The sequence below is a fragment of the Watersipora subatra genome, chromosome 2, assembly GCF_963576615.1.
Source record: "Watersipora subatra chromosome 2, tzWatSuba1.1, whole genome shotgun sequence".
NCBI classification, from domain to species: domain Eukaryota; kingdom Metazoa; phylum Bryozoa; class Gymnolaemata; order Cheilostomatida; family Watersiporidae; genus Watersipora; species Watersipora subatra.
The window spans coordinates 62,336,819-62,445,076 of record NC_088709.1 but is presented as its reverse complement, the minus strand read 5'-3'; the positions used below and the strand labels follow the sequence as shown (position 1 = coordinate 62,445,076).

General features: G+C 33.6%; 4 protein-coding genes across 9 annotated transcripts; 1 reads left to right on the top strand and 3 right to left on the bottom strand.

Moving 5' to 3' along the window:
* The first annotated feature begins 3,792 nt into the window (after window positions 1-3,792).
* Window positions 3,793-28,898, top strand: LOC137387109 (uncharacterized). Of its 3 annotated transcripts, none has more exons than XM_068073410.1 (7): window positions 3,793-3,809; window positions 21,408-21,608; window positions 22,759-22,891; window positions 25,024-25,080; window positions 26,280-26,420; window positions 26,767-27,010; window positions 28,538-28,898. In XM_068073410.1, the coding sequence occupies exons 2-7, from the start codon at window positions 21,439-21,441 to the stop codon at window positions 28,603-28,605; spliced, it is 813 nt and encodes a 270-aa protein (XP_067929511.1). In that variant the 5' UTR covers window positions 3,793-3,809; window positions 21,408-21,438; the 3' UTR covers window positions 28,606-28,898. The 3 variants fall into 3 exon arrangements, with proteins under 3 accessions (XP_067929511.1, XP_067929510.1, XP_067929512.1); XM_068073409.1 differs by lacking the exon at window positions 3,793-3,809 and adding an exon at window positions 9,550-9,592; XM_068073411.1 differs by lacking the exons at window positions 3,793-3,809; window positions 26,280-26,420 and adding an exon at window positions 9,550-9,592.
* An 825-nt stretch (window positions 28,899-29,723) lies between these two features.
* On the bottom strand, window positions 29,724-40,593 carry LOC137387015 (membrane-spanning 4-domains subfamily A member 4A-like). 2 transcript variants are annotated; one of them, XM_068073297.1, is made up of 7 exons: window positions 40,481-40,593; window positions 37,339-37,537; window positions 36,057-36,189; window positions 33,420-33,476; window positions 32,631-32,762; window positions 31,709-31,970; window positions 29,724-30,884 (listed from the first exon to the last, which is right to left on the bottom strand). In XM_068073297.1, the coding sequence occupies exons 2-7, from the start codon at window positions 37,506-37,508 to the stop codon at window positions 30,751-30,753; spliced, it is 888 nt and encodes a 295-aa protein (XP_067929398.1). In that variant the 5' UTR covers window positions 37,509-37,537; window positions 40,481-40,593; the 3' UTR covers window positions 29,724-30,750. The 2 variants fall into 2 exon arrangements, with proteins under 2 accessions (XP_067929398.1, XP_067929397.1); XM_068073296.1 differs by lacking the exon at window positions 40,481-40,593 and adding an exon at window positions 38,666-38,822.
* A 1,844-nt stretch (window positions 40,594-42,437) lies between these two features.
* Window positions 42,438-52,585, bottom strand: LOC137387016 (membrane-spanning 4-domains subfamily A member 4A-like). Of its 3 annotated transcripts, none has more exons than XM_068073298.1 (7): window positions 52,560-52,585; window positions 50,349-50,547; window positions 48,953-49,085; window positions 47,233-47,289; window positions 46,009-46,140; window positions 44,186-44,447; window positions 42,438-43,352 (listed from the first exon to the last, which is right to left on the bottom strand). In XM_068073298.1, exons 2-7 carry the CDS (start codon window positions 50,516-50,518, stop codon window positions 43,210-43,212), a joined length of 897 nt encoding a protein of 298 aa, XP_067929399.1. In that variant the 5' UTR covers window positions 50,519-50,547; window positions 52,560-52,585; the 3' UTR covers window positions 42,438-43,209. The 3 variants fall into 3 exon arrangements, with proteins under 3 accessions (XP_067929399.1, XP_067929400.1, XP_067929401.1); XM_068073299.1 differs by lacking the exon at window positions 52,560-52,585 and adding an exon at window positions 51,578-51,633; XM_068073300.1 differs by lacking the exon at window positions 47,233-47,289.
* Window positions 52,586-56,945: 4,360 nt separating this feature from the next.
* LOC137388428 (uncharacterized) lies at window positions 56,946-97,209 on the bottom strand. The gene is made up of 12 exons (XM_068074912.1): window positions 97,102-97,209; window positions 96,716-96,772; window positions 94,712-94,840; window positions 93,798-93,915; window positions 87,402-87,423; window positions 85,924-86,078; window positions 77,752-77,950; window positions 63,316-63,448; window positions 60,224-60,280; window positions 59,439-59,570; window positions 58,503-58,764; window positions 56,946-57,678 (listed from the first exon to the last, which is right to left on the bottom strand). The coding sequence occupies exons 1-12, from the start codon at window positions 97,207-97,209 to the stop codon at window positions 57,536-57,538; spliced, it is 1,515 nt and encodes a 504-aa protein (XP_067931013.1). The 3' UTR covers window positions 56,946-57,535.
* Between the last annotated feature and the right edge of the window lie 11,049 nt (window positions 97,210-108,258).

Here is a 108,258-nt window from a genome sequence, read left to right as displayed (position 1 = left end):
GTGTTGTATATATTCGAACCCGACTTGAATCCTTACTTTTTTATAAAATAATTTGCAAAACGACTACTGTCAGGTACTATAGGTTCAGTTTGGTGACAAAATGTTTTTACAGTTGTTTAACAGTCATAAAACTGTATCAATAACACAAGATTGAAAGGCTTAAAGGTTGACTTGCAACAAAATTCACATTACACTTATTTGGTATTAAAAGATTCACCATGTCTTACTCTGTTGTGTTGTAAATGCCAAATATGTGGAAATGTGATTACAAGCATTTAAAAGCTCAAAAACGAAAAGTTGATGTAGATTGGAATCTCTTTATTTCGATGACGTAACCACGAAATTTGGTTATCGTCTTGTCACGTGTGTTCTCATGTGAATTGAAAAGCCAATAAAAAACTCAATATAAAACTTATCGTAGTACTAGTTTATGACAAACACTTCGGGTTTTGCCGAAGACCCCGTATCAAATATAGATGCTCGCTACTTTACAGTTTTTGGGGTCCTACCACCCAAAGTTGTCGTCAGAATAGTAACTTTTAAAAAATCACTGACGTCACTTTTAAAATCACTGTCGTCACTTTTAAAATCACTGTCACCTTTTTCGAGTCGGTAACCAAAACAACCTCTTTCTTCACATTTGTTATTTCAATACAAATATCCATTCTGGTGGCACTGGGTTGCGTTAAAAACCTGAAACTTGCTCAGTTTGAACTTCTGCTAACCAAAATCATGGCTCAACCAGTGACCTTCACAAACTTATTAGTGATGTTTGGGAGCGTTGCTGATTACTCCGCGAAGAGTGACAGCCGTCTTGGGTTTTTAGGGCTACATTTCTTGTACTGAAAATAGACCGAGATTGTCTTTAATAATCACTGTCAGTCACAGACTTGGAAACGGATTTGCTGTCAATGTCGTGGCATTACATTGCTGTTTACTTTAATTATTTGACAGTCTATAAATGCTGGGCCAGATGCTTCAAACCAAAACTAGTGAAGTTTCGGTTGAACGAGTTGATTTTTGGTCAAATAATAAGTTAGTAAAGGTACTGCTACACGTAACAAATTTTTTGTTGGTTCTAACCGAAATCACGAAATGATTGAAACACACAGAATTATTCTGTGCTGCTAAAATCGTGCTAGCGAGCACGATTCCAGCAGCTTTTGCAATTAGTATAGTCCAAGAGACGTATAATTACTGTTATATTGCTGGGGGAGCAATTAAGCACTCACCGTGAACTCAAGATCACAAGAGCCCGTCAGCTTGGTCTCCAGTCACTATATAACAATGGGGGGTCACGTGTCTCCTAGCCGTCTAAGCCGTAGCCTAATAGCTGTCTAAGCCGTAGCTTCCAGTAGCTATAACTTCTAGTAGTCTATTTAGCCTGTGGTTCCTTATTCCTGAACGTATTACAGTATGAATATATAACATGCTCTTTTTTTCAAGACTACACCGCTTAATCCAAAATCCAAATACGAACTATAATTCCAATACACTCAAATTCACTCAAGTGCAACCACTATTAGCGGAACAAATAATCTCTCAAGAGGAGGGTGAAATTCAATGAAGCAGGGTTATCAAGCCAAGCAGGTTAGATAATCACAAAAGCTTCAAATCATAGTTACCGTTTCGAAGATGAGATAAATATCTCTCTACTCACCCAATATTCTGTTTACTTACTCGTCTTTCCTTCAGTCATCAGTTATCGCAAATTTAACAGTTTTAATCGCAACCCAATCCATCTCAATCTACCTCATGTCCATTTAGCAAATCACCTTCCCCCATACTGGCAATATCCCCATACCAATCGGCCTTCTCATGTTCCTCCTCCATTGCCACCGGGTTATCTGAAACTTTTGGCTTAGAACCAGCAAGCTGGTCGTCATTGCCACTGAACTTTTGGCTCAGAACCAGCCAGCTGGCCGTCATTGCCACTCTGAACTTTTGGCTCGGAACCAGCAAGCTGGTCATCATTGCCACTCTTTCCGGAGCTTTCAGGTTGGTCCTCTTTGGGTTCCTCAACCTTACTCTTCTCACCACTAGCATCTCTGCTAGGGACTACTCTCACAACGGAGGTTTCAGGTTGGATCTCCTCTTTGGATTCCTCAACCTTACTCTCCTTTCTAGTAGTCAATTTCGGAACTCGCGCTCCTTGCACCCCTCTTCTGAGCCCTCTTTTGCTTTACAGCAGCCTAGTGCAACAGAGCCTCTCTATACTCCTTCTCACTCTCAATCTCCTTCTCCAACTCTCTCTCGTCCTTCTCTATAGCAGACAATGCGCGCTTGTACTGCTCCTCTACTACGCTTGTACTGCTCCTCTACTGAACGTATTACAGTATGAATATATAACAATTACACACAATAAAAGTATAAGTGCAATTCAACATAGTACACACGATGCAACTGCTTAGATTGCGTTATTGTATGTATTTATTGTTTGGACGCTATAGCTACAAATTGTTTATTTTTTAATTATATTTCCTTTTCAGCAGCAAAAGTTTTGTGGTAAAAAATGTTGCCATCTTTAGCGCAATCAAGTTGGTTGCATTGTATTTACTATGGGGAATTTTCTTAATATTTTTCTTGTGTGTCGCATTATGTTCTCGGACTACATATATCTTAAATTTTGCTAGAGTCGTGCTCGCTAACCAACAATAGCTCAACTTAAACAGTTACATCATGTGTTCTATGTTGAATTGCTTTCGTACTTTTATTGTGTGTCACGATACATGTCTTGGACTATACTAATTGATAAAGCTGCTAGAATCGTGCTCGCTAATAATTTGTTTAATCTGTTGAAAACGTTTTGTCGATGAACTCGGTGGGCATGCACAGCTCAAATAATTCTGGGAATTTCGACCGATTAATTCTGCGTTTTCCGTGATTTCGGCGAGAACTCCGAACCAATGAAAAATTTGTTACGTGTAGCCGTACCTTTAGTAACCCTACTTACACAATCATCGACACCTACATTGATAAATGGTCGCCTCGTCTGTCACTTCTTAAATATCCATGTCGTCGGGTCATCAGGATCGTCACAAAACATGGGAGGACCCCCAGTTTTGTTTCGGCATTATTAAATCGTCAAGTCGTAATCTGATCATGTGACCCAACACTTCGCAAATAATTTTTGCAGCACTTTTCGATTATCACAGGTGACCAACAGGCTCGTCACGATTATCAGACAATGATATGTACTCCTTCGAGCTAAGGTTAAAAAGTTTAACGAGTTTTTACGGTAAGTTATAAGATATCACTGCTAAAAGTGACAGCATTACAATGACGATAAAATAGACACGTAAGAACAATAGACATAGTTTTGTTGAATGCGTAAAGTATATTTGTGAAAATATTTCGACGAATAAGGTTGCAAGAAAGTGTAAACAGAAACCATCTTTCACAACTACATCCCATTTGAGCCGTTTTGGAAAAGGAATCTAAAATACGGCGGTCTCGTGTGGCTGCGATTTTCTGTTCATTTTTGAACTTTTAAGAGCTTGTAATCACCTTTCCACATATTTTGCACCTACAACAAAACAGAGTAAGACATGGTGAATCTTTTCATATCAAATAACAGTAATGTGAATTTTGTTGGAAGTCAACCTTTAAAGCAAAATATAACATAGCCTTTGGAAACACGATAATGCAGATGTTATAATATCATACAGTTTGAGCAAAGAAGGTGGAAGCAGAATAATAAGCAACAGACCCATCACTTGTTAAGTACTGATTGTGCCACATAGAGAAAGTAATGATAATAGCATCAGTTGCTCTTCAGTTCATCCACAGCATGAGTGAGACTAAGTAAGGTGAGTGGTTTGATTTCATTTTAATTTGTTAAAAGAGCCACATTCTGTCATTGGCTATTAGGTCTGTTCATAAAATTTAGGCAGAAAACTAGAAAAGGTAAAGTTGTTATTGTATCGTTTCTGTAGGGACATCAAATCCAATAGACTAGGTTTTTAAACAAATAAAATTGAGTGAAGGATTCACAGGTGTCAAGTCTTTGTAAGAGAACTGCAATAATCAATGTATTTAAGAACTCTCGTGATTGGAGGATGATTAGCTATCATTTTTACTAAGTGTGAAATAAATATGCAAAGTTTTTATGTCACAAAGTAGTGATGCAGGGTGACAGGTTCGAGATATCTGGTGTTGTGATTGTATCCTGATGTCTGCACAAGATTAAAAGTTAAGACCTCCGGGTGTAATATTGCGGCTAACTATGTGTAAATAATATAGTGTCTATATAATAATATGCAGGATAGTAGAAGATTGCTGTGAGAGAGTATAAAAGAATCGTTTATTGCTGACTTGTAGACATGTACACTGTAAACTGAATTGTTATGAACTGAACTGTATTAGCTGCAGTCAGGCTATTTATACCTCCTTACAATTATTCTCAAAAATTCCAGAAAATCCATTCAGCAAAAATCTAGTAATAGAACAATATTCTAAATTTATGATCATGACTCATCAAAACATGTACATCTACATTTATCGACAATAATCCACAGTGCTACTACTGTATGATTCATCAGCGTATTGCGCAATAGCTATTGTCATATCATAACTTTGTTTACTATACTACATTTATACTATATACATTACTCAGAATCTGTGACAGTTTAGATAATCAACATTTAGGTTGCCTTCTGCCAATAGAACTAGTAGTTACTAGCTGTTGAAGGTTATTAACCAGCTATTGCAGAAGATAGAAGTACGTCTTGAAGTTGGAAGCACCATTGCATGTTTGCTCTATTGTCACGTAGTTGCAGAATTAAAGACACTGCTACACGTATATTGTTGTTTAATAAGCGATAAATGCTTCCAGTATAATTTTTGCCTTAAGTTACAACCAATCAACTTACCAAAGTACTGAAGCTAGATTTTACTGTTTTACACTACGAGAAGTAACTATGCACTGTGTCATTGAGTCACTGGCTCTCATTACCCAAAGTGGGCTCATTTTAAATCAAACCCCAATTAAAAAGCGCTTAATATGTCTGTTAAAATATGGCTAAAGATTTTGAATATAAAAATAAATCAAAGACTTTCACTTGAGTGTACTAAAACAAACCTTAATTTTTCACTAGAAGTAGAACATCCATTTTTGAAGAAAAATAAATTTTTGTCTGCTAGTTTGCCAATTCACAGAAGTTTGTGGGTATAAAGTAATCTATGATAGGTCTCATGTCAAATCAAATCATTAGGTCAGAAAATATACATGCAACAATCTTTTGCCAACTCTCCGTGGTATGACTAAAAGAAAAAAATTACTCTTGCATAAATAGATATTAACTTACACACTGATGTGACAGTTAACAATTTAGATAAGATTTCAATTCAATTTCAATAGATGAAGTAATTTGGTGCAAGTGAGTTCCAATTATACGATTGGTCTGGTTATGAGTGGTTTAGCATTTTGGGTAAAGTATCAAAATAAGTAGCGAGTAGCAATAGCAGTAGTATAATGAGTAGCAAAATATGTTTTGCTATAAATGTGCCATTTGTCATGGAAAATTCTCAAAGTGCATTTATTTTTCCATAATAAGATTTTCCACATCAAATGAACCTTGAATAAACATGTTTTACATAGAAAAAACATTAGTTTTTTGTGAATATAATGTGGCTCCATTCTTCGACTGCAAAAAGGTTTCAAAGTAAACCACCCGATGATACCATCCTTTATGAGCACTAGAAACTGAACTACTTTTAACATCGCATGATAAACAGTTATATTACCTATATCACCTACTTTATGGTCCACTTGGATGCTTCTCATGAGATATGAGTGCTTGAGACATGCTTGTAATTTTATAGCCTCTTACTTACTGTCCTAATAGACATGTAGAAGAATAGAACAGCTCTCTCATGCAAACTCTTTCCTATTAATAATAGAGTAACCAATGGAAATAACTCTTTCGCTGAAAGTTTTAGGATCACTTACATATAAAATCTATAAATTTGGCAGAGGTTTGGAAATTCAAAGCTCAAATGAAGTTGCTTTTTTAAAATCAGTGCGGTAGCGTAATGAATAGGTAGCCGCTTTCAGTTTTCTAAGCTAAAAACATATAATATAGCATATTGAGGCAAATCGGGAGATAAAAATGTGCTCTTTGGTGCTATTTGAGTTGGTTGTTTGAAATTGAGAAGCGTATAACATTTCAGTACTAGAGTGAAACAATAAACTTGGTTTAAAAAATTGTCATTTTATAGATTACTCGAAAATATATTTCTGAAAACTTCAAATAATTTTTTTTTCACTAAAACTTGCGAAGATAAAAGTATATTTTTGTTTGAGAAGTTGAGTGAAACAATAATAAAGTATAAGGTTAGGTGACCATATGATGTCCTCACCTATAAACATAACTATGGTTGCACCGTATTTGAAAATGATTTCATAAGTGACAAGGCATGTTATTTGTAATAATGATTAGAAGAATACTAATCACCGCACCTTTAGGTGCACAGACTAGTTTCTTATCCATGACAACGCTTCGAACCATATTAGGGTAAAACCAAAACATTATGCTATGTAGGAGAGTAATAAATCATACTCTGAAAGGTTATTGAAGAGTTATAGTGTCAAGACTGCTCATCTATAGAGTTTTTAGTGAATGATAAATAAAAACTGAACCTCAGTCAAGGATACACATTAATTTGTATCTAGTATTATCTAGCTGTTTACAAGTTTATTTTTAATAATAAAGTATTGTTTGTTTCACCATATTCTATTCAGTTCATGCAAGATTGGTTAGTTACTTTGTGTTAGAATTACTTTGACAAATTGGCAAAAAGTTGACTAAGGGTGTGCTTACAAACATACTTTAGTTAAGGTAAACTCTTGAATAACCTTATGACCTCAGACTGACCTGGATTAATTTTAGTTTCTGTACACAAAATAGCCTAAGTAGCTTGCCTATCTTGTGTCTATCTTGTCTATCTATGCTTAGATCATGGTACATAAGTTTGTATCTTAAGCTATTGGCTTTAACAACAGAAACAATTTTGTCCTGGTTGCTGATAACATCATAAGCATAGACTTTTGGCTTTTATGTGGTAAAAAATTATTGAATTGTGGTTATTTTTGCTCCTAGAGGTGTTATTCTTTGCATTTCTGCACAGATTCTCACATTACCCAAGTGAAATTTTTGCAATTTTGCTCGTCTGCCGTAGCTTAGAAACCGTGAAAGATAACAACGTAAAATGATAATAATAAGTTAAGAATATCTAAAAACCTGTTATATGTTTACAGTGTAGTAGCTCATGTAGATCATGACGGATTTTACACAAAAATTTATGTAGAAAAAAATAAGATAAATGCGTTTAACCAGAGACCAGCCTCTGCGGTAAACTTTAGTAGAACTTAAAAATAAAATAAATTAAAATAAAATCAATAAGAACAAATAAAACTGACTGATACAAAAATACAAATAAAACTGACTGAGCGCACAAATAACAACATGTTTAGTTACTGTTGTTGCCTAAGTTCTTAAGTTCTACTAAAGTTTATTGCAGCGACTGGGCTCTGGTTAAATATTGTCATCTTATTTTTTTTACATAACTGTTTGCACTAAATCCGTTATGATTACCAATGAAATGACCGCAGGTAAGCCGCATAGACGGAAGAGAACAACTCCCTTTCAGTGCAGCTGATGTACCAGGTGCGGTGCATCTTGTGACAAGCTGTTGTTTTTCTTGTCCCGCTCCCCGGGGGACAACTCTGCAAAAACAACAGTTTGTCAAGACAGACTACAATGGCTCAGAAACTGCAATAGTTAACCACATAGAATGAGACTGTTTAAGAATATCTACAAACCTGCTATATTTACACTATTAGCTTATTTAGATTGCCTATGGGTCAGTTTTCAACAGTTAAGACCAGTAGTTCGTTAATAGTAGTAAAATAAATAATAAATAGAAATAATACACATTTCATTGTTGCAAACAATTTCTAGCCGTTTGTCAAAACTTTCAAACTTCACGATAAATTCTTCAACTAAAGTTTATGACAATATAAATCTTGATGATCATCACCATCTGCATTGTCATGATTTGACCACTTATGTTGTCTATCCTTCAGTTAAGTAGCCATTTCTATCCGCTAATAGAACGGTTACTTTTTCCATTGTAATATGCTCATGGATTATAGTAATAGAGCAGGAGTTCACAATTTCTACACTAGGTTGAGATAAAAAGTTTGGATAATTTTAAAACTTTCTCTTTGAAATGAAGTTATCTTATGTGAAAAACTTAGGTACGAGGAAATTGAAAGCTCTTTAAAAAAGGTAATGATTTACCTAGTAATTTCCAAACACTTCACTAGATACGCTTGGCTAACTTAAACTTTCATTTTTTTATGAAATGGTTTGCAAAAATTTTTTTTCTGTAACTGCCAGATACAGTAGATTCAGTCGGGTAACGAAATGCATTTACTGATTTTAAACAGTTCGCAAACTACGTATACAGACATTAGTATCACAACAACGACGGGCTACAATTAAAGAGAACATAACTTTTGGAAACAAATTATAATATTTTATTTCTTGTCATTTGAGCAGAGAATCATTAAAGGTTGACTTGCAACAAAATTCACATTACAGTTATTTGGTATCAAAAGATTCACCATGTCTTACTCTGCTTTGTTGTAGGTGCCAAATATGTGGAAATGTGATTACAAGCCCTTAAAAGCTCAACAACGAAAAGCTAGAGCTAGCGTAGATTAGAATCTCTTTATTTCGATGACGTAGCCACGAAATTTGGATATCGTCTTGTCACGTATGTTCTCACGTGAATTGAAAGGCCAATACAGAGCTCAATATAAAACTTATCGTAATATTAGTTTATGATAAACACTTCGGGTTTTACCGAAGACCCCGTATCAAATATAGATGCTCGCTACTTTACAGTTTTGTTTCGGCCTGGTCTAAGTGGCAAGTCGTAATCTGATCATGTGACCCAATACTTCGCAAATAATTTTTGCAGCACTTTTCGATTATCACAGGTGACCAACAGGCTCGTCATGATTATCAGACAATGATATGTACTCCTTCAAGCAAAGGCTAAAACATTAAACGAATTTTTACGGTAAGTTATAAGATATCAGTGCTAAAAGTGACAGCATTACGATGACGATAAAACAGACGCGTAAGATCAATAGACATAGTTTTATTGAATGCGTGAAGTATATTTGTGAAAATATTTCGACGAATAAGGTTGCATGAAAGTGTAAACAGAAACCATCTTTAACAACTACATCACATTTGAGCCGTTTTGTAAAGGAAATCCAAACTATGGCGGTCTCGTGTGGCTGCGATTTTTTGTTCGTTTTTGAGTTTTAAAGAGCTTTTAATCATATTTCCACATATTTTGCACCTGCAACACAGCAGGGTAAGACATGGTGAATCTTTTGATATTAAATAACTGTAATGTGAATTTTGTTGCTAGTCAAATTTTAAGGGGACTGTAATATGAACTCATCAACAAGAGAGCAATCACGTTTCAAGTACTGATTGGGCCACGTAGATAATGTAGTAATAGTAGCATCGGTTGTTTTTGTTAGTGCACAGCACAAGTGAGGACAAGTAAGGTGAGTGATTTGAATACGTTTCAATCTGGTAGAAGAGCTACATTCAGTCATTAGCTAGTAGCAAGGCGGTATCCACCTGTTTGAAAATGGTACTGCGGGGAGAGTCCAAGAGGGGTACCGAGCACCCTTTCAGTTGAGGGGGGAGGGGGGTCCGGGGGTTCTCCCCCTGAAAAATGTTTAGTACAACTAGTAAAAATGGTGTTAATCTAGCACACTTGGCTCCTGATGGAGCACATGTTCTAACATAAAATTTGACATTATAATCCAGTTTTCGAAATATAAAACTGTTTATTGAGATTGTTTTTAACCACGCTTATTAAAAATATAATGTGAATGAGAGCTGCTAAAGGGGTTGGCCACAGCTAGCATGAGGTAGAATTATCAGCGGGTACAATGCTGAATAGTGTAGGAGACAAGCAGTCTCCTATGAAATAATTTAACCCCACGACCAAACGAGTGGAGCGAAGTGTGGGAGTTTTTATGATAAATGCATGTGCACACAACTTACGAAAATTATTCATCAGCAATGAGACGAACCCTTGTCTAGAAATTTCATCAACAAATTTAAGCATCATTTTGGAAAGTCGTTAAAGTATAATAATGATACAAAACACATTTAAACCTATTTAAATATGTTATCAAGTCTTTGTAAACCGTCGGTATTATCTTAAAACTTACCCATCTGATCGGATTATACACAAATAGACAGATTAATTTGCACGAAAATTGCCACAAAACGCTTGAAAAGCTTGGTTTAATAAAAGTTAAGATCGAAAATTGAAACACCAATAAGGCCGTTCGACAGATAGTAGAACTATTTAGCAGTGTGAATTTCACGAGAAAACCATGCTCATTTCACCAGTCTATGGTATTGTTTACTTGTAATCGAATTTATTCGAAGGTTTCTGTAATAAACGTAGACCGTTTGAGGTTTAGACCGATTTACAGGTACGAAATTGTGGTACACAGTTTATCAGCCTATGTTTTTTTGACCAATCACCGAAGGTTTCATTATTTAAAACGTTAGCCGAAATTCTTTACAACTTATGTACAAGCTATGGCCGAACTACAATGCCTCTTTATGACGAGAACCTTTTTTTATTTTGCTGCAGTTTCAGACGCGTGAATGCTCATACTCGCTTTCTGGTAAAGATCGCTTATCAAAACCATTCTACATTCAACGCAACCAACTTTAAAACTGTGTATAGTACACAGCATCTTGCCATTTTACTTCTAATTTTGCATTTCAGAGTAATAATAAACATATTTCTTTATTGTGTTGAATTACATACATTACAGTAGATTAGGCCTACAGCTTTATAACACTTTTATAACAGCTTTCATTTTGCTGCAGTTTGCAGAAATCTTCCAGACACATGAACGCTCATAGTTTTTTTATTATTGCTATATTACTATATTAACAATATTGGTTATTCTAATAATATCAGTGCATTTTACTCCTAATATTGGCCAACATTGCATTTTTTCTATTGCAGGGAGAGAGATATAAACATATAATATTTTCCTTTCATTATTGCTGTTTGTCATGACCAAACACTTTTTAAATAAATTTTCTAAAAACCTATATAAATACCGCAACTTCTCGATATTGCTAGCTATGACGTTTTGAAATGTAAACAAAATTGTGCATTGGTTTTCTATTATTACTATATTAATAATATTGACTATTCTAAGAATATCAGTGCATTTTACTTTTAATATTGGCCAATATTGCATTTCTCCTATTGCAGGGGGAAAATATAAACATCTTTTCCTTTCATTATTGCTGTTTGTTGTATATAATAACACCCACACCCAGTACATTACAGCTACCATTGCAGTTATCCTGTTGCGCTGCAGTGCCATTTGACTGCTAATATTGCATTTCTCAACCATCAGTACCCTTTCTTTTTTTCCAATATCACTTTGGTCGTGGGCTGTATGACAGTGGAATTTCTAGTTAAATAATATTGTACAGTTAAAAAGTAAAATTAATAGAGCACCATGATAAAAATAATGCACTTATACTATAGCCTATTAATACTGAGCAAGTAGTAGTAGATTTAAGTTTGAGCTATGCATGTTACATGCATAGCTCAAACTTAAATTTATTTCTATGAACACAACTTTTTGTGCATAAGCATTCATTTACATATTTACTACTACAAAAAATACAACCATGTACAATTGTCTCTGCCTGAAATGCTTGGAAGATTTCCTTTAGGTAGAGTCCCACGCTATAACGTTGCCGTGCGAGCTACCATAACGGTCGTTTTTTTCTGTATATTTCCTGTATAATAAAAGTTTAAAAAGTTTTCATCACTTCTATCATCTGAATTATTGTTATTCTAATCACACCAAAAATCACTTACGATCGGAGGATCAAATAATATTTTATTTTACCGTTGTGAAAGCTGGCCGATGTTGACCGGTATTTCCAGCTTTTATTCTTTTCCAAGGAGGCGCGATTTGTTTAGCACAAAGCAACGCCTTTCGGATAATCGTTTCTTATCATAATTTATTGACTAACATCTTTTTGATGATATTTAAAACTTACTAGGATTCATATCTTTTGTTTAACGTTACGAGACGGCAGCTTTATAAACGTCTACCGAAAGCAATATAAATGCCGTTTCCCCACGCAACCGATTAACGACATTTTGGTCATTTCCCCAGCCAAAATGTTAAAATCAAGCGAAAACGGCGGGAATTCCGGAATTTTGAGCCTAAAAAAAAGGTACTGCTATGGCAGTAGCTGCAGTATAAGAGGATACGGCCCTAGCTAGCAGGTTTACTGTCAGGGTTGGAAAGTTTGAAAGTTTAATCCCTGATGACTTGACAGTTGACACCTTATGGGATTTCATGATGATGTGATACACTTGTGAATTAAACTAAGTCAACAGTTTCTACAAGATTGGCCATAACCTGAAAACCGTCAACAGCTGATTCATATAAAATTGATTTTGCTATAATATTCATTCTGAGACAATTATAATAATTTATCTTCCGTAAAGAAAAATAGATATTCATATTTCATGCTTTTCTATTACACCAAATCTGTTTTTTCAAAACCTTTAAAATTCATGCATAGTTATATTATGATTTTACAAAGTCATACTATCTATAATAAATGATATTATAAGCTATATCTATCAAAGTGTTGTAAATATTTGGTTTATTTATGACTGGTCGGCGGTTCGATGTATGTATGTCCTTGCTTGTCACTCTAATTTATTGGCATATGGCTATACATATTCTTCGTGTAGTGGTGACATCATATATAGACAAGCCTGTTAATATCTCTTCATCAGCTGTAATGGTTAGACGGCTACTATGCCTTGTACATGGGAGCATGGTGGTAATACATCAATTATTACGCTGTTTGTAGCAGTGGGGAGAGATTGCCGATTCTCTTAGTTTTTCCAAGTTTCCTATGCCGGCGTTACCTGTCAAACAATTTACTTATAAACTGTTTTGACATGTAACGCACTGTTGTAGCAAAGCTACCAACACGGGCGCTATCCTATCTCCACAGTCTGACACGCTGACCTGTCAGAGCTTCCAATGCTGATGCATTCCTAGCTTGGCAGTTTATCACGCCTTTGTTTTAGCGTTACCAGCTCCGTGAATCCAATCCTAGCGTGATTGCTGCTTTTCGCTTCTTTTAAATGTCAGAAAAAATGCTGGCTGACATGGAAGACAAGCCTTGTACAAATTATTAACTTAGTTTAATTCACGGCATATTGCGTGTCATGGAATTCCAGAAGATGTCAACTGTCAAGGCGGCGGATATCAAATACTAGAAAGGACCGCTGGCTGACATCGAATACACTAGAAATAGACATAAAGAAAATGTTGTAAGAATCTAATGACATTTGACACTAAACCGAAAATAAGTATAAAAGAAGCAGCTGGCAGCAAGCCAAAGCAGACAGGATCTGGCAGCAAACCAGAGCGCATCTGGCAGCGAGCCAGAGACAGCAACTTGGCAGCAAGCCAAGTAGCAAAAAGAGGGCACATAGAGAGAGGCTAATATAAGTCAAATGAGCCTGCAGCAAACAGCCTGCAGAGGATCAACATATCAAAAACGAAACTCAGCAGACACATTTTATCCAAAGAGTTGGAAAGCTAGGAAATTGTAAAGCCCAGAGAAAAGTTTATTCAGCCCTCCCCCTGCCAGCAGAAAAACCCGTCACTGCACGTCGCTACATGCCTTGTCACTACACGCCTCACAGCCACACGTAATTATTGAAACTAGAAAGGCCATAAGTAATAGGGCCAATTATACAAGCATAGTGTTATTTTTGCTTTATCTAGTGAGTATTGACAGAACTACTGTTACTTTTGATTTTCTAAAGGAGATAGAGTTAACAGAAACTTGAAAACAAACCACTGATGCGTTCTGGTTGTTTCTTACAATAATTGCCTACAAGTAGTAGTAGGCCTTGCAAAATCCATACTACTTGTTGTGAACTTGATACTTGGGCTCATCATTGCAATAGCGGTTACTGTCAAAACAAGTTGCAAGGAAAACTATAGGAATGCCCATCTCTATTGATTGAGTTGTTATTTCAATTTGACCTTATAGCAACAGTCTGATTTTTGTGGGGCAGAAGTGCCACTTTGTCTGCGGTCAAAATTTGTCTTGAGAGAAATTGAACTCAAAGTTCCGAGGCTAACCATTACATATAGAACCACAGAACCATAATATTATTACACTCAGAGGAAACACACAAAAAAATTCATTTCATATTATTAATTAAATATCAAACTATTACTGTAAATAGATATATAAATAAATTTAAATATTTTAAATTTTTCCCTTGACACTAATAAAAGAAAAAAAACCAGAAAACCAGGAAGATGAAGTTAATTTTGAATCGATTTTGTAGAGACCATAAATACTATAGACTAGGTTCTTAAATGAATAAAACTGGGTCAAGGATTTATCGGTGTCAAATTTTCATAAGTATACATAGAATTATGGTTCTGGCTCATATGATTGAAGCGTGATTAACCCTTATTTTTTACTAAGTGTGAGATAATTGCCCAAAGTTTTTTAAGTAATTAACATGGAGACTGCATTCAGCCAATAGAACTAGCTAATATTCCCATAAGAGGTTAATTACTGACTACCACGGAAAATAAATTTACGTCTTTAATTTAGAAACATCATTGCGAGATTGGTCTATTAGCCCACAGTTGCTGAATCAAAGACACTAGTGCATTGCTAAATTAAACACCAAATAGCAAGGTGATTCTTGTTTGTGTAAAAATATATATATATATATAATTATATATATAAATTGTTTCCTCACCCCGGATACCTCGTATGGGTGGTAAATTCTGCTCTAACTCGGGTCTCCTACCAGAGACCTGGGATTTTGAGCACTCGCCTCAAGATCTTAGCTGTTCCCAATAGCGCACTTTTCTGCAAGTCACCTGAGTTGATTGTTGTTGGTATTTGGGCAAGCCACATTTTAGGCGCCAGTGTTATTGCGCCCAGTGCCCCAATGACTACTGGGATTACAGTTGTTCTTACATTCCAGCATTTTTCAATTTCTTCTCCAAGAGGGAGATATTTCTCTACCTTTTCTTTTTCTTTGCTGGCTATATTGTAGTCATTGGGTACTGCTATATCTATTATAGTAGCCCTCTTGTTCTCCTTGTCTACCACCACTATATCTGGTTGGTTTGCTAGGACATGCTTGTCAGTTCGGATGTAGAAGTCCCAGAGGATCTTAGCGCGGTCATTTTCATTGACCTTACCAGGAACTTCCCATGTACATGTATATATATATATATATATATATATATATACGTATATATATATACGTATATATATATATATATATGTATATATTATAAATATATATACAATTTATGTTCCTACATACAAACAAGTCGTTATATGTGCCATATTAAACTCAATGATTAAGCCAGAAAATGTACATGAACCTGCAGAAATATTTTGTTGCATGACTATATTAAAGATTCCTACAAAAATATATATTTATGTAAATAAACTAAAGTATAATATACATACTAAAACTTATTATACAACACTATAAATACATGGTAAATTACATGCCAATAATGTAGTTACCCACTTTAATAACGTTTCAAGGCTCATTTACCAATTTAAATAAGTTATTAGAAACTATCTTTCCTTTAAGAGTTGCTGTTGTCATGAAAAACTTTTAATTTGCATTATTTTCTGATATGCAGAAATTCAGGATTAAATTGATGTTGCTATATAGCACTTCTTACACGTAAAACCAATGGTCTTCGTAAAAATAATGTGGCTCCATTCTTCGACTGAAAAAAAGTTTCAAAACAAACCACTAAATCTTGACATACTATATGAGCACTGCAAACTAAATTATTGTAAATGTTATTTGATAAACAATTAAATTGTCCATATCGGAAGTTTTAATACCCACTTGAATGTTTCTCATGTTATATAAGAGCTTTAGACGCGCTTGCAGCTTATTGGCTCCTACTTGGAACCAACTGACCTAACAGGAATATATCGAATAGACCAGTGGTCTAATTTGAACTCCTTTGCTGTTAATGATAGAGTAACCAATAAAACTAACTTTTTGGCTAAAGACTTTAGAACCACATATATAAAAGATCAAAATCTGTGAAACTTGAGCAAGTGTACAACCTGTCTGGTAATTTAAAGTTTGTGAAGTCATTAGTGGTGGCTATTTAGTAACATGATGAAACACAATTGTTTCCAAATATTTAAACTAATCAATAATTAAACATGGATATACATGATTCCCACGACCAAACAAGCGGAGCGAAGTTTGAGAGTTTTTATGATAAATGCATGTGCACACAACTTACGAAAATTATTAATCAACAGCGTCGCAAACCCTTGTTTCGAAATCTCATCAACAAATTTAACCATCGTTTTGTAGAGTCGTTAAAGCATAACAACGATATAAAACACATATAAGCCTATTTAAACATGTTACCAAGTCTTTTTAAATTGTCGACAGTATCTTAAAATTTACCCATCTGATCGGATTATACACAAATAGACAGATTAATTTGGTCGAAAATCGCCACAAAGCGCTTGAAAAGCTTGGTTTAATAAAAGTTAAGACCAGCCTACGATACGCCAATAAAGCCGTGCGACAGATAGTAGAACTATTTAGCAGTGAGCATTTCACGAGAAAACCGTGCTCATTTTACCAGTCTATGGCATTGTTTACTTGTAATCGAATTTATCCGAAGGTTTCTGTAATAAACGTAGACCGTTTGAGGCGTAGACCGAGTTACAGGTACAAAATTGTGGTACACAGTTTACCAGCCTATGTTTTTTCTGTCCAATCACCGAAGGTTTCATTAAATTATTTAAAACGTTAGCCAAAATTCTTTACAACTTATGTACAAGCTAGGGCCGAACTACAATGCCCCTTTATGATGAGAACCTTTTTTTATTTTGCTGTAGTTTGCAGAAAACTTCCAGATGCGTGAACGCTCATACTTGCTTTCTGTTGAAGATCGCTATCAAAACCGTTCTACATTCAACACAACCAACTTTTAAACTGTGTATAGTACACAGCATCTTGCCATTTTACTTCTAATTTTGCATTTCAGAGCTATAATAAACATATTTCCTTATTGTTGTTGTTAAATTACATACATTACAGTAGATTAGGCCTATAGCTTTAATTAATCCTACGACCAAACAAGAGCAAAGCAATTGATTGGGAGATTTATGATAAATGCACATGTGCACACAACTCCCAAAAAATTATCCGTTAACGGCCGTCACCAAACCCTTGTTACGAAATCCTATCAACAAATTTAACTATTTTTCAGTAAAGTCGTTTAAGTATAATAATGATACAAAACGCATATGAACCTATTTAAATATGTTACCAAGCCTTTGAAAGATTACCACAAATTCCTAAAACTAACCCATCTGATCGGATTATACATAAATAGACAGATTAATTCTGCCAAAATTCGCCACAAAACGCTTGAACAGCTTGGTTTATTAATAGTTTCGACCGACCTACGAAACGCCAATAAAGCCGTGGAACAGATAGTAGAACTATTTAGCAGTGCGCAACTCAGCACGAGAAAAACGTGCTCATTTCACCAGTCTATGGCATTGTTTAATTGCCAAGAAGGTTTGTGTACTGTTTGAGGCATAGACCGATTTACAGGTACGGAAATGTGGTACACAGTTTATCAGCTTACGTTTTTGTCCAATTACCAAAGGTTTTTCAAATTATCTAGAACATCAGCCAGATTTCTTACATCTTATCTACAAGGTAGGGCGTTACTACAACGCCCTCCTATGACAAGAATATTTCTTTATTTCACTCCAGTTTGCATAAAACTTCCACACGCGTAAATGCCAACGCTTGCTTTCTGTTACATATCGCTGTCAAAACCATTCTACATTCACAACACAACCAACTTTCAAACTGTATATTACACATCAGCTTGCCGTTTAACTTTTAATATTGCATTTCAGAGATATAATAAACATATTTCTTTATTGTTGGCATTGTTGTTGTTAGTTAAATTACGTACAGTAGGTTAGGTCTACAGCTTGAATTAATATTTATTTTATTATTGTAAAACATAAGTTTGAGATAGTTAAATATTTATTTTATCAATATTTATTTCTGTACATATCGTTGTCAAAAGCGTTCTGCATTCAACACAACCAACTTTCAAACTGTATATTACAATATATTTTACTTTTAATATTGCATTTTAGAGATATAATAAACATATTTCATTATTGCTGTTGTTAGTTAAATTACGTACAGTAGTTTAGGTCTACAGCTTGAATTAATATTTATTTTAACCAACAACCAACTTTCAAATTGTATATTACACGGCAGCTTGCCATTTTACTTTTAAAATTGCATTTCAATATAATAAGAGATTTAATAAAAATATTTCATTATTGCTGTTGTTATTTAAATTACGTACAGTAGGTTAGGTCTACTGCTTGAATTAATATTTATTTTATTATTGTAAAACATAAGTTTGAGATAGTTAAATATTTATTTTATTAATATTTATTTCTGTTACATATCGCTGTCAAAACCTTTCTACATTCAACACAACCAACTTTCAAACTGTATATTACAACATATTTTACTTTTAATAATGCATTTCAGAGATATAATAAACATATTTTATTATTGCTGTTGTTAGTTAAATTACGTACAGTAGTTTAGGTCTACAGCTTGAATTAATATTTATTTTAACCAACAACCAACTTTCAAATTGTATATTACACGGCGGCTTGCCGTTTTACTTTTAATATTGCATTTCAATATAATAAGAGATTTAATAAACATATTTCATTATTGCTGTTGGTAGTTAAATCACGTACAGTAGTTTAGGTCTACAGCTTGAGTTAATATTTATTTTATTATTTTAAAACATAAGTTTGCGATAGTTAAATATTTATTTTATTAATATTTATTTCTGTTACATATCGCTGTCAAAACCGTTCTACATTCAACACAACCAACTTTCAAACTGTATATTACAATATATTTTACTTTTAATATTGCATTTCAGAGATATAATAAACATATTTCATTATTGCTATTGTTATTTAAATTACGTACAGTAGTTTAGGTCTACAGCTTTACAGTCTACAGGTCTAAGTCTCATTTACATTATACTCTGTCAATTCCTGCTGCAAACTACTTTTCAACAACTAACAGTACCCTTTCTTTTTTCCATTATTACTTTGATCGTGGGCTGTATGACAGTGGAATTTCTAGTATTTATTTTATTGCTGTAAAACATTGACTTGAGATAGTAGCAGATTAGGTTTGATTTTTTGTGTGATTAGGTGTGATTTATTGTCGTAAAACATAGTTTTGAAATAGTAGTAGATTAGGTGTGATTTTTTTTACAACATTATGTTTTGCATAATTGACTTCTTGAAATTAATTTCAAAACAACTTGACAACTACCATGGATATACAACTTCCCAGAACACCACGCCGTGGCCGACGCAGTGGCCATCCACGTGTTTCTCAATTATTACAGCGCAATAGGAGAATAAATAGGATAAATAGGAGGATAAATAGGTCCTCACAGCAACCATCTACATCAAATGCTAATGTTCAACAACATGCTACTCAAATTAATAACAACAACTCATCTGATTCAGATAATTCTTTAGTAGATGTTGTAGGCAATATAAATGACATCGACTTGGCAGCCCCTTTGTTTCCAGATGATGATCATGATTTTATGGACATCATTGACCATGAAAATATTGCACAAAACAATATTACTCCTCCCAATGCTGCCCCCCTTCATCACATTCCTCATTTTCAATCTTTACATTGTCCTGATTTTCAAGAACTGCTAACAACTTTCTAGGCAGACTTGACAACAACACATCACAGCTCACATGTACTGGATGTAATGAGAAACATTTCATTACATACAATACTTAAATACAACTATGTCATACATGCCAACAAGTTAGACCTGACACTGTTAATAAATTCAGTGCAGCCAACAATATGGACCCAGGTCCATCTGTTGAATTTTTATCTTCTCTTACACATATAGAACAGTTACTCATTGCTCATTGCTGAACTTATCTAACTTTTCTATATTTGTTAAATTGTTATTTGCACCTTTTTGAAGTCGTGCTCCCTCAAATTTATTTTATGTCATCTCAAACAACTTTCATTAACACTATACTCTGCCAATTTCTGCTGACAACTAATTTTTCAACAACCAGTACTGCCATTTATTTTTTTCGTCATCACTTATTCCATTATCAGGTCATGGGCTGTATGACAGGGGAATTTCTAGTATATTATATATACATATATATTTATGTTTGTTGTTTTACATACTTATCTCAATATTTGTTTGTCATCTTTCTGTTGTTTGTTTGTCCGGTTATAGCGATAAAGTTTTGGCACTGAAAAGTCGCCTTCAAACTTGATTTGAACTCGGGCCTTCAAATTGTATAATATGAATGCGCTGTCTTGCCTCGAAGAAAATATAGCAGGTTCATAACCCTTGAGGTTGTATCAGGAAAAAATAGACTGGAGCATGAAATGAAAGGTTCTGATCAGTAAAACTGGCATGAGCTGATAACTCTCTTACACTGGGTACACATTGCAAGTAAAGCTGCATATGATAATTAGTTAAACAAATTAACTCATAGTAACTTAGCAAATATAATTTTAACTAACTCATACCAAACCACATTCGATAGGCTTATGTTGTAGTAAGAGGGTATTTTATTTTTCTCTAATGGCGGAGTTGAACCCCTGCATTGATTTCTAATATGACACAAAGTGAAAGCCTTTACCTCTTCACTCTCTTTGCATGCAACATTTGTATGCAGGTTTGCGTTGGCTAATAAAGTAAACAACTTTCTGTAAATATGCTACGAAAAATTGATTAATTGCATTCACTTTTGTTACAGTTTGATTCTTGTCTTATTGAGTCACACTGTGTTAGACACACTGAGTTACACTGTGTTGACTTATTAATTAACACTAAAGGTTAACATAAATCTCAGTCAATCAATAATCAGTACGGGGCCTGGGGCCCAGGCAAAAGTGAGTGCAATGTAATAGTAATTATACCCTGCACAACATTCCCACTTACTTTAAAAGACTGCAGCATTACCTTTTTCATTTGTCAGCATGCCTCTTTAGAACAAGATTGCATTGGTCATTAGATGTGCAATAGGCTTTGATGTTTCTTAGTAGTAGCCTGCGCCAAATACTGGTATTATTTCCTAAACTACTGTTACGGTACCCATTCTGTTTGTTTACAGCTTGAAAAATGTACAATATTTGAGTTCCAGCATGCAGCAGCAACAGACACAGCAGGCTTCACAGGTAGTTGGCCAACAACAACAAATAATGCAACCAACCCAGTCACAGTTCGATACACAGTCTGGTTTTACCATAGTAACTCAAAACCGCCAAGAAGATATTTATAAGCTACATCCAACTGCCCTGTCTCAGCTTAAAAGGTAAGGGTATTGTTTGTTATAATTCATGAATAGCGTGTCAACTTCACATATTTGGCCTATTGTTGAATACTGAAGCGTTACAAAATTTCCGGCAGACTAGTAGAATATGGATTACTCCAGTGTATTGGTTTATGACCCAGCCAAAGATTTGTTCGAACAAGCATGTCTGAGAGCATCTAAACTAGAGGTTTTTTAATAGCTGCTTTACACTATAAAAAGACTTTGAAGACAAAATTTATGCTCTATGTTTGATTAATTATATTAAAACATATTTGAATATACAAATTATAGTGAGGTCTTGTACGTAATTAAATCTTGACAAAGCTAATTATTCATAGCTGATACATACTGATAGCCAAGAGGCAACAGTTAATTATGCTGAATGTAAATAAATAGAAATGTGGCCTATATGATCAGTTACGATGTTAAATAGTAGATGTGATCATTATTTTGAATAAAACAGTTCACTAACTTGTTGAATAAAAAGAGAACCAATCAGATTAATGACTTTGATATTTTGCTTCGTTTTATGCTGAGCAACCGGTAAAAATCTACGAAAGATAATTTGTGTACATTCTAAAATCAGCTGTTTTGCAAAATTTTTTATCTTTCAGGGAGCCATTTTTTATGATGAAGTCAATATTATAAAGAAAGTATACTCTACCAATATATTAAAACTTTTATAATAAGCAAAGTTTTAGTAAGCTAGGAAGGAATATGTTTGCGAAAGATAATGATTAATATGATTTCTAAAATAATTCATAATACACATTCATAATTTTTGCTACTAAACACATAATTTTTAGATAGCGACTCTAACAAATGTTACAGTACCTCATATTTTGTGGCATGTTTTCAACAGAACTTTCAGTCACATTCATTCAAATCTAAACTAAATTCATGGAAATGTTGAGCATGTGCGTAAAACATTTCATTGAAGTAAGTTTCACAAGAAAGTAGTCAAAGCAAATTCATAAACATTTCCTTTAGTGAATGAGTTGTTAGTTTTCAAAAAAATTTCTAAATGTCGCTTGGGATATTACAGTTTTTGCAAAATATGCAACGAATTTGTTACTCATAAATTGTTTTAGAAAAGCAAGAACAAACGAAGTTGTGTAAATCTGCTGACTAAAAAAACTGCTTGTTACAGATGGCCATTAGCTCAAATGGTGATGGGTGGACTTTGTATTCTGTTTGGAATCATTCTCATATCTGTAGAAGCAAGCACATATTATGGTTCAAAATTTTCCTCCATTGGCTATGGTATCTGGAGTGGAGCCTACGTAAGTTAATATCATTCTCAACATTCGAGCATTTGATTCACATTAATCTTTGAAGTGTGACCATTGCAAAGGCGCCGTATTAGTTTTACTCTACAAAAAAGTCTGTGAATGAGACAACAAAAAGATTAGTGTTACTAACTTGGATTGCTGCCGATGGTTTAGGGATTGCTGCCGATGGTTTAGGTCTGTCAAAGTTAGCTGTTAATCTGTTAGTCTTGTTTCTGAGTAGGAATTTGACAATTAGTAGTGCCTACAGTTAGATAGGCAGCCTGTGGGAGTGGCTATAGCTAAAGATATAAAGACACGAACATGTTGATGAGACACTTGACTCTTTCAATAGAGCGACAAGGCAAATGTATAGATCTGAACAAGTTTAGGGCAAAGATAACAAGGTGGTACTCAAACGAATTTTGCTGGTTATACCTTCACTGCTTTTATGCAGTGCATAATCAGAGTGTTGTGTATATTTCTTAAAATTGGTGTCCATGTGACGTGCGTACATGCGTACACGTGAATACATTCATGTACGCTCGTGTACGCGTATGTCTTTTGGTATATCCGGCTATAGTTGTTATAATTTTAGTATTAAATTTATGCATTCTGCCGGAATTGAACTCACAAACGATAGTAACTGCAGATTTGCAGTCCAGTTTACTCTCCACGAGACTACTAAAGCTTTTCGAATTCATAACTCTTGACAATGCATTTTGACTTATGGTTTTTAGCTCATTGCTTTTGACTTATGCAGTTTGCCCAACTTTTATAATACACCATAAGGACATATTAGTTTTTTCCATTAGCTACTATTGCTATGAAGCTATTACGATCCTCTACCACGTTTCTTACTCTTATAAAACTATTACTTTCACTACCATCAGAATCAGTGAGCTTGATATGGTACATAAATCGAGCTGCAAGTTTACAACAAACTATGCAAGAAGTAACAAATAATTGTTGATGCGAGTGAAAGCCACTTTTAATCCAAAAGCCAACAAGTTGTTCTATTTTAAGTAATATTCCTCATATCTACGGATTAACTTCAAGACTGCCTACAAAATTTAATTTTTAATAACCGTTTGGATAATTAACAAAATTTAATGTAAAAAACATGCTATCAGTTTTTTACACAGACATTTTTCCGCATATGCCTTTTTTTGGCATTTCTTTATATAACCTCTTTTAACATTATCAATTGCGCTTGTCTTAGCAAACAGTTAAAGTTGAACTGACACAAAGTTTTAGTATCGTTCATTGAAAATACAACTATTTTTCTATCGTTTGCAATTATTTTTGATGTTTTAGTTGATCCGACTGCCAGGATGTTTCAAAATTGAAATTGACAAAACTTAATTGCGGTTGAAATGCTCATAGTAGGATTGGATACCGTTAATAACAAAGATTACTAAACATTGTGCGTGTTTTTTGCTATAAGAAAATGTATAACTAACATTGGTTTGTGAATGCTTGAATTGATAAACCAGTGGGCAGACTACTTTAGGCTTCTTGCCAAACTGTGAAATTCAAGAGCGAATTACTCTCTTTAAACATGCACTTCCACAAAATTTTAGTATATTTCATCAGAAAGTATCAGTATTTTTCTATCATTTTCCATTGTTTTTAATGTTTTAGTTGATCTGACAGCCAAAATGTTTCAAGAATATAACTGACAAAACTCGACCACGGTTAAAATGCTGCAAAGAAAAGCATGAGCAAAATGATGGCACTAGCTGTTATCGTTGCAGTAATTTATATCAGCTAACGCATTGAAGCTGCGTCATTATGCTTTTCTATTTTTTCAGTTTCTCTGCAACTATAGACTAGTTGCATTTTCCCTTGTTTTGAAAAAATTGATTTGAAAAAAATTGCAATTGGTTAGGAGATAGCAATAGTTTCTGAAGAGAACTCAACTAAAATTGCTAATCTTTATTTGCGAAGGTTTGTCGCTAATAAAGGGTTAAAATAATAAGCGCCTAGTCAGCTCCCACTTTGAGGAACAAAGAAACCACTAAAGTACACAGTAGAGAGTTTTTGGTAACATATGCTACGATTCTAAGATGCTTTTTGAAAAGAAAAACAAAACTTTATAATTCTAATGGATTCCATAACCTTGCTACTGTTAACTTTATTTACAGCTACTCATTGTTGGAGGAATTGGACTTTGTGCAGTCAAGCGTAATACTGGCTCCTGGGTAAGTAATAACTACTGACTGGTGTATGAAATTTCTGTATAATATGGACGACAGCTTCACGCAATATTGAGCAAACATTTAGCCAGACCAGCAAAACATTGAAACCGTTTTTAAATAATGCAACAAGCAATAATTTTCTAAATACCTGTTTATATTTTTACAATTGGGTTTTAAACGGAGTTCTTTTAAAAAATTTGTCATACATCATTTTGTTGCAAATCTCTTGATATCGAACTGAATAATGTTTGTTATTGAATATTCACTATATTCAATGACAAAGATTACTCCAAAGCCGATTGCCCAATGGGCAATCGTTTGGTAAAATGGGAACCTTTTTACCAAATAAAAAACTCTTGCTTCAGAAAGTGGGTCTTATTATAGTGAATATTATTTAGTATTTAAATTGAAAGCTACTCTCTTGCTTGGTCATATCAAAAGGTTATTATCATTATTTCAACTGAAAGTGTGATTAAAAAAAGTTTCCATTTGTGTTAAGTTATGCAGCTGCAAAGACTTATAAGTTAACCAGATAAAAAGCAAATCACAGTTTAACCTACATTAAGTTATTGCCTTTTTATAATGAATTTGCTAAAAAAATTCAGTCGATTTGATCAGAAAGTATTGTTTTTATCATCGTTTGTGGTTATTTTTCACGTTTGATGTGAACTGACTGCCGGGATGTTTTAAGGTCCAAATCGACCAAACTTTACTGCAGTTAAAATGCTGAGATCAAGCGTAAACTCGATTATGAAGTATATAGTTGCAAAGACAGACAGCCAGAGTGAAAATGTGTAATGCAGCAATTTGAAAGCGATGACAAATATCAACTATGGAAATAATGGAAACTAGTGCCATTATTTCTCATACTTTTCTTCTCATCTCTTTAATCGAAACCAAGTTTTGTCAATTTTAATTTTAAAACATTCTGGCAATTAGATTAACTCAAATAAAACAATCCAAATCAAAAATGATAAAAAATACTGATCCTTTCTGAGCAAATCTACTAACACTTCGTGCAAGCTCATCTTTAAGGGTCACAAACCAAGTTTTCAGCTCTTGCTAAATTGTAAGATCGTTAAATTTAAGAATTGCAAAGTTTTTACCACAATTTCCTTTTTCAACGTAATTTTCTTGTTTACATTTTGAATTACATAAAAAAGTTTATAACCTATTTTATGAGTTGTTTCGTGTTGTTGTAGATTTCTGCCACTATTGTTGTCAGTTTCACCTTCCTAATAATGATGTTTGTGTCCCTGCTTGAGATGGTTTCAACTGTTCTTAGTGAGACTTCTGTTTCTTCAAGCTGTGGATATTCATACTTCACCTGTGGCTACCATAATGTAAGTGTCCGGTATTTGATTGACATTAGATTCTGCTGCTGAAAGCCAGTAAAGTCAGTTTTACCTTAGATTAGAAAATATGTGTCAGTAGAACCTAGTCTATATTTGAGTAAAATGTATTCCAATCACCATCTCAGCTGAAAAGCCAATAGGCTAGTCTACATTTACCATCATCTCCCTCTTAATACCCGGTCTTGTAAAGATGTAGGCAGCCGTGGTTCTTCCTCCACTTCCTATAAGCTTGCCAGTTTTTAGCATGAAAAAAAATCAATACTCACTGATAAAATCTACAAAAGTCTGTGTAAGGTAATCTTTAAAAATATATGCAAAGTCTTTATTATTGCAGATAAAGACAATTTCAACAACTTTCAACGTTCTGTTGCTGCTGACCTCGGTTGCTGGGCTGATAGTCTTCATATGTCGCAATTATTGTCATTCCACCTGCTTAACTAGTCAAGAATGGTATGCATATCCTGATCTCTCAACTCAACAACAAAGTGAAGATGACCCAAAGGCTCCGCTTGACTCACAAAAGTCACAAGTCAACTTGCATGGTCTTCAGAAATTTATGATTTTCCAGTCGTTTACAGGTAACTACATTTGCGAATACTGTGCCATTGAACTTTACAGAAATGTTAGCTCAAAAGCAGCGTGTCAGCAATGTTTGAAAATAGTATTAGCACTTGTAAAAGGTTAAAGAAAATCTCTGAAATAAAAAAAATTGAAATTGCCTCTAGAATGCTATGTGAGTGTAAAATACTTGAATAACTTTGTAAGTGTTGACAAAACAGCATTTATTGGTTTGTGGAATTGTACTCTTTGTGACATGCATGGAACATTTCATATAGTTAGACACAGCTGCCATGTTTGCATGAGGCTATGGCTCCTTTTGCAACTTGGTAAACGATGATGCAATAGTTCAACTAACTACTGGCCATGCAACACTGTTATTTTGAGTCTGTCACTCACAGGGTTTTCATAGAAAGTTTTGCAATAGTCATTATTGAAGTAAGTTCTTGGATCTTGTTTCAAGGAAATATTTCATGTTGTTTTTCATGCATGAGCAGATAACTCAGTTGAAATGGTAAATTTTTGTATGACTATCTAAAGGTATAGATATTTTTCCATTATATAAAATCAAAATCTTTTTTGCTGTTTTAAATTTTCTGATAACCAAAGTAATTTTAAAATTAAATTCCCAAAACCTTGTCACAATTGGAATGCTTAAAAAACACATCGTATAGTTTCCCAAAAATTGTGCCAATAGCCAGGCATATCATTTATAAATGATAAACATACTTTTTGATTAATATGCATATTAGTTTCAATATCTGTATGTTTACCAAATCTTTAGGAGAAAATTATATAACAAATTATAATCTTAACTTATGATAATAGTCTAATAATAGTTAAACACTTTAAAGAATCTATAGAAATGCATCTGTATACAAAAAAGATGCAGTCATACTGCCCGACAAATTGTGTCAGTAGGCGATCATGTTGTTTATAGGTGATAAACATACTGGCTCATCTGTATCAATGCCAGTATGTTTACACAGTGTTTAGATGAGAACAGTGGGATAAATTCTACCCAACCTATCTGTAAACAATTTGAAACATCTATAGCAATATATTTCAGACTATAAGTTATATTTGAGGCCTATTTAGACAGTTATAATAGTTATATAAATAGTTATATATTCAAAGTTGTATTTATATAAGATTATAAGCTATATTTGAAGTTTTGTTTTAACAATTATACTCAAATAAAAATTAGAATATCTGTCAATAGATATAAGTGTAACTTTGCAACTTGTACGCAATAGCTGATGTCATAATGAGAGGGACAAACAGGAAGTGTGACCAGTGAGGTAACTTTTGGAAAATACTGGTTTTATGAGCATTTTAACTGTGATCAAGTTTGTTAATTTTAGTCCCAAAACATCCAGGCAGTCACAATAATTAAGACAACAAGCAAATATGAATTTTTTGTACTTTTTGATAAAATATTTTAAAATTTGACACAAATAACCTTTTAAGACATTGATAAGAACAAGCAAAAAAGGAATATTCGCTTGTTGAAATCTCTCTTCAATTTGTTAAATTGTTTCTTCTAGCTCCAACACCAGTGCACCAGATGTTGGTGGTTACAGATGATGCCAAGCCTGTGCGTACAGAGACCTAAGAGTAAAGCGTGATGACAACGTGTCAGAACTCAAGTCGAAAACTCTCCAAACTAGCATGTGTATGAGTAGTCCTAGTTAAGTGCACTATCATATTCAAAATAGAAATCAAAGTCTATACACAACTTGTAGATATACATTTGTTACCACTTAAACAATTCTTATTCAATACTGGCGCGTTTTGTTTATGTCTTTATACTGTATTTTATTGTTTGTCTGTGTCAGTTGATACATTTTTGTATAATTAAAATCTCAGATGTTTAAATTGCAATAAATATTTAAGACTTAACCATGAAGAAAAGACAAACTTTCATCTACACAGAGTTGCCTTCTCACTTTGCAAGGGCAGACAACTTTTCAAAAGATATGTTGTTTCCCAGCAAAAATTAATTAAAAAAAATGACTGGTTTATTCTCTAAACCCAATGCGGTATAAATAAACTGTGCATGAACAAAAGTAATTTTAGTTTGTGGGTGAACATTTAACATTAAGGTACCCTTTTAGTTTTCCACTTTAGAAAGAAAGTTATGCATATACACTGTACATTCTGACTTGAAGCTTCAGTTTAACAAAATACCTTTCCATCATTAGTACGCATCATGATGGCATAAAGTTGTGGCATGGTGATAATAAAAAAATAAAAATGTGGCTCGGCTTAGTAATAAATGTTTTTTTATTATAATAAAAGGGCTCACAACATCACAAGTTTTTAATACATAAAAACAGCATTGTAAGTTATATAAATAAAAGTGTATATATGTCCATTTTATATATATATATATATACATATATATATACATGAAATTAAAAAAGAAATATGTATATATACATTTCTATTATATATAGAAATATTATATATATAATATAAAGAAATATAAAGAAATGTATATATATACATATATATATATATATATACATGATATTAAAAAAGGAATAGATATACATTTCTATTATATATAGAAATGTTATATATATAATATAAAGAAATATAAAGAAATGTATATATATATACCTGTATATATATATATATATATATATATATATATATATATATATACCTGTATATATATATACAGGTATATAGTGTATAGATCATATCTCTATATATATTTCTCAAGGCTTGTCATCCGTCGTCTGTCCTTTGGTATGTGCAGCTATAGTTATAGATATAGCTATAATTGAATTCAAGGAAGCTGTGACCGCAAGTTTTTTATCCATGCGCTTTATCACTGAGCTAGCAAGGCATATTTATTTAAGACATCATTTACCGAATAGCGTATGCACACGCTAAATGCCATATTATTTGAAATTATACGAATTCTATTAACTTCATGAAATGTGATGCTTTTTTGGGGACCTCATTTTTTAATTTTTTGGTATAGTTCAATCGCTAAATCACGATGAATGTCAATACTTTTCAGACAGACATTTGTACTATTTTGAGTAGGAATTGCCTCTGCTTTCTCGCACCATTTGATAAAACAAAGACAGTCCGATATCCCATTTTTACATTTATACCCGTGTCGAGAGGTACCAGTATTGTTGTATTCAGAGTTTTGATGAAAAGCTTCTGGTGAAACAAAAATTCGAAGCAAGGCATGTGTGAAAAATGTATCCTTAGAAAAAATAATAGTCAAGTATCAACACTAATCTCTATTAATTAATTGTAATAGCTTTAAATAAAAGTGGCTGCAGTTTTTATAATCAGTCATGAAATTCTGTGACAGATATGATGAAAATTACATTGTTTGTCATCTGTCTGCTTGTATTTTAGCTATAGCTATTAAAACTTTAAAATTTAAAGCTGGCATTTTGCCAGACTTGAACTCAAGAAAAATGCAATTAAAAGTTAGTAATCCAAATGTCTAACCACAAGTCTACAGAGCTGGTGGTCAAAATAATCATGTTACTACAACATGCTCTACACTTGTGATTATCAAGTCACTCCTGTTAAAACTGTAAAATGGATATAATAAAAACAATCTACATTTCAGAAGAGAAAAAGCCCTATTATAATAATTTGTATGATGCACATAATCATATATTTTATACAGATAGAAAATCTGTTTGAACATGATTAAAGAGCAAGGATCAAAGTATAGTTTTTTCAACCAGTAACATTAAAATATATGGTTATAGCTAAAAACCTAAACGTCAGCAGAAGATGGTAGCTGATCATTTCCTGATATCTGGTTAGGGGTTGCTTGTACAATTTGATAGTATGCAGGAGGTTGCTGAGACTGGGCAATGTAACCAGCTTGAGGAAGCATGAGGGTTGTAGCTAAAATAGAAGGAAAATAGATTCCTATAATAAAGTTTACCTCCCCGATTATATCATTCGTGACAGATGCTATCATTTTGGAGCATGAGTCATTCTGACGATTTTTTTCAGTAGTGCATTTGATATTTCACAACTGAAAGCAATTTACCTCTATATGTTACTTTCACGCCACAAGTAATGTGGTAATTTTCCACTTGAAACATGGCAGCATAGTGTGTACATGTACATTTGTTATCATGATTAACAATTCTACCATATATCACATATTGTTTTTATTTGTTGCATACTTTAGTTTATTTTCTATCAGTGACCGCTGTCAAAATTACCATCTGTGATTTTTACTTTGTGCTGTTTTGTTAGATTGCTTGCTCTATTGGTTGAATGTGTGAACTCTTTATCAGTTAGCATGTAGTAGTGAGGTAAGAAAGTCATTTGCGCTTAGACAGACAAAAAGGTAAAGTAAGTCAATAGATTGAGAGACAAAATAAAGTAATATTGGACACAAATTATAGAGATCAAATGATATAAACAATGTCAAAACAACAATATTATCAACATAGAGTTGCTTTCTCATGTAATAAAGAAGGCAACTCTACTTCCAAACAGCTATTCATGTTTTTCTGAATATTTTGTTTATTATAGTGTTTTGGTTATTTTCTTACAAATTTTTCAAGTTTTTTTAAAGTTTAACAGCAGCTCCTAATTGGTCTTATTTGATTTGTGTTGCTTGCTTGTTGCTAAGCATTACATAAAATCTGGATACACATGTTTGAAGTATTTTAATTGTTATGATGCTCTGTTCTATAGAGATTTAAAACAATTACCTGTTGGAGTTTGATGCTCTGTTGTGACTTGGTAGCCACTTAAGTTGACATGCTGAGTTGACACAGTTCCAGGATAAACCGCATACTGCTGTTGAGTTTGGAGAACAGGAGCAGCATACTGCACTTGATGGTTTGGCCGGACGGGGAGACAGCAATTACAGATAGCTTCACAACAGAGCACAGCAATCCATATCGCTATCATCAGCTCAGCAACAGAGAAAAGCAGAAGCACACAATTTAACGCTGTGGAGGTTTCTTCACTCTGTAAATTGAAATAATATGTTTAACAAAAAGTTGCTACAATATCCAGATTAGATAGATGCAGAATTTCGAGAAGTTTCAAGTTGTCCATAAGACTTCTTATTTAGTTTGCTATTGCAAATGAAAAAAAGAAAAATTAAAACTTGTAAACAAAAAGTAGCAAGTTAAAAAATAGTTTATTCTGAAATAAAATCACCAAATTCATGATTTTAAATTAACAGTCATTAACTTATAGCTATTACTACTAATATTATTTTTAGTTTTACAGATTTTAACATGCATCATTGATACACGTACACAGTCATGTTAATTGACAGTGAAATTATTCTTAAGCCGCATATGCCAACAAGAAGGTAAGTGATTAAATTTCAGTTTTTGGTCATTACTTTGTTTATAACTCCAGCTTTTCAAGATTTGAGATAAGTTTATTTTCGTTTGTAATGTTACACTTTTCAGCATTATCAGAAGAATTTTTGTGGACTGAAAGCAAAAATAAAAGTTCCTTTTGCTTTGCTGATTTTAACTAAAGCTCCCTCTAACTTTCCAATTATTGACGTGTAACACTATTCCATCTACATGTATCTTTGCCTCAAAACTGTTTTCTCTTATAGAGAAGACAATTCCTTATAGAGAAGTGTCAATTTTGTAAATAGACACTTACTGGGCAAGCGCTACTGTAACGTTTACAATAAGACGAAAAAGTGTTCCCACCAACAACAATTGACGCCATCGAAATCAGCACTGGAAAGAATATAGCCGAGCTGAAAATGTTAAGGATCATGGTAGCATTTATCTACAACAGAGATAAGTTACAAATAACATTAATAATAAACATTACCACCATGATTATTCTCAATTTATAGAATGATGAAACAGTAAACATATTGTATTACAGAACATAACTTTAAAATTTCCAACTCAATTTGTTGAACTATCCCAAGTAGCCATTCTTTGAATCCTTAACTGCCACAATGCAAACCATTAACATACCGAGTCAAGGATAAAGCACATTACTGTTATTTGCTAAGTCAAAAGTTTGTAAATCTGTGTATCCTTAATCAACAAATAACTCTTTCTATTTCTTTTGTATCAATATCAATAAGTAAATTATTGGCAATGGTACTATTTCAATGTGACAGCATTGAATTAGATGCTGACTTTAAACTTTAAAAATGTATGTTTACTGCCTACAAATAATATACAAATCAAAACTTGATCACAGCGATTTTTGTTACGTTTAAGTATAGCGCACATAAATATACAAATTACCCAAAAGGATATAAACCCACTTTAATATTTAGTAAAAAAATTCAAGCATTTAGATGGGCAACAACCGTTTGTAGGTCAAGTTGTGAACATACTATTTTTGTTCTCTCGAATGTAGTCAAACATTGCAATATCACAATACATCTTATACTGATATACTACTCAAAGGTACAATCTTACTTACCCAAGGTTTTGTGTTGTGTTTCACTGCACCGAGTCCAATTCCACCAGCTAGAACAAACTATAAACATATTCAGATTCAATAATGATTATTGATGCTGTGAACCTTTAACTTATTTGTGGTTAAGAAAATTAGAATAGCATTATAAAGCTACGATTTGTTGACATAAATGACTTGCGTACTTTTTGTGCCATATTGTATCAGTACAACTTTGAGTAACCATAGACCAGACGTGTCCAAAGTTTGGCCTGCGGGCCAAATGCAGCTCGGGGTCAATTTTCATTCGACCCGCAGCCTCTGTTATAAAATCAATGACGTCTGGCTCGTTTGTAGAATTAATTCTTTGAATCCCAACGGCTAATTTGCCAGCATTGCGTAGGGTGTCAAAATCTCGAAGTTCTAGCATGAGAATGCTAGAAATTCGGAATTCTAGCATTCACATGACTGTTTACAAAATAATTTTCTAAGTAATAGCATATACCAATCAGATTTATTCTTTCTCATGATGTTTGACTAGAAATATCTCATCAATTTGTAACAGTTTTCAAATATCTTTACTTCCTTTAAATTAAAAACAAATTTTATTAGAATGACATCGCGAAAAAATTGATACGACTCGTTTGTTAATAATAGGTCATAAATGATTGTGAGGCAGATAAAAAAATTTTATGATACTAACTATGAGTTTCCAATATATGTTGAATCATGAAATGATGATGAACATGTGCTCAATGAATAAAATGCTACTGTAAATGTTTTAACGAGTTTTTTAAAATCTCACAAACTTTTATAGTTTTAGCCCGAATAATGGTGATGCACTGTTTTTTTTCTGTTTGATGACATTTGCTCTGGGTTGCTCGACATTTTTACTAATGTTTTACCAAATATCATTGTATTATGAACATTTGTAGTTATATTTAATAAGAGTTTAAAAACTTTGGATTGTTGGACAGATTGCTTAGGGTTACTGAAACGCGCTGGAAAAAAACGTCTAAGGTTCAAAGGGTTACCAAATTGGGCAGAAGCGCTGTCACTGTGTATTAAACATTTAAAAATCGAATCAACATATATAGTTACTGTCATATTTTAAACGAGCCCTGCACCTATTGAAATGCTTATTGCTTGTTCATTTTTCTGTAATTGTGTTTAAAAATTCTATGGATATTAAACTGCCATGGTGAGATATTGTTTTGTTTCAAATGTAATTTGTACCCAAGAGTACAACTTCTTCTGTTCAACTGTTACAAAAATTTAGTGTTAAGAAGTTGAAGTTGGGCGATTATTAAATTTCAATTATAATGTCAATGCAATTTTGATATGCGTGTTTCAAACGAACCAAAAAACATGCTTAAGATAGCTGAAATTTAAATAAAGAGCAAATACGACACACAATATGGCTCGATAAAATTTATTTAATTTAATTGCTGTTATATGCGAAAAATTTCCATCAAGGCTGGCCCTCTAAATTTTTAACACACCGAATCTGACCCCCTTTGCACAAAGTTTGGACACCCCTGCCACAGACTCAAAGATACATGTAGAAGTAGTTTTTTTTATCACATTCAATAGCATGTGCCACCTGTTTTAAAACCTTATTTGCTGTACCAACATACAGACTTTGAAACAGATCACCACAGATAAAGTAACCAGCAGATAATGTATCATCACAAGTAATGTGACATACAAAGTACCTTTGTACATAGAACGCTGATAATGAAATAGTCAGTAGAAGAAAGTGTAATATCACATTCTTTTGTTTATCGTAAAGTTTGTTTAGATTTAATAATAATTTTTCAATGATACTTTATTTGATGAGTCTTATTTTTTTATTCACTTGTTTGTGCTTTATATGCTTAGATAGCTGTCCATGAAGTGAGCATAGCCAGCTATGCAATGTAGCAGTACTTGTAGCGTCTACTAACTGTGCTATCCTGACGTAGAAAAAGTGCTTGCAGTAACACAGATAGTGGGAATACATCATTTAAAAAAGTATGTATATTTTATTATTGTTAGAATAATAGTTTTATACAGAACATTAAAAAAACACTCATTACACTACCGATAGAGGGTCTATCTGAAGTCATAACTTGATGAGAGCAGTTCTATATTTGCTCAAAGCAGCAAGTCAATAGTGAATGGCTAACAGCTTCTATCGTAGCCGTGCCGTAGTATTAATATATATATATATATATATATATATATATATAAATATATATATACATATATAATATATATAGTATACATATTGAATACAGTATGCATATTGCATATACCATACATTTCATAAGTACTGTACCTTTGGCATTAGAATGCAATTTTTTTTTAATTGTTCGAGCAAACACAAAAACCTTTAGCCACATTTCCAAGCTTTCACCAAAAGCCTTTAGAAAGTATCATCATGTAATTATATCGAAAGTTAAAAAAATTCAATACTAATTATGCCAGCACTCATTATGGATGGTGGCTATATTAAAAGGCCCTCCTCGCAGATAGTGGAATGCTAGTAAAATTAAATATTTTAATCTCTTTAATATCTTGCGAAAGGATTAGTTAAAGGAGTATTAGCTGTACAACATTTGTACATGTTTCAAAGAATAATGTGAAACAAGTGCTCACATTTTATAAATGATACTAACTTACATAGACTCCACACCAAATACCATAGCCTGTGAAGGAAAGTTTTGAACTATAATTCGATTCTGCTTCAACTGGTAAGAGGCTGAATGCAAACGGCAAACAAAGTGCTCCAACCACTATCTGGGTTATTGATAATCTGTAACAAAGCAGTTGATTTTACATCAGAAAATTGCCAAAAAATTGTTTTGTATTTGCCATTTGCCATTTTAAAAATATTTTGGTTTAAGATTAGCGATGCAGTTTTGCGTATATTTTATAATACACTATCCATTATTTACTAGTTTTTTTTTCCATTTCTTTACAATCACAAAAATTATTACAAAAGCTGTCATAAATCTTTATGCAAACTTTTTTGATTTGCCTTGAAAACATTTTTGAGTTTGTATTTAGGTTTTTAAAATTAGTAGAAAAAACTGAATATGTATTATTACTAGTTTTATGCATCATAAGATCTATTTTTTTTACAAAATCACCAGTTTCAAATAACTAAAAGACTTTTCATCATAAAATAATCAGTTGAAGTTTACTCCTCCTGCAATATTAACCTCGCCATTACAAACATGTAGTAAAAAATAAAGAGCTTTTTCGAAACGGTTCTTTATGCAATTTATCGGCCATAAAAGTTTAAAGTTTGCTCAACCAAAAGTAATTAATAACGGTAAGCCAAAAATTATCAAAATACAATATTCTCCGCATTAAGCCAATCTTAACGTGGTACATAAATTAAACTAAAAGCTAACCACACATTTTTTATAAGGTTACTAAAGATTGTTGATGAAAGTGGAAGCCGCTTTGATTTCGAAAACTAACCAATTGTTTTATACAAAATATTTGTTATTATACTTTTAAATTTGCTTCTTTGATTGACAATGAATTCGCTGTCGTTGCTATTGACAGTTTACAGCATGAATAACAAAAAAACATGACCAACTGGCTATCAGTTTTTCTATGTGGACATGTTTAGCTACATATGTATTCATGTATGTCCAGTCTCTCTGATGTACAATACACCGCCATATGGTCAACTATAATTTAACATGATTTATAAAACATAAGACATTACATTTTCTTTACAATTCATTATAAATAATGTTAAGCATTTAATGGAAAACTATTATATATATGTCTGCAGATGTGTTTAAAAACTTTTAGCTGTTTGAAAAACAAAAACAAAAGTAATTAACTTTTTATTACCTTACCATAAATCTTTTTAGACTTTATTGTTTAACAATATGATGTTTAAGTTCAGAATTTATTCATGAATTATTAAAAACAATTCCCTTACCCTTTTAGCTGAGACAGAGCAATTGGCTTTAGCTTATAAAAACTTTCTTGAGGGTTTTGAGTTACTATGGTAACGCCGAACTGTGTATCCTGAACTGGCTGGTTTGGTTGTATTACTTGTTGTTGCTGCCCTAGCATCTGTTGAGGCTGCTGTGCCGGTTGCTGCTGCATGCTGGAACTCAAATATTGTAGAGGTAAAACTGCAACAGAAGTAAATATTTGTTCTTTTTTTTGGAAGTGTTGTATAAAGCTATTTACTTTGGTGAACGTTGTAAAATGTGAAGACAAATTTTGCATGAGCAGGAGTGTCAAGCGGTAAGGAATTTTAACCGAATGTTACACTAGCATTCAAGGCAGAAGGTTCATCCAATTATTTGGGCAAACATAATATTCTTTTAACATGCGATAAGCCCATAAAAGATGATTTGCCATGAGTTAGCCAAAATTCTCTTTAACTGGAATCACTAGTAGTTAGTTTCACTAACTAACTGTCGGATACAATATTTGTTGTATGTCGTAATGAATGCCAGAAGGTTAAAATATCATGCGATTTTGCTGATCAATTTCTTTCATTTCATGTTCTAGTCTATTTTTCACTTATAATATGTACCTGCTATATAAGCTCCATAGCAAATAGCAACAATTATGTATTTGACAATTTAAAAAAGCTAGCTATTGTGAAGTCGGCTTAAAAAAGAGGTAACACTGTAGATTCTAATGCAGTCAAGTTAAAATTTTTAACTTGCAATGCTACTGAAATCAGTAAAAATGTAACAAAATGGTTTACCTTATCTTTTCTGTCAGAGACCATAACTTCATATACAAATTTATGAACCCCAATGCAATAATTTTATAATTAGCTTAGGTTATTCTGTGTCCATTCCCTGAACAAGACCCACAGTTAGTCTTAGGTAATAATGTGGGTCACAAATTGTTTTTACCGAAGCATGCTGACAAGCAGAACATCTTTCAACTTGGTTCCAGGTTTTCAGGTGAATTTTAAAGCAAAGCAACCAACCAATATTGGTGGAGCTGTGTAGAACATAGTGAAATAACAAAAAACTGAAAAGAAGGTCATAAGTTGAATCACGACAGACTATTTGTTAGAATTTTCAAGTGAATAAACAACAGAGATCTCCTTGCATCCAATAAACAACAGAGATCTAGTTGCACCCAATAACAACAGAGACCTAGTTGCACCCATTGCACAATAACTAATCATTTGTAGTGTGCCATATACTTAAACAGTAACTATTATTAGCGTAACGGTGTTGGCACACTATTTCTTCAATAAATCCTAGACTATGAATAATTTATGACTGTCCTACCTAGCATAACCCTGTTTAGCTTTCTCCTATTGTTGTTTGATGTACCCTCTGCATGTGAATGGCATGCCTTATTTCTGTTGAAATGTTTGTCAAACGTGCTCTAATTTTATGTTCACACGAGGGTATACTCCATTCATTCCAACTTCTATTTTCTTCCCGTCCTATAAAATACTTTTGTTGTTTTTTACATTATCATTTTAGCTTTAGCAGTTTTGGGGAATTAAGAAATTCTTGTGAATGCAATGATGAAATTCGGTGGTGTGAGTATTCTAAAAAATGAGTACTTGTGGAACCAAGTTTATGACTTTACTCTGACACTAAACCACTACTCGCGTTGTCTTTAGACAAGTATTTCAGACAATGCAAAATAACACTTGTTCACTACTTCGAGTCTCGCAATATGCTGTTAATATATATTTGGGTATCAGTTTTTAAAACCACTAATAAATTTGCGTTCATGATGTTACAAACTAAATGACAGCAATCATGTCCCATATATTTGATTACCGAATCTGTTTTATGCTGTCACAAACTCCGAACTCTATAGTCTTGTATGTATGTGTTTCTAAATTATTTAGCAAATAAATTGCTTCTATTAAATTGTTAATGTGGTGTTCTGTTAATAACTCATCAGTTTGTGTGAGACAGTTTATCTGCCCCAGTACAATATATGCCCTATCAGCATACATAGTTTGCTTCGTAAATAGTTATTTTTAGAGATGGTATTGTAAAGGTCTGGCCCCGGTAGCTGAGCCAGCTTTACTTCCCTAGCAAGGCAGTGCAGTCTGAACACTGGGCCTTCCCCTCGTCGGCCTGCCTGACACACCTAGTGGTCGGATCAGGCCGCGGCGGGCTGTCCTCAGTTCAGGCTCACTTGGAAGGCTAGCACGGCCTGCTCTCTGAGACCCTATCTTGGCTAGTTTAGGTCCCTGGCTAACTTACTGGAGGGCCTGATCTCCAATGCTATCGCATTTCTGATCAGGTCCGATTGTAACGCAGCCCACCCCTAGCCTTCCTTAGGTGTCTCCCCAAAGCAGTTCGTGCTCGAAGCCAGAGCAGTTCTGGCAGAAGGATCCTTATTATGCCGACCAGGCAGGCATCAAACGCAGGCAGTTTGTAAGAATAAGTATAGTGTATTTAGCGGATATCAGTACATGTATAACTTCGTCTTGACAGTATAAAATCCGTTAGCAGAATCCCAAAGAGTTGGCTTATGCCTTCTCCTTTTATACTATTTGCTCCGCCCACAATTATATAATATCCATTGTTTTATATCAGGCCTGTGAGGCAGGCCCAGACAATAGGCATAATGGTGCGCTAGCAGGCCTGCGAAGCAGGCCCAAAAAATGTAGTATTATATAACAGGTTCACCAGAGTATTATATAACCGGTTAAGAAATATACATAAGTAACTAGGAATAACGTTTCCTCAAGCACAAACATATGGTTTAGTATAGTCCCGTCCTCCACAGTATGTTAGAGGAAATACAAAATACATGTAAATTATGTCATCTGTTCCAAGATCTTTCAAAACTCACATTTTTTGGTCTATGAAAGCACCTAAACTGAACTCAACGGAGCTTCATAAAGTTAAGGTCTCAAAGTATTCGGCATCAAAACATGCACAGGTACTTTTGGTTGGCCGATTTTTCATAACTTGAAACTAAAAGATCTTGGTAGAATTTCCTGCTTTATTGAACAACACACAACATGTCACTGTCAAGTCAGTGGCAGCCAGCAAATGGAGCAATCTTAATTGCCAACGGCCAAATGTGGCTCTTCTGCCAGGCAACAACGTAAGTCTAAAATCACTTACCTTACTAAACCTCACTGTACTGTACATTAACTGGAAAACAACTGGCGTTGCTACATGTATTTAAATGCAGTTAAAGCAATGATTCAATCAGGTAACTGATACGTAATGGCTCTGAGGATTACAAGTACCCTGTACAGTCTGCTTTATGCTTCATCGCACAAACCATAGAGCTTTGTATCCCTTTAGCCTTTAACCTTTGTATCCTAATAGCCTTATTCCCTTTTCCAATGGTTTTGTTCTTTTTCGCTTTAGGTTTGCTTTCCTTCGTTGTGATATTGGTATAATTGGTGTGTGGTAGACGCCGGGCAATGACTCCGTAACTCATGTAGATATTTTCATATGTTATATCTCGCATGCTGTGTTGTTCTTTTTATTATATCGTTATTAATTTGTCCATATACTTTATTGCTATTGTCTTCATTTATTGCTGTATAATAACCATGCCAACGAATTAGCGATTCTGTTTATCACTAATATTATATGGTTTTTACTCGGTTCTGTTAGCCGGAATGGGTGAGTTCGTTGTATATATGTAAAGGAGTGCCCTCACTCAGTTGGGCAGAGCAAATAGCCGTATGCTCCTCGGCTAGTGCATGGAATTTCCTTCTGTAATAAAAACTGAACAAAACTACACGCATTCTCTTCTCTTTATGTGATAGTCCAGATCCTGCCAAGTAAAGGCCGGCAAATCCCTTTACAGGTGGACTGCCTAACATCTGCAAAAACATGTTGTTACCGTAGTGATCCTATTTGGTGTTGGCAGGGTAGATGCTTCTGCAAGTTTTTTGGTAACAAAAGAGATAATTCACTACAGACAAACATATTTGGTTTCCTTGTAAGGGTTGTTAGGCAAATTCATGCCTTTCTAAAACGAATTTTAAGTTAATAATTTGCCTTTGGCCAATCTTTTTACATAAAAAGTCTTATTTCAAAGTTTAGGCTGAAACTTTACAATAATTAAACTTTTTATCACATAAGAAAAATTGTGAACTAATTGACTTTGCTCTGCTTATAACCAATCCTTGATCGTATTATTACAACAAAGAATATGGGCTCTAGTGTCAATCATAGTTCTAATTGTTTAGCTCTATGGTAGAGGATGGCTTCAGTTTAACAATTTTCTCGATAAAAACAGATCTGTACTATTTAATGTTTTAAAGTTCTTTCTTGGCGATTTCTAAATTCATCTGGTGATTTTAAGACTCTTTTAAATCAAAAAATTATAATAACTACTTGTTTCTCAGAATCCCATGATGATAAGAAATATAAATGATTGACTATGAGGAAGAGGGTCAAGTCGCGTAAATGGTTTAGTAATAGTCTACCACACTGTATAACTAAACACGTTACCATGGTGATTATTTGAAAGTGGGTAAGCTGGCACATTTTTGGAGGATGAATTATCACTGCTTTGAATAACAAACCAGAATACTGAGCTGTTAAATGTATCGATATTTATTAAAATCTGTAGCGCACGTCAATCTCATCGATTTTTGGTTAGAATCCTTTTTATTTTTTATAGGCGTTATTAGATTTTAGTGACTAATATTACTCTAATCTAATTATTATATTGCTATTCACTAATATGTGTTTTGCAAAAATAAATCCTTGTAAGAGTTTCTTGGGTATAACATTTACATTTCCTTGTTTGATTGTAGTTCTGCTTGCGATCAGCTTTGATGAGGTTTGAATAAAGATGGTTAATATATTGCAACATAAGCAGTGAACTCAGTTTAACCTTTGCTACAATAAGAGTCCATTCATTTGAGTATCATTCATCAGCATCAGGAAATAACAATTGCTACTAAGAGAATCATGTCAGAGTATTCAAATTTAGGGCCAAGCAAGCTACTATTGGATCAATCCACCATCTTTCTACTTAGAATAATTGTGCACATGCTTATTACACCTGATGATATCTCACAATGCAGCAGTCTCAAAACACTAGATTGAACTATAAAGAGTTGTCCAGAGGCTTTATTGCTAATGCTAACAAGCGTTAACTTAAAAATAGAATAACGATATTTACTTGGCACATCCATCAGTTGGTTTGATCTTCTCTCTAATTTCATCAACTCTGGTTTTATAACCATCCTTGTTCAACTTTTATAGCCATAAACATTTCTCAAAACAAACTATTTTTATGTTATACATTTAAGCATTGATCTCATTGCTAATGAACATTGACTTCCTGCCATGAAACAACTAACTTGCCTCACAGACGTATATATATACACATATATATATATATACCTAAATATATATAATAAATAAACTACTCATAACTAAATATAATACATTGTATATACATATATATAAATATATATAAATATATAAATATATATATATATATATATATATAACTCCTGTTTTGTTAATAAAATGCAATAGTAGCACCCATAAAAGTACTAATAAAATTAACTGCTGACAATTAGTGATAAAACAGTCATGTCAATACAACACGCCCTACATTTGTGATTAACAAGTCACCCTGTGAAAACTGTAAAAATGCATAGACTAAAAATAATATACATTTTGCTAAAGAAAAAGCAATGTTTTAATAATTCTTATTATGTGAATAATCAATAATTTTAAACAGAAGATAAACTTATGCAAACATGATTTAAGAGCGAAGCTCAAAATATAGTTTTTTCAATCAGTAACACTCAAATATATCATTATAGCTAAAAACTTAAAGCTTAAATAGTGTTTACTAGTTTTTGTGTATTCTAGTTATTTGTGGTGTCAGCAGAGGCTGGTGACTGTTCATTTCCTGATATCTGGTTAGGGGTTGCTTGTACAATTTGATAGTATGTTGGAGGTTGCTGAGACTGGAGGATGTAACTGCCTTGTGGAAGCATGTGTGTTGTAGCTAGAATAGAAGCAAAATAAATTGATATAATAGCTATCATTTTCTTGGTTATATTGTTTGTAAAAGATGCTATTGCTTTGGGGCATGAGCCATTCTGGCCATTTTTGAAGTAGTACATTTAATATTTTACAATCAAAACAGAAACTTACTTTCAAATGTTAATTTTACACCCTGGGTAAGGCGAAAGTTTTTAAAGTACAACTTAGCAGCGTTGTCTGTACATGTACATTTGCTATAACGGTTAACCATTTTACCATGTACAAATATTGTTTTTATTTGTTGTATACTTTCATTTGTTTTAAATCACACATCGCTGTCAAAATAACCATCTGTGATTTTTATTTTGTGCTGCATTTTGTTAACTTGCTTGCTCTATTGGTTAAATGTGTGAACTTTTTGGCAGTTAGCATGTAGCAGCGAAATAAGAAAGTTGTTTACGCTTAGACAGACATGAAGAAAAAGTAAGTCATTGATTTAGAAACAAGAGACATTAATATTCAACACAAATTATAAAAACCAAATAACATGAACAATGTCGAAACGACTGCAACTATCAACATGCATGTATAGTTGCTTTCTCATGTAATAAAGAAGGCAATTCTACTTTCAAACAGCTATTCATGATTTTCTGAATAATTTGTACATTTTAGTGTTTTGATTATGTTCTTACAGATATTTCAAGTTTTTTTAAGTTTTAGCATCAGTTCTTAATTGGTCTTGTTTGATTTGCTTGCTTGTTGCTAAGCATATGAGTGAAATCCAGATACACATATTTGAAGTCGTTTAAATGTTATGTTATGATGCACAGTTGTTTAGTAATTTTAAATAATTACCTGTTGGAGTTTGATGCCCTGTTGTGACTTGGTAGCCACTTAAGTTGACATGTTGAGTTGGCACAGTTCCAGGATAAACCACATACTGCTGTTGAGTTTGGAGAGTGGGAGCAGCATACTGCACTTGATGATTTGAGTGGACTGGGAGGCAGCAACTACAGATAGCTTCACAACAGAGTGCAGCACTCCATATCGTTATTATCAGCTCAGCAACAGAGAAGAACAGAAACACACAATTCAGTGCTGCAGTGGTGTTTTCACTCTGTGAATTTAAATAGTATTTTTAAAGGTTGACTTGCAACAAAATTTACATTACAGTTATTTGGTATCAAAAGATTCACCATGTCTTACTCTGTTGTGTTGTAGGTGCAAAATATGTGGAAATGTGATTATAAGCTTGTGCAAGCTCGAAAGTGAACAGTTAATCACAACCATCCCAAAAACGCCGTAGGTTGGAATCCCTTTCCAAAACAGCTCAGGTGGGATGTAGTTGAACACGTTGGGTTCTGTTTGCAATTTCATGCAACCTCATTCGTCGAAATATTTTCACAAATACACTTCACTCATTCAATAAAACCATGTCCATTGCCCTTACGCGTCTATTTTATCATCATTGTAATGCTGCCAATTTGAGCACGGATATCTCAAAACCTACCGTAAAAACTCGTTTAATATTTTAAACTTATCTCGAAGGAGTGCAGATCATTTGCTAAAACATGATGAGCCTGTTGGTCACCTGTGATAGTTGAAAAAATGCTGCATAATTGGTTTGGGCTAATTGGCAGGAAGTATGGGTAATATGATCAGATTATAACTAGATGATTAGACCAAACTGAAGCAAAACTGTACAGTAGCGAGCATCTATATTTGATAAGTGCTTTCCGGTAAAACCCGAAGTGTTTGTCATAAACTGTTGCTACAAATTGTTTAATATTAAGCCTTTTATTGACCTTTCATTTCACGTGATAACATGACATGTCAAAAGAATAACCATGCCGACTGGAGTACGTCGTCAAAATAATAGCGTTTTTGTGATGGCTACAATTAACTGTTTGTTATTTAGCTTTTAAGAGCTTGTAATCACATTTCCACATCTTTGCACTTAAAAAACAGCAGAGTGAGACGTGGTGAATCTTTTGATACCAAATAACTGTAATGCGAATTTTGTTGCAAGTCAACCTTTAACAGAAAGTTGCCACATTATTGAAAATAGATGAATACAAATTTAAACAAATTTCAAGTTGTCTAAAAGAAATCTTATTTAATTTGCTGTGGCAGTTAGAAAAGAATGAAGCATCAAAACTTTTAAATAAAAACCAACAAATTAAAAAAGATCTATTCTGAACTTAAATAACAAAAATTATAATTTTAAATTAATGTACCAGTTGTTTCCTATCAAGTGTTGATTTGCCTCATAAGTATTATTATTATTATTGTTAATATTATTTTGGTTTTAGTGACTTAAATTAGGGCCATTAATACATACATACATGCTAATTGATAACAAATTATTTCTTAGACCAGATATGCGAACTAGAAGGTGAGATTCAAGATTTCATGAGCAACTTGTTTATTTCTCCAATTTTTAATATTTAGAGGTAACTTTATTTTTATTTGTAATGTTACTCTTTCCAGTAAAATCTGACATATTCTTGAAGTCTGAAAACAAAGATAAAAGTTTTAATTTTACTTCGCTGATTTCGATTAAAGCTCTCTCCAACTTGCTAATTATTGCTGCGTAACACTGTTTCATCTACATGTAGCTTTGCTTTAAAACTGCTTTCACTTATAGACATATTTTACTCTTGTAAATAGACACTTACTGGGCAAGCGCTAGAGTTATGTTTACAAAAAGATGAAAAAGTGTTCCAACCAACAACCATTGATGCCACCGTAACGAGCACTGGAAAGAATATAGTCGAGCTGATAATGTTAAGGATCATTGTAGCCATTATCTACAACAGAGATAAGTTACAGATAATATTAAGAGTAAACATTATCATCATGCTTAGTTAAACAAGGTATAGGTAGGTGAAACAATGAATATATTGCATTAAAGAGCTCAACTTAAAAATGTTCAAGTATATTTTTTTAACCATTAAAAAATCACTTCCTTGAATCCCTAACTGCACCAATGCAAACCATTAACCTAATGCGTAAAAAAAACACATCACTGCTTTAAAATTCAAAATTTTGTATCTCTGAATACCCCTAATAGACAAATAACGGTAACGGTGCATCTTAGGTCAGTACAATGCGCATACAACGCATGCGCAACGCACATACAAGGCGCTTGCAATGCACAAACATTGTGGATACAACGCCGACACAAGTAATTAACAACGCGTGCGCCACAATGTGACACAGTGAAACACATTAATATTTTTAATAATATTATTGTTTAATAATAATAATAGTAGTAATAATATTATATTGTTATTCAATATCTTATTTATATTTATAGTCTGGTAATAAAACAGGTCTAAAGCATTGCACAAAGTATTCTATTTTTTTTCTAATGACCGTTGTATGTGGGTTGTGATAATAGTGTATGAGTGTTGTATCCACAATGCCTGTATGTTGCAAGCGCCTTGTATGGGTGTTGTGCATGCGTTGTATGCGCGTTGTACCGGCCTAAGATGTACAGTTACCCAAATAACTCCTTTGTAGGTCCCCAGTGCCAATATCAATAAGTAAAGTATTGACCATAGTACTTTGCAAATGAGAGAGCGTCAAATTAGAAGATGACTTTAAACTCAGGCAAAATATGTCTACTGCATACAAATAATCAGCAAACTAAAAGTTGATCACAGCAATTTTTGATTACATTCATGTATAGAGAATATGTATATACAAAATATTGCAAAAAGTATAATCTTACTTTAAAATTCAGTAAAAGTGTTCAAACATTCAGATGAGCACTAACAGTTTTTGAGTAAAGTTGTGCACTTACTAAGCAATTGTTTTTACTCAAATGTAGACATAACATTGCAATATTACAACACATCCCATATTGATATACTACTTGAAAATACAATATAGCTTACCCAAGAGCGTGTGTTGCGCTTCACTGCACCGAGTCCAATTCCACCAGTAATAACAAACTGTAATCACATTCAGATTTAATAATGATTACTGATGCTGTAAACCTTTACCTTATGTGTGGTTAAGAAAATTAGAATAGTGTTATAAAAGTACACTTTGTTGACATAAACTAGTTATGTACTTTTTGTGCCATATTGTGTCAGTACTCCTTTAAGTAATCATAGACTCAAAGGTACATGGAAAAGTTCTTTTTTATAACACTCAATGGCATGTGCCACCTGTTTTAAAACCTCATTTGCTGTACCAACATAAAAACTTTGAAACAGATTACCACCAATAATGTAACCAGCAGATAATGTAACATCAGAGATAATGTGACAAACAAAATACATTAGACACTGATAATGAAGTAGTCAGCAGAAAAAAGTGTAATATAACATTCTTTTCTTTACCCTAGGGTTTTTTTTCAGATTTACATGTATGACTTCTCAGTGATGCTTTATTTCATGAGTGTTACTTCATATTACATGTTTACACAGCTGTCCATGAAGTGAGCATAGCCAGCTATACAATGTCGCAGTACTTTTAGCGTCTACTAACTGTTCTATCCTGACCTAGAAAAAAGTGCCAGCGGTAAAACAGATAATAGGGTTTCATTATTTAAAAAATATGTATACTATATTATTGTTAGAATAACAGTTTTTTAAAGAATATTAAAAACGCACCTAATACACTACCGGTAGAGGGACTTTCTGAAGTCATAACTTGATGAGAACAGCTCTATATTTTTTTAAAGCAGCAAGTCAACAGTGAGTGGCAAACAGCTTTTCTCACCTTCGTTGTTCCCGAATCTTAATATATGTATTATAGATATTAAGAATAGGGATCATTATATATATTATATGTATTCTATACAATTTATATGTTTTATATATATACATATATATGTATTTCTATATACACGTATATACATGCATATAGTATATATTATAAATATACGATATATTTTATGTAAATTATATATACAATAAATAATATATATACTATTACTATATATTATTAGTTCTAGGTGCTCATATAGACGTTAAACCTGGACTGGGAGTTATCTCAAGTGTGCTGTTTTCAGCTAAAATTAAAAAAACTTTGCATACTTTGAAAGGGGATGATGTAAGGCAAGCATTCAGTTATCGTAACCTAAACAATTGTAATATTTATAAAGAAATTGTGCTTCAAATTTCAAAGAAACATGATTTAACAGAGTGCAACCTAGACAAAGTAAAAAATACGGTTCATAATTTAATACTATAAAATATACAGAAAATTAATCAATGTGAATTTTGCATACATCTCATCAGTACTATACATTTGACATAAAAATACGGAAACTTCTCTAAGTGATTGAACACACCAAAACTTTTAGCCACATCTCCAAGCTCCCACCAAAAGCCTTTAGGCAGTACTATCATGTAATCACATCAAGAGTTTAAAGAACTCAAAACTGAAAATGTTAGCATTATGTTTAGCACTCATTATGAATAGTTGCTAGATTAAATTTTTTTTTGCTGTGGTGGAATTCTAGTAAAATTAAATATTTTAATCTCTTTAAAATCTTTCAAAAGGATTTGCTAAAAGAGTATTGGCTGTACAGCATTTGTACATGTTTCAAAGAATAATGTAAAACAAGTGATCACATCTTATACACTGTAGGTGATATTAACTTACGTATACTCCACACCAAATACCATAGCCGGTGAAGGAGAGTTCTGAACTGTATCTCGATTCTGCTTCGACTACTAAAAGACTGATTCCAAATGGTAAACAAAGTGCTCCAACCACTATCTGAGTTATTGACAATCTGTAACAAAGCAGTTGACTTTAGGCCAAAAAATTTACAGAAGTTTGTTTTTTATTTGCCATTCTAACAATATTTTGGTAAAAGATAAGTGATGCAGGTTTCCCTATTTTTTATAATACCTCATCAAGTATCAACTAGTTTTTTCAATTCATTTACATTTGAAAATTTTATCAACAATGTTGTCATTAACTTTTCCTGTAAAACTTTTTGATTTATACGCAACAAATTTTTAAGTTTGTGTTTAGGTTTTATACAAATAGTAGCAAAAAATTGAACATGTATTATTACTGGTTTTATGTATTATAACATCCATTATATTTTACAAAGTCTGGTTTTCAGAAACTAAAAGTTTTTTTACCATAACATTTTCAGTTAAAGTTTACTTCTTCTGCAGTTTTTACCTCACCATAACAACATTTAGTAAAAATAAAAAGCCTATTCAAAACAGTTTTTTAATAAAATTTATCTGCCATAAATGCTTAAAGTTTGCTCAACTGAAAATAATCAATAGCGATGAGCAAAAAGCTATCTAAATACAATGTTTTCTACACTTAGCCAACCTCAACGTGGTACATAAATTAAACTGAAAACTAACAACGCACTGTTGTTGAGGTTACCAAAGATTGTTGATGAGAGTGGAAGCCACTTTGACTGTGCAAACCAGCAAATTGTTTTATACGAAATATCGGTTATTGTATTTACAAAGTTTCTTTGTGAGTGACTTTATGAACACTGTCATTTTTAGTGCCAGTTTACAGCATAATCAACAAAAAAGCATGAAAACTGCCTATCAATTTTTCTATGTAGGCATGTTTTTAAAATACCTTGTTTAAAATTTCCTCGTATAACCTTTTTAAACATTACTCATGTGTTTTGTTTCAACAAATAGTTAGAAATTAAATAATTAAAATTGATCAGTTTTAGATTTATTAGTTAGCTACATATATTTCAAGTCTTTCTGATGTACAAGACTCCACCATAGTTTGTATGGTCAACAGTATTTTAATACAATTCATAAAACATAACACATTAAATTTGCTCTACAATTCTTTATAAATAATGTTAAGCAATTATTGGAAAACTATGATGTATATGTTCGCAGACATGTTTAAAAAACTTTTAGCTGTTTGAAAAAACAAAAACAGAGTAATAAACATTTTATTACTTTACCATAAATCTTTTTAACTCTTCAGTGTTAAACAATATGCTAATGCTGTTTAGATTCACAAGTTACTCATGAAATATTACAAACCATCCTCTTACCCCTTTAGCTGAGACACGGCAGTTGGTTGTAACTTATAAAAATTTTCCTGAGGGTTTTGAGTTACTATGGTAACACCAGACGGTGTATCGAACTGTGACTGGGTCGGTTGCATTATTTGTTGTTGCTGCCCTGGCATCTGTTGAGGCTGCTGTGTCTGTTGTTGCTGCATGCTGGAACTCAAATATTGTAGAGATAAAACTGTAACAGAAGTGAATCTATTCATTTTTTAAAGTGTAGAAATTTATTTACTTTAATGAACGTTGAACATTATAAAACTTGAAAAAAAACTTTGCATGATCAGGAGTGTCAAGCGGTAAAGAATTTTAACCAAATATTACATTAGCATTCAAGGCAGATTGTTCATCCTATTATTTAGGCAAATATTATATTCTTTTAACATACGATAAGCCCATAGAAGATGATATACCATGAGTTAGCTCAAATTTTTTTAACAGATCATTAGCAGCTAATTTGTTAAACTAATTGCCAGATACCATGTTTGTTGTATGTCACAATGAATGCAATTTCATGTTCTAGTCTATTTTTCACTTATGAAATGTACTTACTATATCAGCTGAAAGGCTAATAGCAACCAATACATATCTAGGAATTTAAAAATAGCTGGCTATTATGAAGTCGGCTTAAAAAACTGTAACCCTGCAGTTTGTATTGCAATCAAGTTACAAAGTTTACAAGTAGGTTTAATGCTACTAAAATCGATAAAAAATAACAAAATTGTTTACCCTATCCTTGCTGTCACATACCATACGTTGATATACCAACTTATGTATCCTAGTGTAAGACTTTCAAAAGCAGCTTACATTATTTTGTGTACATTTCCTAAACAGGACCCAAAGTTAGTCTTAGGTGATAATTTGGATCACAAATTGTTTTTAACTAAAGCATGCTGACAAGCAGAACATCTTTCAACTTCCTGCCAGCTTTCCCGAGCAATTTTAAAGCAAAGCAACCAACCAATCTTGGCGGAGTTGTGTAGAACATACTGAAACAACCAAAGACTGAAATAAAGGTTTTGATCTCAATGACAGACTATTTGTTAGAATTTTCAAGTGAGCAAACAACAGAGACCTATATATGTTGCATCCATTGCACAATAACTAATCAGTTTTAGTCTGCCATGTGCTGAAACGTCACTATAGCGTAACGGTGTTGGCATACTATTTCTTCAATAACATCCTAGACTATGATTAGTTTAAGACTGTCCTACATAGGATAACCCTGTTTTAGCTTTCTCCTATTGTTGTTTGATGTATCCTCATCATGCGAATGGCATGCCTTATCTCTGTTGAAATGTTTGACAAATGTGCTCTAATTCTATGTTAATATGTGATAGACTCCATTCATCCCAGCCTCTATTTTATTCCCTCTCCTATTTAATAGTTTTGTTGTTAATTACTATATCATTTTATCATCAGCAGTTTTGGTGAATTAAGACATTCTGGTAAATGCAGTGATGGAATTCAGTGTTTTGAGTATTCTATAAACTGAGTACTTGTTCAACCAAGCCTATGAATTTATTCTGTAACTAAACCACTACATGTGTTGCCTTTAAACAAGTAATTCCGATAATGCAAAATAACACTCGTTCACTACTTCAAGTTGGCTTGTTGGCTGATTTATCATAACTTAAAACTAAAAATATCTTGGTAGCATTTCCTGCTTTACTAAACAACATCCAAAATACCACTGTCAATTCAGTAGCAGCAAGCGAATGAAGCGACCTTATTTGGCAATGACTAAATGTGGCTCTTCTGCCAGGCTACAACATTATTAGTTTATGGTCATGGTTTATTAGTTTGTAAAACTATGAATAGATTTGTGTTCATGATGTTATTAACTAAATGTCAGCAATTATGTCGCATATCTTTAATTACCCAAGCTGTTAAATCTTATAAACTTAAGTAAATAAAGTAATAAAGTTATAGTTATACAAATTTTATAAAGTTAAAGTTACTGTCATAAAGTTAACTTTTAAAGTATTCGGCACCAAAACATGTACACATGCTTTTGTTGGCTGATTTATCACAATGTAAAACAAAAAATATCTCGGTAGCATTTCCTACTTTATTGAACAACATGCAACGTGTCACTGTCAAATCAGTAGCAGCCAGCGAATGGAGCGATCTTAATTGCCAACGACCAAATGTGGCTCTTCTGCCAGGCTACAATGTAAGTCTAAAATCACTCACCTTACTAAACCTCACCGGTACTGTACATTAACTGGAAAACAACTGGCGTTGCTACATGTATTTAAATGCAGTTAAAGCAATGATTCATTCAGGTAACTGATATGTAATGGCTCTGATGATTACAAGTTCCTTCTACAGTCTGCTTTATGCTTCATCGCAAAAAACATGAAACTTTATAACATCCGCCTTGTTTTCCTTATCCGATGGTTATGTTCACTTTCGCTTAAGCTTCGCTTTGCTGTGATATTAATATAGTTTGTGAACTGTCTAACATCTGCAAAAGCATTTCGTTACCTTAGTGATCATATTTGGCATTCGCAGAGTAGAGGCTTCCGCAAGTTTTGTTTTAGTGATAAAATAGATAATTCACTACAGACAAACAGTTGTTTTGCTTTTAGGGGTTATTAGGCAAATCCATGCCTTTCTAAAATGACTTTTAATTCAATAATTTGCCTTTGGCCAATCTTTTTACATAAACCACGTAGTTTCAAAGTTTAGTCTCAAACTTTATAATAATTTGACTTTGCATCCCATAAGAGGAATTGTGAACTAATGAACATTGCTTATAATCCTTGATCATATTATTACAATGAAGAATATGGGTTCTAGCGTCAATCATAATTTTAATCGTTCAGCCCCAGGATAGAAGATGACTTAAGTTTAACAATTTTCTTGACAAAAACATATCGGTACTATTTTATATTTTAAAGTTCTTTCTTGGCAAATTCATCTGGTGATTTTAAGGCTCTTTTAAATAAAAAAACTATAGTAACTATTTGTATCTCAGAATCCGATGTTGACGAGAAATGTTAATGATTGATTATGGGCAGAAGGTCAAGTCACATAACTGGTTTACTAATAATCTAGCACACTGTATAACTAAACACGTTACCATGGTGATTATTTGAAAGTGGGTAAGCTGGCACATTGTTGGAGGATGAATTATCACTGCTTTGACTAACAAAACAGAATACTGAGCTGTTAAATGTATCAATATTTATTAAAATCTGTAGCGTACATCAACCATATCGATTTTTGATTAGAATCCTTTTTATTTTTAATAGGCGTTATTAGATTTTAGTGACTAATATTACTGTAATCTAATTATTATGTTGCTATTTACTAATAGATGTTTTACGAAACAAATCCATGTAAGAGTTTTTTGGGTATAATATTTACGTTTTCTTTGTGATTGAATGTAATTCTGCTCGCAATCAGCTTTGAATAAAAATGATTAAGGTATTGCAAGAGAAGCACTTTTTGTGAACTCAGCTTAAAATTGGCTATAATAAGAGTTGCGTCTTTTTGAACATGTATCATTCATCAGCGTTAGGTGATAACAAGTGCTCGATACGACAATCATATCCAGAAATTCAAATTTGAAGCCAAGCAAGCTACCATTGGGTCATCCCACCATCTTCCTATATATATATATATATATATATATATATATATATATATATATATATATATATATAGATATATATATATATATACAAATCCATGTATATATATATATATCCAAATATATAAATACATGTATATACAGTCAAACATGGATAACTCGAACTTCACGGGACCGAGCGAAAGTGTTCGAATTATCAGAGCGTTCAAGTTATCAGAGTACTGTCACAAGTCCATGTATTTACTTATTTATTAGTAGATACATGTACATACACAAACTATAATATAAATCAAAAGCACAAATGGCTTGTTTCAAATTAAATGCTTCTAATGTAAAGTATAAAGCGTTTTTATCAAAAAGTATAGAGATTTTTCTATCACTTGAGATTGGTTTGTTGTTTGAGGTGATGTTATTGCCAGGACGTTTTTTAGATTGACATTGGCAAAACTTGATCGTTGTTGAAATGCTCAAAAGAAAAGACGTATTTTTCTTTTGAGCGTTTTACCCACGATCAATTTTGCCGATTTTTTTTGAAGTTTATGCAAAGATTACCTCACTTTACCTTGCTTCCGAAGGGCGATCGCTAAGCGGATGTTTGGTATAAATCAAATTTCACGAAACCTTTAGAAAAGTCGTTGACAAAAATATTTTGACGATGGTGGTAATAACGACGCTTATGAATTACGAAAAGTTGACGTTTACCTCTATGGCTTGAAATAAAGTGATTTTCTAAAGCGATAACAACCGTTTCGGTAGCCGTTGAGCAAAAAACAGTTCGAGTTAACAGTGTCGAGTTCGAGTTATCTATAGCAATTTATCATTATGTGGGAACGGACCAAAGAAACCATTCGAGTTAACCATGTGTTCAAGCTATCCATGGGTGAGTTATCCATGTTGGACTGTAAATATACAGTCAAACTAGCAATCTAATCTTTTTAGAATGTCCCAGCTGTGTCACTATTCTCTTTCCTGAACTGTTTATTTGCTACCTATTACGATTTTTGCAATGTGCACTGCTAACTGAATGATGAAACATTCCTTGATCCATTTGCCAACGACTGGTACATTTAAATAGACTATCACATGAAGACAGCTTATTGAGCACATGAAGCTCTTTTGTGCACACTCCATAGTTTTTTCACTGCTTTGTACTTTTCTCTGTCACTATTGGGACACTATTTTTCTAACACTAGCCCAGTTTCTGAGATTACTTGCTACTGGAAAGCACTGCTTGCGTGTTTTATATAAATAAAGTGAAGTTTTATATAAATAAAAAACTTCTAGAAAGTTATTTAATAGACATGTAAATTTTACACCCCTTTGTAATAATGAGAAATACTTTGATCAAGTACTGAGCATATTCAAGTAAACTATGAAGGAATCACAGCAATCATTTTTATATGTCAAGAAACCACACAAAGGCTTCTCTTTTTTTTCTCTCTCTCCTTCTCTCTCTCTGTTTTCCCTTCTCTCTTTTCCCTCTCTCTCTCCCTTTATCTTTCTCTCTCTCAATCTCTTTTCTCTCCCCTTCTCTCTCTCCATTTTCTTTCCCCTATCTCTCCCTACCTCTCTCGCTAAGTACCATATACCACTAGAACGTAGACAATCCTTACTTGCCTTGACTTCTCACAACCATGAATTTTCTTAGCAGTTTTTAACAGTGGTTTGCAAGTGTCTTCTGTTGAGGGTTTTTATTAAAGCACCTTCTCTAGCTAGCTGACCATGAGCTCCCAAAAAAATTTTTGCATTTTTTCTGGTTTTGTTTTCAGTCCTGAAGGTTTGCTAGCGACTCTCTTTATCCACAGAAGTTGCCTACAACCCTACCAGATTTAGTGCAGGAGCAATTTTCGTTGGCTGCCTTTCCTAACACCCTCAATAGTCTTTAAATAACTCAAACTACTGGTTGTTGATTATAAGCCAGCGCCATTTTCACTGAACCATGATTACTGCCACAAAAGACTAGCTAACCAAAATAAAATTATCTCCAAAGAAAAAAAACCCGTAGTAGATAATTTAGTGTCCTACACTACAACAGGTGTAGTTGTAGTAATTTTCAACTTCACCACTCAAAGAGCTTTATAGAACCTAAAAAAATTGTTACGTTGCATTAACATATGAAGCAATGAAAACATTAGAAAAAAGCATTGAGTTTTATTGAAGAGTAAGAAAAAATATGATACAACTTCCTACAATGGCGTTAATAATCTTTCCCATTTCCCTTTGAAATAAGTGGGCACTTGTGCAATCCTGACAGTTTTTTTCATTTTTAGTATGTCATTGTTAGTGTAACAGCGTTTTATATACGAGCTATCTACACTTGCTGTCGAACTGAGAGTGTCATGATAGTAATAGTTCAAATGCAGTATCACTTACATTGTATGTAGAATGTTTAGCCAAACCAAAATGTTGAAATTGTTTTATTCAGAAATACTTACAGATGGTAAACCTGTGCTAGTGTTAGTTTGACAATCTTGTAAGCTAGACGTAGCAAGTTACAGTCCAGTTGAAAGTCTATTCAACCAACTTTTAGGACTTCCCATGGCGTAAATCATCATACGTGATGTCCTGGCAGTTATCTCATATAGTTGTGCTGCTGTCAGTGTGAACTACGTAGGTTTTATATAGCGCATATCTTTATTTGATAAAATAGTGAGAGTGCTCTGATTGTGATGTTAATACAACATTACAAATTGCAGTAAATTTACAGAATTTTGTCAGTTAAATAATTCAAAATGGTCTACTCTCTGTAATAGCTAATACTTTTGGTCATCTTCACCAAGTGGCGTAATAGTTATTCTACACTATTGTAAATTTACTGCAGAATTTCACATTCATTTTGTTTTGCAAGTTTATGTTTTTAAAACCTCCGATATGGAAACTGCTGAAGAATAAGTACACTAATAAAATACCAAGTATACTAAACACTACATAACTAATCATGACTTCAAGGAGTTTTAGCCATAAAATAAGAACAGATAACATATTAATATGTATGTTTATTATTATATTTTTAAACTCACAAAGGCGGCAGTAGGTAACAGTGAAAGAATATTAATCTACACGCATTTTATTAAAATTGTTCAAGTTGATTGGAGCCAAACTGAAGCAATTCTTAAGCGTTGCTAGTTGGCCAACTAAGTAGGAGTGAATACATCGTAACAAAATGGTAAAGATTAGTTAAAACTTGTTGGATAATGTAAGTTAAGCAAGCGACTCCTGTTTTGTTAATAAAATACAATAGTAGCACCCATAGAAGTACTAATAAAGAGCAACTGCTAAATATCAGTGATGAAACAGTCATTTCAATACAACATGCCCTACATTTTTGATTATCAAGTCATCCTGTAAAAACTGTAAAAATGTATAGACTAAAAATAATACACCTTGTGCCAGAGAAAAAGCACAATTATATTAGTTCTTATGATGTGAATAATCATCAATTTTAAACAGCTGATGAACTTATACAAACATGATTCAAGAGCAAAGCTTAAAATATAGTTTTGTTTTAATCAGTAACAATCAAATATTTAATTATAACTAAAAACTTAAAGCTTAAATAGTGTTTACTATTCTAGTTGCTTGTGGTGTCAGCAGAGGCTGGTGACTGTTCATTCCCTGATATCTGGTTAGGGGTTGCTTGTACAATTTGATAGTATGTTGGAGGTTGCTGAGACTGGAGGATGTAACTGCCTTGTGGAAGCATCAGTGTTGTAGCTAAAAGAGAAGCAACATAAATTAATATATTATTTATCGTTTTCCTGAATATATTGTTTGTAACAGAGCTATCGCTTTGGGGTATGAGCCATTCTGACCATTTTTGAAGTAGTGCGTGTGATATTTTACAATCGAAACAGACATTCAGTTTTAAATGTTACTTTTACATTATGGGTAGTGTAGCAGTTTTTATACTACCACATAGCAGCATTGTGTGTACATGTACATTTGTTATAACAGTTAACCATTTTACCATGTACAAATATCATTTTTATTTGTTGCATCCTATCATTTATTTTCAATCAGACCCCGCTGTCATAATAAAATCTTTGATTTTTACTTTGTGCTGTTTTTGTTAACTTGATTGCTCTATTGGTTGATTGTGTGAACTCTTTGTCAGTTAGCATGTAGCATTGAGATAAGAAAGTCGTTTGCGCTTAGACAGACACAAAGGAAAAGTAAGTCACTGGATTGAGATACAAAAGATATTAATATTGAACACAAATTATGGAGACCAAATAACATGAACAATGCCAAAACAACTGCACTACTAACTACATGGAGTTGCTTTCTCATGTAATAAAGAAGGCAATTCTCTTTCGAAATAGCTATTCATGTTTTTCTGAAGAATTTGTGCATTTTAGTGTTTTGATTATGTTCTTATACACTTTTCAAGTTTTTTTAGGGCTTAGCAGCAACGGCTCTTACTTGGTCTTACGTGTTTTGCTTGGTTGTTGCTAAGCATTACATAAAATCTGGATAAACATGTTCGAAGTCTTTTAATTGTTATGATGCTCTGTTCTATAAAGATTTAAGACAATTACCTGTTGGAGTTTGATGCCCGGTTGTGACTTGGTAGCCACTTGAGTTGACATGCTGAGTTAGAACAGTTCCGGGGTAAACCACATACTGCTGTTGAGTTTGGAGAGCAGGAACAGCATACTGCACTTGATGGTTTGGGCGGGCCGAGAGACAGCAACTGCAGACAGCTTCACAGCAGAGTACAGCACTCCATATCGTTATTACCAGCTCAGCAACAGAAAAGAGCAGAAGCCCACAACTCAACACTATGGCAGCTTTTTCTATCTGTAAATTTGAATAATATTTTTAACAGAAAGTTGCCACAATACCCAGAATAGATAGATTCAGAATTTCACATTTTAAATTGTCTGTATGACTTCTTATTCAGTTTGCTATGGCAAATAAAAAAGAATGAAACATTAAAACTTGTAAATAAAAACTAACAAATTAAAAATAGTTTATTCTGAACAAAAACAACTAAATTTATAATTTTAAATTACCAGTCAATAAAACGTTATACTTTTTGTAGGCAATGATAAGCCTCATAAGTATTATTATTATTGTTAATATTATTTTTAGATATTTCAATACGCATCATTAATACACGTATACATGTGAATTGATAGCAAAATCATTTTAAGCTGTATATGTTTACGATGTGGTAATTAGAAGGTAATTAATTATCTTTTAGACTTTGATAAGTACTCTGTTTATATACCCATTTTTTCATGATTTGAGGTCACTTTATTTTTATTAAAAATGTTACGCTTTTCAGCATTGTCTGACATATTTTTGTGGACTGAAAGCCAAAATAAAAGTTGTTTTCACTTTGCTGATTTTTACTAAAGCTCCCTCTAACTTGCAAACTATTGTTGCGTAACACTGTTCCATCTACCTTTACCTCAAAACTGCTTTCACATAATTATAGACACGCTTTAGTCTTGTAAATTGACACTTACTGGGCAAGCACTGCTGTATTGTTTACAATAAGACGTAAATTTTTTCCCACCAATGACAATTGATGCCATCGAAATCAGCGCCGGGAAGAATATAGCCGAGCTGATAATGTTAAGGATCATGGTAGCCATTATCTACAACACAGATAAGTTACCAATAATATAAAGAGTAAACATTACCATCATTCTTAGTTAAACAAGGTATAGGTTGGTGAAACAGTGAATATATTGTATTAGAGAGCACAACTTTAAAATTTTCAACTTTATTTTTTTAGCTATCTCAAAAAGCAATTCATTGAATTCCCTAACTGCAACAATGCAAACCATTAACATACCGAGTAAAAAATAAAACACATTATTGTTGTTTGCTAATTCAAAAGTTTTGTAACTCTGAGTATTCCTAATAAACAAAAAACTCTTTATATTTCTTCCGTATCAATATCAATAAGTAAAGTATTGGCCATGGTACTTTTCAATGAGACAACTTTGAAGTAGGTGCTGGCTTTAAACTTTAGAAAAGTATGTCTCCTTCTTACAAATAATATGCAAATCAAAATTTGATCACAGCGATTTTTGTTACGGTTACGTATATTGAATATAGGTATATCTACAAAATATCTAAAAAGGTATAATCACACTTTGACGTTTAGTAAAAAGGCTCAACGACAGTTTTTGGGTCAAGTTGTGAACTTACTAAACATTTGTTTTTACTCAAATGTAGCCATAACATTGCAATATTACATTACATCTCATATTGCTATACTTTTCGAACGTATAATACAACTTACCCAAGAGTATGTGTTGTGTTTCACTGCACCGAGTCCAATTCCACCAGCAAGAACAAACTATAAACACATTAGGACCCAGTAACGATTATTGATGCTGCAAACCTTTATCTTATTTGTGGTTAAGAAAATTAGAATGGCGTTATAAAGGTACACTTTGTTGACATAAATCAGTTATGTACTTTTTGTTCCATTTTGTATCAGTACATGTTTGAGAAATCATAGACTCAAAGATACATGTAAAAGGAATTTTTTCCTAGTCTATAGCATGTGCCACCTGTTTTTAAACCTTATTTGCTGTACCAACACAAGAACTTTGAAACAGATTACCACAGATAACGTAACCAGAAGATAATGTAACATCACAGATAATGTGACAGACAAAATACTTAGGACACTGATAATGAAGTAGTCAGCAGTAGACAGAGTAATATCACAACGATTTGCTCGCCGTAAAGTTTTTTCAGATTTAGATGTACGATTTTTTAATGATGCTTTATTTTATGAGTCTTATTTCTTATTCGCTTGTTCATATTTTATGTGCTTAATTATCTGTCCATGAAGTGAGCATAGTGAGCTATATACAATGTAGTAATAGGATAATCATGGCGCCTACTTACTGTTTTATACTGACCCTGAAAAAAGTGCTGGCAGTAACACATATAGTGGGTTTTCACTATTGCAAAAAAATTATACTTTCTTATTGCTAAAATAATAGTTTTGTAAGCAATATTGAAAAAAAAACACTTAATACACAACGGGTAAAGAGACTTTCTGTAGTCATAACCTGGTGAGAGCAGCTTTATATTTGTTCACATCAGCAAGTCACCAGTGATCTGCTAACAACTTTTCTCACCCTCGTCGTTCCGTAATCTTAATAGATATATATATATATATATATTATATCCATAGTATACATATTGTATATATAGTATATATACTTTATGTATAAAATATATATTATATAATACATATATTATATGTAATATATTATATATAATATATATTATATAAAATATAATATATATGTTTACATAAACTAATAGCCTATAGCCTTTTAATAATCCTGTATATATACATGTATATACATGTACGTATATATATATATATATATATATATATATATATATATATATATATATATATATAATTATATATACGAGGTCTGATCCAAAAGTTCCCGGAATGGAGTTGTATACACTTGCATATTTGCACGATAGAAAAACCCATTGCAGTGTTTGCAGGAAAACACTGCCGGAGTGTGGTCACAAAATTTCGGGTTGCTATGACAATGCGTTCTTCCGTGAGCCAACGATATGTCAAGGTCTATCAGGTGCTTCCGTCTTTTTTTTAACAAATTTATCGTCATGTCTAATCAATCGGAACAGCGTATTTGCATTAAATTTTGTGTGAAATTAGAGAAAACAAGTACTCAGACCATTGAAATGTTAAATACTGCTTTTGGAGATGCTGCTCTAAAGAAAACACAAGTTTTTGAGTGGCACAAACGTTTTCGTGAAGGTGGAGACAGCACTGAAGATGAGGCGAGGTCTGGCAGACCAGCCTCGGCAAGAACTTGTTCGTCGATCGACAGTGTGAGGTCATTAGTCATGGCAGATCGTTGTTTAACTATTAGAGAAATTTCTGGAGAAACTGGACTTGGTTTTGGAACTGTTCAAAGAGTATTAACTGATGATTTAAACATGAGAAGAGTCGCGGCAAAGTTTGTGCCACGTTTGCTAAATGATGACCAAAAGGAGCTCAGGATGCACGCTTGCAACGATTTCAAGGAAGCTTCAAAAAATGATAAGAACTTTCTTTCAAAGATAATAACTGGAGATGAGTCTTGGGTGTATGGTTATGACCCAGAGACTAAATTCCAAAGTAGTCAGTGGAAGACTCCGGGCTCCCCCAGACCAAAAAAGGCGAAGATGTCTCGGTCAGGTGTAAAGACCATGATGATTGCGTTTTTTGATATTCATGGATTAGTACACCATGAGTACATACCACAGGATACTACTGTGAATCAGCATGTTTATATTGATATTTTGAGACGTCTTAGGCAAACAGTTATGCGCATAAGACCTGAACTGTGGCGCACAGGTTCATGGATGCTGCACCATGATAACGCACCCGCCCACACTGCGTTCTCTGTGAAGCAGTATTGCACTAAAAACAACATGGCTGTTCTACCACATTCTCCATATTCACCAGATCTAGCTCCCTGTGACTTCTGGCTATTTCCTAAGTTAAAGCTTACTATGAAAGGAACCAGATTTGACAGTAGAGAGTCAATTCAATGTGCAAATACGAGGAAGCTAAACAGCATCGACGCCGATGGCTTTCAGCGCATCGGCATGGCATCATGGCAGAAAAAGTGGGACAAGTGTATCGGTAGCCAAGGGGAGTACTTTGAAGGGGACTAACTTTATAGGTAAATTGAAGCAACGCGTTTTGAGTTGTAGCTTCTTTCCTGGAACTTTTGGATCAGACCTCTTATATATACATGTATATATATATATATATATATATATATATATATATATATATATAGGATTAGTAAAATGCGAAGGTGAGATAAGTTACTCCTTAAATCTCTAAGATGTTTAGTTTATAATCTAGTAACTTTGTTTGTTCTGCTGGCTGTGTGATACTGCATTTTTTTGAATGAACGTTTAAAGGAAAAATTTGAGATCAGTAAAATGACTGCCTAATTTAGTAAGTAGGTTTGAGCTGCAATGTGCTTTTGAATTCTACATGCGTATCCTACATGATTACACTGATAAACTCTTGAACACACCACTTTTAGCCACATTTCCAAGCTCCCACCAAAAGCATTTAGGCAGTATCATCATGTAATCAAATCAAAGTTTTAAAGAACTCAAAACTGAATATTTTAGCACTCATTATGGATGCTGGTTATATTAAAATGTCCTCCTCGCAGATAGTGGAATGCTAGTGAAATAAAACGTTTAGATCTCTTTAAAATCTTTTAAATGGATTTGTTAAATGAGTATCAGTCGTACAACATTTGTACATGTTTTCAAGAATAATGTAGAACAAGTGCTCACATTTTATAGGTGATATTAACTTACGTATACTCCACACCAAATACCATAGCCGGTGAAGGAGAGTTCCGAACTGTATCTTGATTCTGCTTCAACTACTAAAATACTGATTCCAAGCAACAAACAAAGTCCTCCAACCACTATCTGAGTTATTGACAATCTGTAACAAAGCAGTTGGTTATAGGTCAGAAATTTACAGAATTTTATTTTGTGTTTGCCATTCTAAAAACTTTTCGGTAAAATATTAGTGATGCAGCTTTCCCTCTTTTATAATACTCTATCCAGTATCTAATAGTTTTTTTAATTAATTTACCACCAAAAATTTATCAAAAGCGTTGTTATTAATTTTCTTGTAATATTTTTTGATTTGTGTGTAAAGCATTTTTGAGTTTGTATTTAGGTTTTATACAATTATTTAGCAGCAAAGAACTGAGTTTGTATTATAACTGGTTTTATACATCATAACATCCATTATATTCTACAAAGTAACTAGTTTTCAGATAACTAAAAGTTTTTTTTATTGTAAAACTTTCAGTTGAAGTTTACTCTTTCTGCATTATTTGCCTCACCATAACAAATCTTTAGTAAAAATTGAAAGCTTTTTTAAAACAGTTTTTTTGGTATAAAATTTATGAAATTTATCGGCCATAAATGCTTAAAGTGTGCTCAACCGAAAAATAATTAATAACGGTGAGACATAAGTTAACAAAATACAATGTTCTTCACGTTTAGCCAATCTTAACGGGTACATATAAATTAAACTAAAAGCTAACAACACACTGTTTTTGAAGTTACCAAAGATCGTTGATGAGAGTGGAAGCCACTTTGATTACGCAAACCAGCAAACTGTTTTATACAAAATATTGGTTAATATGTTTAAACATTTCCTTTGCGATTGACTTTAAAATTGCTATTATTTTTATTGACAGTTTACAACATAATCTACTGTCTAAATGACAATCTTTGTGTGTATGCGTGCATGCGTCTACCATATAGAGCGGTCTTTCCTTTTTTCGATTTGATCATACAGTGAAATTTATAAACAATCTATTTCGGCATAGATGTCGTTTAGACCGCCTATTGTTAAACCGAAACAGTTATGCTTTGCCGAAATATTTATGCCAAAATAGATTGTTTATAGATTTTGCCATCATGTACAAAGCCAATGAAAGGCAACGTGAGCGTTTGTCTTTTCCGGCCACCAAGACATTTGTTTTAGCTTATAAAATTACCTGCTAAACTTCTCCTTCCTAAAGGTCAGTACTTACATGTATATGTATATATAAAATATATACACCTTTTCAATGGCACACACATAAAATGGTTTTAATCTTGGTATTAGTTTATTAAACATGCATAAGTAATCTGCTAAAATTACTGCTAAATTTAGCGTAGTTCCTTCTAATAGCAGCCAAACTAACAATCTAACTTCATTAGAAGGTTCAAAATGTGTCACTCTTCTCTTTTTTGAACTGTTCAGTCGCTACATTTTATGGTTTACGCAAGGTGCGCTGCTATTTGAATGATAAAACACTCTGCCATCTATTTTCTAATGACTGGTGCATTTAAATAGACTACCATGTTAGAACAGTTTATAAATCACATCCAGCTTTTTAGTTCACACTACCTAGTTTTTTCACCAACATTGTATCTTTCTGTGTCCGTATTGGGGCACTATTTTTTTACCACTTGTCGATTTTCTAGGATTGCCTTCTACTGTAAAGCACTACTTGATTGTAAACAAAAAACCTTCTAGAAATTTATTGAAAAGACAAGTAAGTTTTACATCCAAGTCATGATCAAAAGAAATGCTTTGATCAAGTACTGAACATATTCAATTAAATTATTGAAGAATGACAGCAATCATTTTTTAATGTCTGGAAACTACCCAAATGACTTTCTTTCTCTCCATTTCTCTCCTTTGCTCTCCTCTCCTCTTCTCTTCCTTTCTTTTTCACTCACTGTTTTTCTCCTTTTTTCACCCTCTCCCTTTCTTTTAGTACCATGTTCTGCAAGATCATAGGCAATCATGGTTCTCCCTCACTTCTTATAACCATGAATTTCTTTGGCAGATTTAAACAGTGGTTTGCAAGTGTCCTCTGTCAAGGGTTTTTATTAAGTCATTATCTCTAGCTAGCTGGTCATTAGATTGCAAAAAACTCTTTTGCCCTTAGTCAGGTTTTTTATAGTCCTGCACGTTTGCTAACCACTCTCTTGTTGCCTACAACCTTACGAGATTTGATGCAGAAGCAATTTTAGTTGGATTCCCATCCTAACACAACCAATGGTTTTTAAATAACTAAAATTACTGACTGTTTACCATAAGCCAGCGCCATATTGCCTGAACCATGACTACTACTACAAAAGACTGACCACCAAAAACATTATCTCAAAAGAAGAAGAACCCATGGTAAGTAATTATTGTCATAAACTACAGCAGTTGTATCATAAGGTATTTTCAGCTTCACTACACAAAGGCATTAACAAAACATAAAAATCATTACTTTTCATTAACATGTGAAACAATAAAAACTTTAAGAAAAAGCATTAGGTTTTATTGAAAAGTGCCCATGACAAAGTACGATACAAATTCCTCCAATGGCGTTAATAATTTTTTCCATTTCCCTTTGACACAAGTTGTCACTTGTGAAATCCTGACTGATTTTTTGTATGCCACAGCTAGTGCAAACAACGCTTTATATACAATATATCTACACTTGAAGTCAAACTGAGATTGTTCAGAGTGTTATAGTAAAAAAGCAGTATAACTTTATTAGCCTTTAAAATGTTTGGCTAAATAAAAATATGCAAGTTGTTTTATTCAGATATACTTATAGATGTTCAACTGATGGAAGTGTTAGAGTGACGATATTCCAAGTTAGACATAAGGAGTCACAGCCTATTTGAGAGTCTAGTCATTCAATTTTTTAGGGCTTCCCATGACATACATCATCATATGGGATTTCCTAGCAGATTTTCACATAATTGTTCTAGAGCCAGTGCGAACTAAATTTTACATAACTTATATATACATGCACATTTGATGTGGACGTGAGAGTGATACAATTTTAATATTAACAAAACATTACAAATTGCAGTAAATTTCTATCCTTTGGTCAGGTAGAAAACTTGAGGTCGTTTACTCTCTGTAGGAGAGCGGTTATATGCAGTCATCTTCACCAAGTGGCATAATAACTAGTCAACACTTTTGTAGTTCTACTACAGCGTTTCAGAGTCATTTTGTTTTGCAATCTTATGTATCATTCTGATTAAAAAATTGCTGAAAATTTAAAAAGTTTATTCTTACTTAAACTAAAGTATATTAAGTATTTTAAACTTTGTTTACCTAATCATTGTTTCAAAAAGTTTTAGTTATACAATAAAAAAGCTAACATATCAGTATGCATGTTTATGATTATATTTTCAAATTCACAAAAACAGAAGTGAGTAGCAAAACTTACCAAATAAATTTGAAAAACCTGTATTCCATAAAAATCTTCCAGTTGATTAGGGACGAACTGAGGCAACTTTATAGAATCGCTAATTGGTCAACAAAGTAGGAGTGAATATACCATGGCAAAATGCTAAACAGCGTGTAAACTTGTGTGATAATGTGAGTTAAGTGAATAATTTCTGTTTTGCTCCTAAAAATCAATAGAAGCACCCATAGAAGTATCAAAACAGAGCAACTGCTAAAAGTAAATAATCAAAAAATCCTGTAATACAACATTCCCTATTGTTGTGGTTATCAAGTCACACCTGTAATGAGTGTAAAAATGCATAAACTGAAAATAATAGACATTTTGTCAGAGAAAAAGCAGTACTATATTAGTTTGAATGATGTGCTTAATCATAAAGTTTACAGAGGTAATAAGTTCATGCTAACATGATATAAAGTCTAGTAAAAATATAGCTTTTCAATCAGTAAAATTTAAATATATGATTGCTACAAACTTAAAGCTTCAATGGCGTTTACTATTCTAATGGTTTGGGACGTCAGCAGGGACTGGTGACTGATCCTTTTCTGGATTCTGGCTAGGGCTTGTTTGTACAACTTCGTAGTATGTTGGAGGTTGTTGAGACTGGGGAGCGTATCCAGCTTGTTGAAGCATGATTGTTGTAGCTAAAATAAAAAAAAGATTGTTGTATAGTAATCGAGACCTTTCTGATTATATTGTTTGTAGCAGACCTGTTTCCTTTGGAGCAAAGACCATTCTGAGGCAGAGTCACAAAATAAGTGCATTTAATATGTCATTATAGTAATTACTCTTATAGCGATTTATTCTCAGGTGTCACTTTTACATCATGAGTAGTGTGTTAGTTTATTAAATTGCTATGTAACAGAATAAAGTGTGTGAGTACATTTGTTATCATGATAAATCCATCTATCATATACACAAGTTGTTTTTATTGATAGGAAACTACATGTGTAGTTTAAAAGCACCTACCCACCGCTTTAAAAGTAATCATCTGTTGTTTCTTGTTTGCGCTTAAGCAGACACTAAGAAAGAGAAAATCTTGGAATTGGAACATGAATGGCAGCAATATTGAATACAAATGTAGATACCAAATGGTAGGAACAATTATAACACAGTAGTGCTATCAACATAGAGTTGCTTTCTCATGTAATAAAGAAGACATTTGTACTTCCAAACCGCTATTCATGTTTTTCTGAATAATTTTTGCACTTTCGAGGTACTGTCAATTCATGGTTTTCAAAATAAGTTGTACAATTTAGTGTGTTGTTTTTGCCCTTAAATTTCTTTACAGTTTTTTTTCAAATTCAGCATCATGTTGTAGTTTGTCTTATTTTGGTTATTTGCTTGTTATTCCATATTACATAAATTCAAGATAAACCCATTTGAAGTTATTTAACTGATATGTTATGATGCTCAGTGTATTTTTGAACTAAATCAATTACCTATTGGAGCTCGGTCCCCTGTTGTGACTTGGTAGCCCCCCAAGTTGACCTGATAGGCTGGCACAGTTCTCGGGTAAACCACATTTTGCTGTTGAGTTTGAAGAGCAAGGGCAGCATTCTGCACATTGTAGTTTGCGCGGAATGGGAAGCAGCAATGGCAGACAGCTCTACCGCAAAGAACAGCACTCCATATCGATATTACTAGCTCAACCACTGAGGGAAATAGAAGCAGGGAATTCAAAGCTGTAGAGGCTTCTTGACTCTGTGAAATTTAACAGTAATTTTCAACAGAAAGTTGCTACAGTATTCAAAATTGATAAATGATTTTTCAACCATTTTTAATTGCTCCATATGATATTTTAGTTAATTTGCTATAGCAAAGATTATGAATGAAATTTAAAAAGCTGCGAAAACACTGGCTATGTAAACGTGGCCTATTCTGAACATAGCAGCACCAAAATCATAATTTTGAATTACCAACCACCTCTAGATTCTACTGTTTTTGAAATCTTTGATCAGTTTGATAAATATTATTACTCCTAATATTATTATTAGTTTTTGAGATTTAGGCTAACAAAATTAATACATGCACAGATACATATCGTTGTTTGCAAAGACTTTTTTAGACAGCATATAAAAACTAGAAGGTAATTATCTTAATGATAGTTGTTACACCGACATTAATTACTGATAATTATTAATTCAGTAATCTTTATTATTTATATTCATGATTGATTACAGTTCTAATTAAATTTGCCTTATAACTGGCAAAGCTAGATGGAATCATACTGTGCCCCAATAATTTAATATTTGTAGGGAGCTTTAATCAAAATCAGAAAAGAAAAATAAAGACATTTATTTCTTTCTTTGCACCCAGTCTAAAAATTTTGTCAGCTACTGCTAGAAAATTCAATTTTATACATCAAACCGAACTTGGCACAAACATGAAGAGCTGAAAATATAAAAAAGGACGCACCAAACTCTCCCAGAAAATTACCTTCTAGTTTTCATCTGCTGCCTAAGAAAGATGTCGAAAGGATAAAGCATGCTGATAGTTTTTGTCTAGCGACATGTTTCGTTATTTACAATAGAAACCTACTGGGCAATCTTCGTAACGATATTCGCAGCCTGACAAAGAACCATTCACAAGCTCAGTAAATGATGGAGTAGTGTTCCCATCAATAGCAATTGATACCATCGTAACGAGTACTGGAAAGAATATAGTCGCGGTGATAATATTAAGGATCATGGTTGCAGTCATCTACAAAAGAGATAAATTACAAATAATATAAAGAGTAAACATAACCATCATGATTAGTTACAACAAATTATAGATTGGTGAAACAGTGAGAGTATCTTGTATCAGAGAAAAACTTTAAAATCTTAAACTTTACTATCTGAACAAATCCAACAAGCAAATTTTTGAATCCATTTATAAAACAATGCAAACCATGAACATACTGTGTTAACAAAATAGCAAATTTGACTGTCTACTAACTTAAAAAAGTTCTTTAATTCTGATTTACTCTAATAGTTCTGTAGGTATTTAATTATATATACAAGACGCACAAAAGTTAGAATCTGACTTTTACACTTAGGAAAAAATTTCAAGCATTTACTGGTACAATAACAAATTTTGAGTAAAGTCGTAAACTTACCAAACGAGTTTTTTTGCTTAAACAGAGCCATAAAAAATGTTTTTACAAAATTTCTCATATTGCTTTACCATTCAAAGACACACTATAACTTACCCAAGGACTTTTGTTGCGCTTCACTGCACCAAGTCCTATCCCACCAACAACAACAAACTGCAAATACATTCAGAGTTGAAAAATGCGATGGATTTACATCCATTTCATCATATTTGGACAACTTAAGGGAAATTAGAAAAACGCAATAAGACACTTGAGAAAGTAAATTAGTTAAGTAATTTTCATGCCTGATTGTACCGTAATTCTTTGGAGTAATCATCCACGCAAAGCAAAAAGTAGGTCTTTATCACATTGTATGACATGCACCCTTTGTTTTAAAATTATACTCACTGTGCCAACACAATGCCCTAAAACATTAATCACTGCTGATGATGTAACCAGCAGATGAGCGACCAAAATATAGAACACTGATAAGGAAGTAGTCAGCAAAAGGCGGATGAACACCAAACTTTATTGCTACCTTAAAACTTGTTCAGATCTAAAAACTTGCTTTGCTGCTTTAATTGAAGTCTTATTCCTTACCTACTTGTTTGCGTCTTTTTAAGTTTAACTAGCTATCTATAAAGTGAGCACAGCATAGTCACATATAGCAACTAGGACCCATTATATTCAGATCTAGACAAAAATGCCAGCAACAACGTAACTAGTACAGTGGCATCGCAATAAAAAAATATAATTTATTATCATTAGAATAATAGTTTCAAGAAGAATACCAAAGAAAAAATACTCAACATTATTTGTGCAGAGTTGTTTTTTGAAGTTATCACTTTATGTCAGCACTTCGCTCAATTCAAGTTAGTAGCACTTGACCATCAGATTTGTTTCACCTTTGTCATTCTCTAGTTATAGTACCTGTGTATATGTATAGAGATATATATATATATATATATATATATATATATATACTGTATACTTATATATATACTGTATACTTATATATATACTGTATACTTATATATATACTGTATACTTATATATATATACTGTATACTTATATATATATACTGTATACTTATATATATATATATACTGCATACTTATATATATAAGTATACAGTCTGTATATGTCTACATATATATATGGCAGTCAAGACATATATAAATGTATATATATACAGTCTTGACTGATATATATATATCAGTCAAGACTGTATATATATATACAGTATTGGCTGTCATGCAATCATCAAGCAAGAAACTGCCTGATGATTGCATGGCAGTCTCTTGCTCACGCAAGTATCAGGCTGTAGATCTAACCCTGAAAGATCTACAGTCTAATGATAGCATGGGCAAGAAATAGCCAGTAGCTAACAAAAGCTATATATAAATATATATACATATTTTATCTATAAATGTTTTTTATTTGTTGCTTAACACTTGTAACACATTGATGAGCAATTTTAGATGTATTTTGCTTCATGAATATGTTAAAATATTGTTGACTATACAAACTAAAGTGATGTCTTGTACATCCCTTAGACTTGACCTGAAAAATAACTGACAGATAAGATTTAAAACTCCTAATCACAAATCTAAAACTAGTCCCTTTTAATTACTGATTTTTTAACGGTTTGCTATGACAAAGCAGAGAATGATGTTAAATACGGTTATGATAAAAAATGCTAAAAAAGACATATGTGGTAAAATATATCTATAAAAACAGATAACACATTTTCTGAATTAACTTTGGTTAATTATAAAAACTGGTAATAAAAATGAAATTTTGTAGTCAGTCTTGAAGGTAATTCATAGTCATGATGACAATTACTTTGTATAGAACAATATGTTGGCTTGGGGGTTCAAAGTGGTTTTTAATCACATCAACATTTAATGGTAACTGAATGCTCGGTGTGTTGTAAACTTGCAATTCAGTTCATGTAATACATCAGGCTTCGTTAAATGTGAAAAAAAACATCTATTTTTCCAACTCCCCATTATTATTTATTTTGGGTTTAGCAAGCTGTTAATATTTATGAGATAAAATTTTTATATAGGGTATGTTATAACAAACTGTTTTAAAATTTTTTTAAAAAATTGTTAATTTTTAGCGTTTTTACGATGAGTTAAATACTTTAATAAGAATAAAATGTACAACACAAATAAAGATTTTATGATGAGCAAAAATCTAGTTACCTGCAAAATGATGAATTTGTGATAGTAATAATGCAAAGGCAGCTTGCTTACTGCTAATAAGTTAATACTTAAAAAAACTTGAAAAGTGTTTTACTTACAAACCCAAAATTTTTACAACAAATATTAACCCTCTCATTGCTCTACGCGAGTTTACACAAAATTTATGATCGACTGCAGTGGACGCATTTTTTCGAAATTTACAGCGGATGTGCAGTAAATAAATATTATTCATTCACAATAACATAACAAACAATTTTTAATATTTCTGAGGTTTTGACAGTAAGGCCAAAACATTAAAAAAAATTATGCTGTATCGGCAAAAATGATTATAATATTTGATGAAAAAATTCTAAATCAAAACAAATTTTTTCTGATGATCGAACATTTTAGTTGCATCAGGGCTCCCTTAATCACTTCACTGTTTGAAATAAAATTCATTTCTTGATGAAATTATAACAAGTTCATATACAGACCTTATTAAATACTCAGATAATAAAAGTGACAAAACTGACTCTGATGACGGTGAAAGTAATGGTTTTGTAAGAGTAAGGAACATTGTAGTAGATCGTAATAGCTTCTTAGCAATACTATCTTTACATAGCTTTAGGAATGCACATAATATGGATAAATTAAATTTTTTTTCATAGCACTGTTTGTTAACATATTGGCAGCCTAAAATATGTAACAAAACATGTTCTATATTGTGTCTGCAATTGAAAAAAGTTTTTACTTATCACACAGAAAAATCAGCAATCAAAATTAGCAAGATTCAGTATACTGGCTGGGAGTAAGCTAAAAACTAAATTTGTCTATGGATGGCTGTGAAAGGGTTAACCAGAACAGTTTCAACAAAATTTGTGTGCACAAATGAGTGAAAAAAGTACTGTATCAGGTATTATGAATGTCAAGCAAAAATGCTCAAGTCAAAAGCATTAAGCCAAAATCATACATGTAAGTCAAAATGCATTGTCAAGAGCTATGAACTGTAAAAGCTTTGGCAGTCTCATGGAAAGAGAATTGGATTGCAATTTTGTGGTTGCAATCTTCGTGAGTTCAAGTTCGGCAGATTTCCCTATTTTGATTCCAATATTTTACTAGCCATAGCCGGACATACTCGAGGACATACACTAATACAGCAGACACATCGGCTTTGAGAAATATATATATATATATATATATATATACTAGCTGTGCTACCCGGTGCTGCCCGGGTATAAAAGTCAGCTTATAAACAATGGAAGGAAATGAGAGTTGCCTGTCACTCGCTATTAGCCTGACACAATGTCAATGGATAATTTGAGTAAGCTTACTAATGCATGTAAGAGCTACGTTTATCAATCGCTTTGCGTCGCCTATTTGCGCCAATAAATCAACATATATTGCCTGGGGAATCTATCAAGCTCGAGTGGATAAATTAGTAAGGTGTCTGACTGACAATTGGGAGGTACTGAGATCTGCTGCACGAATTCTTCATTCCAAGATCGTATTAGCTATAGCTAGAAGAACACACATACAGGCCACTTTGGACTTTGAGAAATATATACATATACTAGCTGTGCTACCTGGACAAAAGATTTTCTTGTATCTAACATATGACAACATTTGTCACTCCAATTTTCAAACTAAAAACCATGATAAATGCGCTTTGTGTAATTGAAATAAATTGGGGGAAACAATAAAAATAACTGTAAAAGTTTAAAAACTTTGTTAAACAATTTTTAAACTTATATGTTTTTATACCATGAGCAAAATTTTTGTGTAGGTCAAATAAATTAAAAGTAATAAAACTACTATGAAAGGGTTTTGACGTAAAAGTGAAATAATTAACAAGTAATAGCTAAATTGAGTCTGTTTTGCTACCATTACAATAAGAAATTATATGATAATGATACAGATAATATGGTCTGAGAAAGCAAAACAAATATTCTGAATATTTTTATTTATTAGTAACAACTCTTGCATAAAAGTGTGTGTGTGAAAAGTTACTTTTCCATCATCAAAACTCTGAATGCGACATTACTGGTACGAGGATATGTAAAACTGAGATATCGTGGTGTGTTTGTCTGACCAAATGGTGAAAGAATCTAGAGGCCTTCCTACTCGACATAATACAATTTTCCGCATAAAAAATATTAACCTTTACCGCGATACAGTAATACTTCAACTTACGAGTGCTCCAACGTACGAGAAACTTGAGATACGAGCCAGCTTTCAAGCAAGTTTTAGCACTAACATACGAGCCATGTTTGAGATACGAGCACTTGAGTCAGTTGCCAAGTATGCCGGAGGTGTTTTATGAGAACAGCATCACTATGTATTTTTCAACTGCTCAGGGGTTATACTGTTGTACCGTGTTTTTGTGCACGATTTTCTGTGCAGAATTATGTGAATTAAAAGTACTGTGCGTAGACCGAAAGTTTGCCAGTAAAATGAAAGATATTACAAAGAAAAAGCAAATGATAACAGTCGATATTAAACGGAAAAATATTGAAAAATATGCGAAATGTGTATGCGTGATTCAGCTAGCTCGGCAATATGACAGAAATACATTCATAATTATCAAACAGAAGGATTATATTCAGGGCATTTAGTTCGCAAAAGGACTAACCATAGTTTCTAAACGGTGCAGCGATCTTCACGGCCGCTGATGGCATTGGACAAACAATTGGCCGGTGACAGCGTAACTGAAACGATGCTATGTGAAAAGGCGGGTGCAATCTATCCAAACTGTTTAATAGACATTCGGACAAGTTGGCTAGTGGTCGTGCGTTAACCATTTGTGGCGACACTTGTGTTCGTCCTAATCGCAACATGTTGCAAGGGCGACAAAGGCAAACGTCCTTAGATAGGTTTATCTTAAAACGGCCGGCTAGTCGTGAAAGGGAAAAAAAAGGAAAAATTTCTCGCTAACCAGCGAGAAATTTCAAACTATGAACGCCGAAGAAACTTTAATTACGTTTAGTTGAAAATGAGAGTTTGCTTTTTGGTTTGCTTGTAAGTTTGTCTTTTAACACTTTGATGAAATCCAAATTTACCAAAGTCACCTGTTGTAACGAAGGATAACTTATATCTCCCTCCCTGGCAAATGCGAGCGTTAACTGCTATTGTATGTATTTAATTTTACATTTTAATTAATCACATTTCCTTGCATTGTTTTTTATTTGTTGCTTTTTAAAAGCATGTACTACGTAAGGACAATAACCAACATGTTCTTTCTGTTATAATATCTTGTTTTGAGTGTTTTATTTGCTTTTTTTAGAGTATGGAAACCAATCAATATATATTTAATTGTTCTATATATAAATGAATTGCACCAACATGCGAGTAAATTGACATACGAGCTTAGTCTCGGAACGCATTAAGCTCGTAAGTTGAAGTATGACTGTATAGCATTTGAACCTTACAAAAGGCCAGAAATAGAAGTTCACAAAGACCCAAAAAGGCATCCCGTTCTTAGAGTTGATAAAAATTAATCACCAAATTCTAATTTTGAGAGAATCTATTGTTGATATCATTTTGCCAAAAACCATTTTGCCCTTTTGTGGCAAAGATAAAAAGCATAGGTTTCATAGAGCTAAAAGAGTTCATAGAGTTTAAATTAAAACCTCATGTTAGTGTAAAAACCGAAAACGATGTATACGTTAGAAAGTATCAGCTTCCGTGGTCTCGTGGTTAAAGCATTGTCTTATCAAGCTCACAATTTTTGTGAGTTCAAGTCCAACGATATGTAAAATTTTGCTACCAAATTTTTAATAGCTATAGCTGTTCAAACAGAAAACAGATGACAGATGTCAAACTTTGAGAAATATATATATATATATATTTATATATATATAGATACAGATTTGCACCATACGGACACAACGCTGTAATTATGCACTGCATATACATGTAACTGAAGGTATAACCACTGCAATAAATATGAATACCACCTTTTTTTACTGTAAAGCTTGTTTAGATCTATAGTTTTGCATTGTTGCTCTATTTAAAGAGTCAAGGGTCTTATCAACATGTTCGTGTCTTTATATCTTTAGCTTGCCAATCCCAGAGGTTGCCTATCTAAATGTACGTACTACCAATTGTTCAATTCCATACCAGAATAAAGCGCTAATAGGTTACCAGCTAACTTTAACAGATATAAAACGCCTGCAAAAATCCAAGTTATTGACACAAATCTTTTTGTTATCTCATTGACAAACTTTTTAGTAAAGTGTATATTATACAGCGCCTTCACAACGGTCACACTTCAAAGAGTGGTGCAAATAAAATACTCCAATGTTGAATGTTGATAATGATATCAACTTACATAGACTCCACTCCAGATACCATAGCCAATGAAAGAAAATGTTGAACTATAATATGTGCTTGCTTCCACAGGTATGAGAATGATTCCAATCAGAACACAAAGTCCACCCATCATCATTTGAGCGGCTGACAATCTGTAATCAAGCAGTTTTCTTTTAGTCAGCAGATTTATACAATTTTGTTTGTATTTCCTTTTTTGAAACAGCTTATGAGTAACAGATTAGTTTTATATTTTTTGCTGAAACGGTAATATCCTGAGCAACTTTGACAAGTATCTTATTAAATTAAAATGGCCGAGCAACTCTTCTACTGAAAGAAATGTTCTCAAATTTGATTTGACCTAGTTTTTGTGAAACTTACTTTAATGAATTACTTTACACACATGCTCAACAGTTTAATAAAATCAGTTAACATATAAATGAAGGTGGCTGGAAAGCCTGTTGAAAAAATATAAGGTGCTGTAACATTTTTTGGAATGATCTGGAAATTATCTATTTAGTAGCAAAAATGATGAATGTGCGTTATCATTATTTTTAGAATTCATATTCTTCTTTTTTTACAAACACATTGCTTTATAGTTTACTAAAACTTTGCTTATTATAAAGGTTTTTATAAATTGTCGAAGTATACTTTCTTTAAAATATTGACTTTAAAACAAAAATGCTTACTGAAAGCTAAACAATTTTGAAAAAAATCTGATTCTAAAATTTACCAAGATTATCTGCCATAGATCTTTACAGGCTGCTCAGCCAAAAATGAAACAAAATTCAAAGTCGTTGATGTGAGCATTTGTTTTTTTACTCAACAAGCTAGTGCACTGTCTTGCTCAAAATAGTTTTTTGTTGTATCTATGTTTTAATTCATAACCGACTACAGAAGCCACAAATCTTTTTTTTACTTTTAAGGTAATTAATAGAGGTTAGTATGGCCTCTTGACTATCAGCTTTTTCATGAACTTATTTATGTACACATTCCTTGTTTGACATTTCCTTACATAATATTTTCAAATCCTATTTATTCTACTGTCCAAGCATGCACATAGAAATAAAAAATTAAAGCTGTATGTTAGCTTTGTCATTCTGTGATAATGTACAAGACCTTTCCATAAATTGTATAATCTAATGTGTTTTTAATATAATTAATCAAACATAGAGCACAACTTTTGTATTCAAATTTTCTTAAAATGTGAAACAGCCATTGAAAAACCTTTAGTTTAGACGCTCTCAGACATGCTTGTTTAAACAAACCTTTGGCTGTTTCATAAACTAATACACTGGAGTAATCCATATTTTACTAGTCTATCTGAATTTTTTAGGATTTCAGTATTCCACAATAGACCAAATAGGTTAAGTTCACAAGGTATTCATGGAATATAACAAACAATACCCTTACCGTTTCAGCTGAGACAGAGTAGTTGGCTTTAGTTTATAAAGACTTTCTTGAGGGTTTTGAGTTACTATGGTAACACCAGACTGTGTATTGAACTGTGCCTGGATTGGTTGAATTACGTGTTGTTGCTGCCCCAGCATCTGTTGAGGCTGTGGCGACTGTTGCTGCTGCATGCTGGAACTCAAATACTGTAGAGGTAAAACTGTAACAAGAGTGAACGCAGTTTATCAATTTTTCCTAAAAGTTTTATACGAATATATTTACTTCATTGACTATCAAAAACCTAAATCAAAATGTTGCATGGAAAGAAAGTAAAGGGGTAAAACTTTTATTTTGCATTATGTTAAAACTCAATGCAGGGGTTCAACTCAGTCATTAGGGAAAAATAAAATACCCTGTTACTACAATGTAAGCCTTTCAAATGGGGTTTGGCATGAGTTAACTAAAAAGCTGACGAATAAGTAGGTATGTATGCATGTGTGCGTGTGTGCATTAGTGCAGCTGTGCATTAGTGCAGCTGTGCATTAGTGCAGCTGTGTGTATGTGCATGGGTGTGCATTTATGCATGGGTGCGTGTCTGCTTGTCCGCGTGTTCATGTGTCCGAGTGTTTGCTTGTTCGCATGTCCGCTTGTTCGTGTTTCCATGTGTTCCCGTTTCCGCTTGTTCCCGTGTCTGTGTCAATACCAAATTATATAAAATATAAAATTATAGTAAAAGTAGATTAGTTTTTAAAAAATCGGTGTTACATTGTGAATCGTTTTTGCTCTGTCATCACTTGAATAAAATTTTGAATGAGCTGTGGAAGGAATTTTATAAAGATCGAGATTTATATGCATAAATAACAAACATAAATATATGTATATATATAACATGTAATGTATATACCTGTTTATTTATTGAATAGTTTAAATATTTGGAAACAGTTGTGTTTCATCATGTTACTATTTAGTCACCCCCAATGAGTTCACAAACTTTGAATTACCAGACAGGTTGTACACCTGCTCAAGTTTTTCAGATTTTGCTCTGTTATGCATGTGGTTCTCAAGTCTTTAGCAAACAAATTATTTTTATTGATTACTCTATTAATAATAAAAAATGAGTTCACATTAGTCTGCTGGTTTATTCCAATACATTCCTATTAGGTCAATAAGTAGAAGCCTATAAGCTGCAAGCATGTCTAAAGCTCTTATATCACATAAGAAACATTCAAGTGGGTTGTAAAATTTATGATATAGACGAGTGACTTGTTTATCAAGTACTGTTTACAATAATTCAGTTGGCAGTGCTCATAAGGTGTGATAAGATGGAGCGGTTTATTTTGAAACCCCTTTGCAGTCGAAGTATGCAACCACATAATATTCTTAAAGACTAAATAAATAGTTCTACTTGTAAGAAGTTCTAGCGAAACCAAAATGCTCCTAAATAACCGAATATTAGAAAAAATGCAGTTTAGGAGTTTTTCATGATAAACAGCAGTCTTAAAAAAAAGTTATCTTCTGATAACTTTTTGAAAATGGTATATGCGCCCCAACGTTACTAAATGGTTAACTATATTATTAACGTTTGATTTACTATATATTATTAGTGTTTATATAATACATTTTAGTACATATACTATAATTTAGTTAATTGATATGCATATATATTGTTGTGGGAACCCCTAATTAATTTTGTCATGCAACAAAATTTTCCTGCATGTTCATGTACATTCTCTGACTTAATCATTGTGTTTAATTTGGCACATGTAAATAATCGCTTATTTGAATGAAATTACTTCTGTAAATAATGTATTTGTTTGGTAGCAGATGAAATAGGTATTTTTGCTATGATAGATTGATAAATAAATTTTATAGTGGCCAGTGAAGACATGTGATTGGGAAACTTTGGTCAAAGTTTTTGATTTAATCCTGTAATCAACGTCTAGAGATATATTTTGGCACATTAATAATTACCTTGTTATTTGACGTTTGATTTAAAATTTGCCTGTTCTGAGTAATAAAATCCAGTCACCAAATGACACAGCTAAATTTTTAGTGTTAGACAGCCAAACAAACACTAATACTGCCATAGGCGGAGTTGCTATAACTAATTGCATTAAAATATACTGGAATTACTTACTGCTTCATTAAACAACAGGCAATGCATCAGTGTCTTTGATTCAGCAACTGTGTGCTAATAGACCAATTCCCAATATTGCAATAATGTTTCTAAATTGGAATTGTCATTTTATCTTTTGTAATAGTTGATAAATGATCTCACATACAGCAAGTGATAGTTAGCTCTATATGCTGAATGCAGTCTTTATGCTAATTATTTAAAAGTTTTGCATAATTTCATACTTGGCAAAAAATAATGATTAACATTGATTAACACAATTCTTTGGTTACTTACAAACACTTGACATCAGTAAATCCTTGACTCAGTTTTATTAGTTTAAAAACCTAGTCTATAGCACGTAATGTCCTTGACAAAAATAATGCAAAGACAACTTCATCTTTTCTAGTTTTCTGTTTTTTTCTTATGACTAGGTCTACCAGCTAATGAATGAATGTAGCTCTTCTACCAGGTTAAAATGTAGTCAAATCACTCACCTTACTTGTCCTCACTTGTGCTGTGCACTAACAAAAACAACCGATGCTACTATTACTACATTATCTACGTGGCCCAATCAGTACTTGAAATGTGATTGCTCTCTTGTATATCAGTTCATTGTACAGTCTGCCTAATGGTTCATTGCTCAAAGGATAAGACATAAAACAAATATTAATTTGTTTCCAAAAAGCATGTTCTCTTTAATTTCAGCATTTACTTGTTGTGGTAATAATGTAGTTTGTGAACTGTATAAAACCAGTAAGAAAATTTCGTTACGTAACTGAACTTATTGTATCTGGCAGTTGCAGGATAGCAGTTTTTGCAAATTATTTTGTAAAAAAATAAAAATTTAGGTCGGCCAAGCATATCGAGTGTGGCGTCAGGAAGTTGCTAGGTAAATCATGGCTTTTTAGTTCAATATTATTTTCTTGTAACTAAGCTTTCCACAAAAGATAAGTTATTTTTAAAAAGAAAGTTTCAATTTATCCAACAATTTCATCTCAAAATAGAGAATGTGAACTAATGCTCTATTTTTATAATCCATGACCATATTAGCATGGGAAAAAATATGCGTTCTATTAGTAGATAGAAAAAGTTACTTAACTGAAGGATAGACAGCACAAGTCGTCAAATCAAGACAATGCAGATGATGATGAAGTTCGAGATTTATAGTGTCATAAAACTTGAGTTAAGGAATTTATCAGAAAGTTTTAAAGTTTCGCCAAACAGCTAGAAACTGTTTGCAACAACACAATGAAATGTGTATTATTTTTAGTTATATATTTATTTTACTACTATTAATGAAATACTGGTCCTAACTGTTTATCACTGACCCATAGGCAATCTAAATAAGCTAATAGTGTAAATATAGCAGGTTTGTAGATATTCTTAGACAGTTTCATTCTACATGTACGTGGTTAACTATTACAGTTTCTGGGCCATTGTAACCTATGCCAAGCCGCATAGACGGAAAAGAACAACTCCCTTTTAGTGCAGCTGATGCATCAGGTGCAGTGCCTTTTATGACAAGCTGTTGTTTTGCTTGCCCCGCTCAATGGAGAACAAGTCCGAAAAAACAACAGTTTGTCAAGACAGGCTAAAGCCACTGCAAATGAGTGAAATTGCAACATTTTCACTAGGGTCATGTGATAATTTGTGCAGAAATGCAAAAAATGGCACCTTAAGAAGCAAAAATAACAATAATTCAAAAGTTTTTTACTGCATAAAAGCCAAAAGTCTATACTTACATTGTATGAGGTTATCAAAAACCGAAACAGAATGATTTCTGTTGTCAAAACCGATAGCTTGAGGAACAGACTTTTGTACCATGATCTAAGCATTAGGCAAGCTACTTAGGCTATTTCATGTACAAGCACTAAACAGAATTCAAGGTCTGTCTGATGTGACAAAATTAGTCAAAGGCTTACCTTAACCAAAGTATGTTTGTAAGCACACCTTCAGTCAACTTTTTGCCAATTTTTCACAGCATTCTATCGCAAATTAACCAACCGATCTTGCGTAAATTGCGTAGAATATGCTGAAACAAACAAGTGTTAAAAATAATTTGAAAACTGAATGATAACATGATACTATATACAAGTTCATGTTGATAAGGGACAGAGGTTCGGTTTTCCTTACTGCACAATAACTTATCATTTTTTATCTGTCATGCATCAAAAATTACTATAGATTAGCAGTCTCGAGCCAATAACTATCCAATAACTTTTTGGAATATGATTTATTATCTTTCTAAATAATATAATGTTTTAGCTTTATCATTTATCATTAGCGCTCTTGTAGTCATTATTACAAATAACATGTCCTGTCACCGATGAAATCATTTTAAAATATGCTGTAACCATACGTTTATATGAGAGAATATCATACGGTCATCTAGCATTATACTTTGTTGTTGTCTCTTTCAGAATTTTTAAAATAAAAAAATAAACTTTTGTCTTTGCTAGTGAAACAAGATGTTATTTGAAGTGGGATAATAGAACTCAACCTTCAAAGAAATCATTAAAATGACTAATGTTTAAACCACATTTATTGCTTTACTTCGGAACTGAACTGTTACACGCATCTTCCCTTTAAACATTCAACTCGCAGAGCACCAGAAAGTACATATTTACCATTTCGTTTGTCTCAATATGCTATTTTATTTGTTATTTTTAGCTGAGAAAACTGAAAACAACTGTGTATCCATTATGCTGCTGATTTTATGACATAAATCCTTTTTCGAGTTTTAAATTACCAAACCTTCGCAAACTGTGCTTTTATATGCATGTGATTCTAAAACTTTCAGCGAAAGAACTATTTCTATTGGTTACTCTATTATTAATAGTAAAGAGTTTGCATGAGAGAGCTGTTCTATTCTTCTGCATCCTTATTAGGGCCAGTAAGAGCTTATAAAATTACAGGCATGTCTCAAGCACTCATATCTCATGTGAAACATTCAAGTGGACCATAAAGTAGGTGATATAGGTAATATAACTGTTTATCATGTGATGTTAAATGTAGTTCAGTTTCTAGTGCTCATAAAGTTTGGTATCATTGGGTGATGTACTTTGAAACTTTTTTGCAGTCGAAGAATGTAGCCACATTATATTCACAAAACCTAATAGTTCTTTTACGTGTAACAAGTTCATTCAAAGCCCATTTGATTTGGAAAATCTGATTATACAAAAATAAATGCACTTTAGGAGTTTTTTATGACAAACATAGCAAAAATATATTTTGATACTTTAACAATAAAAGCTATAACACTTGTAGCCAGACCAATTATATAATTTGACTCTGATTGCGCCAAATTACTTCAACTATCGAATTTGAATTAAAATATTATTTAAATTGTTAGCTGTCATATAAGTGTGTAACATATTATCTATATATGTATGAGTAACTTATTTATTTTATTCATACTACGGCGAATTGGCAAAAGACTTGAATGCATAACAGTATTCTCTGACTTGATCATTTTATCCGACTTGGCATCTATTATAGATTATTTTATACCCTCAAACTTCTGTGAATTGGTAAACTAGCAAACAAAACTGTAATTTATGCTAAAAAACTCACTTTACCAATGCTCTAGTGACTACTTAGGGTTCATTTTTTTGTAAACTCTGGTGAAAGTCTTTGATTTAGTCTTAAATATATAATTAACAGATATATTTTAACACAACTGAAAAGTGCCTCGTTATTTGCTGTTTGATTTACAGTCTGCCCACTTTGGGTAATGACAGTCAATGACTCATCAACACATCGCATAGTAAAATCATAGTTAAAAACTAACAGAAGTGTACTTTGTCCTAAAATTCTGCATTTTTTATGCAAAAATAATATTTATGCAAGATTAACAGCACTACTAGCAGAACACTGTCAAAAGGTTTCAGCAAATTGCAAAACAGCTTACATAAGATAGTTTAACTATAAGTCCTTTTGGTGAAGAATGAAAAACGATTACCACTAACTATGAGTTTTTATAAGCCAGCTTAAAAAATCTTCAAAATGAATAGTTCTTTTTTAATTGTTTGTTATTGGCTTAAGGAGCAAGGTTTTGCTGCCCCAACAACACAGTTAGTTAAGAAATATTAGAAAAGATCAAATAAATACTTTGTTTATTTTTTCATATTTTTTGATTTGAAAGCTGGATAACTAGGAAAGCTTGTAGAACAATCCTCAAATTTTAGAGAGCCATCGGAAGCTAACTGACATTATGTTATACCACCATACATCTATTACTCACTACTTTATGTGTATTTCTAATATTATCCAGATTTAAGAGTTTCACCTTATAGAAAATCATTAGAATAAAAAAAAATGGACAAAGAAATGACACAGTTTTTAAATGCAGTTTTGCATACATTACTAAGCATAGTGTGTGAGTTAGTTCTTAGGTGTAGATTTTATATTTTTTACTTCACATATATTTAAAACTTCCCATTGACACAACTCATCACGCATGATATTTTTATTGTTTGTTCATATATGTGTTATGGTCAGTGTGAACAACATGCTATATAGTAGTTATCTACCCTTGCTCTGTAAGTGAGCATGCTCCTTTTTATTGTACTATTTAAAAAACCATTCAAATTCATGTTGAATTTAAAGTGTTTACTAAAAAATTTTGATAGTTGTTCTCACTATCAGAGCGGATAACTGCAGTCATACTCACCGAGCGCTTTGATAATCAGCTCAACACATAGTAATTCTGCTACCGCATTTTAATACTACTATTTTAGCAACATTGTTTAATTTTCCTGGTCTCTGATATGAAACTAACACAACAATGATAAATGCCTAAATGAATCAGTAGAGTAGAGTAAACAGTAGAGTGAGCTAGATATATTTGGTCATGACTTTCGCAACTTGGTTGCCCTACAATAAGAAAGACTAACATATTAGTACGCATGTTTATAAAATGATTTCAGAATTTATTCACTGACAGTTGGTCGCTATCAAAGTAAAATGATTTTAATATGTTACACTAGAAACTTTCAAGTTAATTTAAAACAAACAATGCAGCATGAATTTACAATTGCAAAGCATATTATGAAGTAGTTAGACTGGGGCTGCTGATGTGAGATGAGTGAAAATCTCCTGCTATTTTTAGCAAACACAATTACTGCTCAAATAAAACTAGATTTAGAAGTTGTCTTCTAATGCAAAGTAATACTATACAACTAGCCATCACTTCGGATTATTGAGACAAAGCCTGTAAACGCACGGGTAACAAGATAGAATTATGAAAATAAAAACCAGCATTTGTGTGTATTCAATTTGTTTTGAAAGATGATAAGTTTATGTGATCATTATGATAAACCTGTTTAAATATTGTCTTTCAATTAAGAATAATGAAATATATAATGCTTGCCAAAAACTCGTAGTTTCAGAGTGTTGCTAGTGCTTGCTATTCTAGTTGTTTAGGGTAAGCGTGGAGATTGCGACTGATGAAGCATTGGATTCTGGTTTGGAGTTGCCGCGCTTAGTCATTGTATGCTGGAGGTTGCTGAGGCTGAGCAAGATGACTAGCGACTGCTTGTTGGTGCATGAGTGTTTGAGCTAAAATAGAATAAAGAATATTTTTTATATATTTTATTATCTTTCAGATTGTGTTGTTCTTTACAGATGCTATTGTGTTGAAGCAAAAGTCAGTTGGTTCATTTTTGAATGCTGCATTTGATATCTAAAAATTCTCACAGTGATTTGTTATCAAACTTAATTTTTATATAAAGAACATCAATTTGGAATTAGTGCTTCATTAATTGTAAAAAAACATAGAAAATTCCAAGTGATGGTTTTCTCATTCAACGTTGTTTTCTCTTGTAGTAGAAAATACCCATCAAATTTTAACAATCACTAATATTGTTTGAATATATTTTTGGTGAATTTGTGATATATGTTGATATATGTTTTGATTTTAGATCATAATTTTCATATTTAAAAAAAACAAAAATTTAGCAATAAGTTTGAGTTTGTCTTTTCTGCTTGTTGCTCAGAATTGCATTTAAGAAACTAATACACATATTTGAGGTTATTTAATTGTGATGCTCAGTGTTTATGTGGTTGAAAATAATTACCTGTTGTGGTTTGACCACCTGCTGTGACTTCATGGCTACTTGAGTTAATCTGGTGCCCTGGAAGTGGCATGGGGTAAACTGAAAACTGCTGTTGAGTTTGGAGAGCAGGGGCAGCATACAGCAAATCATAGTTTGCTCGAAATGGGAGGCAGCGACTACAGACAGCTCCATAGCAGAGTACAGAGCTCCATGTTGCGATTACCAACTCAGCAATAGACATAATCAGCAGTACGGCGTTCACAGCTATAGAAGTCTACTGAATATTGATATATTATTTAGCAGAAAGGTGCTACAATAGTCAGAACAAATTTCACAAATATCAACAAATTTTAAGCTGTGTGGGTAGAATCTTACTAAACTTTTATGGCAAAATGACAAAAAATTAAGTGCTGAATTATTAATTTTTTCAAAATTTTTTAAAATTGATTATTCTGATATTGCATTACCAAATTAACACTTTTAAATGATAAATCATTTGTGACTTTCCATTGGTCTGTTATACTTTTATCAGGGTGATTATTATTATTCTTATTTTTGTTATAATTATTAAGTATTAAGGTTTCCGCAATGAATGAAACTATGATACACATAGTTTGATAATGAAATATTTTTGCCTATTTTCCAGACAACTTATATTATCCTCAACTTTTTATGACAAATTTGTTTATAGCCAGATCATCGTATTTGTTGCTAAATATATTTTCATTCTTTAAATGCTGCTTTCCTGGGACAATTGACATATTTTGCTGAGCGAAAGTGATGCAAAAACAATTGTTTTCATTTACTGTGTAGAATATAATTAAAACTCTCACAAACTTTTAAGTTTTTGACACACAATATTGGTTAACGTAGCTTAACTTTAAAAATGCTTTCACTAAGTGACACATTACACTCTTGTTAAAACTTACTGAGCAAATGCTGGAGTAGTATCGATAATAGAATGACAAGTTCAAACTGAGAGCTATGAACGCCAATGTAATCAGTGCGGGAAAAAATATAGCTAAGCTAATAATGTTAACAATCGTGGTAGCAGCTATCTACAACATAGATAAGTTAAAAATAATACAAATAGCAAACATAACTATCATTTTTAAACATGGTTACCATATACGCCGCAAACACAGCATCATAGGGCTAGCTGCAGTGAAATGAAAACTTATGCCCCAAATACAGCCGGTGGTTACCACAGGTACGCGCAAGAGCTCAATGTTGTTTAACTTCTGCAAAATCTCTTGAAAATGCACTGTACAGATAAAGGTCAGCACCTTCAAAGCCGCATGAAAAGAAGCAATTTTATGCAATCGTCAGCGATGCAGCTTTACGTAAACATGTCTCCAAGTCTAACTCCGCAAGTGTTTTGCTGCACTAGATCACTGCCAGGGTCTCGTAGCCGATATGTGAGCTAATCATTAGTTATAACATGGTATAGATAATCTCAAAGTAGTAAAAAAGCAATAAACTGTCTTAGAAAGACTTACCTTAGAGAGCAGACAGTATTTTCTGAACAAATATAAAAAGCAACAAAGGCAAACTCATGAACAAACTTTGTAAACCGATCATCATGTTCTTTTATTGACTAGTTCTTAAGTTTTGTAACTCTGATAACCTTTAATACACAAGTCACTTTTTACAGATCATTTGCATCAATATTTTTAATCGAACGAAATATAGAGCATGTATTTTTACAATGAGTCAGCGCTGAGTTAGATGCTGTTTCACAAACCAGATAAACATGCCCACAGTTTACTACTGGCAGGAAACACAAAGTTTGACTATTTGGACTTAAAGGTACGTGTAAGAATACAATCTTCCCTTAAATTCTCATGGCAATAAAATCTGAGTTTGTCCTTTTGTTTGGAGCTACTCCTAGATGTTGGGAAAATGATTTTGTCATTCAGGATTTAAGCTCCCCACATTTAGCTCAGCTTTTTGACACTGCTGCAACTGTGCTAATCAAGTACTTATGGTCATTTAAAAATACTTGTGTGTATAGCAATTACCTCAAATGATTTTTCATGAAAAACCAGACTCTACTGCACTAATTTTAGCTACAACAAAAGCTGTCTTAGTTCATTTGTTGAAAGCCATTTTTGAAGGTAGGGAAACGAAATTACATTATACAATATTTACATTATTAAAACGTCTCTGAGCAAGCTGACAGTTTTTTTGCCCGGTTTATTTGCCAACACACCACATAAGTCTTGTGAATTGCTACTTTCTGTGCTTTATCAACACACCTGATGATTTCTCACAATACTTGAAACTACCAGAGTACTAGTGTATGCAATACACCAAGAAGTGTGTGTGCGCGCATGTGTGAGCAATATATCAATGATCGAGTTTGACATCTGCGTAGTTTTTAACAAGTATAAGCTGTGCATGATTTTAAGAGCATTGTGGCACAAAAAACGACTAAAAAGTCTTTGCTAAACACGCCTGAACTCTGCAGCAGAAGAACCTCAGCTAACAAGCCCAGTTGCAAAAAGAAATTTAGGCTTGAATTTTATTCCAGTCAGCAGCAGTGGCCTTTTTGAGTTGAACTCAAATATGTTTTTAGGCTTGGAAAATCTTCAAAATGAATAGTTTCCTTTTAACTGGTCAGCTTCAAAAAACTTTTGTTGTTAGCTTTAAGAACAAGCGGCCCCCAACATGCTGCCCCCAGCAACTATATGCTGCCCCCAATAACTAAATAGGTAAAAATCTTGGAACAAATAACATAAGTGGTTCGTTTCCCATTTTTTAGAATTGAAAGCTGGATGACTAAAAAAGCTTGTAGAACAACTCTCAAATTTAAAGGAGCCATCTGAAGCTGCCTGAAACTGTGTTATACTATACAAATATTAATTACTACTTTATGTTTGTTTTTTATATTATCCAGATTCAATACTTTCACATTTATTAAGAATCATTAAAATAGAATGTTCTTTATTGACAAAGAATTAACACAGTCTTTTAAATGAATTTTTAGTATACATTAGATTTTGATGGTGTATTTAATTTTTTTTTATTATCCACATATTCCAACATTACTTTTCTTTTGCTGGTTGTATTTTTTTAGGAAAAGAAAGAGACAGTCGGGGAGGTGGTTTTGGGGCCTATGTGCACTGTGACATTGCAGAGAGCATGGATTCGAACCCAGTTAGCATATCTGGTACAGAGTCATTGGCTATCAGGATGCAGGGCAGAATCTTTAGCAAATTAGTAGTGGGTCATGTTATCAAAATAGTCTACTGTCAACCAAGTTCTAATGCACACAAATTTTTAGATGACCTGGAGCAATATCTTTACACAACAAAAGCCTTAAATTTTTATGGGTTCATGGGTGACATAATTATCAACATGCTGAACAAAACAGGGACTAGCGATGAATATAAAAATATTCTTGCAACAAAAACTGATCATTGTCTAATTAATACTCCTACTCAAATTGAATCATGTATAGATCACACTGCGTAAATTTTGTGAAAAATATTTTTCATCAAGAACAATTACTACGTTCATATCAGACCATCTTCCAACCATTTTCTTAATTGAAGATTTCACTGAACAATTTTTCAAAAATTTTCATTATTTGAGAGACCTCAAACACTTTAAAGAAAACCAATTTTTAGCAGAACATATTAACACAGATTGGTACAAGCTTGTCTGCTGTCATACGGTTGTGGATACTATGTATGATAAATTTTCGAATAAATTTAAATCAATCTGTGATAAGCATGCCCCTTTTAAAAACTATTCAACGTTTTCTATACAACAAATGTATAAAAAAGCTTGAATAACTGAGGAATTTTATTAATGATGAGGAAGAGAGACTACATATTTAAAAAAAATCTAAATTCTTCTTTAAATACAAAATTGAAGCAAAAATTCAAATTTTTTTGAAACTCAGTAAAAAAAGACGTTGTAATGAAAAATCCTCATATTTTAAGAATTTACTAGAGTCAGCAGGAAATGCTAAAATATACTGGCAAATTTTAAATTAGCAGTTAGGGAAATCAACAATATACAGCCGTTCTCCAAAATCTATTATTCACAATGTTGATGAAATTAAGAACTCGCAAGAGATAGCCAATTGTCTTAACCAATATTTTTATATCCTTTAGAGCTACATTAGCCAATGCCTTTAGCAAAACTCTAGGCCGTTGGAACAATGTGGAAAATGTTTATCCGTTACCATCAGATTTGCCGTTTCAGTTTAGCAGTGTTGGTGAGGATTGTGTTGAGGATTTGTTGCATAAGCTGAATGCAAATAAAGCTACAGGATTAGAGGCAATTACAGCAAAGTTTGTGAAATTTGCAGCACCTGTTTTAGCTTATCCTCTAGCTCATATTATAAATACTAGCTTGCAATTAAATATACTCCTAATGGCCTTAAAATAGCAAAAGTTGATCCTTTGTTTAAAAAAGTTCGTAAAAGCTTTTATCAAATTATAGATCAATATTTATATTGCCAGTTTTTAGTGAAATTTTTGAGAAAGTTGCTATGCGCAAATATGCCAATATTTTGAAAATATCAGCATTCTTATGACACAACAAATTGGTTTAAGAAAAGATCAAAACACTAGCCAAGCATTAATTGAGGTCGCAAATAAAGTTTTATTGGCAATGAACCTTGGCATAACAGTACCAGGGATATTTCTTGATTTTAGTAAGGCTTCTGACACTATTAACAACAATATACTCACTCACAAAAATATATTCACTTTTCATCGCCTTCTACTCACTGGATAAAAGACTACTTGGAATATAGAAAACAGGTAACTTTCATAGAAAACTATAAATCTAGTTTTTCAAATATAAATTGCGGCGTTTCCCAAGGTTCTATTCTTAGTTCAACTTTGTTCTTAATATATATTAATGATCTTGTGTTATCTACTAATCATTTAAAATCTGTTATTTATGCTGACGATACAACTTTATTTTTTGAGTCTAACAGTCTAAATAATGATATTGATATAGTCAATAATGAACTTAAAAAAATTGAGCAATGGTGTAAAACAAATAAATTAACTGTAAAAATGGAAAAAACAATTGACATTGTGATAAGAAATCATCAAAAGAAAACTAAATTATAAAATCTATAAAATTATTTGATCGGAGTGAAAGAGACATCTTCAATTAAATTCTTAGGAATTCATTTGGACAGCCACCTGATATGGGGTACACACATCGGTAAGCTAAATAAGCATATAGGATCTATGTCAAGCCTGATTACTAGATGCTCTAAACCTTTACTTAGAAGTATTATGAAACTAATATACAACGCGTTTATTAACTCAAAAATTAGTTACTGTCTTGAGTCACGGGGAAATGCTCCATTTTGTTATTTAAATAGGTACCAACATCACAAAAACAATATAATACAATCACAAATAATATTCAATAAACCACCACTAACTTCATCTTGGTCTCTGTTTTTTCAGCTGTCGGTGTTGCTTGTTGACAAACTTTATCAGTATAAAGTCTTTTGATGGCTCATTCAACATTTATTCAAGTGATGACAAAACTACAAAGGATTCACCCTATAACACCAGATTTTTAGAAACCAATCAACCTTTACCATTATTTTATACTACTCCAAGTCAAAAACAATCGAATACGGCGTATCATTACGATGGAACAGTCTTCCAATAGACTTCCGCAAAACCTCTGCATTTACTAGTTTTAGAAGTAATGTTAGAAGCCATTTGTTAAGCCTAGATTAATTCAGATCTGCTGTTTGAGTTAGTAAGCTCCTGTGAGTCCACCGCCTCGAATAGCTGCAGTGCTACTACGAATGCAGGCCTCATCATGTCTTAACGAGTAGAAACTAAGCTTTCAATTATTTTGCTTAAATTAATCAATATTATAACTATATATTGTTTTGCCTAATGTTATATTTTTACTAATTGATGGAATAAAATACACACACATGCACACGCACATACACAAATATATGCACACGCACACACATGCACACACACACACACACACACGCACACACATAAATACACACGCGCACACACACGCGCACACCCACCCACACACACACCTACCCACACGCACACACACGCACACACACATACACGCACACACATACACACCCACCCACCCACCCACCCACACACACACACGCACGCGCACACACACACATACACGCACACACGCATACACGCATGCACGCACACACATATAAACACATATAAACACGCATGCACACACGCACGCACAAACACGCACGAATATTTAAACTTTTCTCTTGACACAACTCATCGTGCATGATATCCTGACTGTTTTTTTCTTATATATGTTATTGTCATATAGAACAACATGCTATATAGTAGTTATCTACCTTTTCTGTGTAAGTGAGAATGCTCTCTATTATTGTAGTATATAACAAAAGCATTTCAGCTTGTAGTGAGTTTACAGCGTTTGCCAAGTACAAATTTCTTGGTTTTTCTTATTGTCAGAGAGCGGATAACTGCAGTCATACTCACCAAATGCTTTAATAATTAGCTCACCACATAGTAATTCCACTAACACATTTTAATATCACTATTTTTAGCAACATTTTTGTACCTTTCTGGTCTCTGAAATGAAACTATCACAAAAATGATAAAGCTTTGCCTAAATGAATCAAAACTAGTAGAGTGAGCTAGATATATTTGATCATGACTTTTGCAACTTTGTTGTCAGACAATAAGAATAGATAATATAGTAGTACGCGTTTTTATAAAAAAAATATATTAGATTTTATCCACTGAGAGTTGACCGCTATTACATAAATTAATTTTGACATTTTACACTAGAAACATGCAAGTTAATTTAAAACGACCAATAAAGCGTGAAGTTACAATGACAAAGCATTTTACGGAACAGTTAAGATTTGGCTACTTATGTGATATGAGTAAACATCTCCTGCTATTTTCAGAAAACACAATTACAGCTCAAATAAGACTGCATTTAGAAATTATCTTTAAAAAAAGTAATAAGATACAACTAACCATAATTTAGGGCTATTGAGTCACAATCTGTAAAAGCTTGAATACCATGATAGAATTATAAAAATTAAAAACAGCATTCATGTATTAATAGTCCACTTTATCAAGATTAAGGAGTAGATCAGGAATAATGAAATATATAATGCTTGCTAAAAAACTCATAATTTCAGAGTGTTACTAGTGTTTGATATTTTAGTTATTTAGGGAATGCGTGGGCATTGCTACTGATGAAGCATTGGATTCTGGTTTGGAGTTGCCTCGCTTATTCCTTGTATGCTGGAGGTTGCTGAGGCTGAGCAAGATCACCAGCGACTGCTTGTTGGTGCATGAGTGTTTGAGCTAAACTAGAATAAAGGATAGTTCCTATATAATTTCATTATTTTTATTTAACTAAAAAAGAATAAAGAACACCTTTTATATATATTTATTATCTTTTGGATTGTGTTGTTCTTAACGTATGCTATTATTTTGAAGCAAAAGTCAGCCATTTAAATTTTGAATGCTGCATATGCTATCTCAAAACTCTCACAGCGAAATGTTATCAAACTTTGTTTCTATGCCGAGCAGCATTCTACATTTTTTGCTTCATTGAGTTTAAAAAATATATATAAAGTCAGCATGACAGTTTTCTCATTCAAAGTTGCTTTCTTGTCTAGTAGGAAATGGAAATCTAAATTTTAACAGTGAATAATATTGTTTGAATATTTTATCTTAGATTTTGAAGTTTATTTTAAATAAATTTTTTAACCGTTTTAATAGTTTTTGAAAATTCAGCAGCATTTCTGAGTTTGTTTTCTTTTGCTTGTTGCTCAAATTTCCATTGAAAAAATTAATACACATATTTGAAGTTATTTAATTGTGATGCTCAGTGTTTCTGTGGTTGAAAATAATTACCTGTTGTGGTTAGACCACCTGCTGTGACTTCATGGCTACTTGAGTTGACCTGATAAGGTAGAACTGGTGATGGGGAATCCACACACTGCTGTTGAGTTTGAAAGGCGGAAGAAGCATACTGTACATGGAGGTTTGCGTTGACTGGGAGACAGCAACTACAGACTGCTCCACAGCAGAGTACAGTGCTCCATAGTGCGATTACAAACTCAACAACCGAGATTGTCAGCAGTACGGCATTCAAAGCTATAGGGGTCTGTAAAATATCATGATATTTTTCCACAAAGAAATGCTACAATAGTTAGAATAAATTCCACAAATACCAATCAGTTCCAAGGGGTCTATGTAGGATCACATTTAACTTTTATCGCAAAAAAACAAAAAGTTAAGTGACAAAATTAATAATCTCCAAACAGTTTAAAAATTGATTATTCTGATACTGCATTACTAAGTTAACACTTTTAAATTAAAAAACAAATCATTTGAAATTTTTTATTGGTCTGCTAAACCATTAGCAGCGTTATTATTATTATTATTGATGTTATTGTTATTAGTATTAAATATTAAGGTTTTCGTAATGAATGTGTTGATACACATAGTTTGATAATGAAATATTTTTGCCTATTTTCTAGACAACTTATATTATCCTATTAACTTTTTATGGTTAATTTGTTTAAAGCCAGCTCGTCGTATTTGGTGCTAAATATATTTTCATTTTCCATATGCTGCTTTAATGGGAAAATTGACAATTTTTGCTGAGGGAAAGTGACGCAAAAACAATTGTTTCAAGTTACTGTGTGAATTATAATTGAAACTCTTTTCAGTTTTTAAGTGGTTGACACACCATAATGTTTAACCTAGCTTAACTTTGAAATTGCTTTCACTTAGTGACACGTTACATCCTTCCCAAAACTTACTGAGCAAATGCTGGGATAATGTTGACAATAAAATGAGAAGTTCACACTGATAGCTATCGATGCCCATGTAATCAGCACTGGGAAAAATATAGCCGAGCTGATAATGTTAACAATCATGGTCGCCATTATCTACAACATAGATAAGTTACATATAATACAAATAGTATAAGCATAACTGTCATGTTTAAACATGGTATAGCAAGGTATAGATAATCTCAAAGTAGTGAAAAAGCATTAACCTGCCCTAGAATGACTTACCTTTGAGAGCCGACAGTATTTTCTGAAAAATGTAGAAAGCAACAAAAGCAAATGCATGAACAAACTTTGTAAACCAATCAGCATATTCTTTTATTGACTAGTTTTTAAGTTTTGAATTCTGATTACCTTTAATACACAAGTATCTCTTTGTAGGTCATCTGCATCAATATCGTTAGGTGAGTGAATTATAGAGTATGTATTTTGGCAATGAGTCAGCACCGAGTTAGATGTTGACTCACAATTTTGGTGAAACATGTCTACAGTTTCTTACTGACAAGCAAAACAAAGTTTGAGCATTTTGACCCTGAGTTACGTATAAGAATACAATCTTCCATTCAATTCTCACGCCAATAGAATTTGAGTCTGTCATTCCGTTTAGAGCTACACTTGGATGTTGAGAAGACAATTTTATTAGCTAGGATTTAGGCTCCCCACATTTAGCCCAACTTTTTTACACTGCTAGAACTGCACTAATCAAGTACCAAGTGGCATTTTAAAATACTTAAGTGTAGAGTGATTGCATCAAGCGATTTCTCATGAAAAAAACTAGACTCCATTGCAATGATCTTAACTGGAACAAGAGCTGATTTAGTTTGTTTGTTAAAAGCCATTGTTGAAACTGGGAAAACGAAATTAAATTTTACAATATTTTTGTTAAGGAAATTTTGCTTAGCAGACTGATAGTTTTTCAACTGGTCTAATTGCCATCATACCACATTAGTTTTGTGAATTTTTCATTTGTGTGCTTCATCAATGCACCTGATGATTTCTTACCATACTTGAGATTACCAGGGTACTAGTGTATGCAGTGTACCAGAATGTGTGTGGGCGTGTGTGCGTGTGTGTGCGTGTGTGCGTGTGTGCGTGTGTGTGTGAGTGTGAGTGTGAGTGTGAGTGTGAGTATGAGTATGAGTATGAGTATGAGTATGAGTGTGAGTGTGAGTGTGAGTGTGAGTGAGTGTGAGTGTGAGTGTGGGGGTGAGTGTGAGTGAGTGTGAGTGTGAGTGTGAGTGAGTGTGAGTGTGAGTGTGAGTGAGTGTGAGTGTGAGTGTGAGTGTGAGTGAGTGTGAGTGTGAGTGAGTGTGAGTGTGAGTGTGAGTGTGAGTGTGAGTGAGTGTGAGTGTGAGTGTGAGTGTGAGTGTGAGTGAGTGTGAGTGTGAGTGTGAGTGTGAGTGTGAGTGTGAGTGTGAGTGTGTGTGTGTCTGTTGTGTGTGCAAGCGTGTGTGTGTGCAAGCGTGCGTGTGTGTGCAAGCGTGCGTGTGTGTGCGTGCGTTTGTGCGTGTGAACAATATTTCAAAGATCGAGCTTGAAACCTGCTTAGTTTTCAACAAGTAGAGGCTGTGATGTGATTTCAAAAGCATTGTGGCACAAACAACAGCTAAGAAGTCTTTGCTGAACCCGCATGAACCCTGTGGCAGAAGAACCTCAGCTAACATGCCCAGTTGCAAAGGGAATTTGAGGCTTGAATGTTCTTCCAGTCTGCAGCAGTGACATTTTTTGAGTTTAACTCAAAAATGTTGTTGCCAATCAGCCATTCTAGTTTACTAGGCAAAAGCCGCTCTCATTGTGAACCAACACAAAAAAGTGCTGTATGTTTAAATGTTTAGTTGAGGATTTCAGTAATTGTAGCAGATTTAGTTTAATCTTTAGCTAGCCAAATGATTTTTTCCTTATGATTTAGCTCTACCACTGCTATAAGGATACATCTCATCTTACTACACCATTTAAAAGTACAATAAAACTTACCCAGGAGTTTACATTGCGCTTCACTGCACGAGATCCAATTCTTCCATCAATATAAATCTGTAAGAACATATAAATTAGAGCTCGATTTCAAATGTTGTATATTTCTATCTTACAAATTTAAGGTATCATAGAGGAACTAAACAAGTTCCTTTACTTGCTCCCCAGAACCAAACCACTTGAGTACAAAGCATTGAGAATATATATTTTTGAAATATATTTATGATAGAATTAAATTTGCAATGAATATATAAGTAATTGCACATTGTGTTTGACACAGGTGCAAGTGTGCAAGTGCTATGCCTTATGTTGCTTTTGGGGCTCGATGTATATATTTTCAGCTCAGTTAAGCTCCGCCCCTTAGTCATAGGGCGGACTTTGTGGCCGACCAAAGGTGATAGCGAGGGCAGCGCTGATGGCCAGATTGAGGCTTTGTCCTGCCGTCGGTCACTTTGGCACACCACTACTCTTTTTTTTGTCCTGATCTCTGCGATCATCCACCACACTATTCTCCAATGAAAACTTTGCAGGTTGCTAACTCAATCTCAAAAAGGGAGATCAGCTGCAACAAGGGCAGGGGCTGTCAAGCTCTATTTTCTCTGATTCTGTGTAAGCATGATCCTTTTTGTCAGTTTTCTGCATTGAACCAGGCAAGAGGTTTGCTTTGCCAACTCCTGCCAACAATGGCTGTTTTCCAATAGTTGCCAGGCTTGCTTTTTCTGGTGGTGGTACAAGAAGTGATCTACCAGCAGTTGTCTCTGAATCAAAGCTAGGCGCTCTGAGTGTGACTCCAGGCCATGTTGACTCTTTTTTTGGCTATTGTTTGGCTAACTTGGCAGTAGGGTGCAGAAAAGCAACTACAGGAAAGCAACTCTAAATTTTCCAGTTGGCTTTGACTCTGGCGACTCTATTGGTTGCTTTGTCGTGTTTGCTTAGACTCCTGCCTGCCCATCTTGACCGGCTTAACTTCTGACTCCTGGCAAAGCTTGTAAGCAATGCTTAGAGTAGAGGTACATGGCTTTATCAGAAAATTGGCAGACCATCTACTTGTATTCAGGAAGGTAGCACACTTGTTTTTGTTGACAATGTATTTAGCGCTCTCACAGTCTTTTTCGGCTAGCAGTATGACATCACTCTGCTACGTGAAACATGTTGCCACCAACTGGGAAACACGAAAAGGGGCAAGTACTGCAACAAGTGATGTCGAAATTTTTGGATGCTCATGACAATGCTGCTCAGTCCACAAGTACCAGGCTCACCTTCTATAGCCTCAGTCAGTGACTTTTGACTTGGTGGCATCTGTTATGTTTCTGTATGAATAATAATACAAGCTATAACAAATGTAGTTTATTCAATCTCATAGTATGTAATGACCTGTTGCCTTCAAAACTTAGTTTATATAACCATCAGCAATGGCTGTTTAATGTACAGTTAAACAATGCATAAACCTTATTTATGGGATATATAGTGCAAAGTTAGTTTGATCTAAGTTTTTTTTTATTGTAGCAATATATCACCTCCTCACTAGTCTGGAGATAAAATGAACAGACGTAATATTACAAAGAAAATTGTGTTTGCTGTCTCCTTCTGAATGATCTATGTAGATCATCTCCTTATCTGGTCCATAATCACTGTCTAAAGAATGTCTAAAATTTGGTCTTTTTGGTTGACGCACTAGTCCTTTAGGAGGTACAGAAATAGGTAGTCTGTCAATATATTTATCTGAAGTGTGAGATATTTATCTAGAGTCTAGATCTTTTTCTGTGCTAAACCTAGGTTGTAGTTGTTCTACATGTCTTCTCCATGTAGGTCCACTTGACCATACTCTAACATTAACACTTCGTCGACCATAGACTTTAGTCCCAAATGCTGGAACCTATCTGGACTGATTAGATCTTCTAGGGCCACAGTATAACGCATGGCATGAATCTCCAACCTGATAGCAGTGGATCTCGTTTACTATGTCATTTACAAGCTTTGCATTTCTAAATTGTCACCCATGAGTCAAAGAAGCTGGGGATGGATTAATTGCGTCAGTTTTGCATCCGATTTGCCTGCCATGTAGCAGTTAGCTCGTTGAATATCCTGTATCTAAAAGTGTTCTTTTATAATGCATCAGGAATTATATTAATGCTGCATTAGGCGGTGGGCTTGATTTTCTCATGTTAATGTTAATGTTCTTGATTAATCTCATGATTGCACCATTTTCTCAGCAGCTCCACTTGTTGTAAGATGATAAGGAGCTCCTGATAAATGTGTAGTTCCTCTTTCTTTGCACCTGTGTTGAAACTCTTCTGATTTGAAGCTAGTAGCATTATTTGTAAATAACGTATGTGGATAGCCAAAGTGTGAAAAATCTTGTTCTAAGAGATCAGTAGGTGATTCGGTCAAGGTAGGACTCATCTTGTGAATGCAGGGATATTTAGTGTAAGCATCTGTAAGAACTGGCCAGTTACTTCTCATAAAGATGATAGCATGATCTGAGTTTAGACAACTCCATGGTGGCTCGTGTAGCGTCCAGGGATGTGCATGATACTTTGAAGCAAGTCTTTGACTTTCAGCACATGATGTACACAACTTGCTTGTCTCCACAAGGTTAGCATTATTCTAGGCCGGATACTGCTGTGTGTGCTAGCTGTTTCATCTTTTTTATCCCAAAAATGTCTAAGATGCAATTTTTCAGCACATATTTTGTAAGCTCATAGGAATTATTACTCTGTTTCTATAGAGTAAAAAACAATTGCACACAGATAATGAGTTTTTTAACTTTTTGAATTATTAAATTTCAAAATTAGCTGGGCTTGTTTCTTCTCTGTGTGGCTATCCTTCTGTTCTATATCTCATTACTGTAGATATAACAATGTATTTAAAAATGCTTTGACTATTACTCTTGGCTGTGTAGGATATAGTTGAGATCCAACATTATAATGGTGCCAATGATGTCTACGCCAGCATCGTCTTCCTATCTGTCAAATTTGACACCTAGTCTATCACGTAGTCAACTAAGAGCATCTGCATTCCCTTGTTTGTTAGTGTTTCTATATTATATTTTATAATCGTATTACCTGAGTAAGAGATCCCATCTCACTAATCGGTTAACATCAAGTTCAGGAGTTCCTTTGTTAGGCAAATACTGGTTTAAATGCTCTATGATCAGTGAAAATGAGGAATTTTTCGCCACAGAACGATTGGTAAACTTTTTTTTGGCGGAAATATGATAGCTAGTGTTTATCTTTGAATCTGATCATACTTCTTTGAGTGTCAGTCAATGTTTTAGAAACATACCTATAAAGTCTTTCACTATTATCCTCACATTTGTGAAATAAGACAACTACAATTTCCGCTTCAAAAGCATCATATTTTATTCCTATGGCAGCCTTAAGTTGAAGTGTGTAAGAACTGTGTCAGTATTCATCAGTTGCTTTAGCTGAAGAAAACTGCTATCATTTTCTGCACTCCACTGTGGTCCACATTTTTTCTAGTTAGCTGATGCAATGGCTCTGTAATAGTTGATAGGTTAGGAAAGAATTTGCTGTAGAACTGTACTGATCCAAGGAATGAACTTGAACAGTTTATGTTAGTAAGTGCAGGCATCTTTTTAATGCTTTCAGTCTTTCAGAAATTCCTTTTGTGAAAAAGTGGTTACCAAAATATTCTACTGAAGGTTGAGCACAATAGTACTTCTTTTTACGACACCGTAAAATCTTATCATTCAGTCTCGCAAGCAGTTGTCACAAATTCAGTAAATGACTTGTACCCTCAGTACTAGTAACCAGTACATCATCTAAATATACCGCTACCCCTGGTAGACCAGCTGTTAATTGTTCCATTATCTCCTGAAAGTATTCAGGTGCTGAACTCATTCCAAACATACTGTAAGTCTTATCTGTAGTAGAACTCTTTTTGAGAGCTAAAATCAAACTTTTTCTGGCTGTTTGGTCCTAGTGGTATTTGGTTGTATGATTCTGCTGAATCAATTTTAGTGTATCTATACCCTCATTCTAACTTGTTCAGCAAGTCTTCGGGTAAAGGTATAGGTGATCGGTGAGTTTCTAATTGTGGATTGATTTATTGTGAGCAGTTTTCACTTACTCTGATTGATTTTTGATGAGTGTTACAAAATTGTGTTTCTTGACCAAAACTACAGGCGTACCCTAGTGACTCAACATAAGTTTTTGCGTTACTAAAAACAAAGTGGCTTATGAAGAGAGCCTAGCCAAGATGCTATCCTTCTTTTGTTGCACAAAGACCATACTGCCTTGTGCAAGCCTGCTGTGTTCATGCTTTGACACATCTTTACAGGCTTCTTGTTTTAGTCTACAAACCATCCAAACATTTTTCTTATCTTGCCTCAAATAATTTTATTCGACTCAGCATATCATTTCGAAAATCAATAGTCTTACCTTGTTGAGCCACCGTGACAAGTTTGTAAAGTTTCATTCAGCTTGTAAAAAACTATTCAGCTGATGAATAGTCATATGTATTTTGAACATTATTTGTTTGTTTTGTGGTGCTTGAGTGCAAATGGACCTGCCCTACTTATCTTTTGAACGTCGCACCTTTCCTAGGCCTCTCTATTCCTGGACGAAGGTCACAAGGAATTGGCCATTATTGTGGATAACCTCACCCATTCTCCAGTCTTCAGTTTGGCGAGTAGTCCGAGCTGGTGGAGAGTTGTGCTTTACAGTATCTGGTGCTACTTTCTTTATATTCTGATGTCTGGCTAGCTGTTCCAACATGCTGAACTATTTGTGTGCTTATTTATTTTCAAATTTTTCCAGCTGAGCTTTCAAATATTGGCCAAAGTTCAACAACTCCAGCTCTGTGTCTAGCTCAGTTTTTACCGTTTTTGCCGGATCAGCAAAATAACTGTTTCTCTCATCGTCAAGTGGGATGTTTTTCTGTATGGCTTTATAAGTTCGGGAGCAGTGCATCTCTTTCTCTTGGCCTCGAGTACGCAGCAGTAGCCGCAGTGAGTCCCCCAGCTGTTTGTTGTGCTAAATTTCTTCGCTTGCCTAAAAGAAGTAAGGGATGGTGTGCTACCTCTCTGCATGCTAGAGCTGGTACAGCTTGATGATTAGCTCACTATCAAACCATGCCATTAGTATATGTGGATTGTTCAAGCAAGCCTATTCAATAGAAGACTTTTTTTCCATTGATGCCGTAACTTTTGGGTGGGCCGCATTATTCTGCCATTAGGTGCAGTGATCATTCAGCGCGAGTTTTTACTTGTTTCTGTTTGGCATCGTTGGTAGTGGTCCTATCAAGTCTACAGCCACTTTCTGCCAAGCTGCATAGCATACCGCCTCTGCCTACTGCCTGCTAACCTTTTCTCTTTATTCTTGACTGCTTGCCATACTTCAAAGTTGTTGACCAGTCTTATCATGGTCACTGTCATCCCCGACCAGTACCAGATCAGAAAGAGGTGGATGCTCGTTTGTTTATCACAAAGTGAACAAGAGCATGTGGCCACATAGTGGTCTTTCAAATGGCTTGCAGGTCGACTGCAGACTATCACATTGGTTGTGAAGGGACGACCAGGCTTTTAAACAATCTGTCTAATCATATTTGAAGTAATGTTCAGATAATGTATAGCTACAAAAAGCTGGTCTACGTGTATAGCCTACTAGCTCTAACTTGTTTTTGGTCAGCTCTTCTGCCCAAGTGTGTCAGATTTATCACAGCTACAAGTCCCTGTCTTGTAGCCGGCATATTCTCCCAAGCTTCTGTAGTAGCAGCAAATCCCTCATGCAGTCAACCACCTTGAACGATTTTAGTAACTCCCCACACCACTGTTTGGTTTCCCTTAAGTCTACTTGACAAGGTGGGGTTTTCTATAGTGAGCTTCTGTTTGGCGAGCCCACTATTTCTCAAGTTGATGAGTACACATTGCTGATGGTCTTCACATGCCTGTCAATTTAGTTCATGAATTTTTCCATTGGACAGTCCAGTTTGGTGCTTCAAGACATAATGGGGTTATGCTAGGATTTCTAACTATTTGGCAACTTAGTTGTGAATTTTCTTTCTCTTGCTCTGCCAGCAAAAGAAGTCATGGGCAATGCAGAGTAGACTCTGTCAATCGAAGAGTTGAGGTCAGAATTGTTTTATGGCTTTGACCAGGGCCAGACATCCCTTTCAGGTAATTCAGTAATTTTTATCTGCCAGTGTCAAAGTATTGTCGAACTTATCATAATACTGCACCCCTTCCCCCTCTGTTTGTACCTGTGTCCGGTATATACAGCTGGCTTGGACTAAGGTATTCCATAATGGGTGATGAAAAATTTCACTCTTTTAGCTCTCCAAAGGCTGTCTTTAACATCTCTCCTCACATTATTTTCTTGTCTTTTCTTGTCGGCCGATGAGCCAAGTTTGCTGTGGCAACCTTTTTGGAATGCACTTACATTGTTATCCTGTTATGCCCAAAAAGTCTGGCAACTATTTGAGCTTCCAATAAGTAGGCCATTTTTGAATCTTCAGTAGCTAACCTTTCAGCACTGACCACCTGGCTTTACATCAACTACATTTGATTAGAAAAGCTCAGACTTGTGTGGCTTGAGGTAAAGTCCGGCCCCCTCAGTCTCTAAAATTCTTTCTATAGTTTAGGCAGGCGTGTTCCAAAATCTGATGCAATGGTTATTATGCCATCTGAGTATAGAAACAGTGTTTTTAGTGCAGAACTTAAAGGGCATGCAACACACGCTCCATCACTCTCTAGAAGATGGCTAACACAGAAGGAAGTTTGAATGGCAAGACCTTTTACTTTCATAGACCACGGCAAGCAGTATATGCCTTTTAGTTTTTTACTGTTAGTGCTCTGGTACATCTAAAGGGAAGCAAGTTGGCCATGTCGTTTTTAAAGCAGGAATTTAACTATTCACCGACCAAGTGTCTTCAAACTCAATTCCACATATGTTTTTTGGGGAGACGCTCCTAGAGCAGGTTACTGATGCGTCAGCTCAGCCAAAACAAGGGGTATTGCATTAACTGGCCCTGAACAATTTAATGCTGGTGTTAGACTATGTGCAAGCGGGTTCCTTTGAACTTGCTTTTGAGCTTACTGTCGGCAGAGTCACTTAGTGGGACTTGCTCAAGTCCAGATTGTGTTTCCTCGACTGGGCTTTCTTTCAGGTATTGGGACTCGGGACTCTGATTGACGGAGGCTGATTGTGGCAGACTTCCTTCATGAAGCATTTTCGTTCTATTTTGAGCTATTTTGGGCTTGAGCTCAACCTAGTAATGAACCTTGGAGCAGTGAGTCAGATCGTTTTTTACTAGAACTGAATTGGTTCGAGGCTTCAGTGCAGCCATTAGTCGGCACTACTGTTGCAACCATTTGCGGTTTCCCGGTTTTGTGGCTTTTGGCTAGGCAGTTCTCACAAACATGCCCTTGTCCCTACATCCTCAATTTGAAGTTGCTTCGTTGTGGTGGCCTTCTTAAACGTCAGCTTTTATTCGGCAGTTGCTGAACCTCCTTTATTAGCTGTGGTACAAACAGTGCTAGGGGACCGACTGTCTTTTACTGCACCACTGCAGTCCACTTTCTTTGCATCTCTTAAACGGCCAGACAGTAGTCGATTAGAAATCCACAGATTCAACCTCAAAGAACTCGGTATGTGGTCAGAACGCATTGGTCAAGGTGAGTGTGGCCACCGCCATAAAATGGCATTATAGGCTAAAGTTGGTAAAGGTACTGCAAAACAGTTCCTTCTATTCCTTCCGCTTGGTAGCGTGCCAGCAAGTCTCTTCACGCTAGTCGGCCTAGTTGTTGAACCGGGTTTTGGTTGAAATTTAGTTGTTATAGCTTTCATCACAGTAGTCAGCTCTATCCGAAACTGCCTGGGCGAAGTCAAATTGAGCTCTCAGTGCGCAAAAGACAGCTTCCACCTAGTCGGCTTGTCTACAGCTATCTGTGTTTTTTGGCATAGCCTCTCGAAAATGGAGTAAGCTCATTGCCTCAGTAAGCTTCTCGCCTAAGCTTATATTTAAGTAATCAAATGTCTTACTAACATGTTTGCGCCTTTATCCTTTGCTAACCACGGCCACAGATTGGTTATCCAACTGTAGACACTACTAATTTTCACGTTCTACTCCAGAAAAAAGCGTTAACAGATTAACAGAAAACTTTGTCAGATATAAACTGGTTGCAGCAATCCGAGTTGGTGGTACAAGTCCCTTTGTTATCTCATGGACAGATTTTCTAGATGAGTAAAATTAATACAGAGTTTTTACAATGGGCACGCTTCAAAGATTAGTGTAAATCAAGCCATGTTGAGAATGATATTAACTTACGTAGAAGCCATTCCAGATAGCAAAATAGCCGGAGTATGACAGTACTGAATCATTATGATTGACTGCTTCCCAAGCTGTGAGAGAACCTCCAAACACGGTAAAAAGTCCACCCAGCATCATTTGAGCGGTTGACAATCTGTAATCAAGCAGTTTTCTTTAGTCAGCAGATTTATACAAGTTATTTTGTATTTACTTTTCTAAAACAACTTATGAGTAACAGATTAGTAGTATATTTTTGATAAAACTATAATATCCTAAACAATATTTACAAGTTTCTTACTAAATTAAGATGACCTAACAACTTATTTACTAAAGGAAATGTTCGTAAATTTGCTTTTACTAAGTTCATGTGAAACTTGCTTTAATTTATTGTTTTACACATATGCTGAACAATTCAATAAAATCAGTTTACATTTAAATGAAGATGACTAGAATGCCTGTTGAGAAAATACCAAAAATACGAGGTGATGTAATATTTTTTGGAGTTATTATCTGGAAATTATTCATTTAGTGGCAAAAATTATGAATGTGTGTTATCATTATTTTTATAAGTCGTATTATTTATTTTCTTTTACAAACACAGTACTTTATAGGTGTCTAAAACTTTGCTTATTTTAAGTGTTTTAATAAATTGCCGAAGTATACTTTCTTTATAATATTGGCTCTATAATGAAAATGCTTACTGAAAGCTAAACAATTTTGAAAAAACATCTGATTCTGAAAATTATAACAACTATCTGCAATAGATCTTTACAGGCTGCTTAGCCAAAAATGAAACAAAATATCAAAGTCGTTGATGTGAGTGTTCATTTTTTTTACTCAAAAGCTAGTACACTGTCTTGTTCAAAAGAGTTTTTTTTATTATATCTACATTTTAATTCATAATCGACTACGGAAGCCACAAATCTTGCTTTTTTACTTTTAGGATAATTAATAGAGGTTAGTATGGCCTCTTGACTATCAGCTTTTTCATGAACTTATTTATGTACACATCCCTTGTTTGACATTTCCTTACATAATCTTTTCAAACCCTATTTATTTTACTTTCCAAGAATGCACATGGAAATAAAAAATTAAATTGTATAATTTAATCTTTTATATAAATTGTATAATCAAAAGTGTTTTAATATAAATAATTAAACATAGAGCGCAACTTTTGTATTCAAATTTTCTTAAAATGTGAAGCAGCCATTGGAAAACCTTTAGTTTAAACGCTCTCAGACATGCTTGTTTAAACAAACCTTTGGCTGTTTCATAAAACAATACACTGGAGTAATCCATATTCTACTAGTCTATCTGAAACTTTTTAGCACTTCAGTGTTCCACAATAGACCAAATAGGTTAAGTTCACAAGGTATTCATGAACTATAACAAACAATATTGGCAGTTGGCTTTCGTAGAGAGCAGTCGTGTTTTACACTCTCTCTCTTACTATTGCACTTATCAACGCTTAAATTCTTTAATTGAGGATTACTCGCAATTTCAGAGGATTACAACCAATTTCAAGCTGGATAGTGGCTCTTTAAAATTCTTTAACTAACAAAGCTGCTAGACTATCTGGAAGAAAGCCTGGAAAAGCTTTGGGGGTGGTAACATCTATATGAACCGCCCCCAAATTGGGTAAGTTTTCGCTTCAAAATGCCGAACAAAAAGCACATTACGCGACAAACATCAAGTATCACTGAAGATAGCATTACCCTTAGCGACATCAACAGTAAACTTGATCTAACAAAAGAATGGATGGAGGATAAATTTAACGGCATATGTCAACATCTGGATCGTATTGGTAATCGTGTCACCGTCCTGGAAGATGAACAAAGGCAGCAAGCTAAAGCCTTGACGTACTATGGCGAAGAGATTGAAAGCATTAAAAAATCATTGTGCGACTTGCAGAAAGATTACTCTGACCTGCAACCATCTACAAGCTCGTTGACAAAGCTTTCTAAATCCATTCAACTCATAGAACAAGAAAAATTCAACAAATCACTTATTCTAGACGGAATTCCAGTAACAAATAAGGAAAATCTTCACGCTATTATTGAGAAACTTTCTGACAGCCTTGACCTTAGCTATAATGAACAAGACATTGACGGAATTTTCCGAACCAAACAGTCTGGTGAAAATCCTAAGAGAGCAATTATTATAAAATTCAACAAGATGTCTGCAAGAGATGCGTTCTATGATGGAAGAAAGAGTATGGTAAAAAAATCAATTACTACGAAGTCTCTGGGATATGAAAACTCAGACAAAATCTTCATCAATGAACAGCTGCCTAAAACAACACAGGAGCTGTTTTATAAAGTCAGATGTAAAAAAAGAGACTTAAATTATAAATATGCTTGGACCTATCATGGAAACATTTTCATGCGTAAAGAAAAAACTTCAGAAGCAATTAAAATTTCTTCCGACAAAGACCTGATAGACTTGAACTAATCATTTCCATAATTTAATGTGGTTTTTCTATTACTAGCGCAACTATACCAGGCTTCGACGATACACCTGATTTACTAAATATTCATCATAGCGCTTTGATCAAACCTAATGCATTGAAGAGCATAGTACTAAAAAACTCTATAAACATTCTGCATATAAACATTCGCAGCATTCATAACAAGTTTTCTGAATTTGAACTTTTTTTGGCTCATCTGAATGTTAACTTTTCTCTTATCGTTATATCAGAATCTTGGCTTGGTGAACATTCATATATTAACAAATTTATTTTAAAAAATTATCGATTGCTTTGCAGTTCACGGCCAAATGAAGGAGGTGGAGGAGTTTGCGTGTATGTGGCAGATGGTTTTGAGGCTAGAGTTTTGGCGGCTACACTGGCTGGGGCGGAAGCGGTGTTCGCGTCGGTGCATTCTTCGGGGCGCCGGATTTTCTCGGTGTTGGCAGTCTACAGGGCGCCCTCGGGCGCTCTGCCGTCTTTTCTGGAGGATCTCGGAGCTTTGATCCCCACATTACCACCGGACACAATAATTGTAGGTGACATTAATATCGATCTCGGTCCCGAAAATATTCTTGACATAAACTCATTCAATTATGAAAACTTGTTAACATCATATGGTTTTTGCAACACAATTTTAACTGCGACAAGACTAGGTAGTACCAAAAATAGCCTTATAGACCACATAGCAACTAACCGGGTTGACTCTAACATAAACTCTGCAACAATAGATTTTAATATTTCTGACCATCAACCAGTTTTTGCATCAATTGAGTTTAAAATCAAAATTCCCAAGCGTTCAAATTTATCC

Coding starts and splice junctions, on each gene's coding strand:
- LOC137387109 (XM_068073410.1), top strand. CDS start 21,439: ATGCAGCAGCAACAGACACAGCAGGCTTCACAGGTAGTTGGCCAACAA. Junction 21,609..22,758: donor GCCCTGTCTCAGCTTAAAAG/GTAAGGGTATTG, acceptor TGCTTGTTACAG/ATGGCCATTAGCTCAAATGG. Junction 22,892..25,023: donor GTATCTGGAGTGGAGCCTAC/GTAAGTTAATAT, acceptor CTTTATTTACAG/CTACTCATTGTTGGAGGAAT.
- LOC137387015 (XM_068073296.1), bottom strand. Junction 33,477..36,056: donor GTATTTGGTGTGGAGTCTAT/GTAAGTTAGTAT, acceptor ATATGTTTATAG/TTTGTTCTAGCTGGTGGAAT. Junction 30,885..31,708: donor AGAGCATCAAACTCCAACAG/GTAATTGTTTTA, acceptor CTTCTATTTTAG/CTACAACCCTCATGCTTCCT.
- LOC137387016 (XM_068073298.1), bottom strand. CDS start 50,518: ATGCAGCAACAACAGACACAGCAGCCTCAACAGATGCCAGGGCAGCAA. Junction 44,448..46,008: donor ATAACTCTAGCGCTTGCCCA/GTAAGTGTCTAT, acceptor TTAAATTCACAG/AGTGAAAACACCACTGCAGC. Junction 43,353..44,185: donor AGGGCATCAAACTCCAACAG/GTAATTATTTAA, acceptor CTTCTATTCTAG/CTACAACACACATGCTTCCA.
- LOC137388428 (XM_068074912.1), bottom strand. CDS start 97,209: ATGATCGCAGAGATCAGGACAAAAAAAAGAGTAGTGGTGTGCCAAAGT. Junction 96,773..97,101: donor TGCCCTCGCTATCACCTTTG/GTCGGCCACAAA, acceptor ATGTTCTTACAG/ATTTATATTGATGGAAGAAT. Junction 93,916..94,711: donor ATTATCCCAGCATTTGCTCA/GTAAGTTTTGGG, acceptor CTCCATGTACAG/TATGCTTCTTCCGCCTTTCA.